This window comes from Artemia sp. Qi Xiang Cuo, chromosome 3 (genome assembly GCF_049724085.1).
Source record: "Artemia sp. Qi Xiang Cuo chromosome 3, ASM4972408v1, whole genome shotgun sequence".
In the NCBI taxonomy this organism is placed as follows: domain Eukaryota; kingdom Metazoa; phylum Arthropoda; class Branchiopoda; order Anostraca; family Artemiidae; genus Artemia; species Artemia sp. Qi Xiang Cuo.
Window position 1 is genome coordinate 57,034,039 of NC_142796.1, and position 144,179 is coordinate 57,178,217.

Below are 144,179 nucleotides of genomic sequence, written 5' to 3' on the forward strand. Positions count from 1 at the left end.
CGACGTGTGTGGGGGGACGGTACTTGCCCTCTATTCACTTTGGCTCTTAAAAAGAGCACTATAACTTCTAATTAACAATCTAATGAGCTTTCTGCGAAGTTTATACGACCATCATTTCTATAAAAACCTTATGTTCCCTCAAACCGTAACTTACAACCCTTGCCCGAAGGGCTATGGGGGGACATAATTTCTGGACCTTGCAATTACGCTGAAACGAATGGCTATCTAAAACATTCTGATTGGATGTGCTTGGGGAAATGATTGGTGTAGGGAGAAGAGGCTGGTTGATCTCCGATCACTTTTGACGGTTAAAAAGGCCAGTAGAACTTCTGATTACCAATCAAATTATCCCCCTTCGAGGTTTATACGACCAACCTTTCTATAAAAAAAAACCTTATATCCCCCTGGGCATAATCTACAACCCTTGCCCTGACCGTTGTGGGGGGGGGGTGTCATCCTCAAAGTCATAATTTCCGGATCTTCAAACTATGCCGAACAAAATGACTATCTCAAAATTTCGATTGGATGTGTTTGGGGAAGTGATTAACGTGGGAGAGGGGTGCTGATTGCCCTCCATGAGCTCTTTTTGAAATTTCTATGACATTTCTTTCTATAAGAAGTGCCGTGCTCTAAAAAATAATAAATGATATAATTTGCCCACATCGCTGCTTACTTAAGCAGCGCTATCGCGCTGCCTATGACATTTTGTGTTGACATTTCAATTATACAGCATTGGAAGTGCCGGTTAGACCAGGTAAGCCCCTTCCCCCTAAAATTCAGCCTATTGGCGCCCATGTGAGTGGGTAAAGAGGGGAAGTTAATGAGAAGCTTATGCAGCTCCAGTGGCCTTAGGCTCTTCGGTGCCAGGGTCAGATCTTCAGCAAAATCTTGGAGGGGAGGGGGGCTGAATTTGACAAGGTCACCAATAAACAAAATCTTGGGGGGGAGGGCAATTTGACAAGGGCACCGATAATTGATCAACATGGTAGGTTTATTTAAAAAAAAAAGAAGAACAGAAAAAAAACAAGAAATGAGGGTGACAGAAAATATCTTGGGGGTCCCTGTTCCCCCTGTATCCGCCAGTGTCAACAGTATCGCTCTTAGTACCATGAAAACTCTGCATTTGTAGCTTTAATCTTTGGTCAAGTGATAATTCGCTTTCCTCTAAGTGTTGTCTTGCTCATTTTCATCTATCTCTGCAAAACTTAAGTAAATCTTCTGTATACGGAGGTGTTGTTCACTTTCCAAAATCATTTACAGCATTTGGCACGTGCCACGCGTCATAAAAGTCTTAGCACGACACTTGACGTCATTCTGTCATTTTTGGCTCAAAATGGTCCATGCAAGGCCAAATAAGTGGCACTACAAGGTCAAAGATCCACATACTGATGCACATGATATAGAGAAATGTACACAAAGTGGAGACGTTTTTCTGCCGCAATGGTTTTTTTTTTGCATTTACAAGTAGAATAGATCTATGCAGTTCTACAAGGCCCCCGTACCAAACAGGTTTTTTCTAGTAGTTACAGGTCAACACACTCTTTGCCAGGGGAATGACGCGATTTCAAAGTTCACTGCCTTTTTGGTGATAAGCTCAAAAAAAACCAGCTCTTTTAAGAGATTTGTTTTCTGGTAAGTATAATCTGGTTTGTTAGGTACAATCTGGTTAGGTGGGTATAATCACATTGCCTATTCAAAGGTAGCGTGCAATTTAAACTGTATCAAGTATTTTATTCCAGTTTTTCTAAAAACCAGTATTGTCTATAACTTAATTTACGTTGGTTAAACTTCCGATGGTTAAGAAAGCGTAACAGGTAATTAATGTATTAGGAATGGGATGCTATAATTAGAATTATTTTAAGTTGAAAAATTGTGACGTAAAAATAACTCAGTTATTTGCTTGCGTGTATAGGAATTCCCATGTTATTTGCTTGCATGTATATGAATTCCCATGTTATTTGCTTGCATGTATAGGAATTCCCAGGTTATTTGATTGCATGTATAGTAATTCCCATGTTATTTGCTTGCATGTATAGGAATTACGAAGTTATTTGCTTGCGTGTATAGGAATTCAGATGTTATTTGCGTGCATTTATAGGAATTACCAAGTGATTTGATTGCTTGAATAGGAAGTCAGTTGATATTAGATTGATGGTAAAGTAATTACCTTGTTATTTTCAATCAGGTATAGGTAGTCACAAGTAAATTTAGTACTTGTATATTAATACCAATGTTATTTGCTTGCTTGTATAGGAATACCAATGATATGTGCTTGCATGTATAGGAATTCCTCTGTTATTTGCTTGCTTGTATAGGAAGTCCCATGTTATTTGCTTGCATGTAGAGGACGTCCCATGTTATTTTCGTTAATGGATTGGTAGCCCCAAGTTATTTGCGTTCGAGTAGATGTCTTCACTAGTTTTGAGAGTGCATTTAGTGTATTTCAGTAGTTATTTGCTTGCATGTAAAGGAATCCCCTAGGTAATAGATTACAGCAAACTTACTTAACTAGTTCGTTGCTTTCAGCTATCGGACTTCCATTGATATGTGCTTGCATGTATAGGAATTCAGATGTTATTTGCTTGCGTGTAGAGGAAGTCCCAAGTTATTTGCTTGCATGTATAGGAATTCCCATGTTATTTGCTTGCATGTATAGGAATTCGCAAGTTATTTGAGTGCGTGTATAGTAATTCCCTTGTTATTTGATTGCTTGTATAGGAATTCCCATGTTATTTGCTTGCATGTATAGGAATTCCAATGGTATTTGCTTGCATGTATAGGAATTCCCATGGTATTTGCTTGCATGTATAGGAATTCCTATGTTATTTGCTTGCTTGTATAGGAATTCACATGTTATTTGCTTGCATGTATAGGAATTCACATGTTATTTGCTTGCATGTATATGAATTACAATGTAATTTGCGTGATTTTATATGAATTCCCTTTTTTTTTGCTTGCTTTTATTGGAATTCACATGTTATTTGCTTGCGTGTTTAGGAATTCCCATGCTATTTTAAGGGCTTATGTCCCCCCCCCCCCATGCTAGTCTAAGAGTTTATGCCCCCTTCCTATGCTATTCCAGGAACTTATGTTCCTTCCTATGCTATTAGAAGGGCTTTTTCCGTGTGGTTTTTCTTTACTTGGTACCCATTAAAAACAAAATTTTTTTGTTAAATAAGTAGTTCTTATATCTTTTAAAAGAGCTTTACGGGGTTTGAGACTCTCTGTTGCCTGATCCCGTTTGATTTTTCTTTACTTAGTGCTCATTAAAAACGAAATTTTTGTGTAAAATAAGTAATTCCTGTATCTTTTAAAAGAGCTTTACGGGGTTTGAGAGACTTGGTTGTCTGATTCCGTGTGATTTTTCTTTACTTGGTGCCCATTAAAAAAGTTGCTAGCGAAAACCCCGTGTGGATGAGTTGAAATAAAAAATTTTAACAAGAAATGGCTGAAAAGTGTTTTGGGGGAGATGGGTTGATTGGCAGAAGGATGTATTAGTAAATTTAAAGTGGAGGGAGAGTTGCTAGCGAAAAAAATCTAAGCTAATAGGGGTTTTTGACCGTAAACTCTAGTTTTTTTGTAAGAAAATTATGGAAAATACAAGTCGTTGGTTCATAGATGAAACTTAAGTCAATGTCTGGATCAAAAAATAAACTTTTTATGTATAATCTGAGCTAATAAGGGTTTTTGACCATAAACTCTAGTTTACTGTAAGAAAATTATGCAAAATACAAGTCTCTCGTTAAAATGTGAAACTTAGGTCCATTCTCTGGTTCAACTGTGGAAAATCCCGTGTGAATGAGTTAAAATAGAAATTTTTTTTAACAAGAAATGACTAAAAAGTATTTTGGAGGAGATGTGTTAATTGGCAGAAGGATGTATTATAGTAGTTATAGTGGAGGACGAGTTGCTAGCGAAAAAACCGTGTGGAAGAGTTGAAATAAAAAATTTTAACAAGAAATGTCTGAAAAGTGTTTTGGAGGAGATGGGTTGATTGGCAGAAGGATGTATTAGCGAAGTTATAGTGGAGGGCAAGTTGCTAGTGAAAAATCTAAGCTAATAAGGGTTTTTGACCGTAAACTCTAGTTTTTTTGTAAGAAAATTAGGGAAAATACAATTTGTTGGGTCATAGAAACTTAAGTCCAGGTATGGATTGAAAAGAAATTAAATTCAAGAAATTATGAAAAAATTCTCAGTCTAAGTAGCAAATTCTTTCTTGAATTCACCTGTTGGATAAACAAAAAGACATTTCGTTCAAGAAATTATGACAAAATTCTAAGTAAGTAACAAACTCTTTATTGTTTTCACGAGTTAGATAAACGATGTAGAGAAATTTCATTCAAGAAATTATGACAATATTCTAAGTAAGTAACAAACTCTTTATTGTTTTCAAGAGTTAGATATACGATGAAGAAATTTCATTCAAGAAATTATGAAAAAATTCTCAATCTAAGTAGAAAATTCTTTCTTGAATTCACCTGTTGGATAAACAAAAAGACATTTCGTTCAAGAAATTATGACAAAATTCTAAGTAAGTAACAAACACTTTATTGTTTTCACGAGTTAGATAAACGATATAGAAATTAATTTCAAGAAATTATGAAAAAATTCCCAGTAAGTAACCATTTCTTTCTTGAAGTCAACTGTTGGATACACAGTACGGAAATTTCATTCAAGAAATTATGAAAATATTTGTAAGTAAGTAACAAACTCTTTATTGATCCCACCTCTTGGATATACAGTACAGATACTTCATTCAAGAAATTATTCTTGAATTCACCTGTTGGATAAACAAAAAGACATTTCGTTAAAGAAATTATGACAAAATTCTAAGTAAGTAGCAAACTCTTTATTGTTTTCACGAGTTAGATAAACAATTTAGAAATTAATTTCAAGAAATTATTAAAAACTTCTCAGTAAGTAACCATTTCTTTCTTGAAGTCAACTGTTGGATACACAGTACGAAAATTTCATTCAAGAAATTATGAAAATATTTGTAAGTAAGTAACAAACTCTTTATTGATTCCACCTCTTGGATATACAGTACAGATAATTCATTCTAGAAATTATTAAAAAATCTATATTAATTTACTTTTTTTCTCTTGATCACAAACAATTTTCACTTAGATACATGATGCAGAAATTTAATTCAAGAAATTATGAAAAAATTCTCAGTAATTAACAATTTATTTCTTGAAGTCAACTCTTATATAAACAATACGGAAGTTTCATTCAAGAAATTATGAAGGTATTTGTAAGTAAGTAACAATCTCTTTATTGATTTCACCTCTTGAATATACAGTACAGATACTTCATTCAAGAAACGTGATTAAACACGTTTCGAAACTACATGCTATTTGCATGCCTTTCCTTGGCACCTTTCCAAAATGAGTGTTTATTCCATTCTGTTTCCTACAAATTTAGAAAAGTGAGCAGTACATGAACTCCATGTTTTCAACCCGACTGGTTTTTTAGACACCACATTCACAGAGATAACGCGCACACACCCCTCGAGACGAGACCGACACAGACACGACACACAAACAGAGTCAAAGTGAGAGAGATATCCAAAAAGTTGGGTTGATCTAGGTTCACTTAGAGTGGCGCGAACCCTTTCCTGAAGTCACCTCTCGGATACACAATGCAGAAACTTCATTTAAGAAATTATCAAAAAATTTTAAGTAAGTAGCAAATTCTTTCTTGAATTTGCCTCTTGGATAATAAAAAAAAAGTCATCTCATTCAAGAAATTATGAAAAAATTCTAAATAAGTAACAAATCCTTTCTTGAAGTTACCTCATGGATACACAAAGCAGAAATTTCATTTAAGAAATTATCAAAAATTGTAAGTAAATAGCAAATTCTTTCTTGAATTCACCAGCTGGATAAACAAAAATACATTTCGTTCAAGAAATTTATGAAAAAATTCTAAGTAAGAAACCAACTCTTTCTTGAAGTTAACTCATGGATACACACAGCAGAAATTTCATTTAAGAAATCACCTGCTTGATAAACAAAAAAGACATATCGTTCTACAAACTATGACAAAACTCCAAGTAAGTAACAAAATCCTTATTGTTTTCATGACTTAGATACACGATGTAGAAATTTTATTCAAGAAATTATGAAAAAATTCTCAGCAAGTAACAATTTCCTTCTTGAAGTCAACTCTTGTGTAGAAATTTAATTCAAGAAATTATGAAAAATTCTCAGTAAGTAACAATTTCTTTCTTGAAGTCAACTCTTGGATACACAATACGGTAATTTCATTCAAGCAATTATGAAAAAATTGTAACTAAGTGACAAATTCTTTCTTGAATTCACTTGTTGAATAAACAAAAAGAAATTTCATTCAAGAAATTATGACAAAATTCTAAGCAAGTAACAAACTCTTTATTGTTTTCACGAGTTAGATATACGATGTAGAAATTAAATTCAAGAAATTATCAAAATAGTATCAGTCTAAGTAGCAAATTCTTTCTTGAACTCACCTGTTAGATAAACAAAAACACATTTCGTTCAAGAAATTATGACAAAATTCTAAGTAAGTAACAAACTCTTTATTGTTTTCACGAGTTAGATATACGATGTAGAAATTAAATTCAAGAAATTATGAAAAAATTCTCAGTCTAAGTAGCAAATTCTTTCTTGAATTCACCTGTTGGATAAACAAAAAGACATCTCGTTCAAGAAATTATGACAAAATTCTAAGTAAGTAACAAACTCTTTATTGTTTTCACGAGTTATATAAAAGATTTAGAGAAATTTCATTCAAGAAATTATGACAAAATTCTAAGTAAGTAACAAACTCTATTGTTTTCACGAGTTAGATATACGATGTAGAAATTTCATTCAAGAAATTATGAAAAAATTCTCAGTCTAAGTATCAAAATCTTTCTTGAATTCAACTGTTGAATAAAAAAAAAGACATTTCATTCAAGAAATTATGACAAAATTCTAAGTAAGTAACAAACTCTTTATTGTTTTCACGAGTTAGATAAACGATATAGAAATTAATTTAAAGAAGTTATGAAAAAATTCTCAGTAAGTAACCATTTATTTATTGAAGTCAACTGTTGGATACACAGTACGGAAATTTCATTCAAGAAATTATGAAAATATTTGTAAGTAAGTAACAAACTCTTTCTTTCTTGAAGTCACCTCTTGGATACACAATGCGGAAATTCCATTCAAGAAATTATTAAAATATTTGTAAGTAAATATCAAACTATTTATTGATTCCACCTCGTGGATATACAATACAGATACTTCATTCAATAAATTATGAAAAAATCTCAATTAAGTAACTTTTTTTCTCTTTATCACATACAATTTTCACTTAGATACATGATGTAGAAATTTAATTCAAGAAATTATGAAAAAATTCTCAGTAATTAACAATTTCTTTCTTGAAGTCAACTCTTAGATACACAATACGGAAGTTTCATTCAAGAAATTATGAAGGTATTTTGTAAGTAAGTAACAATCTCTTTATTGATTTCACCTCTTGAATATACAGTACAGATACTTCATTCAAGAAACGTGATTAAACACGTTTCGAAACTACATGCTATTTGCATGCCTTTCCTTGGCACCTTTCCAAAATGAGCGGGGCTTCCCCACTGTTTCCTACACATTGCGAAAAGTGAGCAGTACGAGAACTCCACGTTTTCAACCAGACTGGTTTTTTAGACAACACACCCACAGAGATGGTTTACCTTGTCACAGTTACATTTTCCTGATGTTTCAAAGTTCATTTTGAATTTCTTTCGTTAAAATATAAGAGTTGGAATATTTCAGTAGTGTTTGGTTGTGGTTTACCTTGTCACAGTTACATTTTCTTGATTTTTCAAAGTTCATTTTTAATTTTTTTTCGTTGAAATGCAAGAGTTGTAATATCTCATTAGTGATTGGTTGTGGTTTTCCTTGTCACAGCTACATTTTATTGATTTTTCAAAGTCAATTTTGAATTTCTTTAGTTGAAATGCAAGAGTTGGAATATTTCAGTAGTGTTTGGTTGTGGTTTACCTTGTCACAGTTACATTTTTCTTGATTTTTCAAAAGTTCATTTTGAATTTCTTTCGTTGAAATGCAAGAGTTGGAATATTTCAGTAGTGTTTGCTTGTGGTTTACCCTGTCACAGTTACATTTTCTTGATTTTTCAAAGTTCATTTTGAATCATTCAAGAAACGTGATTAAACACGTTTGGGTTACGTGATTTTTCTGCCTTAAAAAAATTCATAATACTGTTTTTGTTTAGTTAATATTCTTAATGGCTTGTTAGCTCAGTTGGTTAGAGCGTCGTGCTAATAACGCGAAGGTCGAGGGTTTGATCCCCTCACGAGCTATAGTTTTTACATTCGTATGGTAACTCCATAAGTTATTCTAGGTATATATTTTATATCGAGTTAAAAAATTTTTATAGGAATCAATACACACACAGACACGACACACAAACAGAATCATAGTGAGAGAGATATTCAAAAAGTTGGGTTGATCTAGGTTCACTTAGAGTGGCGCGCCACTCTAAGTGAACCTAGATCAACCCAACTTTTGAATATCTCTCTCACTATGATTCTGTTTGTGTGTCGATGTGTGTGTATTGATTCCTATAAAAATTTGTTAACTCGATATAAAATATATCCCTAGAATAACTTATGGAGTTACCATACGAATGTTAAAACTATGGCTCGTGAGGGGATCAAACCCTCGACCTTCGCGTTATTAGCACGACGCTCTAACCAACTGAGCTAACAAGCCATTAAGAATATTAACTAAACAAAAACAGTATTAAGAATTTTTTTAAGGCAGAAAAATCACGTAACCCAAACGTGTTTAATCACGTTTCTTGAATGATTCAAAATGAACTTTGAAAAATCAAGAAAATGTAACTGTGACAGGGTAAACCACAAGCAAACACTACTGAAATATTCCAACTCTTGCATTTCAACGAAGAAATTCAAAATGAACTTTGAAAAATCAAGAAAAATGTAACTGTGACAAGGTAAACCACAACCAAACACTACTGAAATATTCCAACTCTTGCATTTCAACGAAAGAAATTCAAAATGGACTTTGAAAAATCAAGAAAATGTAGCTGTGACAAGAAAACCACAACCAAACACTACTGAAATATTCCAACTCTTGCATTTCAACGAAAAAAATTCAAAATGAACTTGAAAATCAAGAAAATGTAACTGTGACAAGGTAAACCACAACCAAACACTACTGAAATATTCCAACTCTTGCATTTCAACGAAGAAATTCAAAATGAACTTTGAAAAATCAAGAAAATGTAACTGTGACAAGGTAAACCATCTCTGTGGGTGTGTTGTCTAAAAAACCAGTCTGGTTGAAAACGTGGAGTTCTCGTACTGCTCACTTTTCGCAATGTGTAGGAAACAGTGGGGAAGCCCCGCTCATTTTGGAAAGGTGCCAAGGAAAGGCATGCAAATAGCATGTAGTTTCGAAACGTGTTTAATCACGTTTCTTGAATGAAGTATCTGTACTGTATATTCAAGAGGTGAAATCAATAAAGAGATTGTTACTTACTTACAAATACCTTCATAATTTCTTGAATGAAACTTCCGTATTGTGATCTAAGAGTTGACTTCAAGAAAGAAATTGTTAATTACTGAGAATTTTTTCATAATTTCTTGAATTAAATTTCTACATCATGTAGCTAAGTGAAAATTGTTTGTGATAAAGAGAAAAAAGTTACTTACTTGCGATTTTTTCATAATTTCTTGAATGAAGTATCTGTACTGTATATCCAAGAGGTGGAATCAATAAAGAGTTTGTTACTTACTTACAAATATTTTCATAATTTCTTGAATGAAATTTCCGTACTGTGTATCCAACAGTTGACTTCAAGAAAGAAAGAGTTTGTTACTTACTTACAAATATTTTCATAATTTCTTGAATGAAATTTCCGTACTGTGTATCCAACAGTTGACTTCAAGAAAGAAATGGTTACTTACTGAGAATTTTTCATAACTTCTTGAAATTAATTTCTACATCGTTTATCTAACTCGTGAAAACAATAAAGAGTTTGTTACTTACTTAGAATTTTGTCATAATTTCTTGAACGAAATGTCTTTTTGTTTATCCAACAGGTGAATTCAAGAAAGAATTTGCTACTTAGACTGAGAATTTTTTCATAATTTCTTGAATGAAATTTCTACATCGTATATCTAACTCGTGAAAACAATAAAGAGTTTTTTACTTACTTAGAATTTTGTCATAATTTCTTGAATGAAATTTCTCTACATCGTTTATCTAACTCGTGAAAACAATAAAGAGTTTGTTACTTACTTAGAATTTTGTCATAATTTCTTGAACGAAATGTCTTTTTGTTTATCCAACAGGTGAATTCAAGAAAGAATTTGCTACTTAGACTGAGAATTTTTTCATAATTTCTTGAATTTAATTTCTACATCGTATATCTAACTCGTGAAAACAATAAAGAGTTTGTTACTTACTTAGAATTTTGTCATAATTTCTTGAACGAAATGTCTTTTTGTTTATCCAACAGGTTAATTCAAGAAATATTTTGCTACTTAGACTGAGAATTTTTTCATAATTTCTTGAATTTAATTTCTACATCGTATATCTAACTCTTGAAAACAATAAAGAGTTTGTTACTTAATTAGAATTTTGTCATAATTTCTTGAATGAAATTTCTTTTTGTTTATTCAAAAAGTGAATTCAAGAAAGAATTTGACACTTAGTTACAATTTTTTCATAATTGCTTGAATGAAATTCCCGTATTGTGTATACAAGAGTTGACTTCAAGAAAGAAATTGTTACTTACTGAGAATTGTTTCATAATTTCTTGAATTAAATTTATAAAAAAGAGATGACTTCAAGAAATAAAATGTTTCTTGATGAGAATTTTTTCATAATTTATTTAATTAAATTTCTAAATATTGTATCTAAGTCATGAAAACAATAAAGAGTTTGTTACTTACTTGGAATTTTGTCATAGTTTCTTGAACGAAATGTCTTTTTGTTTATCCAGCAGGTGATTTCTTAAATGAAATTTCTGCATTGTGTATCCATGAGGTAACTTCAAGAAAGAGTTTGTTACTTACTTAGAATTTTTTCATAAATTTCTTGAACGAAATGTCTTTTTGTTTATCCAGCTGGTGAATTCAAGAAAGAATTTGCTATTTACTTACAATTTTTGATAATTTCTTAAATGAAATTTCTGCTTTGTGTATCCATGAGGTAACTTCAAGAAAGGATTTGTTACTTATTTAGAATTTTTTCATAATTTCTTGAATTAAAATACTTTTTTTGATTATCCAAGAGGCGAATTCAAGAAAGAATTTGCTACTTACTTAACATTTTTTGATAATTTCTTAAATGAAGTTTCTGCATTGTGTATCCGAGAGGTGACTTCAGGAAAGGGTTCGCGCCACTCTAAGTGAACCTAGATCAACCCAACTTTTGGATATCTCTCTCACTATGACTCTGTTTGTGTGTCGTGTCTGTGCATGTCTCGTCTCTATGTGTGTGTGTGTGTCATCTCTGTGGGTGTGTTGTCTAAAAAACCAGTCTGGTTGAAAACGTGGAGTTCTCGTACTGCTCACTTTTCGCAATGTGTAGGAAACAGTGGGGAATCCCCGCTCATTTTGGAAAGGTGCCAAGGAAAGGCATGCACATAGCATGTAGTTTCGAAACGTGTTTAATCACGTTTCTTGAATGAAGTATCTGTACTGTATATTCAAGAGGTGAAATCAATAAAGAGATTGTTACTTACTTACAAATACCTTCATAATTTCTTGAATGAAATTTCAGTATTGTGTATCTAAGAGTTGACTTCAAGAAAGAAATTGTTAATTACTGAGAATTTTTTCATAATTTCTTGAATTAAATTTCTACATCATGTAGCTAAGTGAAAATTGTTTGTGATAAAGAAAAAAAGTTACTTACTTGCGATTTGTTCATAATTTCTTGAATGAAGTATCTGTACTGTATATCCAAGAGGTGGAATCAATAAAGAGTTTGTTACTTACTTACAAATATTTTCATAATTTCTTGAATGAAATTTTCGTACTGTGTATCCAACAGTTGACTTCAAGAAAGAAATGGTTACTTACTGAGAAGTTTTTCATAATTTCTTGAAATTAATTTCTACATCGTTTATCTAACTCGTGAAAACAATAAAGAGTTTGCTACTTACTTAGAATTTTGTCATAATTTCTTGAACGAAATGTCTTTTTGTTTATCCAACAGGTGAATTCAAGAATAATTTCTTGAATGAAGTATCTGTACTGTATATCCAAGAGGTGTAATCAATAAAGAGTTTGTTACTTACTTACAAATATTTTCATAATTTCTTGAATGAAATTTCCGTACTGTGTATCAAACAGTTGACTTAAAGAAAGAAACGGTTACTTACTGGGAATTTTTTCATAATTTCTTGAAATTAATTTCTATATCGTTTATCTAACTCGTGAAAACAATAAAGTTTTTGTTACTTACTTAGAATTTTGTCATAATTTCTTGAACGAAATGTCTTTTTGTTTATCCTACAGGTGAATTCAAGAAAGAATTTGCTACTTAGATTGAGAATTATTTCATAATTTCTTGAATTAAATTTCTACATCGTATATCTAAATCGTGAAAACAATAAATAGTTTATTACTTACTTATAAATTTGTCATAATTTCTTGAATGAAATTTATCTACATCGTTTATCTAACTCTTGAAAACAATAAATAGTTTGTTACTTACTTAGAATTTTGTCATAATTTCTTGAACGAAATGTCTTTTTGTTTATCCAACAGGTGAATTCAAGAAAGAATTTACTACTTAGACTGAGAATTTTTTCATAATTTCTTGAATTTAATTTCTTTTCAATCCATACCTGGACTTAAGTTTCACCTATTAACCAACAAATTGTATTTTCCATAATTTTCTTACAAAAAAACTAGAGTTTACGGTCAAAAACCCTTATTAGCTTATATTTATCACTAGCAACTTGCCATCCACTATAACTTCGCTAATACATCCTTCTGCCAATCAACCCATCTCCCCCAAAACACTTTTCAGACATTTCTTGTAAAAATTTTTATTTCAACTCATCCACACGGGTTTTTCACTAGCAACTCGGCCTCCACTATAACTACGCTAATACATCCTTCTGCCAATTAACCCCTCTCCTCCAACACACTTTTGAGTCATTTCTTGTTAAAAAAATTTCTATTTTAACTCATTCACACGGGTTTTTCCACATTTGAACCAGAGAATGGACCTAAGTTTCACATTTGAACGAGAGAATTGTATTTTGCATAATTTTCTTACAGGAAACTAGAGTTTATGGTCAAAAACCCTTATTAGCTCAGATTCTACAGAAAAAGTTTATTTTTTGATCCATACCTGGACTTAAGTTTCATCTATGAACCAACGAATTGTATTTTCCATAATTTTCTTAAAAAAACTAGAGTTTACGGTCAAAAACCCCTATTAGCTTAGATTTTTTTCGCTAGAAACTCGCCCTCCGCTTTAAATTTGCTAAAACATCCTTCTGCCAATCAACCCATCCCCCCCAAAACACTTTTCAGCCATTTCTCGTTAAAATTTTTTATTTCAACTCATCCACACGGGGTTTTCGCTAGCAACTTTTTTAATGGGCACCAAGTAAAGAAAAATCACACGGAATCAGACAACCAAGTCTCTCAAACCCCGTAAAGCTCTTTTAAAAGATACATTAATTACTTATTTTACACAATAATTTCGTTTTTAATGAGCACTAAGTAAAGAAAAATCAAACGGGATCAGGCAACAGAGAGTCTCAAACCCCGTAAAGCTCTTTTAAAAGATATAAGAACTACTTATTTAACAAAAAAATTTTGTTTTTAATGGGTCCCAAGTAAAGAAAAACCACACGGAAAAAGCCCTTATAATAGCATAGGAAGGACCATAAGTTCCTGGAATAGCATAGGAAGGGGGCATAAACACTTAAAATCGCCTGGGGGGGGCGCATAATCCCTGAAAATAGCATTGGAATTCCTAGACAAGCAAGCAAATAACATGGGAATTCCTATACAAGCAAGCAAAGACCATGGGAATTCCTATACAAGCAAGCAAATAACATAGGAATTCCTATACATGCAAGCAAATAACCTGGGACTTCCTATACATGCAAGCAAATAACCTGGGAATTCCTATACAAGCAAGCAAAGAACATAGGAATTACTATACATGCAAGCAAATAACATGGGAATTCCTATACAAGCAAGCAAATAACATGGGAATTCCTATACAAGCACGCACATAACAAGGGAATTCCTATTCATGCAAGCAAATAACATGTGAATTCCTATACAAGCAAGCTAATAACAAGGGAATTCCTATACATGCAAGCAAATAACATCGTACTTCCTATACAAGCAAGCAAATAACTTGGGAATTCCTATACACGCTAGCAAATAACAGGGGAATTCCTATACATGCACGCAAATAACAAGGGGATTCCTATACATGCAAGCAAATAACTTGGGAATTCCTATACAAGCAAGCAAATATCATTGGAATTCCTATACAAGCAAGCAAATAACATGGGAATTCCTATACAAGCAAGCAAATAACATGGGAATTCCTATTCAAGCAAGCAAATAACCAGTGAATTCCTATACATCCAAGCAAATAACATGGGAATTCCTATACACGCAAGCAAATAACATGGAAATTCCTATACAAGCAAGCAAATAACATAGGAATTACTATAAATGCAAGCAAATACCATGGGAATTCCTATACATTCAAGAACATACCCTGTGCATACCTATTCATGCACGCACATACCCAGTGAATTCCTATACATGAAAGAACCGAAAAAGGGACGTACTCTACAAGAAAGAAATTAACATGTGAAGTCCTATACATGCCAGCAAATAACATGGGAAGTCCTATACATGCAATCAAATAACATGGTAATTCCTATACAAGCAAGCAAATAACATAGGACTTCCTATACATGCAAGCAAATAACATGGGAATTCCTATACATGTAAGCAAATAACATGGGAATTCCTATACAGGCAAGCACATAACATGGGAATTCCTATACACGCAAGCAAATAACATGGGAATTCCTATACAGGCAAGCAAATAACTGAGTTATTTTTACGTCACAATTTTTCAACTTAAAATCATTCTAATTATAGCATCCCAGTCCTAATACTTTAAGTACCTGTTACGCTTTCTTAACCATCGGAAGTTTAACCAACGTAAATTAAGTTTTAGACACTACTGGTTTTTAGAAAAACTGGAATAATATACTTGATACAGTTTAAATTGCACGCTACATTTGAATAGGCAATGTGATTATACCCACCTAACCAGATTGTACCTAACAAACCAGATTATACTTACCAGACAACAAATCTCTTAAAAGAGCTGGTTTTTTGAGCTTATCACCAAAAAGGCAGTGAACTTTGAAATCGCGTCATTCCCCTGGCAAAGAGTGTGTTGACCTGTAACTACTAGAAAAAACCTGTTTGGTACGGGGGCCTTGTAGAACTGCATAGATCTATTCTACTTTTACAATAGTTCAAAAGTGGAGAAATCCCAAAATCGAGTTCATTGAACATATCTATTAAGCATATATATATTTACCGTTTTAGTTTAACTTTTTTATAGCTTTTGCCACGATATACAGGCGGAAAAACCCGAGTAAAACCCCAAAGACAGAGTTCATTGAAACAACCTAAAACCTTAAGGCTCCAAAAATTTCGACATTACATGAAACTACGTATAGAAATTACCTTTTAAGTACGGTCTGTTCATAATTGATAGTCAGTTAGTTGCAGCAAGTTAATGATGAAGCTATTAACAATATTGACTTTTGTCTTTGTTGGACTGATCTTACCAGGTAGAATATAGATACTTTATTTCATGATTAAACCAAAAAATAGGTACTTCACAGAAAAAAACACATCACAAAATAAACTAACAAACAACTTAAATCACATATTTAAAAGAAAATACATAAGAACTAGATTTAAAATTGAGCCTATTCGTACGAATTAAAAATCTATTCACAATGTCCTGAGGTCTCTTATTTCTAATTATCAGCACTAAATCAATGGCACACTATTCACCTAATTAAATCTCCATTATAGTGGGCTTTCTACAGTATACCTTCAAATCAAAGACAACATGTTTCAATTGAATAACACAGGCACAAACGAGAATCAGCTTTCCCAATCCCATTAAAAAGCAGAGCAATCTGCCATGCCTTATTATAAATTAAATAAAAAAAACAAGTTTTTTTTAACTGAAAGTAAGGAACGACGTTAAAACTTAAAACGAAAAGAAATTCTTCCGTATATGAAAGGGGCTGTTCCCCCCTCAACACCTCACTCTTTACGCTAAAGTTTTTATTGTTTAAAAAAATAGAGTTGTGAGAAAGTCAAACTTTAGCGTAAAGAGCAAGGCGTTGAGGAGGGGACAGCCCCTTTCATATACGGAATAATTTCTGTTCGTTTTAAGTTTTAACGTCGTTCCTTACTTTCAGTAAAAAAAACTTGTTTTTTTTTATTTAATTTTTGAACGTTTTTGAATTAATGCAGGTTTTGATTTTGGCTCACCGTACATGAATAATTAAAAAAAAATTGAATATTAATTTTACTTTTATTTGGTTAAATGGCTTTCTCGACACCTGTTTAATTTTATTTACGAACGTTTTTATTAGTAATAAATATACGTAACTTACGTAACGAACCTCTATATTCTTATATTTTTAATACGTATATTAGAGGGTTCGCCTCCTAGTTAATACCTTGCTCTTTAAGCTAAAGTTCGAATTTTGTTCCAATTCTTTAAAAATGACCCGTTAATCACAAATGCCTTTAATTAGAATAAATAGCTCTTATGAAAAAGCTAAACAATTTTTGGCTTAAAGAGCGAGGTATTGGCTAGGGGATGAACCCAATCATATGCGTAATGTTTTCTGTCGTTTTAAGTTTTGATGTTGCTCCTTACTTTCAGTTAAAAAACTTGTTTTTTTTATATATAATTTCTGATCTTTTTTTAAGTAATGCTTGGAAATCCGGCGCCCCCTTCATAGCAATATCCCTTCTCCCATGAAAACTTCCTTCATGGTAAGATCCTCCCATTTAACCCCCGACCCACTCCCCCCCCCACTACCAGAAAAAATCCCCTCTGAAAATGTATGTATACTTCCCAATAACCAATACTATATGTAAACATTGGGTAAAGTTCATAACTTTCAGCCCTTCCCCCGGGGACTGCGGGAGATTAAATCATCCTAAAAGACATAGTGATCACATATTCGACCATGCTGAACAAAATGGCTATCTAAAAATTTTGATTGGGTGACTTTGGGAAAAAAATGAGTGTCGGAGGGGGCCTAGTTGCCCTCATTTTTTGGTCGCTTAAAAAGGGCACTAGAACTTCTAATTTCCGTTTGAATGAGCCCTCCCACGAGTTTCTAGGACCACTGGGTCGATACGATCAACCCTGGGGAAAAAAAACAACAAACAAACAAATAAACACGCATCCGTGATCTTTCTTCTGGCAAAAAAAATACTAAATTCCACATTTTTGTAGATAGGAGCTTGAAACCTCCGCAGTGGGGTTCTCTTATACGCTGAATATGATGGTGTGATTTTCATTAGGGTTCTATAACTTTTAGGGGGTCTTTCCCCCTTTTTTCTAAAATCAGCCAAATTTTTTCAGGCGCGTAAATTTTTATGGGCAGGACTAAACTTGATGAAACTTATATATTTGAAATCAGAATTAAAATCTGATTCTTTTGATGTATCTATTGGTATCAAAATTCCGTTTTCTACAGTTTCGGTTACCATTGAGCCGGGTCGCTCCTTACTTACAGTTCGTTACCACGAACTGTTTGACTAAGTTAGTCTGTTATTTGGGTGGATTTCTGAAGCAGAGATAAGCTAATCTTCATTTTCAAAATTTAAACACGTCATACCATTTTGTATATAAGAACTCAGTTAGAGATTTACAGACTACTTAAAAGGGTCAAAGTATACTACATTCATCAAAAGAAGGACAGACAAATTTTGTAATAATTTGGTCAGTATAATGACTATCGTGTGCCGAGTATTCACATCCAATCAAATTAGATCTCGATACCCTGGGCCAATTTTGGGGTCGACCGTGTTTTGCATATTTTAACATACTGAATTTTAAGGCTCTGAAATCCATAATTTCTGTAACAATGTCAATTTACGAAGATTGTTTGAACTGTAATTGTTGGTAAAATTTGTATGATACATTCAAAATGTTCATAGATTTTTTTCGTCTTGGAAGGGGCTCCAAACTGTTGGTGCATGTGTTGGGAAAAGGAGAAAGGAGGACAATGGAGTTCTAACCATAAAATGAATATTTTCTAGACACTTTAAACGAACGCTGCCATTATCAAGCAAGAATCTGCGCAGTTCCAATGTAGCAGCCATGTATTTCTGAACCGTTTTTAGCAGGGGCAGATCCAGGATTTTTTTAAGGGGGGGCGCAAAAGAGGGTAGTCCGATAAACTTGCGTTAGGAGCAAATTTGATTAACACAATCTTGCGTTAATTCAGTAAATTGCACTAATTCAGACTACGTTAAGGGGGCGCCCCCTGGATCCACCACAGGTTTTTAGGGCTTGATTTCAAAAATATATATTTTTGTAATCTCTTGTATTTCGGATGGAGCGAGACTTCCTCAAAAACAGAAAATGCCAAGGACCACCACAAAACGAAATAAGAAAGGACTTTTAATATTGGACTTTTAGATTTTTAATTTTGGTTTAAAGAAGCAAGCAAGGCTTGGTAGCCCCAGGCGAAGGGAATGAACGTGCTGGATTCCAGGTCTCAAGCAGAAAATATATAGGTATATGCATTTGGGGAAGAATTTTTTGTAGTGTTGTTAGAGGGCCTTGTTAACTCCCCTATTTGAACTTTTTTGGCTTAGGGTCTAGCTTGGTCGTTTGTGCCCCTGATTGGATATGCAACAAAAATATTATATTAAAAGTACAGCTATAAAAAAACACTTTTGTCTGTGATTGCAGCCAAACAAAAAACCAAGATTTTTCTGGTTTTTGAAAAACTAAAATTTTTGCTAAACAAAAAAACGTATTTTCAATATATTAGAAGAAAAGTATTTTAATTTTCTTATTTACTCTTTTTAGTTATGGTCAATCATTTACTCCATTTTTGTTTATTTTATTAGTATATTTGGAGATTAACATGTTTTTTTTAATCATTTTTATTCTACTTCTTTTGATAAATCATTTAGGACAAAAACCTCTTTTCTGTATTTCATCACACTAAAGGTCTAGCAATCGATACTTAATAGCAATTTTCAGTCGCAAAACTTGATATAGGCACCACACCTAACTAAACTTCCCCACCGGCATGCGTAACTTTGCCACAGAACATCATGAGTTCCCCCGAACTACAGCTTTTCTACAGTTCGTTTAACGCACCAGTTTCGCCATTTAACCTATTTAGGCACTTTATTGAGGTGGGTGTGGATTAATTCGTGAAATCAGTGAATTTTTCAAATCTAACTTTTTTGAAAAATCGCGCCTTCAGCAGTTTTGTTTGAAAAAGCACCTTAGGGGCATTCACACTTTCATCGTCGTTCCACCCTACACTAGGCGCCTGACAACATTGTCTTGCACCGGTCAGCTGCAACCGAGCTTTTAGCAAACAAAAAATTATTAAGATAATAAAAATAATTGAAAAAATTGGCTGTGAATTCTTTCATTTCCCTTTTTCTTTCTGGTATACGTTCTATTTATCTGATTGTATCATGTTCTTTTATGTTTTAGTTATTTAGTCCGGTCTTCTTCGATTCTGATGATAAAAGCTTCCAGACGCGAAACCAAAATATCAGTCAAATTGCTATTTATTCTCCTGCAACTCATTATTTATTTATCTTCATTTTAATTACTAATGAAAAGGCATTATGGTATAATAATTTAATTTTTGCAACAGAATAGTCTCAAAGGGGCGGTCCCAAAAAGGTTTTAGCAAATGGGGTACTGGCCAAACGTTCCAGAATATCAACGTTTTACCTGATAGATTATTATATTAGAAGGCAAACATCTATTAAAAACATCTATTAAAAGGCAAAGAAATGCACGGTTGCTAATTTTCATCGTGCATATAAAGTGGTAAATTTTGTATGCTTATAATTTTGACCTATTTGCTCATTTTGTCACGTTAAAGATGCATAATAATATATCTATAAAGATAAATTAGTTTTTTTCAGAGGTTCTTCTTAAAAATTGTTCGCATTATGTAACCAAAAATGTTCGAAACTAAAATTACTTCGAAATCCTGCCCAAAGACCAGTTTAAATTAGACACAAAATTGATAACCTTAATGTATGTCGCTATTGAGTAAATTATTCACTTTGGCTTTGTTTCAGATAAAAAAGAAACAACAACAAATAAATTACCTCAAAAGGGTATTTGGACGTAAGTCTATTTATCTTATGGGCAAGACTGCCACACCCAGAAATTAAAGTGTAGCTAAAATCCAGGAATTGTGGGCATTCACATCTAGAGCAAGATAAATTGTACTCTTACATACTTTTATTCACTATTTGCCCAAAGTGGGAGAGGGACATTCCCTCCCTTAGAAAAACAAAATGTAACTAAAAAATATATGCATTTTAATATATTCCAAAGAAGGACGTTACTGTTGTGCAAATAAAAAACCTTCCCACAAAAATGCTGGTACCCACTCATGAAACAGACATAACACCATAAAAGAAACAGAGCTTTAGTTTCCAAAAATATTAAGAACGAAAATATTTGACAGAATAACATCAGAATTTAGCTTATTGGAGGGCGGGCATACAAATGATTTTTGCTGGGGGGGGGGGTGCCTACAGAATCAGGGGTGGATCTAGAGCAAAATCTGGGGGAGGCCCAATGTGACAAGGGCGCCAATGACCAATTTTTTTTTGGGGGGGGGGGGTGACTAAGGTGCCAATAATTGACCAAATTAACAAATTTATTCTGAAAAAAGAGTAAAAAAGGTAAAAAACAGGGTGCCGGAAAATATCTTAGGTGGGGGTCCCCCGGCCATCCCCTCCTCCCTTTGGATCCACCAGTGAACAGAATAAAGAAGATATATTTTACTTAAAATGGCCTAAATCTAAAGGTATCAAGTAAGGCTTTTTTACCGCCTTTTTACTATCGATTTACGAGTTGGTGAAATGTTGGTCGGAGAGGGATCCAAAAGGTGTGATTTCCTCCTTGGACATGGCCCTGACTTTTGGCTTGTCTCAGGTGATTTTAATCTTCTAAGAACAATAGAAAATATTGTATAGTTGCTTAACGCATAATTGTTCTGTAAAATTCAGTGTTTTATGGCACATTAAACCCTGCGACTAATTAACACCTAACTAAATTCTAGCATTATCGGTTTCCACTAACGATGCAGTCAATTTTGGAGAAAGATCTAATTTGGAAGAAATTCAGCAGCGTGGAGAAACTGAACCACTGGCAGCCACTTCTAACGACGAAGAGGATGGTGAAAATCGAATATTAATTAAAAAACTATTACGTAAGAAACCTTCTAAATATATATATATATATATATATATATATATATATATATATATATATATATATATATATATATATATATATATATATATATATATATATATATATATATATATATATATATATATATATACATATATTCTGTTTGTAACAATAATGCACGTAAATCAGGGATATCAGTGCCATTGAGGAAAAGGGGGTCAAAAACAAAATATTATTAAAAGCACTATTACGTAAGAAAACTATAAATATAATTTCTGTTTATAATAATAATGCATGTAAACCAGGACATTTGTTTTCCCGAATAACCTAGCCCTTTTTAACCTTATGGATGCAACAAATGGCAGTATATTGAAGGGAAAGAGGTTTTACGGAACGTTTTTTTTTTCAGCACCAGTTTGCAGTCCAGCACCTTAAAGTACCAAGGTCAGTAAACATGCAATCTATTTGTTTGAACTGGTTGGGTGGAAACTTGCACAACCATGTATATCTTAGAAAATTAGGAGTAATTGTGAATCCAATTTTTGAGTAGTTGGGAGCGCTAAATTTGGAAAAACTATAGACCTGGGTGAGAGATCCGTAAAAATTCAGCTAAAAAGATTTGGCACTAAAGACCTTAAGGGAGTCTAGTTTTCCTTTGAAGGTATAGCTGTCTTTGGGAGTTGGCAAAGTCTTTTTGAATATCCTCAGACGAAAAGCGCTTACAAAAACCCTTGCTTTATTTGCGTGGTTAGACGAGCCAACAAAAATGTGATACTGCCCTAAAAAGATCATAATTTTGAAACAACCAAAAGAAATAGCTTAGAAAGAGCGAAGTTTTGACGTATAAATAGACCGTATGAAGTTGGGTTTAGAAGGGGAGAGGATGTTTTCATGTATTTTTGGTACTTTACTTATCGATGTGACCAAATTTTTACTCTTAGGTTAATAATTGAGAAGTGCCTGAGTTTGGTCCTCAAACACCTTTGGTCTTCAGTTTTAAAGATTATGAGCAAGCGTTCAATTCTGTTGATAGAAGCGAAGATCTTATCCTTGTAGGGTATACCAGAAAAAGACACTAAAGTGATTAGTGCTATGTACGAGAATGACACTGCTGCAGTTCAGGTATGAAATGAAGTTAGCAGCTGGTTTCATATTAAATCAGGAGTTAAGCAGGGTTGTGTTCTATTCCCCTTTATAAAGTCCCCTTTATGATGGACTTTGTCTTAAGGAACATAGGAAAGGCAATGGAAGAAAACGGAATCAAATGAAGAGGAAAAACTTCCCTGGACTTAACATTATGCTGATGATTTAAGCATCCTAGATGAGAGTGTGAGCAAAATGAATAACATTTTAGAGGTTTTGCGAGTTCAGGGTGCTAGAACAGGTCTAAAAATTAATGTGAAGAAGACTAAGTTGCTAAGGCTGACTAATAAGGGAAGATGAAAAGGTGACGTCGGGTAAAGAATAGATTCATCAGGTGGACAGCTTCACTTACCTTGATAGTATTATTAGTAAAAATGTTGGGATTAGGGAAGATGTTAAAAGTAGAAACGCCAAGGCTCAGGGTGTTTTTTTACAGTTAAAAAAAGTCTGGAAGAATAAGAAGATAAGCTTCGCAAACCAAGATTAGAATATTGGAAGCTACAGTGGTCAAATATGTCTCTGAAGCTCTGAAAAGCGAATGAAGATTTGCTAGATGTCTTCTAGAGAAATTGCCTATGGATTGTTTTGGGTACTCGACTGAATGACCGTATTTCAAACTGTAGGCTGTACAATAAGTGTGGATCAATCCCGCATTCTAGGGCTATAATGAGAAAGGTTGAGATAGCTAGGGCACGTTCTGCGGCTGAAGGATGATAGATTGCCGAAGATTTTCCATTTCGGCCAACCGTCTAGGGCTAAATGGAAGGCAGGTCGTCCGCGGTTGGGGTGGGAGTATGTCATGAAGAAAGATTTAAAGGAAATGGGAAATGAAAGGGAGTAAAGAGGGAGGCTTTGAATGGATTGGGATAGAGGAGGAGCGTGCGTAGCTGTGTTGGCCTCAGGGGCCTCGGGGCTGCGGTGAGTTGTTAGTGGTAGTAGTAGCAGTAGTTTACTTATCGATTGGTTCAATCCGTTTTTTCCTATATAATTTCGTTCTCAAGATATTCAGAACTTTCACGTTTTTTCTATGGCTCGTCATATCCTCCTCTTTCGTCACCCGTCAAAATAGCTGGGAAACAAAACTTCTGACAATAAAATATCGTTTTTTTTATCTTGGAGACTTTTCAAACCATAATGAATAAAAGCACTGGGTCTCAGTAAACTTAGGAAACCCCATTAACGGCTCTCTTTCATTTTCTCCTCTCTCCATTAGAGCTTATCTTACTTTAACAATCTACATTTTAAATAGCCGACTTTCTACATTTTTATGATCATTATGGTGACCTTATCTCTAGTGCAGCTAGGGCATTTGTTTTTCAAGCATTATGGAAAAAGTCACATTCTTGTTTGATGTTTAGGAGGATGGTAGCACACTTAGATTCAGAATAATTTATGTTTGTTTTTAGTTTTAATCCTTTAATTTACTTTCATTCACAAAAAGGTAATTTTTTTAATTTAATTTTTGTTTCCTTTTTGTATCATATTCAAAATGTTTCACAAAGTGTGCCTCAAAAACATGATTTTTGCATATTTTCATATTTTATTTGTGCGAAAATTTGGTAAATTAATAAATTAAATAAGCAGCTAAACAATTGCAAAGAAATAGATTTTTTGCAGAACAATCTTGGAGCCGTAAATTCACTATAAACCCTTTGTCCAATATGCACATTCCTCAAGACCCAAGTTTTAGGCGGATTTCGCAATTCCTGAGTCAGACGTCAGTTGCTTATGTGTTCATTCATATGTATTGTAACATATATTCTACTTCCATTTTTTTTGTTGCTCTTATATATTCGTTTAATTTTTAGTTTTATTCTTTTTTTCTTTTACATTTTTCACGCTGATGACGCCTTGTTGTATAAAGGTGAAGTATTTGTTTGATTGTTCGTCTTTTTCTTCCTGTTGACTATAAACCCGTCATTTTTCAATATACTCTTCTTTGTTCACCCATGCTGGACTACATTAGCTCACAAAACTTAATTCAAAATATTAAAATATGTTCAGCTTTCTCATAAAGTCTATTAATTAGCCCTTAGGCTTGGATAGAGCAGCGGCATATTTGATTCGTTTGCATAAGAATAGGGAAGGTCGCTAGGACCCTAAAATTGTTTGAAATGAAATATATGTACCATTTAAATTCAAACAAGGTGTAACATTTCCACCTCTCTAACGCAATTCCACTTTTCCGCTTAAAGTTTGTCTTTGGCATAAGTTCAGGCCCTTTCCCATAAAAATCTTTCGATAAACGTATAACCACCCATCGACCAATTTCGGCTCTTGTAAAAGCATTGAAGACACAACCTCCGTTTGTATTGCTGGAAAATTGGGAAAGTAATTCAGACTGATTTGAACGTATCAAACAGTTAAATGTTATATGTTTTAACAGTTAAATGTTCGAAAATCCCCAAGGCTTACAACCGTCATCAACTAAACCCCAAATACGCTTTACGTTACATTTATGAGTTTAGATTAGAAATCAATTTTATTAGTGCATGTGGGTAAATTGAACAAGCAGCTAAACCATTGCAAAAATAAAATTTTTGCAGAACAATTTTGGAAACATAAAAAATACTATAAACTATTGTTAGGTCAGGTTAGGGGTGCTGTTAAAATGCTTTACCCCCACCCCACCCCCTAATGTTTAAATATATAGCCCAACTTATATTATTGTATAAACTAAAGGCTTTATAAAGGTTATATTTCATTAGGATTAACCTAACTTCACTTCTCGGGTGTGTTTAATTAACAAGCACCTGTGCAATATATAGCCCAAATCATATATTGTCAATGCAAGTTGCCATGCGTCACTCTTTTGTTTCTAGTTAGCTCCCAGGATACAAAAAATTGAAATAACGGTGTAGGTATACCGGAAAAGATCCCAAAAGACAAATAGAATATACAAAAAGTATTTGAAATTTCCATGTTTTCTTAAAAGAAATTATATCGAACATCTTAAAAACCAGGATTCACTTTCAGAAACATTTATTTTGGCACTTTTTGTCCTGTTATGAGCTTGGTAAAGCTTCCCTATCAATTACTTTTCCAGATTCAAAGCCAAGTTTGAGATATAACTATAACTTTTAGGGTTTATTTCATGACAAGTAACATCAGTTTCAACTCGATCAATTTCTTTGTGTAACAACTTAATCCTCTACTACTACTGCTACTAGTAACAATTCACCGCAGCTCCAAGCGGCCTGAGGCCAACACAGCTGCGCACGCTCCTCCTCCATCCCAATCTATTCAAAGTTTCCATCTTTACACTCTTCCAGGAGGTTCACATTTCCCTTAAATCTTTCTTTATCACATCCTTCTACCCTAACCGCGGACGACCTGCTTTCGTTTAGCCCTTCACGGTTAGCCAAAAAGGACAATCTTCGGCATTCTGTCATCCTTCATCCGCAGAAAGTGCCCTAGCAGTCTCAGCCTTTCTCTCATTATAGCCCTAGCAAGCGGGATAGAACCGCACTTTTTGTACAGCCTACTGTTTGAAATACGGTCAGTCAGCCGGGTACCAATAACAATCCGTAGGCAATTTCTCTGGAAAACATCTAGCAAATCTTCATCCGCTTTTTGGATCGCCGATGCTTCAGAACCTATTTGACCACTGTAATCACTGTAGCTTTCAAAGTTCTAATCTTGGTTTGCAGACTTTTCTTCCTATTCTTCATAACTTGCTGTCCACCAGATCAATCTTTCCGTTACCCAGCATAACCTTTTCATCTTAACTTATTCCTAGCCTTAGCGACTTAGTCTTCTTCAGATTAATTTATAGACCTATTCTAACACCCTGAACTCGTAAAACCTCTAAGAGTTCATTAATTTTGCTCGAAACCTGCTGCTGACCTCATCTCCTACCTTAATTGCAGCAGTGTTATTCTCGAACATAGCACTAATCACTTTAGTGTATTTATCTGGTATACCATACAAGGATAAGACCTTGGCTAAAGCTCTTCTATCAACAGAATAAAACGCTTGCTCATAATCTATAAAACTGAGGACCAAAGGGGTTTGATAACTCAGGTACTTCTCTTGTATTAACCTAAGAGTGAAAATTTGGTCGACACATCCTCCTCCTATTCTAAAACCGCACCGTTCTTCTCTTATCCCTTTTATCTATAGCATCTCTAAGTCTAAAAAGTATCATTTTACGAAGTAATTTGCTACCTACAGAGACCAGGCTAATGCCTCTATAATTACCACACTCACTCTTATCACCTTTCTTCTACAGTGGTTTAATTAGGGTTTTCCAAAAATCGCTATGTACTTCCCCTTTTTCAAAATCATTGTCATTATCTTCAGTAAATTATTTCTAACCTCAGAGCCACCATATTTAAGAAACTCATTTACCACTGTATTAGCACCCTTTTTATTTTTTATTCCTCTACCTTGAGGTAATCATCTTTAAAATCAGACACAAGAAAAAATTTAATAACAAAAAAAAATTAATAACAATAATTAGTAAAATTAATAAGAAATTAATAACAGAAAAATTTCCGTGTCCAAAATAAATGATCTATTGTTCTTTATCTGACAGGGTTAATTTTGAAAATTGGCTCTCTACCGAACATCTAGAGCCACATGCAAGATTGATCTTTAGTTTCTTTGTCTTAATTTCATCTACATAAATATATTAAATATAAATAAATAAATATGTATACATACATGCACAGCCTATATATGTTTCTAACTATCTTAATTGCAAGCCACTTTACACAGGCACGTAAAATGATCCATGATGTCTCAGCAGTACAATCCAACAGTAAGAAACAAGTTTGTGTTCAAATAAACCTTATGTACTTCCTTTGTAATTTCCTTCATGTTTATTCTGCCTTAAATAATTTATGAGTAATACATAATATTTTTTTCAGTGAAGAAAGCTCTATTTAAAGGAGGCCTTGGAGGAGGCTATGGCGGAGGATTTGGAGGAGGTTACGGTGGAGGCTACGGTTATCGTGGCTATGGTCGGCCCTATTACGGCAGATAGAATGGATGTTATTGCTCATTTGTTTAAACATGATTTTTGTTATTATTACTATTGAAAAAAAATGTTGTCACATATAAAAATATGATCCGGTAATAAAGAATTTGGCATATTATAATAGGATAGCTTAAAACATGGAACCAATTACATGCTTATTACTGCGCTTAAAATATCTATGGATAATATTTCTGCCAAAGTATAGCTGCACCATCTGTGAGTATGAGTCCAACTGCATCAATTTGTGAAATTAGTAAAATCACTAAGAACTGTGTAGATTCTACTACTACAATTACCTTGCTATGACGTTAGAGCCCCAGTGAATAAAGCCCCGCTTAGTAGGATAACTAAGAATTTTTTCCCAACGTCATCCAGAGTCATCATCTTTGCGAAATAAGGTTCGACCACCAAACATGACTTTTGAAAACCGACAGACATACATTATTACGGCGCCGCATCTGTGTGAACAAAAAGCAACCACTGGAACATAAAAAATGATTCTGCCTACATTTGGAATGCCGATTATTTTCTGCAGTTTTAAGGGATGAATAAAAATGAAGCGTTTTCCACTCTCAAGAGCTAAACCGAGTTTATCTTTTAGGCTTATATGCTGTTATATTTGCTTATAAGTGAGTTCTGAGCTCAGTTGAGCCTAGTCATTTGCCGTTTACGGAGCTCATTTGCCGTTTAGCTCTTTTATTTCTAATTCGGAAAGGGAAATCTGCTCGGTATTCCTCGAAGTGTTGTAAGCATTCAGTTTTTCTTTGATATTTTCAGCTAAAATATCAAAAACAGACGCTCTATAGTCGCTAAACAGTAAACTACAGAAAAGGCTAAACGCTGAAACTGAATGCAGCTAGTATTCAAACTCTAAGCTACATCACGAATGGTTTATTCATAAACTTCAAATAACAATAAAAGACACTAGTTTGCACGGACTAGCCTAAACTGTGAAAGACTCAAGACGCAAAACAAAACTAAAACCTTTAAAATTCACCAGAGCCTCAACAAAAAAGATTTTTATTGGTCCCGTTTTCTTTTCACTTCTAGTGCTGGACACGCCTAATCAGTGAATCAAGGGTATTTCACTCATGTGGGCTCAGGACATAGGGGTTCACTCTAATGAATGCCAACACCGTCTCTGGATCCTACTTGTTTCTCTGTGGTGTTTTATTCAACCTTTTTCCACTGCTGCAGACGAATGTGGCAGAGACAAAAGAATCTGCATTAAGCTCGGAAGTGGACTGACCATAGTGTTGTCACTAATATTGACCGAATCGCTCAGAGAATCTCGGATGACCAATTTTTCATCACTCTCTGTCAAGTTAATCAATATCAAAATTGAGGGTGGCGGAAAACCAAGAGTAAATTCCTACCAAGCTCCGGATAATGTCACTAATCGCTACCTTAACATCAATGCACTCCTAATGAACCAAACCCTCATCACCAGGATCAATGCTCCTGGTGATTTCTTGGTGATCTCTGAATTAAAAATTACACACGTATTTTTACAGAGATCAGTTCCGATTAAAATCAGCCACTTAACTCATTTCATCACAGAGCGTCTATAGTCCGGGCGCCAGGTTTTGAAAATGTGAAACATACCACGATGGAATGGAGGAGGTACGAGAATCAGCCTACCCCCCTAAATCAACCATGCTGATTCAAAAAATACCAACGGCACTTGATTGAAAGGGGTGGTGTACCCCGAAACTTGACCCTTTATTATATTTTGGTGTTTCATGCAAGAAAATGCATCTTCCACAGAGTTTGAGGGGCAGTTTTCCACTCAAATACGAGATAGAAATGCCTAGAGGCCATAGAATGTCTTCATAAAAAACTTGCACGATTAGTTAGAAAAAATGGCAGCAATGACGCAGGAAAAGAAACTAAACAAAGTCAGAATTAACACTATTTATTTAATGCTCACATTCATTACGGGGTTTTTCCTAGTATCATTCCATTTCAAGTCATGCACAATTATTCCTCGTCTGAATCAGATCAGCCTCTCAGCTCTTCCCACAACAAGAGCACAAAATATTGCAACCTCTATCTGCACAAGGAAATTTTTGTCCACAAGATGTACACTAGCAACATGGTGAATCCGAATAGTGGATGGCCAAGCAGGAAGGGTTGATTTAATGGGTACTATGCATCTATTCTTCATCTCCCATCCAAAATCAAGAAGAGAAAGGTACGAGGGGCGAGGCATAAGGGCCTGCAGCATAATCCACCAATGGTAAACTCACCTTTTTACATGTAAGGCAAAGGAGTCGTCGGTTGGAGGCAGGCTCTTCAACGTTTTCTGGAGAGGGAACAAGTGAACGTGGAGTTCATTCAAACACGAAAGTTCCTCTGATTTTCTGTATGAGGCGATCAAAATCTCGCAACACAGCTTCATAATATCTTCCTCAAGCTCAACTACTCAGTCGATCTGTGTCCAAAATCTGTTCAGTAAGAGCAGATATTCAAGGTAACCACGGCACAGCTGCTCTAAGGATCGTCGTCTTTCCTTTGGAGAAAATGAAGCTCACAGTATCACAACCGGTTAAACAGTGCAAAAACACAATTGAATTCACTAGAGACAGTGGGAGTCTATTTGCAGGTTCAGTGATCGAAATGATTTTGTCCCGCGAGCGAACCGAAACATTAGGGGGTGGCATGACTTTGCTTTTCAATTGCCTTAAGAGACTGAAGCAAGATTACCACAATTTCTGTGTCCTTTGCTTCCATGAATACATCCGTGCACTCCGTCCCGGCACAGAAACCCGTGTGAAAAGTGACACAGGTATCTGCTTCTATCAGTTTTGTTCCTGTCAAATGACCATCCCAGTCACCAGCTCTTTCGGCAATTGAAAACTGAAGGAGGATCAGAACAAGCTTCATATACAAAATCCACAACTGAGCAGTAGGATTTGTAGTAAAACTGTCATAAAACTTATTAAACATGCTGCTCATTGACTCAAGATAGTTTTTGACATCTGAAAGAGGATCTCTTCAATCAATAGCTTGATGATCAAATCGTTCAGTCTTTCAAAATACTGAGACCCAAGCTCACTCTCGGCATGAAAACGTTCAAAAGCATCCCAATACAGTCTGAAACCGACGTTGGCGGCTTTTGCTCGCTAGATAGCAGTTTTTAGGAAATCTGAAGTTCAGACCTAAATTTAATAAACTTCTCCCCTTGTTTTAAAGTGCCGTTTTTAATTTGGTATCAGCATTTTTTAGGCTAGCTTTTGGTATATGTTTCATAATAACCCCATTCCGTCGTACCCCCTTTTTGAAATAAGCAGGATAGCCAAGCGTGGCGCCCTGATTACTAAGACTTTGACCAAAGTAGGCATTTTCATACGATCTGAAATTACTGGGAAATCACACATTATCCTTAAAGTGGTCATTTCTGTTCAAGACTTCATGTTTGACAAAGGTCTGCATAATTTTCTGTAGGGTTGTGGAAGTGAGCTCGAACACTTTTGCTCTCAAATTCTCGATTTAGCTCTTTCACCACCCGTAGTATATGTCCCGAAAGGAGGAAATAAGCCGAAGCTTAAGTTTTTCAAGTCACTCATGGATACTTGTTGCATTGGTAATATTGTCAGCAAGCATGATCTGGAGAAAAATATTTAGAACATTCCGCTGCTCCAGCAGTCTCGACTTCTTGCCTCGTTGGCAGCCAGCGTGCCTTAGACGGAAGAGAGTTTGGCAACTCGGACGAATTTTTGGCTGTCAGCAAATTCACCTTTTCTTTTGGGGCTGTACGGAACAAAATTGTACATGTCATATGCAAACTAAACGATTTTGGGATATCAGACATCGCATGCAGCGGTCTAGGAAAGAGCAAAAGAATGGCAAATACATCCAAAAGTAGTGAGCCATGACACATCTTTTTCTGGCAGCGAAGTCAGACGTACTTGTTTGCCAAGCATCGCTCTTGCGTTATCCAAAGCAAAACGAATGAGGATGGTTAAGGGAATATTTCGATTCCACGGTTCCTTCAAGTTAAGACTCTTCAACCTTAGGGTAGTTTCATCAGTGACGACTGGCATTGCAAAAATTCGGTCGACAATCTTTTCATCAATGATAGAATAAACACAAAACTTGATGATCGTAAGATCTATACTCTCATCTCTTAAAAGTGAAATTTCAACCCCGAATAAAATTCATCATCAGCAGCAGCAGAGATAATGTCATTTATCAAACCAGTTTGTTTCGTTTGCACCCAAGCTGCGTTTTCCATAATCACCGAATCAGTTGCTGTCTATTTCAGAAGACTAGGCAGGGTATCCATGACTGATATGGGGAGATACCACTAGGTTGAGTTCAAAAGCCACTGTCCTGTCTGCACACTTTTCTCTTTGTTTGATTGTTTCCCACTCCGCTTGCGGATCACTAGCTGACATCTGTTTTCTCCTCATTCACCGTTTGTATGTGTTGAACAGTTTTGAGTGTCCAATCATACTTGTCCAATTGTCAAAAATTGTTTTTTCACAGTGGCGACAATAGGTCTTTTTGGGGTTGTTTTTGTCCCAATATATCCAGTCTTTAAGACCATTCATCTGCAACTACTTTCTTGAAAACTATTTTCTGTTTTGCTGTGTACCCGTTTTGTGGAATTAATCAAAAAGAATATTTAAAAAAAATAATTTTTTAAAATAACATAAAATAACTCAATTAAACCAAACCTAAGAAAAAATAACGTAAAATACTCTAACACTCTAAAAACTAACTCAACGCCGCATCTACAAATAAATTAAAACCTAATATAATAGAAATAACAATAAATAACAGAGTGAAACTTAAAACGGGAAGAAATCAAAATGAGTAGGGCGCAAAACCCCTATGGCTTCCCAAGGCCAGAACAAAATTTGCACTTTACTGAAAAAAATACAAATGAATGTGCACTGTCAGTTTAATATACATATACTGATATTTAGTAATCAAAATGTTAAAATTATTTGATTTATTAAAGTTATAAAAGTAAAAACATTTTTGTTTTTTTCAGTAAAGTGCAAATTTTGTTCTGGCCTTGGGGAGGCATAGGGGTTTTGCGCCCAACTTATATTAATTTTTGCTCGTTTTGAGTTTGACTCGGTTATTTATTTTAATTTCTGTTCGTTTTGGGTTTCATTTATTTATTGATGCTGATTTGTGGTAGTTTCGAGCTTGGTAGATTATTTGATTTTATTTTTAGCTTATTTTTTTTTAAATGGAATTCTGTACTTTTCTTTCAAAAACTTTTTTTGTGGAAAAATTTTTTTTAATTAATTTCTGTTCGTTTTATATTGACATATTCTTTTCAGGGAAAAAGAAAATAACACTTTAAATCTTTTTGTTTTTTAAGACTTTATAGTTTGACCTGCTATTTGTATGCTGGAGGAAAATTTTCAGCAATTTTTAACAACATTCACCATTTTAAAAATCTGGACACAAATAGTACTTTTTAACTTAGTTTCAAACCTCCTCTAGTTGACCTGAAATGGAAAACTTGATACCATTCGACAAAAAAATCTGTTTAGTTTCTTTGATAGCTTTGATACACTTACACTATTTTGATTTGGTTACATTTTAAGAGCAGAAGTAGTCTCGAAAGTTTGAACATAATACCCTCAGTCGTTCTTGGGATACTGCTGAGATGCGTTATTGGGAATTAGCATTATCACAGTGCATTTAATTTAATCTTGAGGCAACATTTAGTTTTTAAACATAATGGGAGGGTGGCAGTGGTAGGGGGATTAGTTGCCCTCCAATCACTTTCGACTATTAAAAAGGGCATCAGCCCTTTCTATTTTCAATCGAATGAGCCCCTTTCGTAGTTCCCACGACAACTCCTTTGATACGAAGTGCCCTGGTCTAAACGACAACAACAACAACAAAAATATTACTAATCACTTTCGACTATTAAAAAGCGCACTAGCCCTTTGAATTTCAAATCAAATGAGGCCTTTTCTGAAGTTTCTACGACAACGTCTTCTATAAAAACCTTATATGCCACCAGGATATAACCCAAACACCGGCTCCGGAGACCTGTGGTGGAATATCCTCCTCAAATACATATGGTGTATCTGGAACAAAGCTCTGCTAATGCAAATAGCAATATAGTATCGGAGTTTGAATGTGTTTGGGGGAAAGATGAACATGGGGGGGGGCTTGTTGCCTCCATTTACTTTCGACTATTAAAAAGGGCACTAGCCCGTGAAATTTCCAATCCAATTAGCTTTTTTTGAAGTTTCGACGACAACGCCTTCTATAAAAACATTATATTCCCCCTGGGCATAACTTAAAACCCTTCCCTGAGGGTTGTGGGGGTGTCCTCGTCAAAACATATTTTCTATCTGGAAATCAATCACGCTGAAGAAAATGGCTATCTCAAAATTTTGATTGGATGTGTTTGGGTGAATGATGGACGGGGGGCGGCTAGTTGCCCTCCAATTACTTTCAACTATTAAAAAGTGCACTAGCCCTTTGAATTTCCAATCAAATGAGCCCCTTTTGAAGTTTCTATGATGACGCCTTCTATAAAAACCGTATATACCCCAGGATATAACTTAAAACCCTTGCCCAGAGGGTTGTTGGGGAGTGTCCTCCTCAAAAACGCATTTTCTATCTGGAAATCAACTACGCTGAACAAAATGGTTATCTGAAAATTTTAATTGGATGTGTTCGAGAGAATAATGGGTGTGGGGCAGGGGCTAGTTCCCCTCCAATCACTTTTGACTATTAAGAATGGAACTAGCCCTTTGAATTTCCAATCAAATGAGCCCCTTTTGAAGTTTCTATGACAACACCTTCTATAAAAACCTTATAGACGCCATGATATAACTTAAAACCCTTGCCCTGAGGGTTGTTCGGGAGTATCCTCCTCAAAAATGTATTTTCTATCTGGAAATCAACTACGCTGAACAAAATGGCTATCTCAAAATTTTAATTGGATGTAGGCGTGGGGGGATAGTTGCACTCCAATCACTTTCGACTATTAAAAAGGGTACTAGCCCTTTGAATTTCCAATCAAATGAGCCTGTTTTGAAGTTTCTACGACAACGCCTTCTATAAAAACCTTATATACCGCCAGGGTCTAACTTAAAACCCTTGCCCTGAGGGTTGTTCGGGAGTGTCCACCTCAAAAATGTATTTGCTATCTGGAAATCAACTACGCTGAACAAAATGGCTATCTCAAAATTTTAATTGGATGTATTTGGGGGAATGATGGGCGTGGGGGGGATAGTTGCTCTCCAATCACTTTTGACTATTAAAAAGGGTACTAGCCCTATGAATTTCCAATCGAATGAGCCTGTTTTGAAGTTTCTACGACAACGCCTTCTATAAAAACCTTATATGCCGCCAGGGCATAACTTAAAACCCTTGCCCTGAGGGTTGTGGGGGAGCGTCCCCCTCAAAAACATATTTTCTATCTGGAAATCAACTACGCTGAACAAAATGGCTATCTCAAAATTTTGATTGGATGTGTTTGCGGGAATGATGGGCGTAGGGGGGGACTATTTGCCCTCCAATCACTTTCGACTATTAAAAAGGACAATAGCCACTCCAATTTCCAATCGAATGAGCCCTTTTCGAAGTTTCTACGACGACTCCTTCGATATGAAGTCCTCAGTTATGGAGAAAAAAAAAACAAAATACAATGCATTTTGTCTACATCGTTCTTTACTGAAGCACTATTAGCACACTGCCTATGTAAAGTTGAGTTTGAGAGGGGGGTTCGTTAACATTCAATCACTTTCAACTATTAAAAAGGGCACTAGCATTTTGAATTTCCCATCAAATGAGCCTTTTTGAAGTTTCTATGACAACGCCTTCTATAAAAACCTTATATGCCCCCAGGGCATAACTTAAAACCCTTGCCCCGAGGGTTGTGGGGGATTTTCGTCCTGAAAAATATATTTTCTATATGGAAAACAACTACGCTGAACAAAATGGCTACCTCAAAATTTTGATTGGATGTGTTTGGGGAATGATGGGCGTGGGGGGGGGCTAGTTGCCCTCCAATCACTTTCGACTATCAAAAGGGGCACTAGCCCTTTGAATTTCCAATCGAATGAGCCTGTCTTAAAGTTTCTACGACAACGCCTTCTACAAAAACCTTATATGCCCCCAGGGCATAACTTAAAACCCTTGCCCCGAGGGTTGTGGGGGAGTGTCCTCCTCAAAAACATATGTTTTATGCGGAAATCAATTCCGCTGAACAAAATGGCTATCTCAAAATTTTGATTGGATGTGTTTGGGGGAATGATGGGCGCGGGGGGCTAATTGCCCTCCAATCACTTTTGACTATTAAAAAGTGCACTAGCCGTTTGAGTGTCATATCGAATGAGCCTTTCTTGAAGTTTCTACGACAATACCTTATACAAGAAACTTACTTGCCCCCAGAGCATAAATTAAAATACTTGTCCCAAGGGTTTTTGGGTAGTTTCCTTCTCAGAAAGACATTTTCTATCTGAAAATCAGCTATCTCGAACAAAATAAATATCTAAAATTTTTACTGGATGTGTTTTGGGAAGAGATGGGCGTGAGGGGGGGGTTAGTTACCCTCCAATCACTTTTGACTATTAAAAAGTGCCCTAGCCACTCCAATTTCCAATCGAATGAGCCCTTTTTGAAGTTTCTACGACAACTCCTTCGATACGAAGTGCCCGGGTATGGAGAAAAAAAACAACACATTGTGCCCACATCGTTCTTTACTTAGGCAGCGCTAGCGCGCTGCCTGTGATGTTTCTTACTTTACTGATGCTCTTACTTTATTTCTTACTGATGCTCTTACTGATGTTTCTTACTTTACTGATGCTCATTCTGATGCTCTTCCATATTAGCATGATTTTTTTCTTCTTCTGTTTACTTTCAGCAATAAATGCTCGTAAGCTTTTGCATCAGAAGCCACAAAATCTGGCAGGTACATATAAATGTCTACAGAATCATCGCTACAGAGTGGCGACAATTTTATCCCTGTGAAAAAATGTAAAACTCATGATTCCTAAGCAAATCCATGATTTCACGAGAAACAAATGTTTTTTTTTTAATCAAGCCCATGGATCTCCTTGGCATTTCCAATATCCATGGCAGTGGTCAGAAAATCCATGTTTTCATGAATAAATCCATGGTGGTGGCAACCCTGATCGCCACTATGGGACTGGTTTACGTAAACTGTTAGACTAAAACTCCGGTTTGTATATTGCAAATAACTCAAGCTTTTGCTTCGTTACCCGCTCTACCAGAGAAACTCATTCATTTTAAGATTGCAAAATATGGTGAGCCCAATTGTCATTGTGCCATCTACTGAAAAAATTGCTGAAAAAAGGCTTGCAAAACTTGTTCAAGTTTTTGCCTCTACATCTGATCTCTGAGTGTGAGTGAAGAAGTTATTGTTTAATTTGTTCGTTGGCGCTGAAGTATTTTGATTTTCTTTTATATTTTTTTGTATTTTTCCGCTCTTCTTTTTATTCTGGTGTGAGTGGGCAAAAGTAAAATTATTACTATTGATGTTGCCCAGACATGCATCGGCAATAAAACATTCAGTTTGGCCTGCTATTAGATGGAAATGCAAATACCAAACTACTCACCGACAAAAACGAGAAAACCAAAACAGGACAAAATCTAATGTGTTCTGAGTCATTCAATTAAAATTGAATTGCAGCACGATTAAAGAAGAAAACTTTCTCGCACTCTAGAATTTATCAAACAGTTCGTGGTAACGAACTGTAAGTAAGGAGCGACCCGAAGGTGGGTCGCTTTATGTGGCTTTATGTGGGAGGATCTTTCCATGAAGGACGTTTTCATGGGGAAAGGGACATTGCTATGAAGGGGGTGCCGGATTTCCCAGCATTATTTAAAAAAACGATCAGAAATTTAAAAAATCGTGATTAAGGGGTCATTTTTAAAGAATTGGAACAAAATTCGAACTTTAGCTTAAAGAGCAAGGTATTGACTAGGGGGTGAACCCCCTAATATACGTGTAAAAATATATAAATATAGAAGGTCGTTACGTAAGTTACTTCGTAAGTTACGTATATTTATTACTAATAAAACGTTCGTAAATAAATTAAACAACTTTCGAGAAAGCGATTTAGCCAAATAAAAGTAAAATTAATATGCAAGTTTTGTTTAATTTTTCATGTACGGTGAGCCAAAATCAAAACCTGCGTTAATTCAAAAACGTTCAGAAATTAAATAAAAAAAACAAGTTTTTTTTAACTGAAAGTAATGAACAACGTTAAAACTTAAAACGAACAGAAATTATTCCGTATATGAAAGGGGCTGTCCCCTTCTCAACGCCTCGCTCTTTGCGCTAAAGTTTGACTTTCTCACAACTCTATTTTTTTCTTAAACAATAAAAAACTTTAGCGTCAAGAGCGAGGCGTTGCGGAGGGCACAGCCCCTTTCATATACGGAATAATTTCTGTTCGTTTTAAGTTTTAACGTCGTTCCTTACTTTCAATTAAAAAAACTTGTTTTTTTTATTTTATATTTTAAAGAAACAAAGGTTTGGGTTCTAGAATATGGGAATTTACCATGCATCAGGAGGAACTTGCTGGACTAGCCTCCAAACCACCATCAATCCAAACCATTCCGCATCTGAATCAAACCAGAAATCACCCCTTGGCACAGTTCATAATTACTTGTGGCGAAAAACAAAAAGGTTCACTAGAATGATAGGGACACCATCTTAATGAAACATGGAGTAACATTCTGAAACATAATGAAACATTCTTCTGGGTTCTACCCCATAGGACATTTATGTAAGATACAAATGTTGATACCAACCGAGGATACAAAATTAGTAAATGGCTACAGGGTTAAGGTTAGGAGGGTATAATTAGTGACTGGCAATGCAAGAGAATATCCCCCAGGGACCACAGTTGGGTAAGGCTAGAGCTTGATAAGTAAATCCCACCTTGCTATGTAAGGCCACAACCATCTGTTGGTTAAAAGGACTGACTATTATCTCTGACCAGATGGGACTCTTCCCCCATTTCTAGGACCAAGCGTCTCTGAAAACTGGCAGTACACACCTTCGATCCCTTCTCAGGCTCACCCAATTCAATCATATCTTCAATACCAAAAAGTACCACCCCACTCTTCCGATGCAGGTGTGATCCTTTCCATTCTATCTCCCGATCATTGATATTTTCCTCTTAAAGAGCGGACAGCTTCTCCTTCCCCTTGAGCTCACAATTAAGGCTGTCAAAAATGACTGCAGTAAAGTATTACTGTCCATCACACATCCACACAGTCTGAATTTCAAATTAAGTTTCTTTTTTGTGTCTCTCTTTTCTTTCTTGTCTTTCCTTACTTTCGAAGTAGGAACAAACAAGTTATATTAGAATAGGAACTGAACAACAGTCTCTGTCCTTTTATCCTGAATTTTCAAATTACACTCCTTTTTGCAAATCATCTTTCTCTTCCACTTTTTCTCAAATATTCAATTAAAAGAAATAAATAATTTAGAAATGGGGATCGTATTCCAACATTTCGATTCTCATATCGAAGCTTCATAATGTGGATCATTTATAAATCAAACTATCATTTCGAATCTCTTTTCTCTCATTTAGTTTTCATTACTTTTGTGGACGAAATAAATAAATGGTGATTGATCGAGAACTAAATTCACACATTTAATTAAGGGGCGAGAGCTGTCCGAAGCGCTTGGCTATCTCTTCAATGCTAATGAAATTTTCTTTGTTTATAGTAATAGGCTTATTAAAGAACGCAAACTGGGATGCAACTCGAGTAGCGGTTTTAGGCCTGATAATCTGGGGGGCAAGGTATACCACGGGCATACGTTTTATATAAAATAAAGGAATTCAATGTTGTATGTTAATAAAAACAGGGGGGCAGCTGCCCCCCTTTCCAGGCCTAGAACGACCGCTGTGCAACTCATGCGGTAAACTTGAGATTATATTTAATTATAAAATTCTTTCCAATGTTCTGTCTATTTCTTAAATGAATTTTTATTTAAAAAATTATCTTGATTTGTTCAAGAAAACTTTAAATACAAGTTAATTTCAATTGGTACAAGCTTACAAAGAGTTTACAGAAGAACAATTTCACTACATAGTTTGTGTTGATTTAACTCTGTGAAAAACTCTTTGTCATGCTTTCTTTTTTACTCTAACCACTTGCCATCAATTTGAAGTTATTGACCGAGTAGGTTTGACAACCTTTACGCCCTCTAACTTAATTAGACGAAATTTGACAGCAGAGTGTCTCAAATTTCGGGTCAGCGTTTCAACATGCGCTGAGCATGATCAGTGGCGAATCCAGGTGGTAGGACGTGGGGTGCCCCCCCCAGCTCCCTAACCTAGTGATGGATTTGGGTTAGGGTCACTTGCTTTCGTTGGGGTTCGGACAGAAGTTATTTTCTTGTAATTGGTTTTTAACAGTTGAGTTATTAATAAGTATTTAATTGTCAAGGCTGTTTCTTTTTGAAAACAAGTTCGAAACAAATTTTCACAAACTTTGTCTGGTCTCTGTTAGACTTAACGGTAGTATTTTCCCATTATATAGACACTTTTAAAAGGTCAAGTTTGGTTGATGCTAATGAAATAAAATAAAATAGGATGAATATATAATGTATTACAGGTAATTTTACTTGGTAAAAAAAAATAGTTTATAAACAAATTTGGGCTATATATTTGCACATTAGGGGGGGGGGGGTGTAGCATTCCATATATTAAATACGTAACCTAACCTAACCTAAGTATCTCCCTACCCCCTAAACACCAACAAACAACAGTTTAAATATCGTATACGCAATGAAAACGACGCTATGGATTGCATTACTCTGAAGCCATCTCTTGAATTAACCCGTCAAAAACGGGCTTTTCGTGACTGGTTTCCTTGTAAATGCCCGCATAATAGGAAAGTACCGATTTAACTGATGGCGCATACTGCTTAAAGTATTTAATCAAATGTAGATTAATCAAGGGAGTCTGTCCGTATTACCACAAAAGCCAACTAAGAGGCGAAAGTCTTCATTTCGCAATAACAAGGAGGGGCAATTTAAAATCCAAACTTCTTTAGGCTATCGAAATGATATTTCCGGATTGTGCTGTCACAATGGGGCTGAAAAACTTAGTATTTAAATTTTTCTGACGATTTTGGTCTTATTCAAATATTTTAAGATGATTAGAAGAGGAAATTCTTCACCGAAACTTCACCAAATGCTGAGGTAGACATCGCCCGTGCAATAAATAGAAAGGGCGGGAACAGAAGTGAAGAAATATACTTTTTCTCATAAAATTGTGAATTCTGTGATTTAAGCAAAATATATCGAAGTTTAATAGTAGAAAGATACACTACGTTGTTATCAAAAGTGAAATTTTGATTGGTCAATCAAAGTGGAGACTGTCTATTAAGACACTATTTTTAAAAAGAAATAGTGATTAGTTCATGCTTCATTACCTATACTTAAAGCCTCCTCTTAAATGTCTTCTATGTATTTCTATCTCTTTGTTCTATTTTTCTTGTTACATCCCTAAAAGAGCTAGTATTTAATGTTTAATACATCTTTTACGAATATACAAGTTGTATCTTAATCTGCATTTCCTACTTTTTATTACTATCATAATTACTAAACGATGCCACATAGTTAGGCGACATGCTAAATGGTTTGACCTGTACAAATAGTCACAAAAATGTATGACCCCAAAAGACGGTTCAACACCAATTTTTTTTTTAAATACAGAGCTTAACTCACTCGATATAATGGTCAGAAGTAAAAAGACGAAAAATTATGCAGAAAATATTAAATATCATATATTTTTAATAGATGGTGAACCGCTTTTTATTTTTTTATGGCTAGGTAATTTTTATAACTTACTATTTTTTGTGTCAATATTTTCGTACCATTTTAATTTCAAAAGATTTATTTAAACTTTAACCGTCACCTGATTTTAGATTAAATTTACGACCATTTCCACTACCCGGTGGAAGAAGCTGCGAGCCTGGCAAGCGGTAGGTCAACCTGGAGGTGCTTAGTCTCATCGTTCTCTACGCCAAACCCTCGGCAGGAGCCTCAAGTCAAGTAAGTCATTTCCAATACCTACCTATGACGCATAATTGTCAAGGTTCCTTTTAAATTACTGGTATTTCTTTGGTCGCAAGTTTATCGAAGCAACCTATTATGCACCCTTCGCTAAAAAAAAATCGTGGATCCACCCTGAGTATGATATATTTAAATTTAAAGGAATTTGCCGTTGTTTAACACCAGTTAAACTTTGCTATCTAGTTCAGTAAGTTCTATCAAAAAGTGTGAAGGACTTTGTGAAATATAGGGGAAAGTGCAATAGAAGAGGGCTTGGATTGATTAATGTGCGAAAGGTTAAGGAAAATATAAACAAATATGCATGAAACTGGGAAAGCCAAGGCTTTCAAAGTATTTATTGGATTTAGGTGAAGTATCTATGCAAGAGGAAACCAGAATAAATCCACTGATACTAAAAACAAGGTACTAATTTAATTATATAAGCAACGTCAATACATCCATAGACGCGAAAATTCATGGAGATATAAAACTTGGGCTTTATATTTGACCATTAGGCGTGTTACAGTATGTAGTAAACTGATGCACTCTTATAAATGATACAAGTAAGTACGTAAGTGAGTTTATTTTTAACCCGCAATAATAAAAAAATGGATGTGGAGTAAAGGACAAAAATAAAAAAAACTATATACACGCAAGGAACAAAAATATTATAGCCTGCAAGGAAATACAAACAAAAGCACAACACAAAACAACCTAGCTATGTCCAGCTATGTCAATTACAAATTGGTGAAAAATTACCGAGAGGAGCACTGGCAGTCATCGTTTTCAGAGTATCAGCTCTCAGATCTTAGCGATGTCGCCAAGCAGCACTGGCAAATTGGCAAGTCCAAAACGAGAAATAATCTTTCGGTTTCGATACCATCTTGGTAAATATAATAAGAATTTATGATATTTGAAATATATTCTTCTTAACTGAAGAAGGTCATTATTCCTCATTAAAGGCGGGAAACCAGAAAGAAACAGAATTGTTGGAAAGCAAAAACTATGGTGAAGTTTACATAGACTTCGACGACTGCACATTCCTCTATCTAGCAAGATTTTGCCATACGAGATACGAATACAGTGTAAAGAACTAGCAACCAAAGACGAACATGTAGCCAAAAGTGTAACAGAAAAGTAACGCCAAGCCATTTCATCTTTGAAACACACTCAGGGAGTATTGTACCCACACGTAATGGGAGCAAGGTTAGAAATATTAAAACAAAGAAACTCGCATTTAGAAGCATTTGCAGAAAGTCCGACTTTGCCCAGAACACCAGTCAGAACATACAGATTCGTAGCGAGGCCTGACCTAATATGGCTAACCAATAGTAAGTCATCAGAATAACCAATATGACTAACACCATCATTTTTTTTTTTTTAAACACAGTAGGACACAACTTTCGCAGACTTTCTGCAGCCTCACATCAAACAATATATGGAGACAGCATACCACCTTGCTTGATTCCCTTCTTTACTTTGATAGACTCAGATATATCGGACATCCATCTCAACCGAACATACGAATTATAGTACCAATATTACCACGTTTAATATTGGTATTGTATACAACTAACCTTAACCACTGTGTGGTCTTCGTCGCTATTTACGTCTAGCTTATGGGGAGCAGTTGACCTATGATGTCTTTTATTTTATTAGTTTATGGAAAAACACGCTAATATCATTAATCAACGAAGAAATGTTTTAATGATCGTATTTTATTGTGAGTTTCTTGCATATTTTCATTTGTTTTGCTGAGGACGGCCCTTGGATAATAGCGTTGAAATATTCATATAGGTTTAATTTTCCACTGTCTTATGAAAAAATTCCCTGTTCTTTCAACTTGTAGTTTGTACTTAACACATTCAATATGAACTGAGGCTGCAGCGGCTGACTTCAAACAATACACGAGCTGGTAATAGTAACAAATTAAGACCAATTTGAGCTGCCGGTGACCTCGCTGAGGTTTGTAAAAGGTGAAAAGGCACGTTCAAGCTCGAAAACAGCGAGCAAAGAATATACAAATAAACTTTAGAATTTACTCGTTTCCAAATTGGACTATTTGAGACCATTTATTATGGTTAGATGAACAGTCAAAAGCAAGTAGAGCAGGTACTTCTATTTCACAAGTTAAAGGCAGATGGTCATTCTCAATTTTATCATCCAAAACAATGACAGGAGGAATCACGAGTCATCTGTTTGGAGCTACAATAAGGTTTGATCGAGCATAATCACGATGATGAATGCAGGTGAGAAGTTTGTCTTTGTTGACCAGCTAAAAGTCACTTAGTAAAGTATGAAAGAACAGGTCACGTCTTTCCGATCGGGACAGAAAATTAGCATTAATACAACCAGCCATAATCCAGTTTAATCACCGTTTAGTCACTCTTAGCAGAAGTGTCCTGAGTGGCTGGTAAGCATCCACGAAGGAAGATAGGGATGAAATGTTTTTGCGATGGCATGGCATATAGACATTCATGAAGGCCAGATTACCGCATTTAATTGCCAGCAAGTTATGATCAGAAGACAGAACCTCAGGCTTTTAAGAGGAGCGAAATAAAGTTGCAAGGCCAACAGATGGTCGTACACAAGTTTTTTTTTACCATCACGTAAAAACGCGTGATGAGTGGACGAAGGTTTAAGAGCATCTTTGTTAGATTTAGTTAGAAAATGTTCCTGTAGAAAGACTGTATCATAATCAAACGGCTCATCAATCTGAGGATCTTTGTCTTTGGTTCCTTTAAAATTAAGTAAAGCAAAGCACAATTTATTGCCACTACGTGTCATTTTTAACCTTGTTCAGAGCTTTTTCGGACACTGTATATCTGTGACTATAGGAAACGTGATCACCCCCAGAATTAGTGCGATTTGGGCTCGCAGTACATGGATTACCACGTGTGTTAAAATGTCCAGTCACGCACCTTGAATATTTCTTGTCAGTTGAGAAGAACGAGCAACTACCGATATCATGGTTCGGGGACTGACAGCCTTAACATCTAAGAGGTAATTTCTGGTAAGCTCTAATTCTAAAATGCGCGTATCTCAAGCGTAAATCATCGTACATAGCTTTATTCAAGGCATAATGGTTAAGAAATTCGAAGCGGAAGGATCCGGAACCTCCAATTTTCATTGCTTCAACAAAACCAGAAATGATATTTAAGAGCTCTGAATTGAGTACACCAGCACGAAGTCACTCACAATACCGAGCACTTTTCGATTAATGACATTAGTGGACACATTAAGCTGACTAGTATCAGTGGTGGAGAGAGAGTCGGTCGTGGCATTATCTCTGGTATGAACTAACCATCATTTCTTGACAGGATCGAGTTTCACTCTTAAGATACCGTCATAACCGTCCAGTGTATCAAGGGTCTCTTTGCGCTCAATAGGATTTTCGAGATAGGTAGGCGGTTTTTTTATAGAATAACTGCATTAGATAGTTTCGAAGAGACAGAACGCTCATCCACTGACGACGGAGGACGTCCGATTATTCCCGACAGAAGAGTTCTAACACACTTCGATAAAAAGCGTGACTCTGAAAAACAGGAGTTTACACTGGAAAGTAACCTTTTTCGATACCATTTTAGCCATCATTCGGAACAGGCTGTAAGCAAGCATCCTGGCAGTCCAGGCCATCAGCACCAAGGGCTGAATAAATATTCAATGAAAAAAAAGACAGGAACAAGGGAAGTGTCAGGGCCTACTCACCTATTCCTGGCAATTTATGGGTAAATGGATACCGGCGGGTACAATACGGCACTTGCGGCGGGTTCCCTCCTCTCTTCTGCTTGTTCCCAGAGACAACTGATGCATCTTACTGCTATGAATTATAGATGGTGCTATATTATAGATATTTTCTTAAAATAGTTTTCAGTCTTATAGTTTTTTTCCCTCTGTGGAGGCAAAGCACTAAATGTGTACCAAGAATAATGACAGTTTTCCGTGATTTACCGTCTAAAATCTTGAAAAAGCCTCGCTGGTTAATCAATATGCCTTATGTGTTGAAGAACAATGAAAATATAGTTATCAAACACATATAGGTGATACTTTTTTCATTTTTTTTTAGAAATAGATATTTATTTTCCAACCTTAGCCCCCCAATGATCTTCTTTCACCCATCTGCAATGTTCAGAACAATACAAAAATCAACTAACCTTTCGAAATACTCAAAAACAAAATAACTCGGCTTACAAAATTAGTAGAAACAAAGCAGGTGAGTTACGATTCTTTTTTTCTTCAGTTACCGTTTCATTCAGTTACAATTCAGTTATTATTTTGTCATTTTGTTCGGTTATCAGTTTTGAAGCAGTCTTTTCGACTACCGGGTAAAATTAACATCTTGAAGTCAACAATAATAATAAAAAGACTGCTTCGGGATGGTCAGTTTATCGATGAACCTAAACTTCTCTATAAAATCCATTGCTTTAGTAATTTGAATTTAAGGTATTACACTAGCGACAACTACAACTACACCAAAAGTGATTGACAAAGGGGCTCACTCTCAACAAATCTACAAACTATTGAATGGAAAATCATGGAGCATACACTTACGTAGGGAGCATCTAAAAGTGACAAAAATCATGCAACAGCCAAGGCCCTTGCCCCCTTCTGTGGGGGCTTCTAGATTGATAATTTTTACTGTGCTGGTTATTTCATTAGAAAAACAAAAGCAGTAAAAAAACGACTAATTATTCAAAACGAGTCTTCCATTTTTTCAATAAGACAGATCCCTAAAATGTTGCATCATATCTATGAGCATAATATTTTTAATAATAAATAAGTTCTATTTTAAATACAATATCATCCGTAATATCCATATCCTCCGTATGGTCTATAATATCCACCGTAATAGGGTGGGCGGTAGCCATAGCCACCGTAATAGGGTTGGCGGAATCCATAGCCACCGTATCCGCCGTATCCTCCATATCCTCCAAACAGTGCTTGCTTCACTAAAAAGATAAGATAGTATTAGTTAAAGTTCGATGTAAGTTAAAATTGAAGTTAAAGAAGAAATGTTTGCTTTATCATGACTATATACTAGAAAAGCATTTTAGGAGCAGAGGCGCAAAAAATGCCAATGCAGGAACCTAAGTTTCGTTGTTCCACTCCAAACTAATTTTGTATCCACCCCTGTTAGTCTTAACTGACAAAGTTATACATAACTTTGGCTGTTATAACTTAAAGTATGTCAATTCGCTTTTTTATAAGCTTAATTATACTTTCCAACTCCGCAAGCAAAGAAATTCCTATCCGATTGGTTTAATGCATTCGGCATATCTTATTTGGTCCTGTAAAAGTTTCTTTTTTCTTAAAAACAAGCCATGTCCTGTTTTTTAATTTGATTATTGATAATTGGAGGATATTGAAACCAAAATCATTCTTTTCTTATTTTTGATGCCTAATAAAACCTTACTTTTTATAACATCTGTTTCTTAATAAAAAGTCAAAACAGTGAAACAAGCTATATAGCTTTCCACTCCCATTCAAAATTTTTGGTTGCACAATTTAGCTTGTTTTAAATTACTACAACTGATTTACTGCTGGAGATCCCCCATCAATATCACGCTAGATATTAAATTTCATTGCCTTGTTCAGACGCATATGATTTTGACAGGACTTTTAAAAAATTTGCCGCTATTTTCAACTTGACGTTTTCTCAAGAAATCTGATAAGTTTTTCTTTTGAGTGGACTGTTCTTAGAAATTTAGATTTTCCTAGTAAATTTATAGAGTATTTTGAAAAAGTTTAAGTTGAAAAAAGTGACAAAATCATCAATAGATTCTTCCAAAATCCAATGCGTCTAGACCTGGCATAGGCAAATTTTCCACTACGTGAGCATTACCAGGGCAATAGCAAATTGAGAAGTTCCAGGTGGTGTTGGACTTTGTTTTCCCCGTCAAAGATTAGCTTGAGTCTTTATGCCTAATTATGTATAAGTTTTAAGTTATAAAATCGCTGTAAATTTTACCTGGTCTTTTTGCTCACCTTTGAATTTCATTTCATATCTTTTCATTTCGTTATCTTCATATTTCTGTCATTTTATTTCATTGTCTTGCAAAATCTCTGTAAGTTTTACCTGGTCTTTTTAGTTATCTTTGGATTTCATTTTATATCTTTTGATTTCGTTATCTTCATATCTTTGTCATTTCATTGTATTTCAAAATATCTTTAAGTTTTACCTGGTCTTTTTGCTTATATTTGAATTTCATTTCATATCTTTTCATTTCATTATCTTCATATCTTTTTCATTTTATTTTATTGTATTTCGAAGTCTGTAAATTTTACGTGGTCTTTTTGCTTATCTTTGGATTTCACTTATCGTCTTTTCATTTCATTATCTTCATCATGTCTTTGTCATTTCATTACATTGTTTTTCAAAATCTCTGTAAATTTTACCTGGTCTTTTTACTTATCTTTCAATTTCATTTAATATCTTTTCATTTCTTCATCTTCATATCTTTGTCATTTCATTTCATTGTTCTTCAAAATCTCTGAATATTGTACCTGGTCTTTTTAGTTGTCTTTGAATTTCATTTCATATCGTTTTCATTTCATTATTTCATATCTTCTTAGCATTAAACATTGAAATAAAAACAATTTTATGGTAGGTTATATAGTATTAGTTTATTTTAAGCACTTTCCTTTAACGAAATGTAAATAAAGAGTGACCCGTGGTAATAGCAACGAAAACTAGAAAACAGAAGCTTTGAAATAAAATGTAGAATAAAAGTTTCTACTTTATGCTTGTTCCAAATGTGTATCTAATGCGTACCCATCGAAACTTTTCCGCATAATCCAGTAAATAATTATGTTCTAGGTAATTCTGCATAATTTCAGCAAGATGTGACATACCCCAAAAGGATACAACAATCCTTAACAAAAATTATTATCATTAAATCCTGGATACTTAAGGGCAGTTACATATTCTTTTTTTAAATTTTCGGGGGGGGGGACCCAAAGTTACTCAAAAGATTAATTTCGAATGAAAAAGTTCGCTAATGAATTGCGTCAGAAAGATAGGAATTTTACACTATTTTTGGATTTACACAGCATATATTCTATTTGAAACAAAATTGAGGTCCATGGACCCTCCTTTAAAGACAAAGTAACGCATAGTACTACCGACCGAAGGCAGAGAATCAGGAGCGCTGCACCTGCACTACGCGGATCATTGTCTGCATGTGAAGAAATTCAAATTTCAATACCCTCAGGTAACGGGCTTATTAATAATCTTTAGAAGAAAGGTGATCATATAACATTATGAATTTAATACTGAGCCCTGTTGTGTTCCTGCATGAATGACTGTATGCACATCCCCCTAAAACTTCGGTTTTGAGGACTGCTCAAATCGAACCGATGGTCGTAGAATATTAGAAGATGCCTGAACACCTTTTTGTCTGAATATGCTGCGAGACAAATGATCGAAATAGACATTCTAACAAGAAAGAAGAAAATATATAAAAAGGTACTATCCCATTATCCGGGCCTCTCTGGTTAATCACTATAGACTAGGCAATGATTTTTTGGGGTTTAGGGGGGGGGGGTAGGTGTCTAGGTTAGGTTACGTAATTAATATATGCATTGCTGTCCCCCCACCCCCACCCCCAATGTGCAAATATATAGCCCAAATTTGTTTCTAAACTATTATATATTCATCCTATTTTATTTTATTTCATTAGCATTGACCAAACTTGACTTTTTAAAGAGGTCCGGATAATGGGATAGTACCTATAAAAACGATATTTTTGGAGGATAGCTCTCTGGATTACATTATGATATTAAAAATGAACAGAAACTAAATTAAAAGAAAATATTTTTTACGAATTAAAGCTAAAAGGGACACTAAAGCTGAAAATTAGCATAAATTATCCTGAGGGCTCGTGCTCTCGTACTCCCTAATTTTATGCTAAAGCTTGACTTCTATTTCTCAATGTTTTAGAAACAAATACTCTAAAATTAGACTACTAGGGGTTGAGGATTGTAAATTGCTTAGAGGGTCGGCTCTGGAAATTTAAAAGCCGTAGACAAAATAAATTCTATAGCAGAATGAAAAAACTGAAAGATGGTGTAAGGTTTTCTTTTGGTTACTAAGACATCGCTATTTGTAAAAATCTGGTGTTGGTAGGTCTCCAAGATCCAAAAAAATGATTTTGATATCAGAAGCTGTATTACTCAACTGCTTAATTGGTTTGCCAAAGCGGATATTACTGATTTTGGAGAAAAACTAGAAGTTCTGAACATCTTGGGTATATAAGATATAATAAGATATATCTTGGTTATAATAAGATAAGAGAAAATGGATTGAACCGATCAATAGATTTCGTTTAATTACAGTACCAAGGACACCAAAATAAGGACTGCTTTTCTCTTAAGCCAATCTAGGTCTATTCTCATCTGAAAGCCACTATTGTTTACGTATTCCTTTGGTTATTTCTAAATTATGAAGTTTCAGGGCACAGTCCCATTTTAGTCAAGGTTGCCTCGTTGAACCATGGAAATCAATAAGCAAACCTATTCAACAATACTTTTCATCGTCAAAATTCATATATTATGAAACTGTTGATTCCCAAAGACAATTACGACATCAGCAACAACTTCTTAAGCTGCTTGGTGCCATTCGTTTTAGCATAGCTTTTGTTTATTTTTTATCCACGTTTCTGCTTTTTGAATTTGGTGCCTATTCAAAACATCTTTTTCACTAATAACTGAATTTTCAATCTTTCTAAATAACTGAGGTATGTATGGCTGTGTATCTGTCAACTTAACCGATTGAAACCATCAAATTTCATTCATTGTCCTTGGTACCTCTTGATAATCATCTTTTTGTTTAGGAGCCATCTTTCTTTCTTTTTTCAACATGCTTACTTTTCCAAAGTTCACAAGGTCAAAAACTGTCATTTAGGCGAACAAAACGTTTTAATTTATGTGCATTATGATTACAAATAGAGTTTATATTTAAAAGATTTCTTACGTAATAGTTTTTTAAATAATATTCGGTTTTCACCCTCCTCTTCGTCGTTAGCAGTGGCTTCCAGTGGTTCAGTTTCTCCACGCGTCTGAGTTCCTTCCGAATTTGTGCTTTCTCCAAAATTGACTGCATCATCAGCGGAAACCGATAGAGCTAGAATTTGGAAAAATAAATTGCACAGTCAAGTGTTCAATAAAATGCTGAATTGTATACAACTTAATGGATATCCCCCATGATTGTTGAAAGATTATGTAAGCTCTATCTTGGTTAATAGATTCTCTCTCTCTCTCTCTCTCTCTCTCTCTCTCTCTCTCTCTCTCTCTCTCTCTCTCTCTCTCTCTCTCTCTCTCTCTCTCTCTCTCTCTCTCTCTCTCTCTCTCTCTGAACCTGAACGCCATGTTCCACAAGTAATTAGAGCCTTCCATGGATGGTTACTGGTTCCAACCGAATTGAACATTTTTTCATTGCACCTTGAATTACTTGTACATAGTGGAAAATGGATTGAAAACTTCAGATACCTGAAGAATAGTGAAAATTCTTTATTTTAGCTATTTAATAATTGCCACTTATTTTGTTGTTTTTCTCTCTGGAAGGAAACACTATCAAATTTTAAAAACTACTTAAAAACGTCATAAAATACTCACTTACGTCATTCCTGAAAGCATCACTTTAGATTACCTCATCTCTCCGTGGACAACTATAAAACATAATCTTCCATAGGTCGATCATTTTTTTAGTATTAATTTACAGAAAAACAAGCAACGCCAACAAGCGGCAAGAAGAAAACAGTCAGCCCATGAAAAATTCATTGAGCATACATAATTCGTGCAATATATTTGTCCCTTAGGGGAAGGGAGGTAAGTTAAAGTGATGTTCTTTTAGGAATAATATAAGCAAGTAAATTAGAATGTTTTAAAGTATTTTCCAGAATTTATAGTGAAATATACAAAATGTGAGGCAACACAACCGGTGCAAAAATCTTTCACCGTAATGATCTATTTAAGGTTATTTTTGAGGGAACAGAAGCTCTATAAGCTTATCCGCTTCTCTTTCAGGTTATTTATAATAAGTGCTCACGTGGATCAAATAGTTCATGGTAACGAACTATAAGTAAGAAGCGATGCGGCTCAATAGTAACCGAAACTCTAAGTAACAGAGTCTTGATAACATAGATACATCAAAAGAATCGAATTTTGATGCTTATTCAAAATACATAAAATCCATTAGGTTTAATGTTACTAATCAAAAGTTACGAGCCTGAGAAAATTTGCCCAATTTGTGAAAAAAGATGAAAAACACCCTCAACACAACAAAGTGATGTTAATGAAAATCTCACTGTCAGATTCAGTATATCAGAGAACCCTACCACAGAGGTTTCAAGCTCCTATATACAAAAATGTGGAATTTTACATTTTTTGCCAGAGGAAAGATCACGGATGTGTGTTTATTTAGTTTTTTTTTCTCCGGAGGTGATTATATCGAACCAGTGATCCTAGAAAATCTGGAGAGGGATCACTTTCTTGGATATAAAAAGTTCTAGTGCCTTTTTTAAGTGAACAAAAAGATTGGAGGGCAGCTAGCCCCCCGCCCATGCCCCATTTTCCCCGAAGTCTTCCGATCAAACTTTGAGATAATTATCTTGGTCAGCATAGTCCAAATATCTAATAACTGTGTCTTTGAGGATTACTTGACACGCGAGAAGAACCGCATATAGAATCTCAGAGATGCTATTGAAATTCTGGTTTCCACTGCCTTGTGAGGTATTGCTCACTCGGTTTTAAACTTTAGTTTTTTGGGGTAAAAGGGGCAAAAAAAGGTACCGAGGTTAGGTTACGTATTTAATATATGCTATGCTTCCCCCCCCCTAATGTGCTTTGGAAGGGAGCTGGAATTCCCGGCATTATTTAAAAATGATCAGAAATTAAATAAATAAAAATAATCTTTTTCAACTGAAAGTAAGGAGCAGCATCAAAACTTAGAACGAACAGAAATTATTATGTATATGAGGTCTGTTGCCTCCCCCTCAATAAATCGTTCTTTAGTATAAAGTTTATTTTTAAATTTTCTTATAAAGCTTATTATTCTAATTAAACGGCCGAATAACTTAGTCTAAAGTTTATTTTTAAATTTTCTTATAAAGCTTATTATTTTATTTAAACGGCTGTTGTGTTTCAGGAGTCGTTCTTAAATAATTAGAACAAAAATTCAGACTTTAGCGTAAGGAGGGAGGTATTGAGCAGGGGCCAACCGACCTCACATGTACAATAATTTCTGTTCCTTTTAGGCTTCAATGCTACTCCTTACTTTCAGTTGAAAAAACTTGTTTTTTATTTAAATGCACAAGGCAACTCGTAACTCATAGTTGAAACTTGTGCTCGACGGAATTATTATAATTAAATAAAACCATGTCATGTTTTGACGTGTCAAAACTCGAACTAATTTGGTCAGATTCTTGTGGAACACATTGAAAGTGAATTACTTGCTCAATAGTCGCACAAATTAGAAAGCAAATTTTGCCTAATTAAAAGTAAATTTTGAACAAGATTTCCAACTAACTTTATTTTCAAGTATATTTGGCTAAATAATACATGCGATTCTTAAGACAAATTAATTTAGAAAAAAAAATTTCGAGGGAAGTAAAGAGCAAAGTTGAAACTCAAAACGGACAAAAATTATCACTTCACAGCCTGTTTGATATATATTAATGTAACTATTATAAATAAAGCAACTAATTATGCTCTCCTGGGCTTTTATGATTATAGAAAACTAGCGCTATACTGAAAACACAAAATAATATAAGACTATGGTACAGTAAAAGCAAACCAATTAAGAACACTTTTTATAGAATCAAAATGTTATCAGTTGCTTTTAGGATCAATCCATTTTAAGATAAATCAACAATCCATTTTAGGATTCACTTTATTATTTTACGTTTAATTTGGTGTCACTTCTGCACAATGGCTCAGTCCAATGACTGGCTCTCGTTTTGAGTCTTAAAAGGACATGTCATGATTAGTTTGTACACAAGTTCGAAGTAGGGCCATATTGATAGTGTTAGGACTATAGACTTGCTTTAGAATTTGCATCATAGCTTGAAATTCACTCTTGTATAGAGAGAAATAATCGGACTTCTACAGTTCTTATTATACCTTATTTGAACTTCACTTCAAGTTATACTAAATCATTGTTATTACAATTTAAGACTATTTTTTGTCGAATCTTGGTGTAATAGCTGCTGAGAGCAAAATGCTGCTTGATAAATCAATCAAATATTTCTGTATGCTGTTCAATTACTTTGCGGTAATTAAAAAATATTTAGTTTTAAGCTTATGTTTTTAAGATAATTTTAATTGTATACTTGAAAGTTACTAATGTCGAAACTGGTGTAAGACTATGAAAAGCTTTATAGATTCGTTTAGTGTTGTCAGGATACATACTCATTTTTGACTCTTAAATCAATAATCCTGTTTTTTATACTTGACTATTGTGTTTTCAGTAAAGTGCTAGTTTTGTATAATCCTAAAAGCATAGGGAAACACAATTAGTTGGTTTATTTATACTAGTTACTGGTTTGCTAGTTACTGGTAACTAGTTACTAGTTACTAGTTTACTGGTTTGCTTTTATTGTACCATAGTCCTATATTATTTTGTGTTTTCAGTAAAGCGCTAGTTTTTTATAATCCTAAAAGCATAGGGAAACACAATTAGTTGGTTTATTTATACTAGTTATATTAATATATATTAAATAGGCTGTGAAGTAATAATTTTGTCCATTTTAAGTTTCAGCTTCGCTCTTTACTTCCCTCGGAAAAACTTTGTTTTTTTTTAAATTATTCTTTGTTCATTTTTGATTAAAATCTAATGCAGAAACAACACCGCCATGATCTTTTTTATTTATACGGAATAATGTACGCTCGTTTTAATTTTTAATGTCACTTCTTAGTTTCAGTTGAAAATATTCACAAATATGACCTATGATTCAAGTGAACATACCATTCGATGCCTATTTCTTAAGGTTTCTTCCGAATATAATAATTGTTTTTGGCGCAAATTCAATTTTAAACCCTTATGAAGAGGAGCATTACCACTTTGCAAACATCCATACAAAAAAACTACTGTCTGCTTGTATGGCGGGGGGGGACTTTCCGCTTGTAAGCATTGTAGCTATATGGTGGGGACACTCTGCTACCTTATATTATAGCTATATGGTGGGACACTCTGCTCGGAGATATTAAAGCTATAAGGGGAGACACTCTGCGCGGAACTTTTATACCTATATGGGGAGACACTCTGCTCGGAGATATTAAAGCTATATGGGGAGACACTCTGCTCGGAACTGTCATACCTATATGGGGAGACACTCTGCTCGGAGATATTAATATAACACTACTGGTACCAAAAGTGTTGCTTTCTGTGCTCACTTACGAATGGTAGAATTGATAAAAAGCACGTAGATATGAGCAAAAGTGTCCAGTTCCTGTAAGCCTCCAGTAAAGGGTTCTGGAACATAACTATTACAATAGTACCTGTTTTGTACTTCAGAGCTTTTCCACTTAAGAAATGTCTCAGGGCTATATCACAATTACGAATGGTAGAATTGATTAAAAAAAGGACGTAGATATGAGCAGTAGCTTCAAAAAAGCCATTAAACATAACTCTTATAAGTTCTACTAGCTGAATAGCCACAGTTTTTCCACTTGACACATTGCACCAAAAGTGCCATTTTTAGTGCCATTAGGAACTTGCAGATGGTGGAATTTATAAGAAGAACGTAGATATGAGCAATATCTTTTAAATGAATCTGTCTACGATGTTCTGGTAGCTTGCTAGTGCCATCCCTTGAGAAATGGCGCGAAAAGTGCCATTTTAGTGCCATATGGCACTTACAGATGGCAGAAATTAAAAAAAGTACGTAGATATTAGAAATAGCTTTTGAATGAACCATTAATAACCCTATACAATGTTTTAGACCATGCTGTTCTTAATTGGTTTGCTTTTACTGTACCATAGTCCTATATTATTTTGTGTTTTCAGTAAAGCGCTAGTTTTTTATAATCCTAAAAGCATAGGGAAACATAATTAGTTGGTTTATTTATACTAGTTATATTAATTTATATTAAATAGGCTGTGAAGTAATAATTTTTGTCCATTTTAAGTTTCAGCTTCGCTCTTTACTTCCCTCGGAAAAACTTTGTTTTTTTTTAAATTATTCTTTGTTCATTTTTGATTAAAATCTAATGCAGAAACAACACCGCCATGATCTTTTTTATTTATACGGAATAATGTACGCTCGTTTTAATTTTTAATGTCACTTCTTAGTTTCAGTTGAAAATATTCACAAATATGACCTATGATTCAAGTGAACATACCATTCGATGCCTATTTCTTAAGGTTTCTTCCGAATATAATAATTGTTTTTGGCGCAAATTCAATTTTAAACCCTTATGAAGAGAAGCATTACCACTTTGCATCCTATGTACCATCCTACCTTTTTATTGTTTTTTGTTATATAAATAGTTTTTCCATTTTTCTTTCCTTACTCAGCTTATCAAATACTTGCATTTCCCCCTTAAATCAAAGAACAGTATATTTCCACTATTCGCCGAAACAATTGATAAATAGCAGAAAACACTCCCTAGAGAATATGAAGAAGGTATGCCACATTTAGAGGTTTAGCAATTAGCACTGAAAATACTTCCTAGAATACAATATTTCTCATGCCATATAAGAACACCGAATTTACAACAATTCATCATTTATATTTTGAACTAGCTCATATTCACTAACTGCATAACTAAAAATGAATTCCATGGATTCAACGACTCATTTTTAACAAAAATGGTAAGTCTGTTATTATTTTCCTCATGTTATGAATGGAAAATATTTATATTGATAGCTTGTTCTATTCAAATATTTGATCATATTTTCTAAGGCAGCCACTGATCAAACAGTTCGTGGTAACGAACTGTAAGTAAGGAGCGACCCGGCTCAATGGTAACCGAAACTCTAGAAAACAGTATTTTGATACAAATAGATACATCAAAAGAATCAAATTTTAATGCTGATTTCAAATATATAATTTTCATCAAGTTTAGTCCTACCCATCAAAAGTTAAGCGCCTGAGGAAATTTTGCTGATTTTCGAAAAAAGAGAGAAAGACCCCCTAAAAGTTATAGAACCTTAATGAAAATCACACCATCATATTCAGCGAATCAGAGAAGCCTACTGTAGAGGTTTCAAGCTCTTATCTACAAAAATGTGGAATTTTGCATTTTTTGCCAGAAGAAGGATCACGGGTGCGTGTTTATTTGTTTTTTTGTTTTTTTTCCAGGGGTGATCGTATCGCCCTAGTGGTCCTAGAATATCGTGGGGGGGGTCATTGTAACGGAAATTAAAAGTTTTAGTGCCCTTTTTAGGTGACCAAAAAAATGGAGGGCAACTAGGCCCCCTCCCACGCTCATTTTTATCCCAGAGTCACCCAATCAAAATTTTGAGATAGCCATTTTGTTCAGCATGTTCGAAAATATTATAAGTATGTCTTTTAGGATGACTTAATACCCCAAAGTTCCCACGGGGAGGGCTGAAAGTTACGAACTTTACCCAATGTTAACATATAGTATTGGTTATTGGGAAGTATACATACGTTATCAGGGGATATTTTTTCTGGTGGTGGGGGGGTGGTGGTCGGGGGTTATGTGAGAGGATCTTTCCATGAAGGAAGTTTTCATGGGGGAAGGGACGCTGCTATGCAGGGGACGCCGGACTTCCCAGCATTATTTAAAAAAAGATCAGAAATTAAATATAAAAAAAACAAGTTTTTCAGCTGCAACAGCAGCAACATCAAAACTTTAAACGAACAGAAAATATTACATATATGGTTGGGTTCACCCCCTAGTCAATAACTCGCTCTTTAAGCCAAAGATTTTTTAGTACTTTCATAAGAGCTATTTATTCTAAGTAACGGCCTTTTTGATTAAGCGGTCATTTTTAAAGAATCTGAACAAAATTCTAACTTTAACTTAATGAGAAAGGTATTGACTAGGGGGCAAACCCCCTAATATACGTATTAAAAATATATGAAAATAGAAGTTCGTTACGAAAGTTAATTCGTAAGTTACAAATATTTATTATTAATAAAAACGTTCGTAAATGAAATTAAAGAACTTTCAAGAAAGCCATTTAACCAAATAAAACTAAAATTAATATACAAAATTTGTTTTAATTATTCATGTACGGTGAGCCAAAATAGAAACCTGCATTAATTCAAAAATGTTCATAAATTAAATAAAAAAAAACAAGTTTTTTAACTGAAAGTAAGGAATGACGTTAAAACTTAAAACGAACAGAAATTATTCCGTATATGAAAGGGGCTGTCCCCTCCTCAACGCCTCGCTCTTTACACAAAAGTTTTATATTGTTTTAAAAAATAAAGTTGTGAGACAGAGTCAAACTGTTGCGTAAAGAGCGAGGCGTTGAGGAGGGGACAGTCCCTTTCATATACGGAATAATTTCTGTTCGTTTTAAGTTTTAACGTCGTTCCTTACTTTCAGTTAAAAAAAAACTTGCTTTTTTTATTTAATGCCATAAAAATTGCCCCTTCTCTCTCTGAAGAAATAAAATTTTAAACAAAATATCATACAAAACATTGAATATAATAAGAAATCACTAATATTCTAATGAAGGGAGTGTGCAGGAGAAGCAGGCTTGCCACCCCTAGTGATTTATCACTATTTGTAGTGATTTTTATGTTCCCTAGTGATTTTTTTTCTGGCTAGTGATTAATAAGAATTTTGTTCTAAAACTCGTGATTTATTCCTAAATTGAGTGATTTTTCATGATATAGCGCGTAGATTCATGATTCAATTAAATAAATGATACAACAAGCTAACTATTAAAAAAAAACACAAAATAGTGATTCACTACAGTTCCTAATAAGTTCCAGATTAGCGTTTATGCAAATATACCGCCTTTGAAAGCACGTAAATGTTAGAAACAGCTTTCTAATGAGCCATTAAGCATCTCTCTATGATGTTCTGGTAAACCGCTAGCCCTGGAAAAAAAAGGAAAACAAAGGGAGACAGATCAGTGCTACCCATGCAAAAAAGTAATTTTCCTTGGTGTTCAAGGTGGGGGACTGTAATATCCTACAAAAAGGTTTTCGACCATCCTGATTCCAATGGTGCACTTTTTTATTTCGATTTGACGCCATTTTCAAGGGGTTTCAGGCTCTTTTTCGAAATGAACATAAATTTCTTTTCGCAATAAACTTTCACTTCTAAGAGGAACCAAAATAATAGTTACCATTCCTAAATTTCAAAGAGTTCATAGTGAATTCTCCCAATGCACTAATGAGACTTACTAAGGGGGCATGGGAGGGAGAGTATACGGTGAGGGTCCCTTGTAAATCTCCAATTAAGGATTTTGGACCATAATTATTACAATGGTACCGTTTTATACTTCGAAGCTTTTCAACTTAAGAAGTGGCACAAAAGGTACCATTTTTTGTGCTATTTGGCACATATGGATGGCAAAACTGATTCAAATCCCTAAGATATGAGCATTAGCTTTCAAATCAACCATTAGACATCTCTCTAAGAAGATCTGGCAGCCCACTAGCCCCTAGCTTTTCCACTTAAGACATGGCATAAATAGTGCCATTTATACTGCCATTTGGCAGTTGCGCGTGGTGGAATTCATAAATAAAACGTAGATATGAGAAATAGCTTCAATGTAAGCTATTAAGCATCTGTATACGATGTTTATGTAGCCCGCTATCCCCTCCCCCTTGATAAATGGCACAAAATGTGCCATTTTTGTTCCATATGGCACTTGCACATGGTGGAATTTATAAAAAACACGTATATGTGAGAAACAACTTTCTAATGAGCCATTAAGTATCACTCTATGATGTTCTGGTAAATCGCTAGCCCTGGAAAGAAAAAGAAAAAAAAGGGAGACAGATCAGTGCTACCAATGCAAAAAAGTCATTTTCCTTGGTGTTCAAGGTGGGGGACTGCAATTATCCTACTAAAGGTTTTCGACCATGCTGATTCCAATGATGGAATCCCATTATCCTACAAAAGGTTTTGACGTCATTTTCAAGGGGTTTCAGGCTCTTTTTCGGAATCACCATAAATTTCTTTTCGCAATAAACTTTTACTTCTAAGATTAACCGAAATAATAGTTAACATTCCTGATTCAGTGTCAAATGGCAATTTTTCTCTCCAGACAGTTTTTTGAAAACACATTTTTTGACTTTTGATTACTATGGGCTGTGATTGGCTCTTTACTAGGTTGCAGCTGCCGCTGCAACCATGATTTCTGAATAACTTCTTACTTACCCCTATTGAAATATAATAGTTCATTTTTGGGCGTGACTCGGTGAGTGAAAAAGTCAAAATCATAAATAGCACAAAATCTATAAATTTTTTATACACGATAAAAAATCGACAACAGGCGTTTTTATTGTTTAATAGAAGATGTTATAATATTTAACAAGCAATACGTTGCTTTTCCATAACATTTGACCAGCACCCTCTTTCTAATACCCCTTTTGGGCACCGCCCCTCCCAAGCTTATGGAATAAGTTTAAGAGGAAATACTTATTCCATAAATATACCTCCCACCTCCTCCCTCAGACACACAAACAGTTTGAACCCCTCAAAAAACAGAAAAATTGATACTAGATTAGGACCTTTTGACAAGGAAACATATTAAGAAAACAATTGTTACTTCATAATATGCAGGATAATTATAGCTAGGACATTTTGACTGCAGCTCCAATATATTCTACCCCCACCCCACCCCCTAATGTACAAATATATAGCCCAAATTGTTTATTTCCCGTACATTCTGACACCCATCGCTTTTGTTTTTCTGGTTCTTTTTTCGTCACAGTTGATTCAGTTTACGGGTAGACGGTTCGAAACAAGAGAGACGCATCGACAGAATGCATGGGAAATGTATAATTTGGGCTGTATGTTTGTACATTAGTGGGGTTGGGGGAAAATATAGTGGAGCTGCATTCAAAATATGTTAGCTACAACTATTCTGCATATTATGAAGTTGTTTTCTTGACGTTTCCTTCTTAATAGCCCCTAATCTAGACCTTTTCCGGAAATCTATTCTAACGTCTGATATTATTACATAATTTTACCAACAACTACCATTAAAATATTTTTTTTTTTTATTTACAAAAAAATGTTTTATTACCTGGAAAGATCAGTCCAACAAAGACAAAAGTTAATATTGATAACAGCTTCATCATTGACTTGCTGAAACTAACTGACTATGAATTCTACACCGGTTGTGTTTAAAACGTAATTTTTATAAGCAGTTTCATGTACAGTCAAAATTTTTGAAGCCCTAAGGTTTTAGGTGGTTTTAATGACCAGTTTCTTTGGGTTTTTTCCGCTCATAAATGATTGTACACCTAAAAAGTTGAGTCATAACGAGAAATGTTTTCTTATTGTTCAATGCTCTTGATTTCAGGATTTCTCCACTTTTAAACTGTATTAAAAGCTAAAAAAGTCAAAGAATATTAATGAAAATGAAAAATGTCCAATTTGTGAGAGAAAGGTGTACATCGTGAACATGTCTGTGCACAAAAGGTGTATATTTTTGAGTGGCACTTTTTTCACCTGAATTATAGCACTTTGCACTAAGTGGGAGTAATTCTGGCACTCCAAACTTCGTCGCACCAGAAAATACAAAATTTCAGGCACACATAGCAAGCGCTACCTCGTATACTCGATTTTGGAAGTGAACGACCCCTCTGTATAGGGAAAATTTATTCAAGATTCGATTAAGACTTGATAAGATAGCTGAGATCAAGCTGGACTAGGTATATACTCAGAGGGAGGGCACTTACTATACGATCAAGAAAAAAATTCTACAAGTGCGTAGTGCTCATGCTACCGTTACCACTAATGCTGATAACCGATTCTAGTCCCAAGCAGGGCGAGGCCAGTGCAGCTGCACAGGGAGGAGGAGTCCTCCCCTCCACTCATTTGGAAGCTTCACTCTTAAAGGTCTTTCTGCTTTAGTTGTTTTCTTGTAACCTCTTACAATTTATTTAAGTATGTCCTTTTGTTTTATTTTGCCTCACCTCGATTGCAAAAAAAAAACGCGTAGTAAGACAAACTATCATCCCTTATCCGTAGAGCGTGACCTAACCGTCTTAGTGCTTCTCCCGTAAATAAAACAGATCATTGGAAAATACAAACGAATTTTTCTGATAAAAAGTTTATTGTGAAGGGGGTCTTGGAGGGGTAAAAGTCCTTATTTCACCTCTAATTATTCATACCGGAAAAACTCTTAAATAATTCCACTTTAAATAAGGGGCAACATGCCCACCATTCAGAGGAACGCTCTTGAATTCCCCTATATTAAAGAGGTATAAGCCTTCAATGTACTATTTTTTCCCCACCAGAGTCACTTCATATTTATTCTATTTATATATTTATTTATTACCCGTCAAAAAAAGGTAAAAAAGACGGAGTATCACTAAAAAAAAAAGAACACACACAAAAAACAAATTACAACACATTACACATAATCGAACAAATTACAAAGACGAGAAACAAAAACTCAATTATACACTGCGCTGCAGGTACGTAAGAAATTTTACTTTTTAAACTCCCAAGTACTGAAGAAACATAAGCAATATAATTGATAACTTCAATTCAACTAACCTAACCTACGGCAAAATACTTGATAACTTCAATTCATAATCAACGGACTCAATCAACTAGTCTAAATATGACAAGAGACGGTAACAAGACTAAATATGACAAGAGATGTGCAAATAAAATTAAACGGACAGCGATTTACTGCCTTAACAAACGGTACCAAGGGTGGGAAGAGACTTTCTCGTTGCACCGTTTGATTTGTTCAATTATAGCTGTCGTTGGGTCCGCAATTTTAAAATTTTTAACTAGGTGCGAATTTATTGTCCACGGCGGGAGCTGCAACAAGATCTTTGCATACTTAAAAAACGTGGATCTGAGATTTATTTTATCTGTCTCGGGAAAAATTCTCCAAACGGGCTTAGATACAGGAATGGGGAAGAGATACTGCGTTATAAAGTCGAGCCAGAGTTAAACGGTTAAAACGGATTTTAGATGAGACTGCTTTACTCTAAGCAAAAGCCAGGTGTTTACTGAGATGATCAACAAGGAGGGAGTGGGTGGTTTTTAGATCCTTTCCGACTTGTAAACCAAGGTAAATAATTTTTAACACAGGGGCTACAGAAAGTTCTCCCACCCTCAGAGACGAGACCTCTTCTTGGCGCCAGTTGAACAGAAGAATATCCGACTTCTGTGGGTTAAATTCAAGACCAATGCGACTGTAATTTGATTGTAGTGTGGAGAAGGTGGTCTCTGTACCTGCCACTGTGCGGCTGGGGTTCAGAATGTCATCGGCGTAAGCTATCATTGTAACGTCTATGCCACGAGCTATGCATGTTGTCTCGATAGCAGACTGTGGTTCAATAATACAACTATTAAAGGCACATGGAGATGTGACTGATTCTTGTCGACCACCCATTTTTACTGGGACTACAGGATTCCCTCGGTAGGACAGCATCACGTCTGGTGTATATTCAGTGAGGGCTCGACCATGGCCAGGAAGTAGGAGTTCAGCCTGTAGGTGGTTGTACATGTCTTTAATGGGTAGTAGGATGACCTTCTGTACACCTCTCTTTCCCATATCCAGAATGAATTGGTCATGGAGAAGTGAGTCATAGGCACGGCAGACGTCATGTAGACCTATAACAATGGACTCTTTTGATTCATCAGCGTCAATCAAGACTGAAGGCAAAGCAGAAATGGAGTGGCCGCAACCAAGACCCCTCTGGAACCCAAACTGGAAAGGGGGAGTCCAGAATTTTTCGTGGATTTCATCAGAGACCAAAAGTTCGAAGATTTTGCAAAGCGTTGGCGCTACTTTGATCGGTCTGAACAAAGCACATTCAAAAGTACTTTTTCCTTTCTTCGGGACTGGCCTAAGCGACCCAGTACTGAATGCCGATGGTACGAGTCCAGTAGTGAAGATCATCTGAAAGAGAAGAGTTAGGTGCCCCATGAAAGTTGGGCCACAATGGCTAAGGTGAAGGGCGCATACACGGTCAATGCCAGCCGACTTCTTCTTTTTCAATCGTCGGACCGCGGACGCAACCTGTGATTGGGTAACTATGAAATCTGTATCTGGAATTGATGAGAGGAGGGATGAAAGCTTTCCTTGAACAGAAATGTTAAGATTCTGTTTTGGGGCTGAAAACTCATCAAGATAATTGTTTATCAATGTTAAAGATGGGATATCTGACTCGGGACCCGCTGACTCCTTCATATCAAACATTTTCCACAACAGATTATGATTTTTAACTACTTTCTCAGAAAGCTCTGATTTCAACTTCACACGGTGACGAGCAAGCTCCTCTAAAAACCTACACTTAGATGCAACTCTAATTTCTTTAATTACTCCTGAGTGTGGTCTACCACACTCAGGAGTAGGAACTTGGTTGCAACCACCCATATGCAAGGGTGGTTGTAGAAGCTTCAGAGGAGTTCCTTCGATTCAAAATTTAAAGTATTAGTGCCGTTTTAAGGAGCAAACGCGGTTGGAGAGCAACTAGCCCCCTCGCTTGTCCTTTCGTGGAACTCGCCCTTCCTGTATCCTTCAAACACATTCAATCAAAATGTTAAGACAGCAATTTTGTTCAAAATAGTCAATAGTTCCAGTAAATATCCCTCACGGAATGATATGATCCCCAAAGGCCCTAGAGCAAGGGCTGTAAAAAAATGAAGTGGACAATTGTTTAAGCTTACGTTTTATTGTGGAAAAGGGGGCTTGGGAACGGATAAGAGCATTACGTTGAAATGTTCAACGTTTTGAGGGGGTTTTGAACTAAATCAAAAGAGACTACGTGTATCCACGTTGTCAAAAGGGTGTATCTGCAATATCTAATTATGGGGTCCAGGGCCATACTTTTAATTGGATCAGTAATGCGAGAGAGACTAGGACCAACAATCATGGAGGGGTTCGAGGTCTGAACTACTATCAAATGTGGATAATTTTTATGAAAATATTATTTTTGAATAAATAAATACGCAAGAATGTTTCTAAATGGCTTTTGCACATATAACCCCTCCCCCCTTACATAAGTAACTTGATCCTCTTTCCCGAATAAAAACACTTGACTCAATATTATATAAGCGAGAATTCTCCTAAACCGAGCTCCCTCATCCCTCGTCCGAGCCCAACGAACTTTTATTATCAGATTCGTACGGAATGCTATTTACTTAAATAAGAAATTCATTGATGATTATGCAGAAGTGATTCACCAAAGCATAAATATTCATTTTGGATAATATAGCTTTTCAAGCGTAATATGCAGTTCGAGGGTTATCGACCTCTACAAAAAAAGATTCTGTTCTCTTCGTTACCCGCTATTCCATCATTTGAATAGATATTTCGCAATTTACGCATCAAGTTCTATGTTCGAAAGTGTGCTACAAGTGAAAACTAACATTACGACAAAACTTGTCCTAAAGGCTCCAAAACATCGTGATTTGGTCGAACCTCACAGTGAGACACTAAAAAATAAATAAATAAAAAAATTAATAGCATAAAGCCAATGTAAGGACTTTATTGAGCGTAATAAGCTAAACAAAAATCATCCAGGGATACCAGTTTTTCGGAGGAAGGGGAAGAGGTCAAGTGCCCCTGATGATTCTAAAACATGTCGGTTTTTCGAATTTTCATCTAAAAGATAGATTTAAAAAAAAACGTTAAAAAACGTTCCCCTACTCAACATTTTGAAAAACACATTTTGGGTATTTTTGGGATAACAAAAAGAATTTTAAGTTCCCTATATCTTACCTGACTTGACGCCCCCTAAGATCAGTATTTAGTTCCAAGGACTGAACCCCTGAAAAATCCTAAAATCAATTTAATTTCGTTTTCCCTTTTCGTAATGTCTTCTCCAACGGCACCATTCAGCTATCACTTGTTCAAAGGGTAACTTCTAATTTCCAATATCCAGGGACGTCGTTTCAGGGGGGGGGAGGGGGGAGGGGGCAGTCACCCCCCAATAATTTGAATAAAAGTTATATATAACCCATACCTCTTTACTATACGGATATAGACGCCTCCTGCTCACCCCCCCCCCCCATAAGAATGCTGGAGCTACGCCCCTGCCAATATCTAACATTTCATGGTAAGGGTACAACTTATTTGTTCTGGTAAGGGTAATAATTACGTCTTACGAAAACTCAAACATACAGTCCAGTCCCTTAAACTAATTGATTCAATCTCTTTTCACTTATCTTATTTAGTTTTTTAAGATCTTTGGAAGCGCCATTTTATCGCAAAATGTGTTATATCCATGGACGCCCCTAAGCTGAATTTCGGGGGGGGGGTCTTACCTGGTCAAATTAGCACTTTTAATGCTATATAATAGAAATCTCAAAACAAAAATACAAAAATGAAGCAGTATCATTCAGCCAGGAGGGAGATGGTGCCTCCTCCTGCCGCCCCCCTTATGGGCGCCCATGGCTATATCCTCTTTCAAACTCACAGAAATAATTGAGAAACAGACAATCTCATGTCAAAAATAATTCTGATTATCTTGGATGCTCATTAAAACCGGCTTCATGGATGGATCTAGGCTGTGGTTTTAGTGTCACATGATAACTACAGACAATGAAGAGCCTCAACTGAAGGTAGCAAAAACCTTCCAAGCCGCTCAAAATAACCAAAAGAGCATAGAGCCTATCTGGCGAAGATTCTGAAAGATTCAATCAAATCCTCTACGGGACATTACATGCGCAAGCAGAGTCACTCCTTAGCATATCCCATGAGGAAGAAATGCCATGTAGGGGGGGGGGGGTTTCTCCATAAATTTTTCACTCAAACCTCTTCGATTTCGAATATATCTTTTGTGGGTATTTTCTTTGAAAAAATATTCTAATTTGTATTTTCATTAAAAAAAAATACAAAACTGAATTGTCCCTTCCTTCATTCTGAAAAACAAGTTTTGCGTCTTCTGCCCCGCATTTCCGTGAACTGAACCCCCTCTTCTGAGATTTACAGGAAAATGCTTATAATGGTCCCTTATAAGGAAATTTATTTCAGCTAGATGGAGAAAATTTTGAAAACTCAAGTATATTCTGGAATTGCCTTAAAGGAATTTTTAAAAAGCACGCATCTAGAAAATAAAATACCGACTATCTGTGAACGCCCAGCATCCTAGAATTATCCTTTCAGATATATCTCTTACAGACAACCTCACGAACAAGACGTCCTCTGGAAATCTGTTAAAGATTCTAGTATTCTAAGACTCGAACAATTCATTAGGAACAGGACTAGAACCTGGCGCCACGCCGGTGCATCGACCAAACGCCACCAAGAAAGGCCCGGTTGACCACCACCGAAGTGTCACAACGCCACTGGCGCGCCACACGCGCGCCACCTCCGGCAGAGGCGGCGGCGATCAGCTGACTTTGAATCTATTTTGCGGCAATTCTTTATTGCGTCAACCGCTAAGTCGGAGCTTTTTTTCTGATTCCTGATTAGGAATCAAGCAGGGCTTGCACTATCCCCGAATTTTCGGAAATTTCCCGAAAATCTGTGTCACCCCGAAAAAAAATTTGATTCCCCAAAAATCACCCAATCACGGTGCCTCCCTTAGTGCTTTATCACTAGTGACTATCCCTGCTAAATATTACTTTGTATTCCATAACTCTTCACTACTCTCTTGTTCGTTAATTCTCATCTCTTGTGTTACTTTGCATATAAACCAGACAGATACAATTACAATATACACGGTTCTTCATATGTAGACAAAAGTATCGTCTTTATGAAATTAAATAAAAAAACAAGTTTTTTAAACTGAAATTAAGGAGCGACATTAAAACTTAAAAGGAACAGCAATTATTCCGTATATTAAAAGGGCTGTCCCGTCCTTAACGCCTCGCTCTTTACGCTAAAGTTTATATTTTTTTAAAAAGTAGAGTTGTGAAAAGGAGTCAAACTTTAGCGTAAAGAGCGAGGCTGTGAGGAAGGGACAACCCCTTTCATATACGGAATAATTGCTGTTCGTTTTAAGTTTTAATGTCGCTCCTTACTTTCAGTTAAAAAAAAACAACTTGTTTTTTATTTAATTTCTGAACGTTTTTCAATTAACGCAGGTTCGATTTGGGCTCACCGTGCATCAAAAATTAAAACGCAATTTGCATATTAATTTTGGCAGATTTATTCCGGATATGAAGGGTCGCCCCCTCTTCAATACCTTGCACTTTACGCCAAAGTTGTTAGCATTTTTAAAAAAGCATCCTATTCTAATTAAACGGCCCCTGTGTTTCAATTTTAGTAAACAGTCAAACTTTAGCGTAGAAAATAAGGTATTGAGGAGGGAGCAACCCTTCATATATGGCATAATTTCTGTTCGTTTTTCAAATAATGCCGGTAAATGTGGCTCACCCTCTATGAAACATACCCCTCCCCTCACAGAAAACTACTCCGTGGAGAATCCCCCCTCTTTGTAAAAGTGCTTTTGGACGATTTACCCTGAAAAATTCTGGTTAGCATTTTTTCATTGGAATAAGACTAAATCTTTAATAGGTTTCTCGATCACTTCCGAAATGCCGCCTTCCGTGGAATTTAATTCCAGAAAACAAAACGGGCGGAAAAAAGCCCCCGGAACATCTCCACATAAAAATTTTGGCAATGAGAATGTAATACAATTAAAACGAATTTCGTATAGTAATTTTGTCAAAACCCCCCAGTGTAACATTTCCCGTAGAATATTCACTCATCAGAAATGTCCCTCCCAAAGGAAGATTCTCCCCTTTGAAATTCACCCTAAGCAGACCCCCCCCCCCCAAAACAAAAATGGTTATATACTTCCCAATAACAAACCCTATATGTAAACAATGGGCAAAGTTCACAACTTGCAGCCCTTCCCCCGAGGACTGTGGCGGGTCATTTTACACCTAAAGACATAGTTTAGATTTTTCGACTATGCTGAACAAAATGGCTGTCTCAAAATTTTGATCCGGTGACTTTGGGAAACTTATGAGCGTGGGAGGGAGCCTAGGTACCCTTCAATTTTTTGGGCACTTAAAAAGAGCCATATAACTTTTTATTTCCTTTCAAATGAGCCGTCTCAAAATATTTTAGGACCACTGGGTCGATACACGGCCGTACCCAGAGAGAGGGGGGGGTTAGGGGGATTCGAACCCCTCCCGAAATGTTTTTTGACTCGTAGAAACGTAACAAAAATGGATATAAAAATATTTTGTATGCGTTTTTTGAGTTTTTTTGTGAACCCCCCTCCCCCCCGAAAAAAATCTTTGAATAAAACCCCCTCCCCAAAAAAATCCTGGGTACGGCCTTGGGTCGATACGATCACCCCAGGAAAGAAAAAGAAGTAAACAAATAAAGACGCAGCCGTGATATTTCTTCTGGCAGAAAAAAAAAATACAAAACTCTACATTTTTCATATAGGAGCTTTAGCAATAGGGTTATCTGATACGCTCAATTTGATGGTCTGATTTTCATTGAGATTCTATTGAGATTTCATTGAGACTTTTAGGGGGTGTTTTCCCCCTTTTTCAAAAATAAGGCAAATATTCTGAGGCTCGCAACTTTTGATGGGTAACACTAAACTTGATGAAATTTATATATTTGAAATCAGCATAAAAATTCGATACTTTTGATGTATCTATTGGTATCAAAATTGGTATCTATTTTTTAATATTTTTCTGTTACTATTGAGCCGGCTCGCTCCTTACTGACACCTCGTTATCACGAACTGTTTGATGAGATCAAACCATTTTAAATGCAGATTCCCATTTGCTATAAGATTCTTCAATCATTCGTAGCCAAGAATTATATTCTTAAGTTGAACGGAACGCGTACACTATACAGGTTCAGTTGAATTTTGAAATTGATAGTCAACAGATTGTTACGATAACTGAATTGTAAGTTTGTAGAATTTTGTTTTCTTTTGCTATTTTTTGATACATTTTCTTAATGTTTAATACACAATTATTGAATGCCTGATAGTTAAAGAATATACAATTTTATTTCGGAAAATACCCCCCCCCCACCAAAAAAAAAAATTCTATTGAGACGAAATTTAGCTAAAGACTACGTACAAGGTTGGTGAATTGAAGATTGAAACGGAAGGTATCCCAAAAATATGATCTATAAAAAAATTGTATGTTATTGCCTATAGGGGGGGATCGGGGGCTATCATTTTAAAATGATAATATCTAATTTTTTTTTTAATTGAAAGCAGGGATGCCAAAAAGTTAATTATTATTTTTATTTAAAGCGGAGACAAAAGAAAATGATATCAAATTCCCTGGGAAACCATAGAAATATTTTGACCGACCTAGGGCCCCCCATTGGGACTTTTTCATTGTCTTGGGTATTTTTGGATTTCTCATAGGCTACTTGCCTAATTTGGCTTTTGTGTGTGCTCCCTTCTAATCAGATTCCTTGGATCTTATTGATTGACACGGCGAATCTATTATCTATTATTTCAACTAATATGCAAGGGTTCTGGAACGCAATTGCCACTTCATTTCTTCCAGGTTTCTACTTCTCTTGGTGAATAGCGAAGAAGACCAGCGTCCAGCCAGCGACTTGCGAAGTTTTTAACTCGTGAATAGGCCCGAATCTGTTTAAAATTCACGCTAGGATTTAAGAAAGACTAATGAAAATATTAACGTTTGCGGTCAATATTGATCGCACTGGCGGCGCGCCGCCGACATCTCACCGGTGGTGGCGCAAAAATCATCGGTGGCGCACCGGCTACACGCCGCCCCTGCTATTTTAGGCCCTGCCACTGCCGGCCTTCCCTTATCGGTGCGGCGCCGGGGTTTAAACAGGACGTCAGAGCTCTGCAAGTCGTTTTGCAAGAAAGACATGAACAATATCGTGTTAGCTGTTGAAGAAGGCATGGAGATAGATTTCAATTATCTTGGATCAAAGACTCTTAATTTGGATGTAGAGGTTGAAACATGATGAACCACTTTCGAGCCGTCCTAGTTGAGTGGTTAGCTTGGTATGCTGAAGACAGGGGTTCGAGTCCTGGCATCGCTGGTTTTTTGTTAGAAACTGAGGTCAGTAGTGTGACTCAATAACCTCAGCCCGAGTCGACCCAACTCCAAATGGGTACCTAGAGAAATCTGGGCGGATAAATCAAAGAAAGTATCGGATGATTTGCCCGACCACGCGTTGCACTCCCGCCCGAAGGCAGAGAATCAGGAGATCGGTACCTACGCTACGCGGACCATTGGTCAGCATTCAAAAGAAGTATTTGAAGTAAGTTAAAACACAATGAACTACTTTAAGTGAATTTTGTTCAATTCTGACTCCTAACCACAAAATGAGGTCTATTGGAAGTCAGGACCAAAAGTCGAACCCCTAGTTCATCTTCATGAACTCTTTGCTGGCGAAATCTTTGCGTACCACTCATTACCATGAACGGTTTGATTCAAACATACAATTTTAATTGTTTTTTCATTGACACGAACTACAGAATATACGTTATGATTCAAATTGTTCATACTTCCAAAATTCTCGATGTAATTACTTATTCGGGTTCAGCGTTAAAAGTCATACCTTACCTTGGCGCTTGGATCCTCCTGTACCTCCAGAGGTGCTTAGGGTATCAAAGAAGAGTCACCAGTCTCCTCTCATAACTTGCATCAACCAAAGATCCTCCAAGTTGGGTCGGAGCAAGGCATTGATACTTGTAAGGTCAGTTCGGTAGCTACGTCGAAGGTTTTTTTTTAAGTTTCTTCTTCTTTTGATACCACAAGGTTGCAAATCAAGAACCACCTTTGGTAGTCAAGTTTCGGGCATGTGGATGACAATCTTGAGAAATCTTCACTGCCGGAATTAGCTCATTTCAATTAACGAAACGAACAGCGTTTGTTTCTTTTTTGGGCCACCGGATATTTAGAAACGGTCTTCAGCAGATATTTTCGAACACAAGGAATTTCATTTCAAGTTATTGGTCTAAATACCAGTTTCGGGGACCATGGCAAAGCGTCATGAGGACTTTGCTGTTGAAGAGCCTCAGCTTGAGTCAGAGAAAGTGCTACTTGCTGCACCAGATGTGAAGCAGTTTCATGAAGGATGCATTTGTCCTGCCAGTTCTGAGCTTGACATCTTGCTGGCACGATCGAGTATTGTGGATTCTACCTTTTAAATAATTGAACTCCATGACCTACTCTATCGTCTGGTTGTCACATCGTAGAGTGAGTTGAGATCCAGCGTTCATCCCATTCTTGTTTTGTTGCCATTTATCTTTGGGTCAAAAGGTTTGGCCAAAAAGCCATCACAGAGATTATACGTAGTTTTCTGATTTTATTCATGAAAAAAAATCTAAACCTCAAAATTCAGAGATAAGTAACCTTAGATATATTGGATAAAAGCTAGACGTGACGGAGCCGAATAGTAACCATTTAATCGATAGCTGTTAAAAAAAGAAAGAATATGACCATACATTTATTAACGATTCACGAAATAACTTTAATTCTACTGAACTGTGCTACTAATTTGCTTAAAATTTTCTTATAACTGAAACTTTATAATTATATTTCAGGGAGCCTTTCAAAACTGTACATTTTTTTTTAGCACGTTTTACATAAAACTGATATTAGTTTTCAGTCTAATTTGGAAGGAAGTGGAGTGACAGGAAGAGACGTACAAAAACTGATAAAGGGGTGGAACGGCCGGCCAGAGACTTCATTTCGACTTCGGATTTAAAGCTCGGGTTTGAAAATGACAAGTTTTGCATGGGCAAGCCCTTATAAACTGGAAATGCTCGGGGGGGGGGGGAGAGGGGGAGTGTGTCATGCCTAAAATTTCTGAACATCAAGATATATCCCAGATTTCAGAAGCTATTTACGGTCACCTTATTTGAAACTCATCCCCTCCCTTCGCCGAAATGTTGCCTCTCCTACTCTGAAAGTAATTATCGTGCATGTGCCTGGGACTTGTTTCTCGGCAAGAATATTGTGCTCCCCATTTGTCTTGGCATTGCCCATCCTCAGTTTGGTATTATTTGTCTAAGATTAGGCACGTACAACGAAATAAACTGGAGGGGGGACAGACTCAGAGGTCCATCCCTGGTTTGACTATACCTTTGGCTCGTATTCAGCTCAAACTCTGGAATAAGAACAGAGAAAAGTGAAACTTTTTGGCAGTAGTTTAGTCACGTAATACATTGACCTGTTCAGCTTTTGTTATTAAGTGGAAAACCCTAAATGTATAAACTAGGAACTAAAAAATGAAAATCAGGTATTACAAAAAGGAGTAAATTCAAAATACCCTTAACCTTAGGGCTTTTTTGTTGCGTAAGCAAAGATCCAAAATTTAAACTTGTTATGAAATTGTGCATAGAAAACCTATTAAATACGGTCGGTAGATATCTCACCAGAGTTGCCACGGGTAGTACCAAAGTACTACTTTTAGTACTTTGTGATCAAAGTAGTACTTTTTGAATACTTTCTGCAAAAGCAGTACTTTTTCAATACTTTTTGTCAGAAGTAGTTCTTTAGACCGAAAAGGGAAATTTTACAAGCATATTAGAAATGGCAACCAACAATGATAACCAAGATAACCAACTAGATTTTTTTTTTATTGTTAAATTTCAATAAAAACCGATCGTAATAAATTCAGCTTTTTAAAAAGACCCAAAAAATCATTTTAATTGCTCCCTTCCCGTCTAATTTTTTAAAGTGGCTTGGTCTCAGTCTCACTTCCTCCAGCCTTAAATTTGCAACGCTCCAACATGAAGATTTGAGGAATTCTGAGACAGAATTTTTGTTTTGTTTTTATTTTATATAAAAAAAAAAATATTTCAATCATTGTTTTCAGTTCCTATACGAAACAGCAGTTATTTTACATAAAATGCCTTTTTTCCGTTTGTAATTTGAATCATAACTCCCAACCAAAAAAAAAAACAAGAAATAAAGAAGATTATTTCTTCAACCACACAATTCAACCCCAAGAATATTAGCCTATAGCTATTTTGATGGGTTTCACAGGTCCAGACGCACAAATGATTTTTAGCGGAGGAGGTCAAACAATAAAGAAAAAGTTAAACTAATTTTCAAAATGAACTAAAAAGTAGAGAATTATTTTTTTTTTCTCAAGAATATATGAATATAAATGAAAACGAGGGGCACAAAAAGCATTGGATTTTACATAATATAAACAAAAAATTTATCTACTTTTTAAGTGCATAAATTATGAGCCGAGCAATCGAGGAAAACAGGTAAAAAAAGATCAAATCATGAATAACCAAATCAGTTTTTTGTCTAAGATTTTCACTAATGTTTATAGATTCTGAAAAAAAAAAAAATTTTCAAATTTTTTATTTTTCAGTAAAAAAAATATCGTGGCTCATCCAAGATTAAAACCTATGTTAACACATTCTCAGGAAGTGCTCTTACCGTTGTGCTTTACTGATAAAAGTGGAAAGTAACTGAACATTCGGGAGTGGTTGAAAAACAATTCACAAATAAAAAAAAATTGTGGTACAAAGAAATAAATGGAAAGTGGAACAAAAAAATCAGTGAGTTAATAGAAACGAACTGCAAATGATTTAATTAAAAAAATTGGGGGGATAATAAAAAACCTTTAATTTAATAAAGAAATGCAGAGAAATTAGAAGAAATTTACGTTTTCAGGAGGTTGGGGCCCCAGCCCAACCTATATGGTCCCTATGAATCAGTTTTTAAGTAAACTTTAAGCCTACCTTAACAGATACAAGAGTGTTTATTTTCTCCATAAAAATGGCCACTAGTCTAGTTGTCTTTCTAATGCCAAATATTTAGTGATTGTCCTTTTCTGAAGAAAACACGCTAAACACACAAAAGCAGTACTCTTCAGTTCTTTATTTTATACTATTTCCAAATATCATGGTTCCTTTTCTGAAAATACACCCACCCTCCTGATGGCCCGGGATATAGCCCTTGGAATATATTTAAAAAATCAACCAATCAAATTCTCACTTTACAATATGAAAGAACATGCAAGAATACTACAAGAAAGAATGTCATCACAAGATTCGACACAACGATGAAATGTATTTATGCATTTATATATGGGACCTCAGAATGGGAGGGGGGTATAATGTCAAAAAAGTGACCATGACACTTGGAAAAAGTCTAGCATGAAATTGAAAATTCTGGCTCAACTAACCCAGTTTTAATATTTTCTTTAAATTAGCCCCTGAAACATCTTTGTCAGGAAGCAAATATTCTCTAAGAGCAATATTATGCAGCAAATATTCAAGAAATTTAGGATCTAGAAGTTTCTTTATCTCTTTTATTTTTCTTTCTTCCTCTATTAGATACCTCTTCTAGAGAAGCAAATACCCAAAAAAACTAAACTTGTGCTGCAAAGGGTCCCTACTTGTCCCCCTTAGTTACGCCACTGGTTTGATATATGGAAAACCGGTTAGAGTCGCAGCTCTTATACAGATTCTCTATCTAGCTAATGACTCTGAAGACGAAGCCAATTGATCTGAAGCTAGTGCCAGTGACTGTGAAGAAATTGCAAATTAAATTGAAGGTGAAGAGAATGAACTATTAAATGTGAGAAAACGAAGAATCAGCAGAAATAAACCACCAAAGCCAGTGAAAATACAGAAATTCAGTGTAAAATGGATAGAAGATAAAGACTTGCAGGTCTGGCTGCAAAGATATCCAAGGAATAGGACAAAATCTTGGTATAGGTTTAGCGAAAAGATCATTACTGGCGGCCTATCCCATTTAGGTAGACATGCACTGAGGGAAAGTCACATATCCAAAGTTGTTAGTATTAAGAACCAAGTGCGTATTGCTGATAACCAAACCAATGAGTTTACTTTATCGGGAGCAGCAAAGGAAAGAGAACTAATTAGCCAACAGGTGACAGCTTTAGAGTTGGCAATGTCAGCCTGGGTAGCATCAAAATCCAAGGAGATGAGTATTATGGACAGCTTGCCCGAATTGCTGAAAAAATTTATCCCTGATTCATCAGTAGTAAAGCTTCTTGCATGTGGAAGAACTAAAACCACTGGACTAATCAAAAACGTAATTGCCCCATACACCATCAGCCAGCTGAGCTCAAGATTGGAAAAATCGCTCTTTTCGCTGATGGTTGATGAAAGCACTGATAAGTGTGGGACAAAATACTTAGTCATCCTCGTTCGCTACTATGACAAAACTACATGCGGAATCAAGGAAGACTTTTTGGCCATTCCAGAAGTTGGGGATACAACAGCAATGGGTCTTAAAAACTTGATATATAAGACTTTAAGTGAGAAGAAGATGACATTGAAAAACTGCATAGGATTTGCATCTGATAATGCAAATGTAATGCTTGGGAAGAACAACGGCCTTGCAGCCCTCATAAAGAAAGATATTCCCTGGCTGGCTATTTTCGGATACATCTGTCACAGTTTTGTACTTTGCTCTGCTAGTGCTTGCGAGCAGTTACCTACAGATACCGTCAGATTCAGAATTTATATATACACGTACGTATCTAATAGTGCCAAACGACTCCGTGAGTATAAGGAATTCCAAAATTTCTGTGAAGTAGCCGAGCATGCACTCCTGTACCAATCTGCAACTCGCTGGTTAGCGTTTTAGGCTGTCTCTCAGAGGCTGGTGCAACAGTGGACTGCTGTGACGTTGTTTTTCGCCTTACCTGCAAATGAAGGTCGGAATCAAACGGCAGTGAAGCTTTATATAGCTTTGATCGATCCCGAAGTCAAGTTTTATTATTTTTTTCTGAATTACGTTCTTCATATTGTAAACGGCCTGAATCTTGAATTCCAAAGCGCAGAAGTGAAAGTTCACAAACTTTTAAAAAGCGTGGGTAATACTCTCTCCGAACTGGAAAAGAATTATATGAAACACAAGCTTTTGTCTATACGTTCAGTCTTCGAAATAGATTTTTCAATCCCACGAAACTTCAAAGCTATGGAGACGGATATGCATTTTGGAGCCGAATTTGAGCTCTTTGCAATTGATCAGATTGAAAGTCGGAAACTTCAAGAGACAGTTAGCTGCGACAAAGAAAATTGCCTTGCGTTTTATATCAAGCTGTGCTCTGAAATAAAGCGAAGAGTAAACATTGAAGACCCCTTGCTTCGAATGCTAGACTGGTTTTCTCCAGAAACTGCTTTATCTGGATCAGTTCCTTCTATAATCCCTCTTTTCCGCATATTCAAGGACTGTTTCAATGGTTCGCTAGAAGTTGAAGCCCTAAACAGAGAATGGAGGCGACTACTATTCTTGAAGAAAGAGCTAGGGGAAGGGACAGTGTCAGTTTTGGAATTCAGTGTCCGCCCTCAAGGATCGTGCTGAGGACTCTGCTTTTCTTCACCTAGCCGTATTCATAAAGGGTATTATTTCGTGGCCTCATAGCAGTGCTTCGGCCGAACGTCAGTTTTTGCTGTTAAAGCTAGTTCGGACCCCCCTCCGAAACAGACTACTGCCAAAACCAATATCCGATATTATGCATATCAGAAGGGAAGTACCGAATCCCGAGACTTGGGATAATTTAATAGAGCTAGCCAGGAGTGCGGGGAAGTGGAAGTGTGAGCTTAAATAACATGTTATTACTGTAAAGGTCTGTAAATAAATTTCTCTTACTGAACTGGTAGGGTGACGCCTTTTGCGCATTGCCCCCGCTTAGTCCCATTTAGGCAAAACAGGATGGAAAATGATAGTGTGGACTACTTTTCCTGAAAAAAATGCCAAAAAGGGGACAATAAATGATAAATAAAAGTAGCTTTTAAATGTAGTAGATCTTTAACAGAACAAAGAGTAAATGTTTAACTGATGCTTAATTTTTTTTCCGATTTTGACTCATAAAAAACAGGCTTGATATGGATAACTGATTAACTTTTAAATATTTGTTTCAAAAAACTGCAAATCTTGACTGCTTTTCCTGCTTCCAGTTTTCTGTCCTATTTTCCCAGAAAACGGATAGTCCGGATGCCCTAATACCCTATTAGGCTATTACGGACCGTTCATAGTGAACATCCAGAGATAACTTCGATGATTTTGATTGTAGTTGCTTCCCATACCAGTGGCCCTTTTTTGCCATATCGGAAGTCAGTGTTCGACTAGCTATACAGAAATAAAAAATAAAAATTACTGGGGATTAAGTTACTCCCAATATAGAAACACCGGGGAAAACAGGCCGCGTGTTGCGCGAAGCGCAACACGCGGCCAAATTTTTTGGCGGGAGGTATTTCTTTTCTGGCCGGGTAGTAAGGTTTTGCGATACTGGCTAGTACCAGTAGTTTGATTGAAGTGGCAACCCTGTATCTCACAGTCAGTCAATCGTGACGCGTCAACAATGAAGCTTTTATTAATTCTAACTGTTGTCTTTGTTGGACTGATATTACCAGGTAAAACAATCTCTGTAAAAGATCATGTTAAAATATTTTTCGTTTTTATCAATTAGTCGTAAATAAATGGATTTGTTTATTTAGGCAAAAGGGGCCATACATAACAGCATTCGAAAATCCGGAAATCTTTAGCAAACACAAGAATAAGGAACAGAGGCCTAGCCTACATCTATATTGATTGGAAAAGAATTAGGTAATAATCCTTTCCAAAACTCTTGGGAGAACCAGAAATTTACCAACCCTCCAAAACAGTAGTTCGGAATAGACAATGTATTTGAAACTCGCATAAAACGTGTTCCAGGTTCCCTCTCCTGCCCCCAGATCTCGGTAAGAGTAATCCACAACAGGACCATATTTTTCTCTTACATAGGGTTATTTCTTAATTATCCCTTACTAAAGTTTACTTGGGCTTACAAGGAGTTCGCACGGACTTAAAATACATTTGTTTACTAATAAATAATACTAAACAATTTTTGTATTTATGTGTCATTTTGCCGTGTAAAGAAAGATATACTACCATAATCCCATTTGCTTTCGCTAGTGCCAGTCACCCAAAATGTGTTTCAAGATGGGTTCGAATTACTTTCGGGGCAGGAGAGGCTACTCTTCACTTACTTTATAGCTGATATACGACCAAAAAGAACACATTGCACTTGTCATGAGACAAAAATGCATCTTATAGTCAGGGGCGGATCCAGGAATTTTTTTTTTAGGGGGGGGGCAAAATAGGTTGATCCAAATTTTTTTTGGAGGTGGGCAAAATAGGTTAATCCACTAAACTTGCGTTAGGAGCAAGTTTAATTAACGCAAACTTGAGTTAAGTAAGTAAATTACACTACTTTGGACTACGCTAGGGGGTGCGCCCCCCTGGATCCGCCACTGCTTATAGCAATGTTTTTCCATGAAGGGTGATATCCGCGTAACACTGACAATATAGTTGTGTAATTTTTCACCTGGAGTGGGAAGGGTGGGTATTTGGGCGAAATTGCCCATTAATACCAACTTATCTTTAGGACAGAAAAAGTAAATATTATCCTGTCAATATATTTTCCGATATCAGATCTACGGATCAAATTAGGGGCTGAGAACGCATTTTCAATTCCTAGCCCCCACTTCTCATCTCTTAGTGGATAATTGTTTCGCGCATAAACTTTTGTGTAAATTGATGTACACCTTAACGAATGTATCTATAGCTAAATTACGGTTATTGAAGATGCTTCTACTTCCTCTCTTTTTCTACCTGGTAGGCGTGGTAGATAGAGCCAAAATAGGTGAAAAAAAACTTGGCTGAAACCTCATCAAGCAATCGTTGCTATTTTACCAAAAGTTAGCGTATAAGAGCAGCAGATTACACAAAAGAACAAAATGTTTTTGAAAATAAGGTATGTCTTCGCGGAATCCTCCAAGTCCTATAAGTACATGGTTACCATCTGAAAACTTTTCAAAAGAAAGACATATTTTGAAAGGTAAAGAGGACTTTGGTATTTTTAATAGGTCAATTTTCAAAATTAACCAGGCGTAGATAGCACAGCTTTCATTTTGAAATACCTCTAACAAAGGAGGAATTTATTTGAGTTGGTGAATTCATGTGTTATCCCCTACCTAGTTTGTCATTCTGGGGATTATTAAGGTGGGCGACTGGATTTATATATATATATATATATATATATATATATATATATATATATATATATATATATATATATATATATATTTGGTGTTGGTATTTTTTTCTCCCCTGCTCTTTCCCGACCATGGAGCCTTATGGGGGAGTTTTTGTTTTTGATTTTTATTGTTAAATATCCAACTCAATCCAGAGACATCAACTCCAAGGGAAACTGGAAAGAACTTAATTACTAGCTAGAAAATCTCTAACATAATTTTTGAACATACCAAACGAGTGACAGCTTCGTGCAGACACAGGGAGCATGTTCCAAATCCTGTTGCAAGTTGTCAGAGGGTTGAAGCCAGACCTCACTGATGGAGTTTGAAGAATCTGTAAATTGCTGGAAGTGCGAAGATGATAAGTCGATTGACCAGAAACAAAAGATATATTATTACATAGAGCAGCAGGACGAGGGCCGTGCAACTGTAAAATGATGAAAGAAGAACAAGAAAGAAAATAGAAAGATTTCAAATCTCCCCCAAGCAAGGGTTTAAGTGGAGATCGGTTATTTTCCTTAATAAGAGTCCTTGCTTTATCATAAAGTTTTGAAAGTGGCATCAGAGACAAGGGAAAAGTTGACGTTCAAATAACAGAACAATATGAAACATAAGACTGAACTAGACTGTAGAACAAGATTCTAAGAATTGACCCTGGAAATATGTGTTTGAGCTTTCTAAGGATTCCAAGAATCCTGGAGAATTTCATTTTAATCAGGACAATCTGATGCTTGAAGGAAAGATTTTCGTCAAGCAAGATGCTTAGGAATCGAATGTAACGATCCTTAGGTCTACTTAGAGAACCTCTTGATACGTGTATTTCATTTAAGTCAGGGCAAGCCTTTGAAACTCTGAAGAAAATGAGAAAAAATGACTTCCCGACATTTGAGGCAAGATAATTTACATCAAACCATTGGATAACTCTTTTAAAAAGGGCATTTATCTTTGAACGAAGATCAGACTAAGTTTTACCAGCTGTGTCAAGAGCACTGTCATCAGCAAAAGCAATAAGTGCATCCGGTAAGGACGAACTCCTGTCACAATTAGTGACGGATGCTGGTTGACAAAAACGACAGCAAATGGTAGGTTTTAAATTTTGAACCGCGGTCATTGACATAGATTAAAAAGAGTATCGGCCCAATAACAGATCCTTGTGGAACGCCAAACTCTATTCCCGAAGGTTTAGAAAAGTTCGGATCAGCCGAAATGACTCGACCAGATAAATATGATAGAAACCAAGAATAAGCATTCCCTCTTATAGGCCTACCAATATGGGATAGTTTCCAAAGAAGAATCTTGTGTGTTAATGAGTCGAATGCTTTTCGTACATCGTGAAAAAGAGCAGCAGGTATCAGACTAGAGTCAAGAACTGAATGTAAATAATTCCAAAGATTTGCGCATGCACGCTCAGTTGAGTGCTTCGCCCTAAAACCAAACTGAAAATCATGAAAAAAGTGTTTAGAATTAAGAAAATTAAGAAGTCGAGAAAGCATAGCTTTTTCAAATATTTTACTAAACACTGATAAAAGAGATATGGGACGATAATTTGAAGGATAACTCCTTGATCCACCTTTAAAAAGAATAATAACGCGAGCACGCTTAAAGCACTTGGGAAAACACCATTCTCAAAGGAAAGATTGATAAGTGTCGTGAGGGCAGAAATGATGACCGGAAGAATGAACTTTACAACCTTAGTTGGAATACGGTCTGGGCCAGAAGATGAAGAAGCCCTCAAATCATTGACAATTCTGGCTATTTCAGCTTCAGAGGCAAGTTCCAATGCCATTGATTGAGGACAAGGCGGTCCAAGGTAAGACCTAAAGTCAGGTAGAGAAGAACAAGGACTTACAGAAGAGGCTGTAGTTGTGCCGATATTAGCAAAATAGTAAGTAAACGCATCTTGAACTTTTAGCTCACCCTCTACATTTTCACCTTCCATCATAATACTTGAAGGGACAGAAGGAGGCAGAGAAGACGGCCAAATAACAGAATTGATTATTTGCCCTGTCTTCCTAATGTGTTTACCACATGCAGAAAAGTTTCTGTAATAAAATAACGATTTAGCCTTTCGGCCAAGCGAATTGAAAACTCTTCAAAAAGTTTTGAAAAGTTAAAGTCGAGAGTCACGCGAAGATGGCTTAGAGGACCTGTAAGCCTTCCAAAGATTATTTTTCTTCCTCCAACTTTTAAGAGTCCCGGAGTCATCCAAGGATGTAAAGGGGTTATTCTTTTCGATGCTGGATTCGACTGGGGCGCAACACATGTATACAAGGTAACTTCTTTCAAAGGATCATAAAGAGAATTAAACAAAGAATTTATATCAGATTCATTTTCAGAAATACTCCACAAACAACCCGCCAACCGTGACCTAAGTGGATGCAAACCCTGATCATTGAATTTTAAAGATCGAAAACCAGCTCCTTGGTTCCTCCTTGGCAACGCATCGGAAAAATCATACGTGGAAAAGACAGGAAATGGTCTGAGATAACACTCGTCAACATAAAATTTTGCACCAAGGTCAACAATGAAAAAATATTATCAAGAAAAGAAGCAGTAGTGTTATTAATACGAGTCATCAGATGGGTTTGGAGAAAGAAGGCATGGGGGGGCTAGTTGTCCTTGGGTCTCTTTTGACTATTAAAAGGTTAACTCAATCCTCCACTTTCCAGTCAAATGAGCCTTCTCTGAGGTTTATATAAGTATCCCTTTCATAAGAACCATATATGACTCAGGACAGCACTCAAGACTCCTGCCCCCAAGCCCGTGGGGGTTATTTCGACACCTGAGTTTTTGTTATCTGACTTTTGAACAATTTTTAACTTAATAGCTATCTCAAAATTTTTATCGGATGCATTCGGGAAAAAGGGGGCGTGGAGGGGGTTAGTTGCCCTCCAATCTCCTTTTGACTCTCAAAAAATGAACTAAAACTTTCAATTTCCAATCAAATTAGCCTTCTCTGAAGTTTTTACGTGCACCCCTTACATAAGAACTATGTATGCCCCCAGGGCATAATTTACAGCACCTGCCTTCGGGCCCTGGGGGGCTGTGTAGAACCCGGAATTTTCGTTATATGGTCTTTGAACTATTTAAAAAAAAATGACTATCTCAAAGTTCTTATCAGATGGATTTGAGAAAAAAAGGTGTGGAGGGGGGGATAGGTGTCCTCCCATCTCTTTTGACTCTTAAAAAGTGAAATAGAACTTTCAATTTACAATCGAATGAACCCTATTTGAAGTTTATACGACTATCCCTTCCATAAGAACCAAATATGCCCACAGGGCATAACTTACAACGCCTGCCCCCGGGCTCTGGGGGCTTGTGTCGACATCGGAGTTTTTGTTATATGATCTTTAAACTATTTTTAACAAAATAGCTTTCTCAAAATTTTTATCGGATACATTTTGGAAAAAAGGGCATATGCGGGGGAAGGGGATGGTTACCCTCCAATATGTTTTGACACTTAAAAACTGAACTAAATCTTTCAATTTCCAATCAAATGAGCCCCCCTGAAGTTTAGACAAGCATTCCTTCCATAAGGACCATATGTGCCCCCAGGGCAAAACTAATAACCCTTGCCCTGAAGACCTTGGAAGGGAGTGTCATGCTCAAAGATATAATTTCCAGAACCTTCAACTACGTTGAACAAAATGGCTCTCTCAAAATTTTGATTGGATGTGTTTGGGAAAATGCTGGACGTGGAAGGGGTGTTAGTTGCCTTCCAATCATTTTCGACCATTAAAAAGGGCACTAGCCATTTAAATTTCCAATCGACTGAGCCCTTTTTGAAGTTTCTACGACAGCGCAAACCTTATGTGCCCCCAGGGCATAACTTACAACCCTTGCCCTGAGGACTGTTAGGGGTTGTCATCCTCAAAGACCTAATTTCCAGAATTTTTAACCACGTTAAACAAAATGGCTATCTCAAAATTTTGATTGGATGTGTTCAGGGAAAAGTTAGGCGTGAGAGGGGGGTTAGTTGCCCTCCAATCACTTTCGAGCATTAAAAAGGGCACTAGCCCTTTGAATTTTCAATCGAATGAGCCCTTTTTGAAGTTTCTACGACAAAGCCTTCTATAAAAAGCTTATATCCCCCAAGGCATAACTTACAAGCCTTGCCCTGAGGGCTGTGGGGGAGTGTCCTCGTCGAAAACATAATTTTTATATAGAAATCAACTACGTAGAACAAAATAGCTATCTCAAACTTTTGATTGGATGTATTTGGGAAATGGTAGGCGTAGAAGGGGTGTTCGTTGCCTTCCAATCACTTTGATCCCTCAAAAAGGGCACTAGAACTCTCGATTTCCAATCGAATGAACCCCCTTTGAAGTTTTTACGACGACACCTTCCATACGAATTGCCTCTTGGAAAAAATAATGAATAAATAAATAAATAGATAATAAAACGTTGGAGCCGTATTGCCTTTACTATAGGCAACGCTATAGCGTTGCCTCTGATTGGTGAATATGCATTATCTTAAAGACCCTGGTGGCTCTTCAAAAGACTTAATTCATTCACATGGCTTTTGGCTGGCCAATCTAGGGAAAAGCGAAGGGTGACCGACCATGTTGAAGTGGATGTAGTTCACTCTTGTGCTTTTTTTAGATATTTTTATTCGAATCAATCAAGTAAGAAAAAAAGAATTACAGAAACGCACATTTTCAAGTTGCAACCCTATATTGCAAAAATTTATTCAAAAGAAATCTTGCCATGAATTTATCCAAAAGAAATCACTTAAAACAAAACGTATTGACTTGAAGAATTCAATGCAAAATCGCCTAAGAAAAAGTAACCAAAATGCCGGTACCCCTTCTGGCAACATCGATTTTGAGAGTGCTGACCTATATCCAAGTGAAAGTTCTAGTTATACTAACTATTTAAGAACAAGTTGAACAACTATCTGACGTAGAGATAAAAGCAAACCAAAATATATTTAAATTTACTAGACAGGGTATCACAGACACCAAGTAATTCCACAATATTCGACATTAACTTTTTTTGCAAATCACGTTCATGGGCTAATTGATTTATGGGAAGTCACTTGATTTCTAATAATGCTATTAGAGTCATAAATACTTACAAGTGTACTTATATTAATGTACGCACTGAGAGAGGCTTCTGCCCCCCCCCCAATTCAAGATGGTCCTAAATTCCTTGGCACTTATTTTTCATATTATCTCATCCCCTCCAAAAAAATTCCTGTTTTAGTTATTCTACCTGTATTAGTTACACTGAACAATTCTTGAGTAACAATTGGTTTTGTTTATGTCTAACACAAAGTTGAGACATTAAAGTAAAATGCCAAACAGTAAAATATAAGTTTTGTCAACGATTATCTATTACATGAAAAATATATGGAAGTTTTTTTTATAATACTTCGAATTGATTGAATCTCGAGCTTAAAACGAAGGATTTTTTTTTCTCTGATGATGTCTCTTCAGCTTAACAAGACTCATAAATAACTCTTGTAACAACTATCTACTGGCTTTGAAAACATTTTTGATCGTAAAAAAGAACTCAGAAACATTTCTTGGGACAGCGACAAAATACCTGTGACTAAAAATCCCAGGGTATTTTTGCCCAGGTTAGGCTGGCCACATTTTGACATCCCAATTAAGGCTGAACATCGCATGTTGGGTTATTTTGACAATATTCTTTTGTCATCTCCAGAATATACGTTTCTTTCAATATTTAGAATTCTTATTTTATGCCGATCGAGAAGTATAAGTCTGTATACCCCCTCCCCCCTCCAATGAAATTAGTGGCCTAAAATATATCTATATCAAGTTTTGATTTCTGCTGAGCTAAATATTCACCCCTTTTTCATGCAGAAAACAGATTCTATTTGATTTTGATTTCCTCTTCTCGGCATTGTCCTGCAAATATATCCATGCACGCTCCTCCTCCATCCCAATATATTCAAAACCTTTCTTTTTAAACCCTCCCACGAAGTTTCCATTTCCTTTAAATCTTTCTTTGTGACATCCTCCCATCCCAGACGAGGACAACCTTCTTTCCGTTTATCCCTAAACGGTTGGCCGAAAAGAACAATCTTCGGCAATCTGTCCTTCAACCACACAAAGTGTCCTAGCCACCTCAACCTATCTTTCATTATAGCCCTAGAGAGCGGTATTAAACCCCATTTTTCGTACAGCCTATTGTTTGAAATACGGTCAGTCAGCCGGGTACCCACAGCAATCCTTAAGCAATTTCTCTGGAAAAAAATTAACAAATCTTCATCCGCTTCTCTGAGTGCCCATACTTCAGAGCCACATTTGACCACTGTCATCACTGTAGCTTTCAATATTCTAATCTTGGTTTGCAGACTTAACTTCCTAGTCTTCCAAACTGTTTTTTAACTGTGTTTAAAGACCCTGAGCCTTGGCTATTCTACTTTTAACATATTCACTGCTCCCACCATCTTTACTAATAATACTACCAAGGTAAGTGAAGCTTATGGATTGAGCTGAAATTTTGAGAATGAGCTCCCAGGCCCTAGGAAAGCTTATCCTCTAAATTTCAGCCCGATCGGACAACGTTAAAGGGGGGCTGTGGTGTGGTGGGAGGGTCAAAACTTCCGGCCCACTTTCCCCCATGAAGATAAAGTCTTAGAAAGTGGTTGTGAGAATTCCCTCCTCTCCTTTAATGCACGATATTATAAGGTTGCGTCAAAATTAGCCAGCGACAAGTATTTAAAGAAAAAAAAATTCTAACTGGGAATAATCCTCGAAGAGTCCTAGTGCCTATAACCACATAACAGAACAGCCAGATATATGCTAAACATTGGAAATTTGGAAATTGATTTGGGAAACATTTGGGTACCATATGGCATGATTAATTCAAAACCGTTTTTTTTACAATTTAAATGCAGTACATTTATGCTATTCCATTTGATTACTTGGATACATTCTGTAGTTTGCTATTATTTTTTTCTAATACCCAGTGCATAGATTTTTAATTGCAGTTTTTATAATGAACTTCAACTAGAAAAATACAAAAAAAAACTAACAGCTAGTTTTATATAAAAAAAAACAGAAGATTAAGCATAGCAAATTGACAATTTTCACCATAATTTTATGATTACCTGATTTAATTCAAATATATAAAAATAAGATATTTAAAATATAAAAAAAGATATAAACTGACTTCCTATATTCACTGACTTGTAATATTCACTAACATTTATCTAAACTCTAGCTTTATCAGTGCCACTCGCTGCCGATGATGCAGTCAAATTTGGAGAAACTCAGAAGCTTGAAGAAAATCAGCCAGCAGCACCCATCACCACTGCGGAGGAAGAGGGAGAAAACAGAATACTCTTTTGGGGATGTAAGTTGACTATAGTAAACTATTTAATTATTTTAATAATTTTTGTAGTAGCTGTTAACTATTAGCTGTTTACATTATTTCATTTTCATATTTATAACTATATATAGTACCTTATATACATAATACCGGGAGCCGGTCGGCAAAGCCACCGGGCCCTTGCACTCGGCACGCGACAAACTTCTATATATGGATTTCTTATTGTCGCTTGTCTTCTAACCGCAGATATTTTGAGCCATTTAGCTTACTGGTGTTTATTCTGTCGTATCTCTCTTTTTATTCTATAAAGCCGCCATGGACTCTCATTGTCACTTGCCTTCTAACCGCAGACAATTTTAGCCTTTTCTTGATGTCATGACGGTTCACCACAGGTTCGTTACAGCCGCCCAGGAAAAAATATAAATTCTTTTTTTGAAGTTGTGACCTATTTAGATCGTTCTTGTGGCCAGAAATGTAAATTTGCCAGTTTTAAGAAGAAAACAAATTATGCAGCCGATTTCGAAACCAAGCCCCGGCACTCGGCATATGATTGGCTTGTATACATTAAATCTCGGTGTAAGTAGCAACCTTCAAATGAGTCAGATTTGTTTGCTACTGTTTCCTTGGGAAAATGAAGGGCTTCCCTGGGAACATATAGAACGTTGAGGGTTTTTGTTGGAAAGTTGTGGCCTTTTTAGATCATTTTAGTGGCCAGAAATGTCAATATGCTAGTTAAGAAAATAAAAACTATGTAGTCGATTTCGAAGCTGGGCCCCGGCACGCGGAATGGGGTAGGTGTAATTAACAGTTGCGTAGTCTATGGCATCTTTGTAGATTTGTACTGGGTTTTGCGCCATATTTTGTTGACATTGAAGATTGTGATGACGTTGTTCGTCTAACGTAATATTTCATTCTTCTTAACTTTTATCTTTGACTCGTTCTGATATTTTGCTGTCGCTGGTCTTCTAACAGCACAATTCTTTGTTTTTCATTCCATTTTTGACACGCTCTGATGCTCACTTTTCGCGATTATTTGTAATTCTCACTACCGCTTATCTTTTAACCGCATATTTCCTTGTTCTCGCTGTGGCGTATGTTTTAGCCTTATATTTCATTGTTCTTCGCTTTTGTTTTTGAGTAGTTTTAGTTCTTGCTGCCGCCTATCTTCGAACCGTATGTTTCTTTGTTCTTCACTTTTGTTTTTGACTCGTTGTAACTATTGCTGACGAAAATATTGAGGGGAAGGTGAACTGAATCACACTACGCCCTCTGAATGCAGGCCGTCCAAGGGGCGTACCAGCACTATCTTAGGAACGGTTTAGTGTATGAAATTGAAACTTACAGGGTTTGTTGCGGGGGATGTTGAACTAATCCAAAGACAATATTTGTATCCTAATGCTACTGCTTTTACTCATTCTACTACTATTGCTACTGCTACCACCAGGGGCGAATCTCCAGCATTTTTATTTGGGGGGGGGGGGGCAAGAGAGGTCCATATCTGGATAGTCAAAGGGCGTAGCATGTATAATATTTTTCTTCTCCACATTATTGGAGGGGGGGTAACTACCCCCCTTGCCATCCCAAACGACGCAACTGGCTACCACTATTACTATGCTACTACTACTATTTCTACTAAAGCTAAGGGTATTAAGGAGAAAAAATTGGGGAATATTGAAACAGCATTCGTGCATGCTACTAATAATGCTACTACTACTAATACAACTATTGCTACTACGCAAGCTTAGGGTACTAAGGTGAAGCTTTTAAGGAGTATTGAGGCTTATGTTGAACTAAATCAAAACGAAGTATGAGCATGTATATTGTCAAAAGGGTGACACAGCACCAATACAAAAAACAAATTAATGCGGATCGACATATTAAAATAAATATTATGATATTGATTCCTTAAAGTATTCAAAATTTCGTATTTATTAAGGTAAAAAAAAGTGAAAACATTTAAAAGGTTTTTTGTTATTTCCACTGGAAAATTTAAAAGGATGTCAAGTTTGCCCTACCCCCTAGACTTTAAAAAGTACATTTTGGTCCTCTTTAAATTTTCGTGAATTGACACCTCTGCATAAACTATTTATATATTTATTAACTATTTACACATTAACAATAGCTGTTGAATAGCTTTTAAGCTAGGGTTTAAGAGGTAAAAGAGTTGAATTTTAAGGAGTTGAATTTGGTTTAATTCAAAGACAATGAAAAATTAGGTTAAACATCAAGTTATAATAAAAAAGATACGAAAAAGACAATGGAGATATAAAAAAAGTAAAAAAAAGATATAAAAATAAAACACTACTGAAAATTATAAATTGTTAACGACAATAGCTCAAGCCAGGAACGACAGCCCAAAGTAGCCAAAACTTGAAAAACAGGTTTTCAGTAAAATTGTCTGGTGATTTTTTCCTTAACGGGCGCAAATCCAGGTTAAAACGGAATAGAATGCATAAATAAGTAAAAGAGTAGATATAAAGAGCGTAGCCAATAATTAAAGTAGATTGATAGTTAATTTATAGTTAAAAGTTTTAATTTAAGCTTTAATTTTCATTTGAGCTTTTTAACATTTTCAGTTTTAATATTTAGCTTTAATTTTAAGTTATATTCGACTTTAAATCATATATCTTATCTTTTAGTGAAGCAAGCGCTATTCGGAGGATATGGAGGATACGGAGGATACGGTGGCTATGGTGGCTATGGCTTCCGCCCACCTTATTACGGTGGATATTATAGACCATACGGAGGATATGGATATTATGGATAATTTTTATTTCTTAATAAATAAAATTTATTTATTACAAAAAATTCCTTACACTTTTAGATTTAATGTGATATAGTAGGTTGGAAATATACCATTCTCTGGGCCTATTTTCTAGAAAAAAAGGAGGATTTATTTTGAAGATTTTCTGTTTTTGTTTTGTCTTCATGAAAAAGGCAACACAAAAATTTAATATTAGGCCGGAAGCCCCTACACGAGGAGGCAGAGACCTTGCCTTACCTGCGAATGCATGATTTTTGTCGCTTTTATATACTTTTCTATATTTTTGATATTATTTTCTAATTCACAAAATTTCTCAAAATTTATAACAGCTTTTGTGTATTCAAGAATTTAGCCTTTCCCCTCCCCCAAGTTCTCTTGTATGTATCTGAGCAACATGGATAGCTAAATAAATATCTCAGGAATTTACAATTGTTAAGTGTATGCAGACTAATTTTCGTATTATGTTTAAAAGTTTTGTTGAGGGTGGGCCCCTTCGTCAATCACTTCCGGTACAGTTGAAGATCACTTGTTGGTTACTAGTGGCGTAGTTTAAATTCGGTTGACTAAAAGCAACGGATGTACAATCTGAACTGAAATTAAACAAAAAACAAGTTTTTTTTTCAATTGAATGCAAGGAGCAACATTAAAACTTTAAAACGAACAGAAATTATTACGTATATTAGGGAGTTCACTCCCTCGTCACTACCTCGCTCTTTACGCTAAACTTCGAATTTTGTTCCAGTTCCTTAAGAATGACCCCTGAATCACAAACGACGTTTAATTAGAATAAATAGCTCTTTTGAAAGAATTAAATATAAATTTTAGCGTAAAGAGCGAGGTACTGACGAGGGGGTAAACCCCCTCATATACGCAATGATTTCTGTTCGTTTTAAGTTATAATGTTGCTCCTTACTTTCAGTTGAAAAAACTCGTTTTTTTAAATTTAATTTCTGATGGTTTTTAATTAATGCTGGGAAATCCGGAGCCACCCTTCATGGAAAATCCCCTTCCCCAATAAAAAATTCCTCCGTGGAAAGATACTCTCACGTAATCCCCTCCTCCCACCAGAGAAAATTCCCCCTGAAAACGTCTGTATACTTCGCAATAACCTATAATATATGTAAACAATGGGCAAAGTTCACACCTTGCAGCCCTTCCCTCGGGGATTTTGGAGGATTAAGTCATCCTCAAAGACATAGGTATTAAATTTTTCGGCTGTGCTGAACAAAATGGCTATCTAAAACTTTGATCGGGTGACTTTGGGAAAAACGAGCGTGGGTGGGGGCCTAGTTGCCGTCCAATTTTTTCGGCCGCTTAAAAAGGGAAATATAACTTTTACTTTCCGGAAATAGAGCCCTCTTGTGACATTCTAGGACTACTGGATCGATACGATCACCCATGGGGAAAATAATAATAATAATAAAAATAAATAACCACGCCTGTGTGATCTTTCTTCTGGCAAAAAAATACAAAATTCCACATTTTTGCAGATAGGAGCTTGAAACTTCTACAGTAGGGTTCTCTGATACGCTGAATCTGATGATGTGATTTTCATTAAGATTTATGACTTTTAGGGGTGTTTCTTCCTTGTTTTGAAAATAAGGCACATTTTCTTAGGCACGTAACTTTTGATGGGTAAAACTAAACTTGATGAAACTTATATATTTGAAATCAAACAGTTCGTGGTAACGAACTGTAAGTAAGAAGCGACGCGGCTCCATAGTAACCGAAACTCTAAAAAACGGAATTGTGATACCAATAGATACATTAAAAAAATCAGATCTTAATACTGATTTCAAATATATAAGTTTCATCAAATTTAGTCCTTCCCATCAAAAGTTACGAACCTGAGAAAATTTGCCTGATTTTCGAAAAAAGGGGGAAACACCCCTTAAAAGCTGGTAGAACCTTAATGAAAATCACACTATCAGATTTAACGTATCAGAGAACCCTACTGTAGAGGTTTCAAGCTCCTATCTGCAAAAATGTGGAATCTTGTATTTTTTCCCGAAGAAAGATCACGGATGCGCGTTTAATTTTTTTTTTTTTTGCGTTCCCAGGGGTGATCACATCGACCCAGTGGTCCTAGAATATCGTGGGAGGGCTCATTTGAACGAAAATTAAAAGTTTTAGTGCCCTTTTTAAGTGACGAAAAAAATGGAGCGCAACTAGGCCCCCTCCCAAGCAATTTTTTTCCCAAAGTCACCCGATCAAAATTTTGAGATAGCCATTTTGTTCAGCATGATCGAAATTATAATAACTATGTCTTTGAGGATAACGTAATCCCCCAAAGTCCCCGGGGGGATGGTTGAAAGTTATGAACTTTACCTAATGCTAACGTATTGTATTGGTTATTGGGGAGTATACAGAGGTTTTTAGGGGGTCGGGGGTTATGTGGGAGGATATTTCCATGGAGGAAATTCTCATGGGGAAGGGAAATTGCTATGAAGAGGGCGCTGGATTTCCCAGTACTATTTAAAAAATGACCAGAAATTAAATAAAAAAAAGTTTTTCAACTGGAAGTCAGGAGCAACATCAAAACTTAAAACGAACTGAAATTATTTCATATATGATTGGGTTCACCCTTTAGTCAATACCTCACTCTTTAAGCCAAAGATTTTTTAGTACTTTCATAAGAGCTATTTATTCTAATTAACGGCCTTTGTGATTAAGAGGTGATTTTTAAAGAATTGGAACAAAATTCGAACTTTAGCGTAAAGAGTCAGATATTGGTTAGGGGGCGAGTCCCCTAATATACGTATTAAAAATATGTGAATATACAAGTTCGTTACGTATGTTAATTCGTAAGTTACGTATATTTATTACTAATAAAAATGTTCGTACATAAAATTAAACAACTTTCGAGAAAACCATTTAACCGAATAAAAGTAAAATTAATATGCAAATTTTGTTGTAATTGTTCATGTACGATGAGCCAAAATCAAAACCTGCATTAACTCAAAAATGTTCAAAAATTAAATAAAAAAACAAGTTTTTTTAGCTAAAAGTAAGGAGCGACATTAAAACTTAAAACGAACAGAAATTATTCCGTATATGAAAGGGGCTGTCTCCTCCTCAACTTCTCGCTTTTTACGCTAAAGTTTGACTCTTTCTCACAACTCTATTTTTTTTAAACAATAAAAACTTTAACTTAAAGAGCGAGACGTTGAGGAGGGGACAGACCCTGTCATAAACGGAATAATTTCTGTTCGTTTTAAGTTTTAATGTCGCTCCTTACGTTCAGTTAAAAAAAACTTGTTTTTTTTTATTTAGTAAGCATAAAGAATCCAATTCTTTTGATGTGTCTATTGGTATCAAAATTCCGTTTTTAAGAGTTTCAGTTACTATTGAGCCGGGTCACTCCTTACTTACAGTTTGAAATTAACACGAACTGTTTGAAATTCAGGCTTCCTCATAAATTGATAATTCCGAACCATTTTATTTATCATTATTGTTTTTTTTTTCGACGTGTTAATGTTAGCCGCTAGTTCGAAAGATTTCTTCAAGACACAACTGAATGAAATGACACTATAGCCATGAGCTTTAAATGAATGAAAATAACGAAAACTTTAGCTCAGCTGTTTTTTTTTCGACAAACTTCGACAAGTGGTATTTACTTTATTTTCGGCCTTTCGATAGGTCAGCTTTTATTCTTCTTTTTTTTACTTTTTTGAGCATTGAGGAATACTTGCGAAAAATACATGCCAAAATATCTACTTTCCGCTTTTCTATTTCACTGGTTGAAAAATATCCTCGTTGTTATTTCATGTTTTTGTATGGTAAATTTTTTTTGTCCATCTTTTTTCAAGCAGAGAAGCAATCACATTTTTTTTTAAGAAGATAAGTTGGTACGTACTGTACGCTCTAGGAAGCGCATAAAGAGTATGGCAGACTAATAAGAATTGGTATTAAAGTTTTGACTGCAGTATGTAGCTCGAAATGTATTATGTGGCTTTTTTTGAAAACTCGCGTTTTCCTTCCACCCTTTTAAACAAATAAGTTCCATATTTCGTTAAATCCATTTTTTCCAGTTTTATTTTGTTCTCAACATGTTTATACATTTCCTTTTATTTTTAAAATGCCCTATGTCCTCTTCTTTTGCTTGGAGAAAAGGAAGAAAATTAGCTTTACGTTGCTGGACGGATATTCTTGTAGGAAATGGAAAAATGCTGTACCAGGCCATGGTTGACTTTGCCGACAAAAGTGCTGCAAGAAAAACACTTTGGTTTTGATTACTCACTACATATTAAAAATTACTGTGTTGACCTCTCGAAACCTTCAAAATATACTTTTTTTCCAAACGGTTTCCGAAAAAAAGTTCAAAAAAAGCATGACATTCAGTCTCAAAATGCGCTGTATCTCACTAAAACTATATTGATTCTCTGTTGTCTGACACGCAATCCACGTTTTCATTTTTAAAATAAGCCATGCATAAAAGCAAATGCTGTATTACCTTGCCATAAAACATAAAGCCTATCCCAATTTATGTTGCTACTTCTAAAACTGCAACATATGCAAGCTAAGGTTCCGTCACTTTGCCTACAAAAACAGCAAAATTTATTTGTTTCAGATGTAGTTGACGGTAAGAGCAATTTGAATGTATTTGTATCACCGAGAGATTCTCAAAGAAACACTTCAAATATGCCAAATGTGAAGCGAAATATGATGAGATCTGTTCATTTTTTTAATTTACATTACCAATAATAGCTGCCAAACGCAGGTCTAAGGCTACTAAAAAAGAATAGACAGTACGATAAATCATCATCATCTTAAGTAGAAGAAGTCGATAGTGCCGCCAGTGCTTATAGAGCTTTTATTACAGTTATTTTTACTTTTTTTTTCAATTCAGTTGGGTACCCATATACTGTGTTTAGTGAAAGTAACTTTTAAACCTTACTGCACCCATGTTAAAGCATCTCTCTCATCTCTCTCATCTGTTTAGCATACTATTTGAGCTAAACTCTCATAAGGATAGAGCATTCTAGAACATAAGCTATTCAGGAGTAGTTGAGAGTTGAAATTTTTTTAGAGTTGTACCATTTGGCCGCTTATGATAGTTAAAGAAAATGAAGAACTACACTTCTAATCCTGTTTATTTCATTTTTTGTAAAGCTACGAGTCCGTTGAAGCGATCTCAAGGGAAGGAAGACCCTTTGTCCTTCTGGTTGCATATACTTAAACGGGTATTTGATTTTGAGACATGTTTGCATCACATCATAGGTTTACTGGTGATATTTGGGGTTTACTTGGAGATAAATGAAGGTAATAGGAGATATGGCACTGCCTTTAATATACCGGTATATTTCAATTTATTATTTATTCCCCTTCTTGTTCTAGAAGAATAGCTCAACAATATTCAGAAGCAAAACATTAAAACAAATTTGGCAATCCAAGTGTGTTTTGTTGAGAAAAAGAGTTTTGTTGATGAAATTAACTGGAAATCTTGTACTAAAATTTCGTCACTAATATTTTTTCCTAGAAATGCTTATTTCTAAGGAAACACGGAAGGAAGTTTGTGGGTAAAGGTTATTGGCAATAATGGTTGGTAGGACGGTAGAAACTTGTCTTGAAAATCTTTTTCTTAAGAAAACCACAAGTAAAAAGTAACCACAAACCATATCAAACAAATGTCTGAAGCAACCATCTGATAAAAACAATGGCCAAATAAAATCTACGGTAATAATCAACAAACCGTTAGTAACGAAACGTCAATTATGAGGCTTTTATTGATTTCTGTTTTTTTCTTCGTTGGATTGATCTTACCAGGTAAAACATCTATAAAGTCAAAATAAATTATTGCAAAGACCATTACCGCAAGGAATGCTCTAGCGTTGCCCTAGTAAGGAGCCATGGACCTTCAATGTATTATTTGTTGAATCATTAGTGTTTTTTTACTCTACTGCAATATGTGGGAAAGAAAATTAGGAGGGGCTCATTCAACTGGAGATTGAAAATTCAAGTGTTCTTTATCAGAGTCGAAAGTGACTGGAGGGAGACTGGCTCCCTCCCATGTCCTTTTTTGCGTCCCCCTGTAGCCTTCCGAGACATATTATAAAAAATTTAAGATAACCATGGTTTTCAGAACAGTCGAATGGTCCAATTAATATGCTTCCAGGAATGGCAGGCCCCTACTTTCCCAGGGAAAGGGCTATAAATTATGCAGATCACCAATTGTTCACAGCACAAAATAAAACAGACATGTTTGATCTTGGGTGTCTAATTTGTTCAAAGCTTTCAGGGATTGTTTCCTGGGTCTTGAGGACCCCACATTTTGTTAGAGAAGTGAAAATTAAAGAAAAATTAAGTCTTGGTGATTTTTGACGTCAGAAAAATAGCCCCAAAACTTTTCTGTTTTGAAAGTATTTTTTTTATCGGGGCTCTATTGATTTTTGACACGCAGAGTGGGCCAAGTGTTTATTTTTTCTTAGTAGACTACATTAAATGGACTTTAAAGAGGAAGGCACATTTTGGAATATTTCGGAAATATACCAAATTTTTTAACGTCAACAAGTACAACTATTCAATAAAGCATTCATTAATCTTCACTAATATAATAATTGCTACTGTAACAAAGGCCTTGGGCTGTATCCAGACATTATAAGGGGAAGGGCGAACTATCATTTTTACCACAGGGCCTATTATATTTGGAAAGAGCTTTGAAAGGGGAATCTTATTGTATCACTCTTTTCATTGCAGTGTTTAGTTCAGAAAAACAATCTTGCATCAAGAATACCTTTCAGTAATGATTGTAGGTAATTTTAATAAAATGGTAGAATGAAGACACATGGATTTTCAAGGGTGCCAACAGGATCAGAGGTAAGCGAAAATAATTTGGAATTTAATAATAAGATACACCAAAAAAGGGAAATAACTGGAACCTTCATTACAAACATCGACTTGAACAAAGGCGTACCATAGCATGAAACTCCTAAAAATAGTTAGATCAAAACAAAAAGTACGCTATTAGAACCGCCTTGTCCGAGACCCCTATATAGGATATTCTATAATTAACAAAGTAAACCTGATTTCAAACAGGAAAAAGCCTACGACTGTTTCTTCTTTGAAATAGTAAGAGACGAACCTCAAACAATCAAGTGGCTAACTAAGTTCAATTTATACAATGTACTTCATTCCAATGATCGTCTTTTGATGCAATTTTTCATAAGTCTCCGATGGTACAAATGTAAGCATACTAGTGGTTATGATAGTTGGCATTCGCCAACATTGGCCATAAAAATGCAGTTTTAGTAGAAAAATTGATTCTATTTTTAAAATAATTTGTTTAAATTACAAAATGTTTTTAACCCCATTAATTTCCTTTAAAATAAGTCATTGAACAACTCCTTACGATGTTCCAGTACCAAGCTATCTGTAAAAAAAGATGCCGTTTAGGCAGAATGCTGTAGTAGCTGCCACTTTTCTTGATTTTCAAGCCAATATATTTCCCTTGCTGTTAAGGCCAAGGGGCAGAAAATCTCCTACATATGGGTTTCGGACAAGGAGGTTCTATTCGTGGAATTTTTGTTTTGATCTGACTCTTTTTTTTTAGGAGTTAGGGGCTATTATATTTCTTAACATTGTACGTGATCGTCTTTTACTAGGTTTCTACCTACCTCTGCAACCCAGATTATCCAGAAACAATAAATAACGCAGTTTCTAGAGAGACAGCTGTGTGCAGGAAAAATTATGATTAGTAAGAGATGTCGAACAAAAAATTGATATACTAAACAAAAAGAAAACCAGAGTACCCAAAAAAACTTCTTTGAGAAGAAACAATCACATGTTAAGGCTTATCGCGGAAGCAGTATTTTATTTCAGAATTTGAGTAAAAAAATATTTTAAGTTACAATATGTGGCTGAATAATTGGCTTCATTTATGTGCTGGCCACTAAAATTTAAGAAATAAATCTACAGTGAATTCTATGAAGAGGAAATCCAAAAGCATTTTCATTCTAGTTTAAATCTCAATATTGAATAAACTTGATAAAGGTCCTTTATTGTTTTCAAATCCACATCGAAAAGTGTATCTTAAAAATACAGAAGATTTTCACTTTAAATGTAGCCTATCAGTAAAAGCTGTGACCGTTTAGTATTTTGATCTTCTTTTTTTATTTTAGAGTTAAATAAAAATCAGTTTTTTGCAAGGAATTACATTCTTTTTATATTAATATTTTTAATAAGATACGATTTTATTGCAAGAATTCCGCGAACCGTAGCAACACAGGAAATAAAACAACAAAATAACCCCGAAGAACAAAACAAAACTTCAAACAATATAAACCCAAAGAAGAAAAAACACAATATGGTTAATATTTTTAGACGAGAAAGCACGGCCGTAATAAAATTCAACGCCTAAGAAATCTAAAGGAAATATCCCCTCAAACCTAATGCCCTATGTTTAGCCCTTATTTCAACGAGCATATATAACTGCACAATTGTTTAGTAACACATGCGTTCCTGTTAGATATTAAATAAAAAAAAAACAAGTTTTTTAAACTGAAAGTAAGGAGCGACATTAAAACTTAAAACAAACAGAAATTATTCCGTATATGAAAGGGACTGTCCCCTCCTCAACGCCTCGCTCTTTACGCTAAAGTTTGACTCTTTCTCACAACTTTATTTTTTTAAAACAATAAAAAACTTTAGCGTAAAGAGCAAGGCGCTGAGGAGGGGACAGCCCCTTTCATATACGGAATAATTTCTGTTCGTTTTAAGTTTTAATGTCGCTCCTTACTTTCAGTTTAAAAAACTTGTTTTTTTATTTAATTTCTGATCGTTTTTAGTTAATGCAGCCTTTATTTTGGTTCACCGTCATTGAATAAGTAAACAAAATTTTGTTCCAATTCTTTAAAAGTGACCCCTTAATCACAAAGGCCGTTAATTAGAATAAATAGCTCTTATGAAAGTACTAAAAAATCTTTGGCTTAAAGAGCGAGGCATTGACTAGAAGGTGAACCCAATCATATAGCTAATATTTTTTTGTTCGTTTTAAGTTTTGATGTTGCTCCGTACTTTCAGTTGAAAAACTTGTTTTTTTAAATTTAATTTCTGATTTTTTTTTTTTAAATAGTGATGGGAAATCCGGCGCCCCCTTCATAGCAATGTCCCTTGCCCCATAAAAACTTCCTTCATGAAAAGATCCTGCCATATAACCCCCGACCCACCTCCACCCCCCACTACTAGAAAAAATTCCCCCTGAAAACGTCTGTATACTTCCCAATAACCAATACTATATGTTAACATTGGGTAAAGTTCATAACTTTCAGCCCTCCCCCTGGGGGCTTTGAGGGATTACTACTACTACTACTAACAACTCATCGCAGCACCAAGCCGCCTGAGCCCAACACAGCTACGCACGCTCCTCCTCCACCCCAATCTATTCAAAGCCTCCCTTTTTACACCCGCCCACGAAGTTCCCATTTCCTTTAAATCTTTCTTTATGACGTCCTCCCACCGCAGACGGGGACGACCTGCTTTTCGTTTAGCCCTAGACGGTTGGCCAAAAATAACAATCTTCGGCAATCTGTCACCCTTCATCCGCACAACGTGCCCTAACCACCTCAACCTTTCTTTCATTATAGACCTAGAAAGCGGTATTGAACCACATTTTTCGTATAGCCTATTGTTTGAAATACGGTCAGTCAGCCGGGTACCCAGAACAATCCTTAAGCAATTTCTCTGGAAAACATCTAGCAAATCTTCATCCGCTTTTCGGAGCGTCCATGCTTCAGAGCCATATTTGACCACTGTCATCACTGTAGCTTCTAAGATTCTAATCTTGGTTTGCAGACCTATCTTCCTATTCTTCCAGACTTTTTTTAACTGTGAAAAAACACCCTGAGCCTTGGCTATTCTATTTTTAACATCTTCACTGCTCCCACCATCTTTACTAATAATACTACCAAGATAAGTGAAACTGCCCACCTGATCAATCTTTTCATTACCCAACGTCACCTTTTCTTCTTCACTTATTCCTAGCCTTAGTGACTTTGTCTTCCTAACATTAATTTTCAATCCAATACTAGCACCCTGAACTCGCAAAACCTCTAAAACTTCATTCATTTTCCTCACACTTTCATCTAGGATGCTTAAATCATCAGCATAATCTAAGTCCAGGGGACTTTTTCCTCCCCATTTGATTCCGTGGTCTCCCATTGCCTTTCCTGTGCTCCTTAAGACGAAGTCCATCAAAATAATTAACATAAAGGGGGATAGATCACAATCCTGTTTAACTCCTGATTTAATACAAAACCAGATGCTAACTTTATTTCCTACCTGAACCGCAGCAGTGTTACTCTCGTACATAGCATTAATTACTTTAATGTATGTGTCTGGTATACCATACAAGGATAAAACCTTTACTAAAGCTCCTCTATCAACAGAATCGAACGCTTGCTCATAATCTATAAAACTGAGGGCCAAAGGTGTTTGAAAACTTAGGCACTTCTCAATTATTAACCTAAGAGTGAAAATTTGGTCAACACATCCTCTACCTTTTCTAAAACCGCACTGCTCTTCTCTTAAAACTTTGTCTACGGCATCTCTCAGTCTAAAAAGTAAATCCCTCAGTCTAAAATTTGAGGGATTAAGTCATCCTAAAAGACATAGTTATAATATTTTCGACCATGCTGAACAAAATGGCTATCTCAAAATTTTGATCGGGTGACTTTGGGGAAAAAATGAGTGTGAGAGGGGGCCTAGTTGCCCTCCATTTTTTTGTCCCTTAAAAAGGGCACTAGAACTTTTAGCTTCCGTTCCAATGAGCCCTCCCACGATATTCTAGGACCACTGGGTCGATACGATCACCCCTGGAAAAAAAAACAAACAAAAAACAAATAAACACGCATCCGTGATCTTTCTTCTGGCAAAAAATGGAAAATTCCACATTTTTGTAGATAGGAGCTTGAAACCTCTACAGTAGGATTCTCTGCTACGCTGAATATGATGGTGTGCTTTTCATTAAGGTTCTATAGCTTTTAGAGGGTCTTTCCCCCTTTTTTTAAAAATAAGCGAAACTTTCTCAGTTACGTAACTCTTAGAAAGCAGGACTAAACTTGATGAAACTTGTACTTTTAAAATGACAATTAAAATCTAATTCTTTTGACGTATCTCTTGTGACTAACGTTCTATTTTTTAGACTTTTGGTTACCATTGAGCCGGATCGCTCCTTACGAAATTGGAAAAAAAGGGCGTTGAAGGGGGCTTAGTTGCCCTCCAGTACTTTTGGTCACTTAATAGGGCGCTATAACTTTTAATTTCCGTTTTAATGAGATCTCTCTTGATATTCTATGACCACTGGGTTGGGACGATTACCCCTGGAAAAAAAAATAATAAAAAGAAGCACGTATCTGTTTTCTTTCTTATGGCATAAAATACAAAGCTTCACATTTTTGCAGATATGAGCTTGAAACCTAGGTAATAGGGTTTTCTGATACGCTGAATCTGACGGTGTGATCTCATTAAAATTCTTTCACTTGTAGGGGGTGTTTCCCCCATCTTTCAAAAATCAGGTAAATTTTCTCAGGCTCGCAGCCTTTGGTGAGTAATGCTAAACTTAATGAAATTTATATATTTAGAATCGGCATTATAAGCCTATTTTTTTTTATATATTTATTGACAACAAAATTCCGTGTTTTAAAGTTTCAATTACTATTGAGCCGTATCGCTTTTTTTTGTTACGTAAATGTTATTACGTATGTAAGGGGGACCAAAAATACAAAATTCCATATTTTTGCAGATTGGAGCTTGAAGCTTCTATAGTCGGGTTCTCTGATATGCTGAATCTGATGATGATTTGCATTAAAGTTCTATGACGTTTAGGTGTAGTTTTCCTCTTTTTTTGAAAATAAGGCAAAATTTCTCAGGCGAACAGAATTTCCTTTTGATTGGCTAAATGGCTTTCTCGGAATTTTGATCTGACCTAACTCACGAATTAGCTTGCTTCTATATTCGTAAGTTTGTATGACATATATAAGGGGATTTGACCCCTAGTCAGTACCTCTCTCTTTACGCTACAGTTCAAATTGCTGGTTTCTATGTGTATCTGATTTACTTTTATAAACATTATATACCAAAAAGAAGAAAAGCAAATACTTTTGGAGCATGAATTGAAAATATAACCCTTTCTACAAAATATTTTTATAATACTCTTCTGATTAACAATTTAATTTCCCTTCTTTTTTTTACAGAAATAAATTTTTATTTTAAAAGCGAAACAAAATAAAACAAAAACCAATAAGCCTAAAGGCGTGCTCAGTAAGTTACAATAATTTTTTTTAGTGCGTTATAATAAATAATACACAATTGAATGAAAAATATGAAATCCTTGATTGAAAGTTTAAAGTTTTTTAGACTTTCGGTTACTATTAAGCCTGATCGCTCCTTACTTACAGTTCGTTACGATAAACTCTGTTGTAGTTGTACAAATGAACAAGCTGCACCTTCGCCCTCTACCTTAGGAGAAAAATATAACTATTTGAATTTTTTTTTAGTTATTTTGTGTTAAAAAATTTTTTATTTTTATGTTAGAAAAAATGTTAGTTTCTGTTAAAATGTCACAGCTGTTCACTTTTTTCTGACTAATATCAGTGGACGTTTGAACCAGTGATCTCTCGATCTGATGTTGAATGGTCTAAACTATAGCTGTTAGGACTTTTAATAAGGCTTCCTATTTTAATTATAAGGCCCTTGTGTTTCTGTAGCTCCTCTTGAAAAATCGGACAAACAGTAGAAATATAATATAAACAGCAAGGTATTGAAGAGGAGGCAACCCTTCATATACGGAATAATTTCTTTTCGGTTGGATATACGTATATGAGGGGGGTTCGCCCCCTGGTCTTTTTACGCTAAAATCACAAAGGCCGTTTAATTAGAATAAATTGCTCTTTTGAAAGTACGTACTAAGAAAAACTTTAGCGTAAAGAGCGAGGTATTGACGACAGGGCGAACACCCTAATATATGTAATAATTTCTGCTAGTAAAGCTTTTCATATTCTTCCTTACTTTCAGTTGAAGAAACATTTTTTTTTAAATTTAATTTCTGATCGTTTTTTAAATAATTCTGGGAAATCTGGCACCCCCTTCATGAAAAATTCCCTTCCCCATGAAAAATTCCTCTATGGAAAGATCCTCCCATGTAAAACCCTCCCCAAGCCCCGCCCCCCCCCTACCAGAAAAAATCCCCCGGGAAATGTCTGTATACTTCGCAATAACCTATACTATATGTAAACAATGGGCAAAGTTCGAAACTTGCAGCCCTTCCACTTGGGACTGTGGGGGGTTAAGTCATCCTTAGAGACATAGTTTTTACATTTTTCGAATAGGCTGAAACAAATGGCTATCTTAAAATTTCAATCAAGTGACTTTGGTAGAAAAAATGAGCGTGGGAAGGGGTCTAGCTGCCCTCCAGTTTTTCGGTCACTTAAAAATGGCACTAGAACTTTTAATTTCCGTTCGAATGAGCCCTCTCACAATATTCTATGACCACTGGGTCGAAACGATCACCCCTGAAAAAAAACGCGCATCGTGATCTTTCTTAGAGCAAAAATTGCAAATTTCCACCTTTTTGCAGATAGGAGCGTGAAACTTCTTTAATAGGGTTCTCTTATAAGCTGAATGTGATGGTGTAATTTTCGTTAAAGTTAATTTAAAATGAAAAATTCCACATTTTTGCAGATAGGAGTTTGAAGCTTCTTTAATAATGCTCTTTGATAAGCTGAATCTGATGGTGTGATTTTCGTTAAAGTTAATTAAAAAATTTGCAATCAAAACAAAATTTCATTGTATAAAAAAAATTGAGTTGTGAGAAAGTCACCCTTTAGCGTAAAGAGCGAGGCGTTGAGGAGGGGACAGCCCCTTTCATATACGGAATAATTTCTGTTCGTTTTAGGTTTTAACGTCGTTCCTTACTTTCAGTTAAAAAAACTTGTTTTTTTTTATTTCATTTGTGAACGTTTTTGAATTAATGCAGGTTTTGATTATGGCTCACCGTGCATGAATAATTAAAACGAAATTTGCATATTAATTTTACTTTTATTTGGTTAAATGGCTTTCTCGAAACTTGTTGAATTTTATTTACGAACGTTTTTATTAGTAATAAATATGCGTAACTTACGAATTAACTTACGTAACGAACTTCTATATTCACATATTTTTAATACATATATTATGGGGTTCGCTCCCTAGTCAATACCTTCCTCTTTAAGCTAAAGTTAAAATTATGCTTCAATTCTTGAAAAATTACCCCTTAATCACAAAGGTCATTCATTAGAATAAATAATTCTTATGGAAGTAATAACAAATATTTGCCTTAAAAAGCGAGGCATTGATTAGAAGGTCAACCCAATCATATAGCTAATTTTTTTTATTCGTTTTAAGTCTTGAGGTTACTCCTTACTTTCAGTTGAAAAACTTGTTTTTTTATATTTAATTTCTGATTTGTTTTTAAATAATAATGAGAAATCCGGCGCCCCTTCATAGCAATGTTCCGTCCCCGCATGAAAACTTCCTTCATGAAAAGATCCTCCCATATAACCCCTGACCCACCCCCACCCCCCACTACCAGAAAAAAATTCCCCCTGAAAACGCCTGTATACTACCCAATAACCAATACTATATGTTAACATTGGGTAAAGTTCATAACTTCCAGCCCTCCCCCTGGGGGCTTCGAGGGATTAAGTCATCCTAAAAGACATAGTTATAATATTTTCGATCATGCTGAACAAAAATGGCTACCTCAAAATTTTGATCGGGTGACTTTGGGAAAAAAATGATCGTGGGAGGGGGCCTAGTTGCCCTCTATTTTTTTGGTCACTTAAAAAGGGCACTAGAACTTTTAATTTCCGTTCCAATGAGCCCTTCCACGATATTCTAGGACCACTGGGTCTATACTATCACCCCTGGTAAAAATAAAAAAAAACAAAAAAAAAACACAAAAACAAATAAACACGCATCCGTGATCTTTCTTATGGCAAAAAATGCAAAATTCCACATTTTTGTAGATAAGAGCTTGAAACCTCTACAGTAGGGTTCTCTGATACACTGAATATGATGGTGTGATTTTCACTAAGGTTCTATAACTTTTAGGGGGTCTTTCCCCCTTTTTTCGAAAATCAGCCAAATATTCTCAGGCGCCCAACATTTGATGGGTAGGACTAAACGTGATGAAACTTATATATTTGAAATCAGCATTAAAATCTAATTCTTTTGATGTATCTATTTGTATCAAAATACCGTTTTCTAGAGTTTTGGTTACCATTGAGCCGGGTTGTTCCTTACTTACAGTTCGTTACCACGAACTGTTTGATCCGCTTAATTAACCGATGCTCACTACCAGACACGTCCAAAACATTCATTCCGTAAATCAGACAGCTCTTTACAGTCACATACAAGGCGAAATGGATTCCAATTCACGAATGAAAGATGTCCAATTCACGATGTGTGATTTCCAATTCACACATCGGGTAAGAGTAGGGGCTGGCCATCAGGGTAAATTTTCCCAAAAATTTTCTTATATCATAAATCCAAACTTTCCACCCTCAACAACAAAATATTATTCAAATCCTCTCTATTCAACCCGAATTCAAAATAAACCTCCACGACCAACAATCTTTAGCTTGGCAGTAAAATCTCAAAGACAGAGGTTGGTCCTTTTAGGCTTGCCGCCCTTGACTTTCTTGTCGTTTCGGGTTTGCTGTACTTCCTTCCTTACTGAAACGTTCACGTCCATCGAGCGTCTTCCTTCATTCCACTTCTTCTACAGGCCACCATGGTCCAGTATTCTCTTGACCTGATTTGGGCACGAATTATGTCTACCGTCCTTCAAACTCTCCAAATATGCTGACTTAAGAAGCCGGACTCCACGTAACCTAATTATTTTCTCCCGAAACTTCACCATTCGCAATCAATCTAGTACTCCTTATAGTAAGAAGCTCCAAATCTCCTTTCAGTACCACTGAACTAAATGAATCCCTTAAAACTAAAATTCTCTTAAAATATCTTAGCTAAACTACCTGTAACTTAGCTACTTTAGCGAGACCCCAAACCTCTGACCCATAATTTGGACTAGAAGCCACTTTTATCTGAAACCCACTTTTCTGAACCCTCATACTAGCTAGCTGACCTGAGCTACAACTCAATAGCATATTTATTAATCTATTATGCCTTAAATTACAAACTTCTACATCCCTTGAAATATTCTTTAGCATGCTGAACCTAACACTCAAATAAAAAAATTCTCTTTAACCTCTAGCATTGTTCCTCTAAAATTAAATTTAACATCAGAATCAGCCTCCCTTTGCTTAAAAATACTATTACTACTGACTTCTTAGCATTTAACACTAATAATTCTTTTCTAAATAATCCTTTACTATGTCCAATTGCTTCTGAAGGTCATTTCTCCTACTTGCCATTAGAACTACATCATTTTCGAATAGCACAAACAATAGCGAAAACCAATCCAAACATACTATAAGGGGTTCCATTATCTTTCGTAATACTATCTAAATCATAAGTGAACTGGGAGAACCATATAGAATATAAGATATATCCTAGTTTCACTCCCACACAAGACACATAACCTTCACAACAAACTTGTGAAGTCGATACATCTCTACCATTATCTGAACAAAGCAAGATAGTAGGCCTATTTCTAAGCGAATCTCGATTAACAATTTCCTATTTACCGAGTCAAAAGCACTCTTCATTTCCAAAAATGCTACGAATAGCCGACCCTCTAGTATACTTTCTTCTCAATGCCTTCAAGGTAAATATTAGGTTAAAATTACTAAACGTTGATATGAATCCCGCTTGCACCCAGCGAAGTATTTCCTCATTTTCTGAACAATCTCTTAACATGATTTCCAAAACCTTACAAAATAATTTACTCACCATATTTGGACAGCTTTACTTACAGTATTTGGACAGCCTGAAGTTAGAAAACAATTCTTACTTCATAATACGCAGAATAATTGTAGCTAATACATTTTGCATGCAGACCCGCTATACTTTACCCTCTCCCTCCCCCTAATGAGCAAATATATAGCCCATATTATACAAGTCCGATGCATTCTGTCACCCGTCACTTGTCTTTGTTGCTATGAAATCGGCTTTTCCAGATCTTACATTCAGATCAAGAACTTGAGTATGTTCTGAATAATTAACAAGTACCCAAAAATGCATATAAACAGATTTTTGATGCTTTTCTTAATGTTTTTTGTACCCCCCCCCCTCCCCCCCCAAAAAAAAAGCCTGGCTTACATCCTTACCTCACCCGGAGAACGTTCATCACACCGTTCAATACTCAGTCTCAGCAGAAGACTTATGGGCTAATACTTGTGATGTTGGTTTTACGATGCTTGTGATAAAATTTATGTAATACTTTGTTTCCTTTTCCTCTTTGTGTTGATTGTAATACTTCCTCATTGAAAAGAGCATTTTTCTACAGATGTACTCACAGTTTTCTGCCATCTGCTTGTATTGACTTCTGTTTTTATCGAACTATATATAAGGTATATCGCCATCTACGTCTTAACTACAACAACCTACAAACTCAGTAACAGTTAAATACCAACAAATAAAGTAAATTTCGTCTTAGCATCTGCCTGTATCTAAGGTAGGGTAGCCAGTGATACTTCCTAGCAAAATAAATGTATATTTCTAATGACTATGCACTGTATTTTCTTTGGGGGGGGGGGAGGAAATGGAGATAAAACGTCAACAGATGGGTTAAAAATTGTAACGAAAATGTGAAAAGAAAGCATTATCACTGAAAAGACAAAGCATAAATATCGGCATTACTTCACCAGAAAGATCAAAGAGTCCAGATGGCTTGGTGGACAGAAAACAGCTAAGAAGAAAAAGACTAAGTTTGGTTTCTTGCCACTAAAGTATTAGAAATTCGGCATGAATATTTTATTTGTTTATTCACTATTTTAGATTAATAACTTTTAATGATAGCAATCATGCAAATAAATGACCACTTGTTATCATAATCTTCATTGCCATATTTCAGTCTGATAGTACTGATCATGGGTAATCAATATTTTAAATACAGTCAGAAACAACGTTCTAGTGTTGCCTCTAGTAGAGAGCCATGAGATTTCAATGTATTCTTACTATTTTTCTTCTCCATAGCAAACTTTATATCGAAGGACTGGTTGCATAAACTTTACAGGGGACTTGTTTGATTGGAAACTGAAAGTTCCAGTTCCCTTTTTAAGTTCTAGTGCCTGTCTTACAAGTCAAAAGTTGTCGAATAGCAGCCAGCCCCCTCCCACACTCTTTTTAACTGCCCTCACCCTAAAGACATTAGGTCAAAATTTTGAAATATCAACTTTTTTCAAAATATTCTGAAGTTAAAATCTATGCCTTCAGAGATTATATGGTCCCCCACAGCCTCTGGTGCAACGGCTGTAAGGTATGCTAGTTATCCATTGTTTACATATAAGGTTCATTATTGGAACGCAGGGACATGTTTGATCCTGGGTTCGAAAAGGCTTAGAGTATTTTAGTCTAGGAAAATTGTGAAAAAAAGGGGGTCAACCTCAACTTGCTTTACAAATGATTCTTTCAGTACACGACCCAAAAATATGTCCTGATTCCGAATCTGAATAGTCCGAATCCGCTCTAGCTCTTTCACAAATTTGGGTTTTTTGAGGTTGAATTTGAGGTTGAGGCAAAAAATATTGATTGAGTAAATACCCGCAAATGTGATTAGATATGTCATTTCTACGCTTTTTTATGCTGATGAACATGAAAATAAATGTTTAAAGTCGAAAGAATTGTTTGGGGCTTAAAGCTTTGAGAGACAATGAGGATGGAGAAGCGATTCAACCTGCAGCTGCATATTAAAACTTGTCCTATGGCAAAACATTTGCAGCCTCGCGCCTTGGTAACAACCTAGACTGGGTCCAGGTAAAGTCCAGTATGCCTGAAACCTCAGTTTTATAAAGGTGAGTAACAATGAGGAGGAGGAGGGGAAGTTGAAATGCATAGTTGGCAACAACAAAAATTAGCAACAAGAAAATTAAAAAATTTGTTCTTCTTCTTCGAAGAAGAACAAATTCGAAAGAAGAACATCGTCTTCAAGGTTATATATATAGCCCATATATAGCCAAATATATAGCCCATATTATACAAGTCCGATGCATTCTGTCACCCGTCACTTGTCTTTGTTGCTATGAAATCGGCTTTTCCAGATCTTACATTCAGATCAAGAACTTGAGTATGTTCTGAATAATTAACAAGTACCCAAAAATGCATATAAACAGATTTTTGATGCTTTTCTTAATGTTTTTTGTACCCCCCCCCCCAAAAAAAAGCCTGGCTACATCCTTACCTCACCCGGAGAACGTTCATCACACCGTTCAATACTCAGTCTCAGCAGAAGACTTATGGGATATTACTTGTGATGTTGGTTTTATGATGCTTGTGATAAAATTTATGTAATACTTTGTTTCCTTTTCCTCTTTGTGTTGATTGTAATACTTCCTCATTGAAAAGAGCATTTTTCTACAGATGTACTCACAGTTTTCCGCCATCTGCTTGTATTGACTTCTGTTTTTATCGAACTATATATAAGGCATATCGCCATCTACGTCTTAACTACAACAACCTACAAACTCAGTAACAGTTAAATACCAACAAATAAAGTAAATTTCGTCTTAGCATCTGCCTGTATCTAAGGTAGGGTAGCCAGTGATACTTCCTAGCAAAATAAATGAATATTTCTAATGACTATGCACTGTATTTTCTTTGAGGGGGGGGGGAGGAAATGGAGATAAAACGTCAACAGATGGGTTAAAAATTGTAACGAAAATGTGAAAAGAAAGCATTATCACTGAAAAGACAAAGCATAAATATCGGCATTACTTCACCAGAAAGATCAAAGAGTCCAGATGGCTTGGTGGACAGATAACAGCTAAGAAGAAAAAGACTAAGTTTGGTTTCTTGCCACAAAAGTATTAGAAATTCGGCATGAATATTTTATTTGTTTATTCACTATTTTAGATTAATAACTTTTAATGATAGCAATCATGCAAATAAATGACCACTTGTTATCATAATCTTCATTGCCATATTTCAGTCTGATAGTACTGATCATGGGTAATCAATATTTTAAATACAGTCAGAAACAACGTTCTAGTGTTGCCTCTAGTAGAGAGCCATGAGATTTCAATGTATTCTTACTATTTTTCTTCTCCATAGCAAACTTTATATCGAAGGACTGGTTGCATAAACTTTACAGGGGACTTGTTTGATTGGAAACTGAAAGTTCCAGTTCCCTTTTTAAGTTCTAGTGCCTGTCTTACAAGTCAAAAGTTGTCGAATAGCAACCAGCCCCCTCCCACACTCTTTTTAACTGCCCTCACCCTAAAGACATTAGGTCAAAATTTTGAAATATCAACTTTTTTCAAAATATTCTGAAGTTAAAATCTATGCCTTCAGAGATTATATGGTCCCCCACAGCCTCTGGTGCAACGGCTGTAAGGTATGCTAGTTATCCATTGTTTACATATAAGGTTCATTATTGGAACACAGGGACATGTTTGATCCTGGGTTCGAAAAGGCTTAGAGTATTTTTAGTCTAGGAAAATTGTGAAAAAAAGGGGGTCAACCTCAACTTGCTTTACAAATGATTCTTTCAGTACACGACCCAAAAATATGTCCTGATTCCGAATCTGAATAGTCCGAATCCGCTCTAGCTCTTTCACAAATTTAGGTTTTTTGAGGTCGAATTTGAGGTTGAGGCAAAAAATATTGATTGAGTAAATACCCGCAAATGTGATTAGATATGTCATTTCTACGCTTTTTTATGCTGATGAACATGAAAATAAATGTTTAAAGTCGAAAGAATTGTTTGGGGCTTAAAGCTTTGAGAGAGAATGAGGATGGAGGAGCGATTCAACCTGCAGCTGTATATTAAAACTTGTCCTATGGCAAAACATTTGCAGCCTCGCGCCTTGGTAACAACCTAGACTGGGTCCAGGTAAAGTCCAGTATGCCTGAAACCTCAGTTTTATAAAGGTGAGTAACAATGAGGAGGAGGAGGGGAAGTTGAAATGCATAGTTGGCAACAACAAAAATTAGCAACAAGAAAATTAAAAAATTTGTTCTTCTTCTTCGAAGAAGAACAAATTCGAAAGAAGAACATCGTCTTCAAGGTTTCCAACACCAACTGTTTCGCAGTTGGAACCGCTTGTTCCTTTACAATTGCCACAAGCCCAGGCACATTTTAAGCCATTCATTTTGCACGAACATCGCAGCGTCGAACCCTCGCTCTTGCAATTACAGTGCAACACTGAAAGAAGGGAAGGCAATGCAAGTGATCTATCTGAATGCAAAGGTCGTAATTCTCCTTTCCGCATAATCAAGCCATAATGTGAAGGATCTAGTCGACACTCAACATTTTTCCACGCTTGTAGTTGGAAGTATGCTCCAAGCGAATGATACTTGCAAACATTGCTTGTTGGTGGGAGCGTTTTTACTCTATATACTTCCCAAAGCTTCCAACTTTTTCGAGGAACTTCCCGTAGCAGACCTGGTCAAGACTAGCTTCATTTTCTGCAGCCTTAAATAAGATAAGCATGGCCTTCTCTCCAGCTTTGCTAATGTCGTCTTTTGTAAAAGCTGAAACTAGGAATGGTCCGGCGATATCCTGAAAGTTTTTCTTCTTTTTTGCGTTATTTCGTGGTGTAGACTTTCCTATGCCATGAACGGCTAAAGCTCCATGTAAAAATTAAGCGATTCAAGAATAATTCACTTGTCTAGAAAGAAGGTAGTTATTTCACATAGATTTAAATGAATCAAACCAGCGTTGTCATATAGCACACGCAAAAATCTATGAAATGGAACCTTTTCAAATAAGATTCTAGGTAAAATAAGATTAAAGACTTTCAGAAACCGTGATGTGATGTCAAAAGATTAAGGCCATTCTTGAAATCAGCACACGAAATAACACAAACCTCAGTAAACATCCCACTTCTTTTCAAGAAATTCAATTTTGTAGGCATGGGATGTTTTATTTTTCTCTCTTAGGTGTAAATATCATGAATACTGCATTGACTGCACCCTAATAAAGATATAGCGGAGGTTGCTGATATACGGCCCATCATAAGTGATATTGAAAATTCTGATAACAGCTAAGTAACAAAATGAGTGATTTGATATTGGTTTGAAACTCATAGAAGATGCCTAAAATTTTGGGGCAGTATTAGATGAATTTGGGGGAGTAAATCTCAGAGGAAAACCTTTAAGTTACACAAATTCCTTAAGCATGAGATTCTTAAGTGATATTGAAAAATTTGATAAAAACTGTGAAACAGAATGGGTGCTTCGGAGTTAGTTTGGAACTCATGGAAGATGTCTAAAATTTTGTGGCATTATTTTTTAAAGTTGGGAGATTAAATCTCTCTTGGAACCTTTAAGGCACACTCATTCCTTAAGTATGAGAACCTAGGGGGTGATTCCGATACAAAAAAATTAATCATTTAAAGACAAAATTATTAACAGAATATACAGGAGCTGCTTATATTCCGGGCGCCAGGTGTTGAAAATGTGAAACATACCACGATGGAATGAAGCAGGTACGAGAATTTAGCCAACTCCCTCTAAATTGAACATACTGAGTCGAAAATACCAACGGCACTTACTTGCGAGGGATGGAACGCTCCGAAACTTTACATTTTATTATAGTTTGGTGTTTCATGCAGGAAAATGCATCTTCCACAAAGTTTGAGGTGCAGTTTTTCGCTCAAATACGAGATAGAAATACCTAGAGGCAATAGAATATCTTCATAACAAGCTAAAACCATTAGGTATAAAAAATGGCAGCAATGACGCAGGTAACCAAACTAAACAAAGTCAGATTTAACACTATTTATTTAATACTCGCATTCCCAAATTCATTATGGGGTTTTTCCTAGTATCCCTCCATTTCAAGTCACGCACAATTATTGCTCGTCTGAATCAGCCTTGACCTCGCAGCACTTCCCGCAACAAGAGCACAAATTATCGCAACCTCTATCTGCACACGGACATTTTTGTCCACGAGATTTACACTTGCAATATGGCGAAGTTTTCTGAATAGTGGATGGCCAAGCAGTAAGGTTTGATTTAATGGGTATTATGCATCTGTCCTTGATCTGCCATCCAAAATCAAGCATAATGAACCACTGGTAAATGCACCTTTTGAAAGGCAATGTAAGGCAAACGAGTCGTCGGTTGGAGGCAGGCTCTTCAGCGTTTTCGGCGAGAGAACAAGTGAACACGGAGGTCATTTAAACATGAAAATTTCTCTGATATTCTGTATGAGGCGATAAAAATCTCGCAACACAACTTCATAATATCTTCCTCAAGCTCAACTACCCGGTCGATTTGTTCCTAAAACAGCTCAGTAAGAGCAGATATTCAAGGTAACCACGGCGCAGCTGCTCTACGGATCGTCTTCTTTCTTTTGGAGGAAATGAAGCTCACTGTATCACAACCGGGGAAACAGTGCAAAAACACAATTGAATTCCCTAAAGATGGGGGCAGTCTATTTGGAAGCTCAGTGATCGAAATGAATTTGTCCTGCAATCGAGCCAAAACATCAGAGGTAGTGTGGCTTTGCTTTTCAATCGTTGTAAAAGACTGAAGCAAGATGACCACAATGTCTGTGTTATTTGCTTCCACGATTACATCCGTGCAACCCGTCCTGGCACAGAAACTCATGTGAAGAGCGACACGACTATCCGCTTCTCCATATATGCTGCTCAGTTCATTGTCAAATCTCGCGCAGTTTACAGTCTGGTTACCTGGAAGCAACTGAAATACTCCAGTTCTATATGCAAATTCTCCTGATAGGTACACTGGAAAAGCAAGGACTTTGCGGGTCAGTACCGGTCCAAAAGTCAAGCGTTCTATAAGCTTTGTTTTACTTTGAACAGAGTCTCAGCTGTTGAGAAGTATATTCGGTCGAATTGAAAAGAATTTTCCAGGCCTGTTTTCACTCCGTTCATTGCAACCACTACTGTCTTTCAAAGAAACAACCTCACACCCCTCAGTGTTTTTAAATAATCCATCATAAGGGTCTGGTACAACATACAGCTGAGTTGTTTGTTTGGGAAGTTTCCCTAGGAGATTCGTCCTCTCAGCCAAGTCTGCTAAAATTTCATCCCTCCTGGGAGGTTGGCCTCTTATAAAGGATATAAAATCAACAAAAATGGGCCTTAAACACAGAGAACTTAATATAAGCTCCAGAGGAATACCCTTTCACTCAAAACTTTTTGGTTAATAGAGAAATTACCCAATGAGACCAAGTGACGACATACAAAAAATATCTTACTCACAAATAAAATCACATTCTATGCAGCCTCCAAAAAGTTAACCAAAAACCATCACCAGGTACTTCTTTCTCTACTTCGACTGTCTTGGTTCGGTCTTGATACTAAAACAACAGCAGTCAAAATAAAACCAATCTTTTTTCCTCTAAAGGACGTTGGAAAGTGACTTCTGAAACCGGCGTTTGTGGTTTTTGCTCGCTAGATAGCACTTTTCAGAAAATCTGACGTTCAGATCCAAATTTAATAGACTCCCCCCTTATTTTAAAGTGCCGTTTTATTTTCGGTGTCAGCTTCTTTCAGGCAATTTTTTGGTATATGCTTCATAATAACCCCATTCCATCGTACCCTCTTCTTGAAATATGCGAGATAGCCAAGCGTGGCGCCCTGACTATTCGTTTGTGTATAATTTGTCAATCACTCAGGCATATATACTGATGTGGCATATATACACATACATATACATATATACATAGATATATATATACATATATATATATATATATATATATATATATATGTATATATGTATATATATATATATACACACATATATGTGTATATACATATATATTTATATTTATATATATATATATATATATATATATGTGATTTTAAAGTCAACTGTAAACCTTGTTTCAACAAAAAACAGAAAAAAAAATATATAAAAGAATAGTTTATTATCACCTGTGTACTGTTCTTTTCAAAGTTTTTGTGGTTTTATATGGTGGGTCCGTTGATACTTATTTGAATTTCAGCCTTGTCGGCACCTTCTCCAGCTGATGATGCTGCCAAAAACACCCTTCCTGTCAAAAATACAACCAAAACTGGAGAAGCTAAGCAGGTAGATGCCAATACTAACGGTGAAGAGGATGTGGAAAATCGAATACTTCTTGGGGGTCTTTTGGGAAGTAAGTTGATGATTTATAATTGTAGGGTAAGATTACTTGGGAGCCGTCGGGCACATAAAAATTTGTATTTTCCCCTAGTAATTTCTTATAATGTATTACGGTTATTACTTGGCTAAAAAAAAAAAAAAAAAAAAAAAAAAAACATAAAAAAATCTGTCTTCCTACTTTAGTAACTGAAATAAATGAGCACTTGAACTAGTTCTGGACCTTACTCATCCATCCGGTTCCCTAGGACAAAACAGTACATCCAATCCGATAATCAGAAAATCAAGTCCAAATTAGAGCAAAATCAACGTCAATAAGTAAACGTCAGTGTTCCGAAACCAAGCTATAGCACCTTAAATCTACAAAAACTTTATATTCCCAAGGTGATCACCACATATCGGGGTTTCATTAAATCCTTAATATCCCTTGATTCTGAGAAATGGTTTGGACTTAGTCTGTAATATAGGTACTGAGGGGCGATAGCTCCCCTCTTATTGCAGAAACATGCTAAATGTAGCATAAAATAACCATTCTTATGCTTACCTGAACAAAAAGAGGAGAGGTGGGAGACGACATCTTTATGAAAAAGATTTTGTTCGAAGCACTTCGTTCGAAAACCCTTCTTGCGTTGATTCTTTCTTGCGAGTTGACAAGACTTGTAAGTCTGTCTTTTGAGAAAGAATTTTTTCTTAGTTAGGTTAAGTGAGCTTGAGCGACCTTTTTTTATTATAAAGATGGCTCTCAGGTTTGATCTACCTACATATCATCCAATATCTCTACTGTCTTTATTTAGCAAAATCTTCGAAAAGTTTATTCTTTCCCTTCTACTTGACTTTTTAGAATTAAAAATCTTTTTTTCCTGGATTAAATTTTGGCTTCCAAACTAAGGACTCAATAAAGATCACATGCGTTATTTTTTTAAACTTCGTATTTTCGGCTTTTGATTCTAGTGTGATTCTTGCTGCTACAGTTTTGGACATCCGAATAGCTTTCGTTTTGTGGACCCGCTAAGTTCTACTTTCTAAATTATCTCATCCAAGTATAACAGTGTATGCTAGCGCTTATTTTGAAACCCAATTTTCTAGGAAGGTTACTTTCGCGAATATCCTTTTTCACTCACCGTCTCAAGTTGAGTTTGGTGTCCCACAAGGTTCAGTTTTAGGGCAATTTCTGTTCTTGATTTGTGCGAAAGACCTTATGTATATGGCTGCGAACGAAAAACTCATAGTTTGTTACTATCTGTCTCAACCCGAATCTTTCCATGCTACAAAAAAGGCAGACCTGTGTCAATAGAGAGGGCCACTCTCGTTACTTTTGCTGACAACAGTATCCTTGGTGTTACTGTCAGAACGGAGCCTGATATCCGTATCAAATTGAGTGTTTTGTTTGAGGGATTAATTCTATGGCTTACCGCTAGCTGTCAGTCCCTAAGTATTTTGAAGTTAAGCTTATTGATTTCCTCGTGAATTTCTGAGGCTTGCCCTGAGCTGCATAAAATTCGTCTTTCAAGGGGTTCTTTCAGTTGACCTAGTTATTGGTATATCCAGGTACTTTGGTATTATTCTTGATGAGAATCTCTCACTTGGACATCACACAAGTCTAACTAAAGTGAAAACATTGAGGAATTTGGAATTTAAAGGAAACTCAAATATATTATTTCTGGGTCGAATCTAAAAGTATGTTTCATTGTTTACCTCACTATTATGTCCCTTGTTTCCCTGCTGTGTAGCTGTCAAATTTACGGGGATATTATCCTTCTCCCGGGTCTATGACAAAGTGAGAAACCTCATACTTAAACAAATAGTTCTGTGAATAAGCCATTACTTGAGTTGAAGTCTCTTTGTTTTATGTGTGTCTTTCATTTTTCTTCAACTATACATTGATGTTCCGGAGGCTCCAAGGACTAGCATTTCTCTTGTCATTGGTCATTGTACGTATCATCTTTTTGCTCTGGCTTCGGTTTCACTGAGTAATGAGTGGTGGGTGGCAGTTTGTCATTTTTTTTTTTTTTTTAGTGTGTGTTTGCGTTTCTTTGTTTTCTTTTCTTTATCGTACTTGCGCTTGCGTATATGATGATTTATATGCTTTTATCGCTAAATAGATAAAACCATCTCTCTCTTTTATCCACCTAATCTAGTTGTTTAAGTAAAAAAAAAAAATATACGAAGGTATTTATACACTTAGGTGTCTTTGGATGCAAAACTTAGCATGAGGTCTCTATTATAAAATCTGTCAAATGGACTTCTCAACCTTTCTCTCGCGTCCTCATCAGTAAGCTACTGGGTTTGATTTGGAGAGCGTGTGGAATCATATGGCATGATTGATTCCAACTTTTTTTCTATATAGTCTAAACGTAGTGCGTTTCTGTTATTCACTTCAAGTTAGGTATTTTCTTTAGTTTGCTATTAATATTTTGTTATACCAGTATATCAGTTTTAAGTTTTTTTTTATCATCTTCAACTATAGCTAATGTCATTTTATTTTTCAGTGAAGCAAGCACTACTTGGTGGCGTTGGAGGAGGCTACGGTGGCTACCGTCCACCTTATCATGGAGGCTACCGCCCTCCGTATTATGGTGGCTATCGCCCACCGTATCAAGGTGGACATTATAGACCCGGCTATCATCTTGGATAATTCCTCTATTTTATTCGTAACTTAATTAATATTAAAACAGAAGCTATTGTACATACGTATTTGATTCCGTGATTTTAGGGTTAATATCGATTTTACCAAAACCTACTATGTCCTGAAAATTTTAATTTTTTAATCATTTCCACTTTTCTTTTTTTCAATAAGGAGCTTAGTTAATAATTAGTGAAAGATAATAAAAAAATGAAGTAAAAAAACCTACAGAGCTATTGTTGACGCACAAGACATCGAATCAACGTTTCAGTTGCTGAATCTTTTTTAGAGGGTCAGTTATAGCCAGAACCCCAGGAAAATTTTTACATTATTAGCATAGTGTACGTCACGTTCTACCCTCGCATCTGTGGTTAACGCTAAATTAGCTGCGTTTTTTTTTCGAAGTTCCGTGTTTCATGGTTCATGTTCCAAGTTTCATGTTCTAGCCCAAAAACGCAGTTTTTGTCGCTTTCGTGTTCTCTGTCCATGTTCCTGGTTGAACGTCTAAAAACTCATTTTAGGAAAAGTGGCAAAATATTCAAAACTTTGGAAACATGTGGAAAAATTCTGAGCTTTTTACTTGCCTGTTTTCTTGTACACATATGTTTCACCTTGGCCTCTATTCAAAAACACATATTCAGCAGGACCTATGTCCATCTTCTTCCCTTCCATCTTATCCTTTCTTTTGTCATGTACAGATACCTTTTCTCTACCTGGATAGGGACCGATCGACCACGGAACACGCACAAAGAGCAAATTCCAACTTTGAGGACACAGACAGTCGAACAGGCAACACGATGTTTCGTGTTGCGCAAAAAAACGAAGTTTTGTTAAAACATGATGTTACGTGTTTTGTCGAACACGCGAAAATGGCAAAACAAGATTAAACCACGGAACCAACCACGCAAAAAAAACGCCACTATTGACAAAGTCAAAGCAGAGTCTAACTGCCTATAGGCAATTGCTTCATGCAATCGAAACGCACTATTGTTTTACTTGAAGTCCGTTATTAGATGATTTTTACGATGAGATGATTCGCTTTCAATTGGAATTGTTGGGCGATAATTTGACTAAATGATATATTGATGTCTTCACTTTCTATATTTGTTATATATCCGATGTTTTTTTTTATTTTCAAAAAGCTATATTATTCCAACTTAACGAACCTTGTGTTTCACTTGTGGTACGTATAGGATTGGGATACAAAGTCATACATTTGTGTAAAGATCAAAGTATTTAAGAGGGGGCATCCCCCACACCCCACCACTGAAAATTCTCCCAGAGAAAATTTACTTCCCGAAAATGTCTGTTTACTTCCCAATAACAAATGCTATGCGTAGGCAATAGGCCATTGGCTTTTCTTTTTTTGAATTAGATGAAAAAAAACAAGTTGTTTAACTGAAAGTAAGGAACGACAATTAAACTTAAAACGAACAAAAACTATTCCGCATATGAAAGGTGGTGTTCCCTCCTCAACGCCTCGCCCTTCACACTAAACTTTGACTCTATGTCACGACTCTACTTTTTAAACTTCGACTCTATGTCACAACTCTACTTTAGCGTAAAGTGCAAGGCGTTGAGGAGGGGACAGCCCCTTTCATATACGGAATAGTTTCTGTTCGTTTTAAGTCTTAATTTCACTCCTTACTTTCAGTTAAAAAAAAACTTGTTTTATTTTTATTTTATTTCTGAACGTTTTTCAACTAATACAAGTTCGAGTTTGGCTCAACGTAGGTACATAAAACATTCAAACAAAATTTGCAAATTAGTTTTGGAAGATATATTCCTTATATGAAGGGTTACCCCCTCTTCATTACCTTACTCTTTACGCTAAAGCTGTTAGCACTTTTAAAAAAGCTTCCCATTCTAATTAAAAAGCCCCCATGTTTCATTAAACGCTCTTAAAAACATGGGACAAATAGTCAAACTTTAGCATAAAGAGCAACGTATAAAGGAGGGGGACACCCACCATACATGGAGGGGACAACCCTCCCCCTCACGGATATCTCCTTCGGTGAAACTTCACAAAACGTAAAGTAAACCTTTCTCCCGTCCAATACCCTCCAGACAGTTCAATCCTCGCTGAGAATCCTCCTGTCAGTAAAATTGATTGCGGACGATTGAGCCTGAAAAATTCTCCTTAGCATTCTTTAATTTTTATAAGACTTTAACCTCTAATCGGTTTCTCGATCACTCCCGAAATGTCCCCTTCCGTGGAAATTATTCCCCCAAAATCAAAACACGCGGAAAAAAGCCCCCGGATAATTCCCCCGGAACATCTCCACATGAAAAATTGGCAGAAACCGTAGTTCTTCCGGGCTGGCACTGATGTTTTATATAATTTAGTATTTTTATTCAAATATTTATAATATTCAATGCTACTACTACTACTACTACTAACAACCCACCGCAGCACCAAATCGCCTGAGTCTAACACAGCTATGCACGCTCCTCCTTCATCCCAATCTATTCATAGCCTTCCTCTTTATACCCTCCCAGGAAGTCCTTCATCCACAGAACGTTCCCTAGCCATCTCAACCTTTCTCTCATTATAGCCCTAGAAAGCGGAATTCAAACACACTTTTCGTACAACCAAATTGTTTGAGATCAGTCAGCCGGTTACCCAGAGTAATCCGTAGGCAATTTATCTGGAAAATATCTAGCAGATCTTCATCCGCTTTTCGGAGTGCCCATGGTTCCAAGTCATATTTGACCACTGTCATCACTGTAGCCTCCAATATTCTAATTTTGATTTGCAGACTTATCTTCCTATTCTTAAAACAAAATGTTAACAGTGAAAAAAACCCCCGAGCCTTGACAATTCTACTTTTAACATCGTCACTGCTACCACCATCTTTACTAATAATGCTACCAAAGTAAGTAAAGCTGTCCATCTCATCAATCTTTTCGATACCCAGCGTAATATTTTCATTTTCACTTATTCTTAGCCTAAGTGACTTAGTCCTCTTAAAATTAATTTTCAAACCTATTTTAGCACTCTGAACTCGAAAACTTCTAAAAGTTCCTTCATTTTGTTTACACTTGGATCTAGGATGCTTAAATCATCAGCATAATTTAAGCCCAGGAGATTTATTCCTCCCCATTTGATTCCATGGTCTCCAATTGCCTTTCCTGTGCTTCTCCAGACAAATCCATCAAAATGATCCATACAAAGGGGGATACCACACAAGGATAAAACCTTTACTAAGACTCTTCTATCAACAGAATCGAACGCTTGCTCATAATCTATAAAACTGTGGACTAAAGGTGTTTGCTAACTCAGGCACTTCTCAATTATTAACCGAGGAGTGAAAATTTGGTTGACACATCCTCTACCTTTTCTAAAACCACACTTTTCTCCTACAGCATCTCTGAGTCTAAAAAGTATCTTATTACTAAGTAATTTGCAACTACAACGACCAGAATATTGCCTCAATGATTACCGTACTCACTCTTATCACCTCTCTTTTACAGTTGTTTAACTAAGGGTTTCCTAAAGTCGCTAGGGACTTCCCCTTTTTCAACAATCATATTCATAATCTTTCTAACCTCAAAATAACTTAATTTCTAACCTTGGAGCCACCATATTTAAGAAACTCATTTACCACATAACCACACTATCTGAACCTGGAGCCTTATAATTTTTTAATCCTTTAAGTACTGTTGCTAATTATTCCTAAAAAAAAAAAAAAAATCTTCAGTCACATCCAAGGTATCACAAACTTTTTCATTTTCTTTTTTATCTATTCCTGCAACTATATCTCCGTTTAGCACATTCTCAAAAATTTTCTGTCCATCTCTCGTTAACTCTTTCCTTATCACTAATTGTGGCTCCGTTCTTATCTTTAACTGGGACGGGTCCAGATTGACTTCTCTCTCTCAATTTATTAACACGGCAGTACAATATTTTACTAATATGCCGTATAGCTGGATCTTTCAGATCCTCGGCAATTTTATCCATGGCCTTCACTTCACAGCTCCTTAGTTCATATTTTAATGCTTTCTCTAATTGTGTTACATTCCTTTCTATCACTCAGATGATTCTTACACAAGCCTTTATTCCTTAATATTAAATGTAAAGATTTTCACTAATACTCCTAGCTGCACTCCTTTCTTTCTTCCCTAAGACACCATCAGCAACTTCACAAATTGTTTTCCTAAAATAATTCCATCCATCTTCTTCATTGTCATATTTTGAACTCTCCAGTTTAGTATTCAAGTGTTCTTGAAAAGTTTTCTCAAATTCTTATCCTGGAGTCTACTAACATCAGTAGTATCCCATCCATGGTTTTCATAACACACATTCAAGATTCGCGCAGGATTCCCATAACACACAACCCTGGATTCTATGACACCCCGGATTACCTGACACCCTGGATTCCCATGACATCCCCTTTGGATTCCATGACACCCAGGATTCCCATGACATGCCCCTGGTTTCCTGTGACACATTCGTGATTTAAAATGACCAGGGGTATTATAGATGACGCAGTCCTGATTAAGTATTAGAAAAGAGTTCAGTGTGTCAACATCAAAGATATTTCAACGGAAGCTTTCACACTATTGGATATTGAAAGCGCTAGCAATAGCGAAATGGAGCCTAGAGTGCCTAAAGTAGCAGTGGATATTACATGGGGTTTCAAACTAACCCTAGAATGAGACAAAATGTTTCATGGCTATGTTATGTCATTAAGCAAATTCAAGTCGGAAGAGCAATTATGCTTTGCAGCAAAAGTAAATATAATCCATATACAGAGATTACAAGACGGGTTAAATACATTAACGAATTATATTGAAGAGAACAATCTGAATCAATCTATAAAAAATGAGTAAGTTTGTTACTAGCTAGATTCCTAGTCTATAATTGGCAGTGAGAGTGTCAGGATTAAAAATGACTGGATTTGAAAACCAAAAAATCTTACGAAATCTAGTAAAATTTGAAAAAGTGGTTAATCTTAAATGATGATTTTCTAGAGTTATCTCTTCAAAGAAAAATATTTTCTCAAGAAATGCTTAACGATACAATGGGAACTGGATTTGAGAACCAAAAAATTTTACGGAATCTAGTAAAATTGGAAAAGTGGTTAATCTTATATGACGATTTTCTAGAGTTAAATCTTCGAAGAAAAATATTTTCTCAAGAAATGCTTAACGATATAATGGGAACTGATTCCTCATCTATGGACTATTGCATAACACTTTCATATCGTGGCCCAGATGCATTTACTCAGTTTATTGAAATATTGACTGAAACAAAACAAAATGATATTGTGATTTTGTATTAAACCACTGCTTAGACGGCCATTTTGTAATGCAACAAGAACTCGGGTCTGAGCAAGTTTTTGATGTCACTACTCCTCCTAGAAGACATTCATTTTATTGATCATAAGTCAGTTTCTTTTTGGGCGGTGAGAGAGTCAACATCGAAAAATGTTTCCTGTGGACATCCTGTGAGAATTGTACCTATGCTGATGATTATAATGAAAAGTGTAGATTACGCAATCCATGTAAGTTGCATAGAGGATATGCTGTGCAAATTAAAGACTGTAATTCCTGTCTTGAATAGATTTGTAACTCTCATGCTAGAGGTTTCCTGTACTCCAAATTTTCACTATGATAAATGTGATCAATGGGAAAATACTTACCCTGGCATGATTGAAAAAACCCTAAACGTGTTTTCAGTTTAAATTTTTAAGAGACTGGTATTGTCGTAGTTTTAAATTGTTTTGGGAATAAGAACTTGGTCTACGTTTCAGTTGCTAGAATACTAAAAGAGCCTGGCTTTTACGACATCGCTGTGAAGACACCAGCTACTATTATTATAAACCTACATACTTTTATTTAGATGTTACAGAAAGTAATTCTTCATATGAGAGGTTTGTGTGTGACATTGCTTCAAATAAGCAAATTGAATAACGTGAATTTTATAATATGAATCTGAATATTGTTATTGACTTTACAAAGAGATTTAATAAAAATGAAGTTACAGTATATTGTAGATTATTTGAAAAAAACTACGTTTTCTAAAGAGTTAAAGAGGCTGAGTCACAAGTTCGAACCTTAAAACGTACAGTGATTAGGAGGTACAGTTGGGGGGCTGCCGCCCCCCAAACCCCCCGCTTTTGCAGCCTCTTTTCTTAAGGTTTTTATTTTGGGGTCTTCCGCCCCCTCAACCCCCGCTTTTTCCCTTGCAAAGAAATGCTTTGCAACACGAACGAAGTCTGCTTGAATTTTTTACCGTAAGAACATCCTGTTGCATTTCTTTGATTAGAAACAGTACTGAGCCTGTTTGCTGGATTTTTTTTTTACAGGAGATTTTGCCCTAACCGATAACAAGCTATAATGTGATGAACTTTGTACGACCAACTGATTGCAGGATACAGGACTTAAAAAACCTTAACAAAAGAGGCTGCAAAAGCGGGGGTTTGGGGGTGGCAGCCCCCCAAACCCAAGTATTCAATCCTTAATGAAGAATTGTCAACATAAATGCTGTGGAATTCACTTTAAGTATGTACCCGACATCAGAAAACAACATATAATAGTTCATAAAAACTACAGCTTTTGGTCGATAAATATTGTACCCGCTTCCGATTTTGAATAATAGATTTTACACTTTGCTCAAGGAAGTTATTATGTGAGGCGCGTAAAACGTATACGGTAGGCCAAGAGGGTAAAAAAATCAATATTCTTTATTGTTTATTGTTGAATGATGCATAGCCAATGCCCTGTCTTTACAGTTAATGGGCCCCTGTTTACAATGATAATGGTATTGTTAACACGTCGAATATGCTCGAGGAAATCCGAAGGCATGCAATAGGATTTGAATTTGGACATGTCAGTTAAATTTTAAGAGCAGAAATAGCCCCCGAAAGTTTGAAATAATACCCTCAGTCGTTATTGGGATACTGCTGAGATGTCTTATTGGGAATTAGCATTAACACAGCGCATTTTAATTTAATCTTAAGGCAACATTTACTTTTTAAACATAATGGGCAAATGGGAGGGAGGGGGAGGGGGATTAGTTGCCCTCCAATCACTTTCGTGTATTAAAAAGGGCATCAGCCCTTTCTATTTTCAATCAATTGACACATTTTCGAAGTTCCCACGACAACTCCTTCGATACGAAGTGCCCTGGTGTAAACAACAACAACAACAAAAAATAATAAATTATACCCACATCGATCTTTACTATGAAAATATCAAGCCTTCCAATCACTTTCGACTATTAAAAAGGGCACTAGGCCTGTCGATTTCCAATCGATAAATCCCTTTTTGAAACGACAACGCTGTCCATTAATACCTTATATGCCCTCAGGGCATAAATTACAACCGTTACCCTAAGGGCTGTTAGGGTGGTTGTCATCCTCTAAGACCTAATTTCCAGAACTTTCAACTACGTTAGACAAATGGCTGTCTCAAAATTTTGATTGGATGTGTTTGGGGAAATGGTGGGCGTGAGAGGGGCGGTAGTCGCTCTCCAACTCTATCTGTATAATCTTATATACCCCTGGGGCTGAACTTACAACCTTTGCCCTTGGGGCTCTGGGGCGTTTGTCATCCTTAAATACTTAATTTCCAGAACTTTCAACTACATTGAACAAAATGGCTATCTCTAAACTTTGATTGAATGTTCTTGGAGAAATGGTGGGCGTAAGATGGGGGTTAACTATTCTCCACTCACTTCCGACTATTAAAAAGGGCAATTTCAATTTCAAATCAAATGAGCCCTTTTTGAAATTTCTACAATAACTTTCTATATAAACTTTATATGCCCCCAGGGCATAACTTACAACCCTTGCACTGAGGGCTTTGAGGGGGTTATCATCCTAAAAGACCTAATTTCAAGAACTTTCAACTACATTGAACAAAATGGATATCTCAAAATTTTTATTGGATGTGTTTGGGAAAATGGTGGGCGTGAGAGGGGCGTTATTCACTCTCCAATCATTTTCAACTATTAAAAATGGCACTAGCCCTTTCAATTTCCAATTGAATGAGCCCTTTTGAAGTTTATACGACAAAGCTTTCAATAAAAACCTCATATGCCCCCAGGGCATAATTTATGAAGTTTCTACGACAACGTGTTCTAAATAAATCTTATATGCCCCAAGGGCACAACTTACAACCCTTCCCCTGAGGGCTGTGCGGGGGGGGGGGGGGTTGTCATCCTCAAACACCTAATTTCCAGAACTTAAAACTACGTTGAATAAAATGGCTATCACAAAATTTTGATTAGAAGTGTTAGGGGAAAAGGTAGGCGTGAGAGGGGGTTAGTTGCCCTCCAATCACTTTCGACTATTAAAAAGGGAACTAGCCCTTTGAATTTCCAATCGAATGAGCCATTTTTGAAGTTTCTGCGACAACGCCTTCTATAAAAACCTTATACGCCCCCAGGGCATAACTTACAACCCTTGCCTTGAGGGCTTTGGGGGAGTGTTTTCGTCAAAAACATAATTTCTCTCTGGTAATCAACTACTCTGAACAAAATGGCTATCTCAAAATTTTGATTGGATGTGTTTCGGGAAATAGTGGGCGTGGATGGGGTGTTAGTCACCTTCCAATCACTTTCGACTATTAAAAACGGCACAAGCCACTCCAATTTCCAATTGAATGAGGCTTTTTCGAAGTTTTTACGACAACTTCTTTGATACGAAGTGCCCTGCTCTAAAGGAAAAAAATTCATAAATAATACATTGTGCCAACATCGTTCTTATATGCCCCCAGGCCATAACTTAAAGCCCTTGAGGGTTGTGGGGGAGTTTCCTCCTCAAAACACATTTTTTATCTGGGAATCCACTACGCTGAACAAAATGGCTATCTCAAAATTTTGGTTGGATGTGTTTGGGGGAATGATGGGCGTGGGAATGATGGGTGTGAGGGGCTAGTTGCCCTCCAATCACTTTCGACTATTAAAAATGGCACTAGCCCCTCCAATTTCCAATCGAATGAGCCCTTTTCGAAGTTTCTACGACAACTCCTTCGATACTAAGTGCGCTGGTATGGAAAAAAATAATACATTGTGCCCATATCGTTCTTTACTCTGCCTATGATTGAGCTGAATATGCATAGCGACTAAAAACACTTATTTTAAGTGAAATATACTTGTACGGTCTATTATGACGTCTTTGAATCTCGTCTAGAGTCAAAAGGTCTGCTTGTAATATATGTAGGGGAAAAAAGGCTTTGGTTTTCTGATAGTCAAGGCCTCTAGTCCTATGATTTCAATGATGGGTATAAATGGCTTCATTCTGTAAATACTCTTTTGCTAGCTTCTTTTCAACTCCGGCTACTTTAGAAAGTGTACTTTAGAAAGTGCTATCATTTGATATATCTCGTGATATTTCTCCAAATTCCTTTAATATTTTTAAAACATGTTTATTCCAAATAATACTTTTTGGAAAATTTGAGGACCTTAAAAATTTATATAAATGACTATCAAAGGATTTAAATCTTTTACGATTTGCAATCAAACCTGATAACAAATCAATTAAATTGTTTGCCCAGGACTACATATTCATTTTTTCCTCGTCAATTTGTTCATTCTAAGCGAAATAAGTCAAGAGTCTGTTACTTTGCTCACGATAGGATGGGGGTAAAATGCCTATAACACTTATTAATAAAGATAAATATTCTTCTTCCTATTTTTGCTTTTTCACAGTTTCAAAACTTTCAGAACATTCAGAAATTTGATAAATGACATCTACTTTGAGCAGACTTTCATTGTAAGGCTTACATTTTTTGACACGTCAAAGAGCATTGTGAAACAACATAATTTTTCATCATCGGCAATTGTTTCGTTGTTAATAAACTTAACAAGATTATCTTCAAAGTGCTCTTGTGGTGATGGAACAAGTTGCGTTTATAGCGTCTGCAAGTCCGACGATTATCGGCAGTAAGAATGAAAAGAAACTATCACCTGCTTGAAAAAGCCGTTTTCTTTTGTCATTTATTTTCTTTTTGCAAGCTAGGGCACCTACAATGGAATGATATTGTTTTGTCTGTTGTCTAACACCTTCTGACAGTTGAACATTGCCTTCCGTTAAATTTAGAAAAGTTCAGATAAAAGATTAATATATATATATATATATATATATATATATATATATATATATATATATATATATATATATATATATATATATATATATGTATATCTATTTTACAACCCATCAAAAATACAAAGCGTGACGATGGAGCATAACAAAAAGAAAGAAAAGAAAGACACATACAAAAACAGGAGCAAATACGTGCAAATTAAAACCCAATAAACCAAACGATTCGGAAAATTAGGCCACTTCATGATTGTAAACCTCTTCAAATGTATCATACAAATAAATAATACAATGCTAAGAAAATAATAGTAACCCAGCAAAAAAAGAAATGAATAAAAAGGAAACAAGCATTAAAACAAAAAAATCCTTCCAAGGGTGGTTTGACGGATAGCCTTTAAGCTTAGAAAAAAGCTTATCTGCAGTATCAAGAAGATCTGGCAAGCTGTATCTTTCTCACAGTCCATCATTCCTAGTCCAAGGAGGAACCCGGATAAGGAACTTTAAATATATAAAATAGGCCCTCCTGATTTCTATTGTATCTGACTGGTTAAAAATGTCCCAGAAAGGAAACAGGTATAGAACACGACGGAGATGAACAGCATTATATACTTTCGCAAGGTGGCGTTTACCAAGATTCAGCTGTTATCCAACTGCACCAGCATAAGCATTACGGATCTTCGTACGTTTCGGTCAATAAGTAATTTCCGAGTTGACTTTAAGAATGCACAAATAGGCAAACCAAGGTACGCAAGTTCCTGCAGTAGTACAACATCAGAATCACCCAAATTTCCTATAACAGGAGTTTCAGAACCGTCAATATTAAGTAATAACACTTGAGACTTATCTGCCTTTAAAGAAAGAATAATCTCGTTATAATTCTTAGCAGTCTCCCTAATTTTTTTTCCAAACTAAACACAGCCCTGCTTAGGTTAAGAACGGTCATCCGCATAACATAAAACAGACACACTAACACCGTTCAATATACAGCAAGGCGATAAATCCCTTTGGGCTCTTCAGGTCAAATTATTATAAATAGTAGGAGAGGTAATGACCCCTTGTTTAATTGTGAAGGAAGAAGCGGGGATCCAGTCTTTAAATGTACACAGAGGTGTCTATACATACAATAAAGAGATCGAACTACATCAACCGATATCCCCCTTTTTAATAACTTATGCATAGCTTGAAAATGAATTAGAGATCCGAAAGCAGTACTAATTTCATATGTGCCAATAGCCAAAGGACTATCTGACCAGTCAGCATCCTTTAATATTACACATAAACTCCTTAAAGCGTGGTAGCAACAAGGACGCGGTTGAAACCCAAACTGGAAAGGAGGCATGACACACTTTTGACGAATATGATCAATAATCAATAACTCAAAAAATCTTTGAAACGCATTAGAAACTGTAATAGGCCTATAATACGAACATTGATAAAGCGGTTTCCCTTTTTCAAAAGCGGAGTTACAACACCAACACATAAGCAATCGGGCAAAACTCTATACTCTAAAAATAATCTGGAACAATAAAGCGATATGGTCAAAATGGTAACCCCCTGGCAAACTCAAAATGGCGTACACAAATCCCATCCTACCCACAAGAAAACTTCTTTTTAAGCTTCGGTATAACCTCTTTAATCAAATTAACTCCAACGATTACCTGCTCAAGTCTAGCTCGACTATTCAAAATACTATTAATTTCATCATCAAACTTTTCAGCCTACGGACTATCAGGGGCTTTAAACTGGGCTGAAAAATGAGCCACCCACTCAAACTCGAGTATTTGTAAGGCAATAGAAACAGTAGATCAACTGGGACGAGACTTCCAAAGCAGATTTGGATCGTCAGCGATTTTTTCCACCAATTCAGCTTTGATATTGGCAACATGATCACGTAGAGCTTTGTAAAACTTTCTTTTCGTATAAATACGGGCGTCAGTGACAACACCAACTCTAGGCCTATCACACTCTTGCCATATACGCAACCATTCTTTAGCCTGGGAATAAGCACTAAACAAAATTGTATTTCAAAACCAACCATATTTTTCATTTTTAATCTAGACTCGCGAACAGGTACAGCTGGATTATCAGCACATCTAATAGCGTGAATAATTTGTTCACAATATAGATTAAGCCTGAAGCGAAGCTCAGGCTCATCCATAACTGCAGAAGAAAATTGAAGGAGGTGATAGGGAACTTTTATTTTAGTCAAAATATAATCACAAACTTTCCGAAAAAGTCCAAGGTTGGTAAGATCCCAAGATTTCCTGACAGACCGTTTAGAATGTAGGGAGGCCCTTGGAGAACTAGATACTGGAATACTCGCGTTAATAGGAATGTGATCACTACACAAAAAAGCATTCAAAACTGAAACTACATGCACAGGTTCACCGGAGAACAGAGCATGATCGATGTTTTAAGTAGTGTTAGCTATGGATATGAAGGTAAACTGTTAATTTTTTGGGAGCATATGGAACACATTAGGCAACATCTTTAAAATTGAGCTCGGGGGCAACGATCGTTTGATAAATTACAGTTGAAATCGCGAATAATGAGACAACATGAGAATGAATGAAGCAGTTGTTTTACATATTTAGTCAACTTGCGATATGCGTTGCTAAACCTCATTTCTGAGGCCTGATAACTATAACTAGTGGGTTAATAAACACTCACAGTAGTGAAACCATTGCAACTAACGGCAAGAAAGTGATCTTGTGAACGTAAAAGCTCAAATTTACACTTGCTCAAGGCAGCCAGCCCTCCGCTAGGTCGGCCCTTTCGTTTTTGAAGAGAAACAGGGAATATAAAACTAGGATTAGCAGGAGATATTTGTAGTATGTTTTTGAGATCCGGCAGTAAAAAGCGTTCCTATATACACACTATGTCATATTTTCAACCATATTTTCAAACAAGGCAAATTTATTCAGGACGCCACCATTTATGTTCCAAGAAAACACTGATACAGAAATGTGGTTAGTTTCCATTTATACGATTTTTTTTAGTAGGGCACTGCCAGTGGAAATACTTTAATTTAATTTGATGTTTCTTTTTTTCTACGTAAAAGGAGCGCATTAAAGTCTATGATCATGAACGATATGAATTTCGGACCTGAAATGATTCGGGCACATTCTTTTGAGTCGGTCACAACGTCACAATGACTCCTATTCTGCACATTCTCACAAATATTACCAAAGACCGAATTAAAAATGAGTTTAAAGATATATTTTTTGACCTTTGTTTTCGCTTCAGGTCGTTTCTTGACAAAAGTGTCAAGAAACGTCTTCATGTAAGGCTTTTAATCAAATTAGAGGGCTCTATGAATCTTTGTCACCTTGAAACCGTTAGCCAGCATCAACCGCAAAAGAACGTGATGTACAACAATATTCCGTTTCGGATGAATGTCGGAAGTAAGCTTTTGTTTTGAAGATTTCCTGTACATTCCCCATTCTTTACCAAAGATAAATCATAGGAACTCAAAGAGTTCCTAGGCAATGGTCTCTTTATGCACCGAAAAACAAAGTCCTTTACTGAGTTATGAAGTTCCAAAAGTATTTCACCGTCAATTTTGAAAAACCATCCTCGTTATCCATTCTTCTCGACAGTATGAATGTTGGGGAAATTTAAAAAAGAAGGATTGTCAATCCATTGGTATTTACCACACGGCAAATAAGAGTGAGACACTGCCGACGGATAACGGTAATATATATCCAAGAAAACCGCATTTGACTTTTCACCAGTGCGTTGTCCTCTTGATTCGGTTTCAAGGATACGATCCCTATGGAAAACATACCCTCTTCGTATGAATCTCTCTAAAAATAATTGCTGATCCTCGTCGGTGATCAGACCTATTTTTACACCACTAATTTTTAGAATTAAGTCGATTACCAGGGGAGGAGTTTAAAAATACTTCTATAAATTCAATCAAAATTCCTCGTAAATTGTGTCCGTGTTTTTACTGACAATATCAAACAAAATCAATACATCGCTTCCCAGGTAAATATTACACCAACCATTTTTACACATTTCCTTGACCGACACCCATTTAACAAATTCATAATTGGCAGTGGTGCATTGACGATCGTAAAGTGAATCATTAAAATTCGATGGGCGGTAATTTTTCTCACATTGCCTCGAGGCGGAGTTGTAGTACTCGTACGAGTAAATGCCCCTACACGTTAATAAATCATACATTTCATCATTTGAAAAGTACTGTTGGAGGAAGGGAAACTATTAAAATCATCAGTTTTTTGTACTTGAATGAGTTGAGTAAGGGATTTGGGAAATAAGCTTTAGGAATCCAATAAACGGATTTCATTCAAGCACGTATTAAAATTATCAATTGCTTTCTATTTAAATTCTAAAACTAGCAACTCAGATGATTTGGGTATGATGTTATATGAAAAAGAACCATCTACCCATGCGTCATCTATAATTTTAGCTTTCTGCACACGTGCCAACCCTGGTAATATCATTTCAAATCGTAGTTGCAATTGTGTATGTAAACCGGTAGAAAGTATTGTTGGTTAACATTTACACTACACGATTTATGCGAAACCCCCGAAAGCAACTCACCCTCGATTGAATAGGATCACGTAAATGACTATGGTCGCAGACATTCGCATCCCCACTACCCTCAACAATTTTTTCTTACAAACCCAGCATATATCCTAATTTTTAATAGCCAATTCGTCTTCTGGTCATAGAGTTATAGATAATGTGTGTTGCATAGCCGTGAAATTGCCTTAATGGCTGTTTTAATAAGCGCAACCATAGCTGCGCCTTTACAAACCTTCCTATCCAATATCTCAACTATATCTACCAATTGCATGGTATTACTTGAGTGTCTTCATGCGGTTGTAAAAAACAAAGCAATGGCTTCGAGTTCTTTGACACGATTCAAATTTGATGGATCGCGTGGATCCATGAATTTGGCTTCTAGTTCGAATTTACCTTGTTGCTCTGAAGGTATCGCCTTCTGAAACATTTTGAACCACTAGATGGTATTTTCACCTGAAACCGTCTCCACGGATTGGTATCCATGACGCTTGCAATATTTCCCGTTATTTTCCATTTTAACTGTATAAAATCTTGACAATACCATTGGACAGTAACAGCATGTAGTTTAGATTTAACCCCAGACTTAGAACCCGGCTAATATTTGTAATAAGAAAGAAATATCCAATTGAATCAGGTTTTTTGGCTGGCTTGCAAAGAAACCATACCCAGTATTTCACCGATTAAATGGATGGAGCCCAGTCCATTGGGTTCCATCCAAGACTTTTTTTTTCTTTTTTTTAACTCTTTTTAAGAGTTTTATGTCAAATTATAACAAGATGAAAAGAGTCTTACTAGTGCTCTCGCTTTTTACGATGAGATAATTCTTTTGCACTATTTCATCTATCTTTATGTTATTTGTATTGTATGACATTATTTGGCTGACACTGTTTACTTTTAATAAATATAAGCCCTTTTTTATGGAACGTTCTAGAAGATATAAAGTGGACGGCTTATGGACGAAGGGTTGAAAGCCGTGGTCTAATTTAAGCTAGAACCGTTCGTGGGTTACTCAGGATTTATGACTAGGATTAATGCTCAAACCCCGAATTTTTACGCAGGAGTGGATCTAGAGCAAAATCTTGGGGGAGGATCAATGGGACAAGGGCACAAACGAGTAAAATATTGGGAGGGGGGCAATATGACAAAGATGTCAAAAATGGACAAACTGACAAATTTATTCTAAAAAGGAACAGAAAAAAAACAACTTAGGCCTAAATCAATTTGATCTTTCACCGGTACATGCATATTAGCCTGCGTATCTTTCAAATTTCAAAGTCAACTAAGGTAACTGTCCATACTGCATTATCCTTATATGTAAAACCAGAGCATCTATATTTCCCCTGAGAAGACCAAGTTAGCTGTCAGAAAAGTACTTTCCAAAGCAAAGAATGGGATGGACAGTGATGGTCTTTCAATAAAACACCTCAAGCACTTACCTGAATGCTTCTATTTCCATCTTCAGGTTCTCTTCTAGATGAGCATCTCAAGGGATTTTGTTCCAAGCTCTTTACTGGAAAGGGGTCATTTCTTTTGTCGCCAAAAAAGCAAAAGATCCAAGCAAATGCAAATCTTATAGATCCATAACCGTCTTGTGCATCTTGAGCAAAGTGTTTGAAAATGTGATCTTCTCTGAGCTTGATACTGGACACTTTGGGGACAAACAGCTTGGATTCCAGAAAGGTCTCGGGTGCCCAGAGGTTCATCGCCTTCTTGCTAACGTACTTATGGACTCGGAAGGAAAAAAGTCACCTCTGTATATATACACTATTGATATATCGAAAGCATTCGATAGCGTCAATCACATGCAAGCAATAAATGCTCTACTGCACAATGGAGTAAGTTCGAGCATAGTGATTACACTGAAATTTTGGTACGAAAATTTGACTGTGTTGGCCAAGTGAAAAGGCAAAATTTTAGATCCTGTAAAGATCAGAAGAGGTGTAAGGCAAGAAGCGTTCTAATTCCTCTTATTTTCAAACATGCCATCTCCAAGATTCTGGGCCGTATCTCGCCCTCTATCCTATTGCATGGCACTGACCTATCTTACTTGGCATATGCTGACGACGTCCTTCTGCTCAGTAGATCCAAAGCAGACTTATACGAGAACCTGAATCGACTCTTAAGTGACTTTCAATCTATTGGGCCTTTTATCAATATTGATAAGTAAGAATTTTTGTCCTTTAATGCGCCGCAAAGTGATTCTGTCACTCTCAGAAATCATGTTGTCCCTACAGTATCGGAGCTGAGATATCTTGGTATAACGATTGCGGAAACAATTATTAAAACTAGACAAGCAATTATTAAGCAAACAACTAAAGACATTAAATGTGTTTATGCGTCTGTAGTGCCGAATCGCGGACGCTACTCCAGGAAATCTTTTGGCTGGATTTATTGTTCAGTCTGCTCACCACACATAACCTACCTTGCCAGGGCATCCCACATGCTGTCAGTGAGAGACACTGAAAACATCAAAAAGTGCTACTATAAATTTGCAAAATTTTTACTGTACAAACCCAAGCATTATAGGAATTCCCACCTTGAAAAATATGGTCTTAAGGAGCAATCCAAACAATGGTCTAGGATTCGAAATAATTCAGTGCTAAAAGTTAATTTAGATAGACGACGTTTCTTACCTGCATTCACTTGAGTGTCTCGAAAACGGCTCATTCGTTAAAAATTGAAAGGGCTAGTGGCCTTTTTAATAGTCGAAAGTGATTGGAGGGAAATTAAAACCCCTTCTACGCCCACCATATCCCAAAATACATTTCAATCAAAATTTTCAGATAGCCATTTTGTTCATGAGTAGTATCCTATCCATAGTTTTCATGACAAACATACAAGGTTACTATAGGATTCCCATGATACACCCCTTTGGATTCCATAACACCCAGGATTCGATGACACCCTAGATTCCCATGATATTCTACATCAAATTAGCATTTGAACCCTCTTCCCCCTTCCCCCATCAGTGATAAATTTATTTAATTTTATCGGGTCAAATAAATGCTTTACCATCAAAATACATGCTGCCTATTCTAGAATGCTCTCCTTATTCTAACAGCTTGCTAGACAATTAAAGTTCGTTATGTATTTTAGGGATTAAGTCTTTAATGAGCGTTTATTATCAAGACCTACCTGCTGCTAGCTAATTGAGGAAGAGGGTGTTATTTCCAGCTGTAATTAAGTAAAAAGGGTATTTTTGCATTTCAGTCAAATACTTCCTTTGTCTGCAAAATTGACGACTTTAGTTAAATCTTTGCATAAATGCTGTAAAAAGTAAGATATATTTACAGTAAATATTTTGATTTGTAATGGGGGGTTGTGTTAGCTACAATTAATATTTCAATATTGAAAATGCGATTGCTTCCCTTTTAAGTTCTGAATATCTATTCGAGGAACGAGGGTGCAGATCCAGCGTAAGTTAAAGGGGCGCTTCTAATAGGTACTATGTAAGGTGTAACAAACTGTTTCTTCACCTGAAATGTAACTTGATAATGAAAGAGGATGGATTCATTTGACCATTATAGTGTGATCCTCTCCCTCCTACTTGTAGCTCTGAAGTTTAGTGATTGTTGTTTTTAGTCTCGCAAAATTTGTTTTTATCTAGGAAGTCTCTATTCTTACCCTGAGAAGACATTTTGACGCCAGTATTTTATCCCTCTTTAAATAAATAAGTGTATTCTCGATTGTGGCCGAAGGGGTAGAACACAATGACATAAATTGAAGAGGGGTTTCTGAAAAGATTATTAAAAAGTGTGATGATAGCGGGCAATCCTTACTATATTGTTACATAGCCCCCCCCCTGTTTGGGACCCCTCTGTTAACAAGGGTTATTTCATAAGATGTCTTTTTTTATGCTAAATCTTGTTTCTTTTTGTAGGAATTCCCAGAGTTGCCACCCCCAATGAAAAGGGCAAGGGCCAGTAATTCTGCCCCTGTGAAGGTATCAAGGGTAGCAGTGATTGTATATGCCGGTCCTTCCATGGCTCCCCATCAAGCGAAGCCCGGTCCTTCTAGGATGGTCCTAGACCAAGCATTGGTCCCCTTACCCTCTATGCGAGACCGTCAAGCGATGCCTGGGCCATCCAGGGCCACTTTAAACCAGCCCCTGTTTCCCATCATGCTGCTGGTTCATAGATGCAATGAGAAGAGGCTGATCATAATGTAAGTGCAAATTCTTTGATATTATTTCATAAAGGTTATTTGTTGGCGAGATAAAAACTTACCACTTTTTCTAGCTAATGTATATTCATGTTCAGGCTAACAAAGGAAGTAATAATTAGGATGTAGGGGTCTTGTTTACTACCTCTGACAAGAGGGTCTAATGGTTTTTCCCTATCCTAAAAATAATCCATTCTTTTCAAGTTTTGAAGGGCTTTTCGTTGTGATTTAACAGTAAAAAATAAATTTTTATGCGAGACATAATTCTCCGGCTACTGGAATATTAATGCTATTGACCTATTCTGAAAATTAATTTATTCTTGTCATACTACTAAAGGCTTATTCGTTAATTCTGAAAGCTTTGAGGAGCCACTTCTCTTCAGATTAAACTAGTACTTTTGCCCTATAAGAAGGTTACTTGAGGGCACCTTATTTGAAGGACTTAATGTTGAAAATTTTTAGGGTAAGTATAACATATTTCACAGCTAAAAATGAATGTAGGAGTAAGAATTTCTTATTATTTTTTCAGGCCACAGCCGACATTGACCGTTTAATTGATGTCCTAGGAACTCCACCGGCAGACGACACCAGTGACGAAATATGGGCACACAATTTGATCGAGATCTGGCCATACACAATCCCCCAGGTCGGTAACATTCTTTAAAAATATAAGCTTTAAAATTCTTCCTACTATTAGCTGCTAATGGGGGTCTACGGATCAGAATCGGGTCTATATATGAACCCACCAAGGTATTTACTCCAATATATCCAAAGGAGAGCCTTTTAGAGATCCAGTACATTTATAGCCAGTAGCATGGGTCAAAGGGACCCATTACATGTATAGCGAGTAGTGTATGGTCTATGAGTTCCAAGGCTCATATTGCCCTTCTAATGTATTTCGTACTAGTGAGTTCCTTCAAGCTCATTCTGAACTATTCTTTTCTATTTTCATAGGATGAAGTGTTCCATCAAGCTAATAAGCTCTTATTATTTTCTAGGTTCACATATCAACACCAGGGACTTCTAATGGTGACATATTATCACCACCGCCACATTTTTGCAATAATACGTGTACGGCCCGGCTGAAAAGTGAATGTGAGTGGGATTTAAGTTTGGGATGAGTCCGGTTAATGCAGGTCACCCTATGTTTTATTTAGATGCGTTTGTGCGGGGTTTTGGCCTTGATGAAGACTATAAATGGGTTGACTAGCTATCATTAAATTAGGTCGAGACAGTACCCGCAGCGCAAAGTAATGAGGAGCGTGCCGGAAAAAGTGGAAGCGGTTCAACCCATGTTTTACCAGAGTTTTGTTTAGCTAATACCGTTTTCAGAATATTTATCTTTTTAGGGCTGAGTTTGGAGACCCCTTCAATACTCTTACAAGTGGTAGTATATATACAGATCCAACTGAAATTATCTACTCCTAAGTCAGCACGATTTGAGCACTTCTTGGAAACCACATTCGGGAAGCAGGGGTTAGGGACAGCATTAAAGCATCCATCACACTTAAAATATTTTAAGTGAGTTCACGCCTAAAATACTCCACCCTGACTTGCATAATTTTGAGGGTGTTTTTTCGGATTGGGTTGAAAACAACTTTAATAGGATTGAGAGCTATAATGAAAATGGGAGCGGTCTGGTTGTTTGGTTTATTGTGAAATTAGAAGTTAGCATTAAAAAATTTAAAATAAAATTTGTTTTAGGAGGTAGGAGGGGATAGTTTTAAAAATATAATGCAGATTTGGGTGCTCGTGAGGATATACAGTTCATGAAAAAACATAGCAAGATGTATTTACAGTAAAAATTTCTATTTACAATTGGGGGGGGGGGGGTGCTGATGGTTAAAATTAATATTTCCATACGGAAAATGCGATTGCGTCCCTTTTAAGTGAGGGTAACGATCTAGGACCTGTATAGAAGGACCCGACAGTGCTTGATGGGGGGCCATGGAAGGATCGGCATATGCAATTACTGTCGCCGTTGATACCTTTACAGGGGCAGAATCATTGGCCCTTGTTCTTTTCATTTGGGGTGGCATTTCTGGGAATTCCTACAAAAAGAAACAAGATTTAGTATAAAAATATATCTTGTGAAATAACCTTCGTTAATGGAGGGGTCCCAAACATGGGGCCTATATAACAATACAGGGAGGATTGCCCGATATCATCTCACTTTCCAATAACCTTGTCAGAAACCCCTCTTAAATTCATGTCCTCGCAATCTACCCCTTCGGCTACAATTGAGAATACACTTATCTATTTAAAGATTGATAAAATCCCTGCCTCAAAACCTTCTCAGGGCAAGTATTAGGGCCCCCTAGCTAAAATAAACTTTGCGATAGAAAAAAAAACTGACAATCACTAAACTTCAGGGTTACAACTAGGAGGGAGAGGAGCAGACTATTATAGTCGAATAAATCCTTCCCCTTTCATTAATAAGTTAAATATCACGTTAAGAAAGAGTTTGTTTTACCTTAGATAGGATCTGTTAGAGGCGCTCCTTTGACTTACACTCGGTCTTTATTCTCCATCCTCGAATAGATATTGAGCACTTAAAAGGGAATCAATCGCATTTTCTATATGGAAATATTAATTTTAACCAACACCACCCCCCATTGCAAATAGAAATTTTTAATGTAAATATATCTTGCTATGTTTATTCATGAATTGTACATCCCCACGAGCCCCCAAATCTGCATTATATTTTTTAAACTATCCCCTCCCACCTCCTAAAACAAATTTCATTTTAAATTTTGTAATGTTAACTTCTAATTTCACAATAAACCAAGCAACGAAACCGCTCCCATTTTCATTACAGCTGTCCATCCTATTAAAAATATTTTCCGCCCAATCCGAAAAACACCCTCAAAATTATGCAAGTCAGGATGGAGTGTTTGCATCAGCGTTTTTATGTGATATAAAATACTAAAAATACAAATTTCTTTTTAAATTTTGTAATGTTAACTTCTAATTTCACAATAAACCAAACCATCAGCCCACTCCCATTTTAATTATAGCTCTCCATCCCAGTAAAAATATTTTCCACCGAATCCGAAAAAAACACCCTCAAATTTATGCAAGTCAGGGTGGAGTGTTTGATCGCCGTTTTTATGTGATGTGTGTACAAATCGCCCGTTCTTACACTTAAACAAATATTTTATTCGTGATGGATGCTTTAATGCTGTCCCTACCCCCTGCTTCCCGAATGTGGTCTCAAAGAAGTTCTTGAATCGTGCTGACATAGGAGTAGATGATTTTAGTTGGATCTGTATAAATACTACCACTTGTAAGACTATTGAAGGGGTCTCCAAACTCAGCCCTAAAAAGATAAATATTGTGAAAGCGGTATTAGCTAAATAAAACTCTGGTAAGACATGGGTTGAACTACTTCCACTTTTTCCGGCTCCCTCTTCATTGCTTTGTGGTGCGGGTACTGTCTCGAACTCGTTTGATGATAGCTGGTCAACCCATTCATAATCCTCATCAAGGCCAAAACCCCGCAAAAACGCATCTAGATAAAACATAGGGGGAGCTGCATTAATCGAACGCACCCCCACACTTAAATCACCCTCACATTCACTTTCCAGTTGGGCCGTACATGTATTATCGCAAAAATGTTGCGGTGGTGATGATATGTGGTGTTGATATGGGAACCTAGAAAATAATAAGAGCTTTTTAGCTTGATGGAACACTTCATCCTATGAAAATAGAAAAGAATAGTTCAGAATGAGCTTGAAGGACCTCACTAGTACGTAATACAATAGAAGGGCAATATGAGCCTTCGACCTCATAGACCATACACTGCTCGCTACATATGTAATGGGTCCTTTTGACCCATGCTACCGGCTATAAATGTAATGGATCTCTAAAAGGCTCTCCTTTGGATGTATTGAGAGTAAGTACCTTGATGTGCCCATACATAGACCCGATTTGGATCCGTAGACCCCCCACTGGCAGTTAATAGTAGGAAGAATTTTAAAGCTTAAGTTTTTGAAGAATCTTACCGAGGGGGAGATTGTGTCTGGCCAGATCTCGAGCGAATTGTGTGCCCATGCCGCTATTTCGTCACTGGTGTAATCTGCTGTTGGAGTTCCTAGGACGTCAATTAAACGGTCAATGTCGGCTGTGGCCTGAAAAAAGAATAAAAAATTCTTACTCCTACATTCATTTTTATCTGCGAAATATGTTATACTTTCACTAAAAATTTTCAATACCAAGTCCTTCAAATAAGGTGCCCTCAAATAACCTTCTTAGAGGGCAAAAGTACTAGTTTTAGCTATTCACTTTGAGATGTCAAACTAAGGTGCTGTAATAGCACATAGCCTGAATGAATTATTAGCGAAAAGTCTATCAAAACTATTAATCTGAAGAGAAGTGGCTCCTCAAAGCTTTCAGAACTAACAAATAAGCCTTTATTAATATGAAAAGAATGGATTAATTTTCAGAATAGGTCAATAGTATTAATATTCCAGTAGCCAGAGAATTATATCTCCCATAAAAATTTAGTTTTTACTGTTAAATCAAGAAAACACAACGAAAAGCCCTTCAAAGATTGAAAAGAATGGATTATTTTTAAGATAGGGAAATACCATTAAACCCTCTTCTCAGAGGTAGTAAAAAAGACCCCTAAATCCAAATTATTACTTCCTTTCTTAGCCTGAAAATTAATATACATTAGCTAGAAAAAGTGGTAAGTTTTTATCGCGCCAACAAATAACCTTTATGAAATAACATCAAAGAATTTGCACTTACATTATGATCAGCATCTTCTCATTGCATCTATGAGCCAGCAGCATGATGGAGAACAGGGGGCTGGTTTAGAGTGGCCCTGGATGGTCCGGGCATTGCTTGACGGTCTTGCATAGAGGGTAACGGAGCCAATGCTTGGTCTAGGACCTGCCTGGAAGGCCCGGGCATCGCTTGATGGGGGGCCATGGAAGGACCGGCATATACAATCACTGTCGCCCTTGATACCTTTACAGGGGCAGAATCACTGGCCCTTGCCCTTTTCATTGCGGGTGGCAACTCTGGAAATTCCCACAAAAAGAAACAATATTTAGCATAAAAAATACATCTTGTGAAATAACCCTTGTTAACATAGGGGTTCCAAACAGGGGGGTGGCTATGTAACAGTAAAGTGAGGATTACTCGCTATCATCACAATTTCCAATAACCTATTCAGAAACCCCTCTTATATTCATGTCATTGCATTCTACCCCTTCGACTACAATCGAGAATTCCCTTATTTATTTAAAGAGTGATAAAATGCCGGCCTCAAAATAACTTCTCAGGGCAAGTATGGAGAACGAGTAAAAAAGACAATCACTAAACTTCAGAGCTACGACTATGAGGGAGTGGAGCACATTAAAACAGTCAAATGAATCCATCCCCTTTTATTAATAAGTTAAATTTCAGGTAAGGAAACAGTTTGTTTCGCCTTACATTGGATCTGTTAGAAGCGCCCCTTTAACTTACGCTGGATCTCCACCCTCCTTCCTCGAATAGATATTGAGAACTTAAAAGGGAAGCGATCGCATATTCCATATGGAAATATTAATTGTAGCTAACATCACCTCCCATTACAATTCACAATATTTACTGTAAATATATCTTACTTTTACAGCATGTATGCAAAGATTTAATTAAAGTCGTCAATTTTGCAGACAAAGAAAGTATTTGACTGAAATGCAAAACTGCCCTTTTTGCTGAATTACAGCTGAAAATAATACCCTCTTCCTCAATTAGCTAGCAGCAGGTAGGTCTTGATAATAAACCATAATTAAAGACTTAATCCCTAAAATACATAACGAACGTTAATTGTCTAGCAAGCTGTTAGAATAGGGCGAGTATTTTAGAATAGGCAACATGTATTTTGAGGGTAAAGCATTTATTTGACGCGATAAAATTAGATAAATTTATCACTGGTGGGGGGAGGGGGAAGAGGGTTTAAATGCTAATTTCATGTAGAATATCATGGAAATCTAGGTTGTCATGGAATCCTGGGTGTTATGGAATCCAGAGGGGTGTGTCATTGGAATCCTATAGGAATCTTGTATGTTTGTCAAGAAAACCATGGATTGGATACTACTAATGAACAAAATGGCTATCTAAAAATTTTGATTAAAATGTGTTTGGGGAAATTTTGGGCGTGGAAGGAGTATTAGTTGCCTTCCAATCACTTTCGACTATTAAAAAGGATACCAGCTCTTTCAATTTCTAACGAATGAGCCGTTTTCGAAGTTTCTACGACAACGTCTTTGTTACAAAGTACCCTGGTCTAAAAGAAAAATAAATACATTGTGCCCATGTCGTTCTTTATTTAGGCAGCGCTATTGCACTGTCTCTGAGACTTGTATCATTGGCCTTAGGTTAGAATTACGGTAAAAATTTTGGTAGAATTTCGAGTAATGTACATAGTATTTGGTGACAATTTGCTTAGAATTGGCTTTGCTTAGAATTACGGTAGAATTTTGGTAGAATTACGAGTAATGTCAGTAATTTCTGGTGATAATTTGTTTACGTCTTGATTTAAAAGACTAGTCTTATTGGCTTTTGGTAGAGTTAGGGTAGAACTTTGGTACAATTACGGGTAATGTCAATATTTTCTGTTGATAATTAGTTTATGTCTTCATTTAAGAGAGAATAATATCAGTGGCTTGGGTAGAACTACGGTTGAATTTTTGTAAAACTACGAGCAATGTCAATAATTTCTGGTATTAATTTGTCTATTTCTTTGTTTAAGAGACTAGTATCATTGGTTTTGTGCAGAATTAAGATAGAATTTTGGTAGAATTTTTGTAGATTTGCGAGTAATGTCAATAATGTCTTGTGATAATTTGTTTATGTTTTCATTTAAGACTAGTGTCATAGGTTTTCGGTAGAATTACGGTAGAATTTTGGTTTTTGGTAGAACCCAATTGACGCATAATTTTTCACAAGAAATGTCTTGAAGAATCGTCTTGGAGGTAATATTGTGTTTTCAGGGTGGGGGAGGGGAGTCAAGTAATATCATTGTAGTTTGAACTACAGCTTAAAAGTTAAGGAGGAGGCATTAATGAATTTTTTCCATGGAGGAGGTGAAAATCTAACAAGTACTCAATGAAAACTAACAAAGGTAGAAATGACTAAAAGTGAAGAATTTATGAACTATTTCAGCTAGTTAGTACTAAGTTTTGTAATAATGGTGCGTTTTTCTAAGAAAAGATACAAAAATAGAAAGATGTTTTAAATTTTCTTTAATTAGCCCTATGACATGATTAAAATGAAGAATTTATGAACTATTTCAGTTAGTTAATGCTAAGTTTTGTAATAATGGACCGTTTCTCTAAGAAAACATATGTATCGGATATGTATGTATCGGAGGCTGAAATTTTCTGTGAAGGATATGGGAAATTTTTCTAGGCTGGCCACGTCTCATGTGGGTGTGAAACAAGGATGTACATTATCTCCTAAGCTTTTCTCCTTGTTTGTTAATGACTTAGATAGGTTTATGAAAAATAATGGAGCCCCTTTGAGGGCTCCAAAGGGGATAGTTTGAATTTAGGTGAGAGAAGGAAATTTTTGGGAAAGTTTAGGCTGGCGGCTGGCCCTTATTTCTGCCCAATGTGTGGATTGGTGAACGAAAACTTACTTCATTTTGTATCCGAGTGTGAAGAGCTGTCTGAGTTTCGGAATGAATGTCTTGGACGAGTGTTTGGGAGCGAATGTTGGTTAATAGAGCGGATGGCTGAGAGGAACGCATGTGCTA

General features: G+C 36.1%; 4 protein-coding genes across 4 annotated transcripts; 3 read left to right on the plus strand and 1 right to left on the minus strand.

Moving 5' to 3' along the window:
* The first annotated feature begins 15,742 nt into the window (after positions 1-15,742).
* Positions 15,743-27,775, plus strand: LOC148954320 (uncharacterized). The gene is made up of 3 exons (XM_089086238.1): positions 15,743-15,882; positions 21,412-21,561; positions 27,560-27,775. Exons 1-3 carry the CDS (start codon positions 15,828-15,830, stop codon positions 27,673-27,675), a joined length of 321 nt encoding a protein of 106 aa, XP_088942364.1. The 5' UTR covers positions 15,743-15,827; the 3' UTR covers positions 27,676-27,775.
* An 18,676-nt stretch (positions 27,776-46,451) lies between these two features.
* LOC148954321 (uncharacterized) lies at positions 46,452-60,997 on the minus strand. Its single transcript, XM_089086239.1, has 3 exons — positions 60,882-60,997; positions 50,673-50,822; positions 46,452-46,650 (listed from the first exon to the last, which is right to left on the minus strand). Exons 1-3 carry the CDS (start codon positions 60,934-60,936, stop codon positions 46,502-46,504), a joined length of 354 nt encoding a protein of 117 aa, XP_088942365.1. The 5' UTR covers positions 60,937-60,997; the 3' UTR covers positions 46,452-46,501.
* Positions 60,998-78,023: 17,026 nt separating this feature from the next.
* LOC148954322 (uncharacterized) lies at positions 78,024-89,874 on the plus strand. Its single transcript, XM_089087023.1, has 3 exons — positions 78,024-78,102; positions 86,959-87,090; positions 89,706-89,874. Exons 1-3 carry the CDS (start codon positions 78,051-78,053, stop codon positions 89,831-89,833), a joined length of 312 nt encoding a protein of 103 aa, XP_088943149.1. The 5' UTR covers positions 78,024-78,050; the 3' UTR covers positions 89,834-89,874.
* Positions 89,875-95,513: 5,639 nt separating this feature from the next.
* LOC148954323 (uncharacterized) lies at positions 95,514-117,728 on the plus strand. The gene is made up of 3 exons (XM_089087024.1): positions 95,514-95,596; positions 114,906-115,058; positions 117,532-117,728. The coding sequence occupies exons 1-3, from the start codon at positions 95,545-95,547 to the stop codon at positions 117,675-117,677; spliced, it is 351 nt and encodes a 116-aa protein (XP_088943150.1). The 5' UTR covers positions 95,514-95,544; the 3' UTR covers positions 117,678-117,728.
* The last annotated feature ends 26,451 nt before the right edge of the window (positions 117,729-144,179 follow it).

What these genes read in the sequence shown, in the direction of transcription:
- LOC148954320 (XM_089086238.1), top strand. Translation starts at nt 15,828, where the DNA reads ATGATGAAGCTATTAACAATATTGACTTTTGTCTTTGTTGGACTGATC. An exon ending in TGTTGGACTGATCTTACCAG is followed by an intron (nt 15,883 to 21,411) that starts GTAGAATATAGA and finishes ACTAAATTCTAG; the next exon opens with CATTATCGGTTTCCACTAAC. An exon ending in ATTAATTAAAAAACTATTAC is followed by an intron (nt 21,562 to 27,559) that starts GTAAGAAACCTT and finishes TATTTTTTTCAG; the next exon opens with TGAAGAAAGCTCTATTTAAA.
- LOC148954322 (XM_089087023.1), top strand. Translation starts at nt 78,051, where the DNA reads ATGAAGCTTTTATTAATTCTAACTGTTGTCTTTGTTGGACTGATATTA. An exon ending in TGTTGGACTGATATTACCAG is followed by an intron (nt 78,103 to 86,958) that starts GTAAAACAATCT and finishes TCTAAACTCTAG; the next exon opens with CTTTATCAGTGCCACTCGCT. An exon ending in CAGAATACTCTTTTGGGGAT is followed by an intron (nt 87,091 to 89,705) that starts GTAAGTTGACTA and finishes CTTATCTTTTAG; the next exon opens with TGAAGCAAGCGCTATTCGGA.
- LOC148954321 (XM_089086239.1), bottom strand. Translation starts at nt 60,936, where the DNA reads ATGATGAAGCTGTTATCAATATTAACTTTTGTCTTTGTTGGACTGATC. An exon ending in TGTTGGACTGATCTTTCCAG is followed by an intron (nt 50,823 to 60,881) that starts GTAATAAAACAT and finishes TCCAAATTCTAG; the next exon opens with CTCTATCGGTTTCCGCTGAT. An exon ending in ATTATTTAAAAAACTATTAC is followed by an intron (nt 46,651 to 50,672) that starts GTAAGAAATCTT and finishes TTATCTTTTTAG; the next exon opens with TGAAGCAAGCACTGTTTGGA.
- LOC148954323 (XM_089087024.1), top strand. Translation starts at nt 95,545, where the DNA reads ATGAGGCTTTTATTGATTTCTGTTTTTTTCTTCGTTGGATTGATCTTA. An exon ending in CGTTGGATTGATCTTACCAG is followed by an intron (nt 95,597 to 114,905) that starts GTAAAACATCTA and finishes TTTGAATTTCAG; the next exon opens with CCTTGTCGGCACCTTCTCCA. An exon ending in TCTTGGGGGTCTTTTGGGAA is followed by an intron (nt 115,059 to 117,531) that starts GTAAGTTGATGA and finishes TTTATTTTTCAG; the next exon opens with TGAAGCAAGCACTACTTGGT.